This window comes from Hylobates moloch, unplaced genomic scaffold, assembly GCF_009828535.3.
Source record: "Hylobates moloch isolate HMO894 unplaced genomic scaffold, HMol_V3 SCAFFOLD_11, whole genome shotgun sequence".
Lineage (NCBI taxonomy): Eukaryota > Metazoa > Chordata > Mammalia > Primates > Hylobatidae > Hylobates > Hylobates moloch.
In genome coordinates this window covers 100,069,715-100,213,893 of record NW_026652286.1, presented here as the reverse complement: position 1 = coordinate 100,213,893, position 144,179 = coordinate 100,069,715, and the positions used below count along the sequence as shown (strand labels likewise).

General features: G+C 39.2%; 1 long non-coding RNA gene across 1 annotated transcript; it reads right to left on the bottom strand.

Annotated features, from left to right (window-relative positions):
* Window positions 1-44,595: 44,595 nt before the first annotated feature.
* Window positions 44,596-127,326, bottom strand: LOC131384536 (uncharacterized). Its single transcript, XR_009215479.1, has 3 exons — window positions 127,206-127,326; window positions 102,658-102,797; window positions 44,596-44,650 (listed from the first exon to the last, which is right to left on the bottom strand). It is a non-coding gene; the product is annotated as an uncharacterized LOC131384536 (long non-coding RNA).
* Between the last annotated feature and the right edge of the window lie 16,853 nt (window positions 127,327-144,179).

Below are 144,179 nucleotides of genomic sequence, written 5' to 3'. Positions count from 1 at the left end.
GTACATAGGAATAATAGTACCAAGTCATAGATATTTTGTGAATATTAATGACATAAAGCTTTACAGTTCCTGTTGCCTAGTAAATGCTCAGTGTATATTACTTGCCATCATTATTACAGTACTAATAATAGAATGTTGGAAACTGAAAAAAGTGGGGGGGCTTGATTGACAATATGACATTGAATAGGTTTGAACAGTGGGTTGGATTATGATTGACAGTGAGTGGGGAAAAGGCACAACTTGAAATGAAGAGTGTGCTGAAGAACACCAAGTTATCCTCTGTAGTGTGACATATATTTATGGCAGGTTAATAGAGGGACATTCAGTCTGGAGAATTGTGATGACCTTTGAATGGTAGTTTATAAGTTTGTAGTCAATTTGGTAGCCATTTAGAGACCTCTAGCACATTGTCATCAACAGTTGATTTTGCCATACTTTGAAATATTTGTCAGTCTGATTGGTGTAAAATTGTATATTGTGGTTTTAATTTGTTTTATCTTTATTACCAATGAGATTGTATTTTTTTTGAGATGGAGTCTCGCTGGTATCCCTAAAACCTATCACAGTTCCTTTGTGTACATAATTGTTTAATAAATATTTGTTGAATAAATGAGTAAATATATGAATGATTGAAATGAGCTCCAGGTACAAACATCGAAGGTACTTTTAACACGCATGTGTAGAGACACTGTGCTTACCGTCTAAGCCAAAGACGTAACTTCGGTGATGACCCTCTCCAGCTGAGGGAGATGTAACTGTGAAAGATCCATCTGAGACATTCTCTTAGGGGGAAAACTTTTAATCCCACTATACAGGCAACCACCTCTACTAGATATATGAAGAGATGGCCCTTTCCAGAAATGAGCATTTTAACCCAGGGAGCAAGGATCACATGATTGAAAGAGAATTATGAACCAGCTGTTTTAGCATGAACTGATTCTAGCCCAGCGATGCCAATCCTCAGCAAGAGGGTCTGCTATTTCAGACCCAGTGCGGTGGCTCACGCCTGTAATCCCAGCACTTTGGGAGGCCAAGATGGGCAGATCACGAGGTCAGGAGATCGAGACCATCCTGGCTAACACGGTGAAACCCCGTCTCTACTAAAAATACAAAAAATTAGCTGGGCGTGGTGGCGGGCGCCTGTAGTCCCAGCTACTCGGGAGGCTGAGGCAGGAGAATGGCGTGAACCCGGGAGGCGGAGCTTGCAGTGAGCTGAGATCGCGCCACTGCCCTCCAGCCTGGGCGACACAGCAAGACTCCGTCTAAAAAAAAAAAAAAAAAAAAAAGAGGGTCTGCTATTTCAAATGGATTCCTCAGCTTTTCCCTTTCCTTAGTGCCTAAGAGTACCTCAGATGAGGGAACCTGTTTTCAAATATAGCTTTTATTATTATACATGTTTGTCCAGGTCAACAGATGAAGATGATTGCCATTGACAAAAATTTTTTTATTGTCACAGATCCCAAGAGAAGGGAATGGATGATGCTACCGGTAGCCTCATGGGAAGCACTGGGGTTGATAATGAGGCAGAGGGAGAGGGGAAGATGATGGCTAGGAGGCTTCGTTGTGGCTTCCACAGAAAGAAACCATGAGGCAGGGTGAACAGGCTCAGGATTGGCCAATTTGAATAAATTCAGTAGGCTCTGGGACACAGGGAGTGTCCTTAGTTGTCTAGTACTTTGAAATCTACTATACGCTGGATCTTGAACTAGTTGCCTAACAAATTTTTTCAAGAACTTGGATGTTATAGTATCATAAACAAGTACTCTAGATTGTCTCAAACATTTTCAATAGTGAGAGAGCATAGAAATAGTCTCTGAGATCCAAAGGCAGAACAAGGACCAAGGGGTGAACATTATGGGAAGACAGAACTCAGCCCTACATATGGAAGTCATCACACAAATAGAACTATTCAAAATGGAACTGCATGTCACGTGACATAAAGAAGCTATCATGAGATGTGCTAATTCTCTTGCCTGACACTCAGTTGAGAGAATTATTGCCCTGGTTAGATTTTTAAATATAGTGACCCCTAGGGTCTCTATTGTCTTTAAGCTTTCCAAACAATTTCACATTCAAAAAAGCCTTGAAAATTAGAGGCAAGTGGAAAATATAATTTGGGTGAATGCTGAATGGCTGGGAGTTAAAGTCAATTTTTGGCAAAAACTTATACTGATGAACTTCTAGGATATAGGAAAAACATAAAAATGTTGTCTCTCTTCCCCCCCCAAAATTAGATGATACAAGGAAGATATCCTGAAATTTAATATTGACAAAGTTGTCTTCTCAAATGGAGGGGCCAATTCAGTTTAACGTTTCTGCCAAATAAAAATTTTAAAGTTAGAATTATATTCAAGATTTAAGTTACAGATAATGCTTCCCTAAACATTTTACTGAATAGTATGGTAACCTCACCCCCTCTCTATACCAATTTCTTCTATTCTACAAGTTTGATTACATTACTGATTGGAAGTATAGCGTGTTAGAAGGAAATTTTAAATGATTAAGTATGCACAGCCTGCCCTTGCTAAACCCAAACTGAAGAAATTTTAAATTTTAACAACGTTTTAATGATTCTAAGAACACTAACATTCTAAGAACACTAACTAAGAACATCAACATTTCTACTTCATATTGCATCATTATTTTTAAGGATCAATCTTATTAAAATACAAATTTACCTTCCCACCATAAATGTCCATAGCTTAATAAGTGAAAGTATGCAATTTTACCACAATTCATTTCATACTCATGCTGAAATTATATTGTTTCTTTGGAATAGTTGCCTATTGGTCTAATGTACCTATGCATGTTCCTCATGCATAGTAACCTCCTAGCTTATCCCCAGAGGAAAAATATTTTTTTCTTAACTACCATCATTTTTCCTTAAAATCAGCAGTCTGTGTACATTATATATGGTAATCCATTACCTCCACTTATCATCTTAATGCTCTGGGTTCCCTAGAAAAACGTCTGATCCATAAGAGGTACCAATAAATATGTAGTGAATGTCAAGTAGCCACAATCTTTGTCTCATTTGGTAGATCTCAAAGGTCAAGGGGGGAAGAACTTAAACCCAAAAGATGTGGAAATTTATTTCATTCATTTATTTCACTATGTGTGATTACCACTTGATTCTCTGGCAGTCATGTCTCCACATCATCAGCCCAGACTGGACAAGAAAAGGGGCAGTGGGGCAAAATTGAGGGATATTTCTGTCTTCTAAACTGGAAGCCAACATCGGAATGCAGGCCACAGTGCCTGAGAAGGCAGAGCCCATCTGACATCTCAGGGCCCTTTTTATGTAAGCTGTCATCCACTCCAGGACTACCTTTACCTCTTGTGGGACTCAGATTAACTTCAACAAGGACAAGATCATAAAGATCGGTATGACTTAAGCTTAATCTTTTTTTTTTTTTTTTTACTTCCATGTTGCCTCCCTGGACTTCATGGAAGTTAAATCAATGGACTTTTTTTTCAACTAAACTTCAAAATGAGCATTCAGAACATGGCTTGTAATAATAACTATTTCCACCATAATGTTTAACCACTTCCTTTTAGTTTTAGTCTCCTTTCACTATCAAAATAGCCACATCATATAATAAGGTAGAGAGAACATAAGAAAGATAAAAAGCTGCATTTTGCACTCAGAGATGTTTTTCCTCAGATTTTTCAACCTATCATCACCTTCTTGGATCTTAGCATCTTGAGACCATATACCCAGAAATACTGATATAGGCCACGATTTTCAGGTTCTCATTTCACTGATGCTATGGTTTTGGGCCTCTACTCAATGACCACAATCAATGGACTACACACATATTGAAATTACAGTGATTGCAAATACTGAACGAGAGAACATGAAGGAAAAATATTTTAATGACAAAATGATAAAGTATGAGATTGGTTTTGTTTATTTGATAAACAAATGCATGAGTCTTCAGTAATATTTTCAATATTAATGAGAGCATCTTTGATTCCAGACACCTGTCTTATAATTACAAATCCTGTATTAGATCCTAAATGATTATCTAAGGTACCATGATCAGGTAAAAGTAAGAAAAAAATGATGAACTAAAGGACCCTTAATAGTCAAAGCCAAGAGTTTACAGTAAGAGCAACAAGAGCTATGTAGGATGAGGAGTCAAGTAACAACTAAACTGCCTTTGGATAGAAAAAATGAGCTCAAATAGCAAAAGAACAACAAATGTTACCACATGATTCTTTGCTGTCTACAGTGGCTTTCTTTTCTATTTATTTATTTATTTATTTATTTATTTATTTATTTATTTATTTTCAGCAGTTTCTCAAGAAGTCTCTGACATTGACAGGTCAATGTCAATTTATCATCAATTCTTTGATGATGATATGAATGATGACAATAAAAATAAAGATTATACTGATGATGACCCCTATCACAATGTATCTTAAACACTGTAGTAAACTATAAATATTCCAGGCCACCTGGATTTCCTCCCCTGGAGGGCTAATGTCAGAAGCTGAAATTATTAGCATGTACAGTGTGGTTTTCAAATTCTCTTGGACCTATCTCCTATACTTCAAAACAGCGTAAAGCTTCAGATACAGTCAGTCTCTCCTCAAAATATATATTTACCTTTGAATATGCATATATATGAGCTGTATACACAAAAATAAAAAATGAATATACCACTTCTACAAGCATTATATAATTTATGCTTTAGAGAAACAATGTAAGGCAAATATTTTAATCACCATGTTACATACAAAAAAACAAAGACTCAAGAAGTGTTGACTGACTTTCAAAGAGTAGAGGTTGTCTCCAGTAACAGCAGTCAAATAGAGGTATCTGTTGTCAAGTCCTGTTCCATCTAAGAGAGGGATAGTTTTTTAAAAGGTCAGGTTTTATCACTATAAGCTTCCACAGGTAGATGGTCAAGTTACAGCACTAGATTGTCAGGAAATTCTATCCATATGGAGTTGATCAAGCCCTCATACTAGAGCTGAAAATAGAATATCATTGTAAAGCAAATATTTAAACGTGTGACAAAGGCAGCCTCAGTTTTCTCACCTATATAATATAGGTGAGAAATAATAATACCCATTTCATAAATTCATGGTGAGAATAATATATGCAATGACTGACGTGATGATGAGGGGAGTAGAAGTCTTGGTATAATGCCTTATATTTTGCAGATATAATAATACCCATTTAATAAATTCATGGTGAGAATAATATATACAATGACTGATGTGATGATGAGGGGAGTAGAAGGCTTGGTATAATGCCTTATATTTTGCAAATAATCATTAAAGTTTAAACGCAATTACTTTTATTATTGTTAATGTGATTCAAAGGGTACATCTTGTGCCAACGCTGCAGAGAATTTGTGATGTACCCTAGAATGAAAGCAAGATTTTGCTTTTGCCTCTTAGGTTTAATATGGATGATATGGGAGGAAAGTGGACACTAATTCTCCTTAACTTACTATGAGTTGCTACATAGCCAAGAAGACAAGAAGCTGCAGTGTGTGTTGTAAAAATAGGCATAACCTCAGATACAGAAGTGCCACAGGCTGAAAAAAGAGGGGCTAATTTTTTTTATATAAAAAGACGCAGGATAGATATCTGGAAGAAGAGAAAACTGACACATTTATGGGTGCTCTGTGACACAGGCTGTATTTAGCCCCTCTGCTGCCTTGTGCCAGTTGATTAAGGCTGGGAACATTTTCCCAAGTTGTGTGAGAGAAGCACAGCTGTCGTGTTCAGGAACTTGAGCAAGAAACGTATGCTTCCTGCCAAGCTTTCACTGGGTACAAGCTCAAAGCTTCACAAAACAGAATGGTTTTAAAAATGATTGGAAGGATTCATTCTCTCAGACAGATGGAAAGTATCAGAGATGAGGGAAGTGTACTTGTGTGTGCAGCATATATGTGTATATGTGTGTGTCCACACCCACGCTCAAAAAATGCGTTTGGTGAGGAGGCTGTCAATAAAACTTGGAAACTTTATTAAGAGCATTGAGCTTCTGTTACCACATTGTGTTTTCTCGCAAACTAATTTTGTTTTAGGGAACAATAATTACAATCATTTTCCTATGAACCTGAATGGCTGCAGACTAAGAATTTTCCCTGACCTTGACATATATATATATATGATAATACTTTGTAAAACCTGTTTCAAAAGCTTAAAACACTTGCATACACAAACACAAAAAGTACACAGACATAGAATTTTGCCAACCTGTCATTATAAACCCAAAAATGGCATACCCACTTAACTCTAAGATATTAGAAAACTTCCCAGAAAAAGTAAAAACCAGACATGATTTTTTTTCCCCCAGATCCAGCTATTCTTTGGATACTTTAATCTCACCCCCCATGTGGGAGAATTATACCAGTCAAGGTAACTACGGCAACAGTCAATCCTAGAGTTGCTGTGTTGCCTGCAGTCTAGCCAATAACCAACTGTCTCATTGCCTCTTTGATTGTTAGCAATTATAGGAGCAATTGATGAAGGTTTTTTATATGCTCTATGTCACCATTATAATTAAGGGACATTTTAAGGGATATTTTAAGTCTTTCATTTTTCTGGAAACTTAAAGCTAACTTAACAAAATATTGGTGTTGGTGGAGTCAGGAATTATAAATATACATGTGATCTTAGGATCAGAGGATCACCCTTGGAATAATTTTTCTTGGCTGCCTGTTGGATACCAGATCATCAGTGACTGCACTGCAATGACAAGATGGCAGTACTTATTACCAGGCTAATAAAGCTGCAAAAAGCTGAGGCCCAGGTTTATTAATGCTTACAAGCATTATTTCTATGACAATCATCCTTTTGCATATAAAGAAATAAGTATCACTAGTGCAAATAAAATTAGAATGGTCACTTCAGCTTTCAGGAAAAGTAGTAAGATGAAGATCTTTGGGGAAAAGGAATATGATCTTTGGGGAAAAGGAATATTTCAGATTCTAAGATTTGGACCTGATCCCATAACACTAGGACAAAGATATAGGCAAGAAGTCATTCTTTATAAATGATTTATTGTCTTTGATGGTAGGAATATTCCTCGATCTAGAAATGGGAAACACGAAGCTCTCTAAACTCTGCAATTGAAGGCTCTGGAGAGCTTACTTAGAAACAGAGCCAAACCAGAGGAAGATTGAGTAATACCAACGCTGCAAGCCAGCGTTTTCCAAGATTATTCCCTCATTAGATTAAGATGCTCATCTTCCTTCTCTATATGCCTAGCAGAGAAAAGGGTAAACTATTTTTCGTAAAAATAGTATCTTTTGGAACCTCTACATTTTTAAAACACAATATTCAACACTTAAAATGAAATTACCAGGCATATGGATCGACAGAACCAAATAATTGATAAATGAGAGAAAAAAAAGATAAAATAGAAGCTGGTACACAAGTTAACTGCATTTTAAGGTTAGCAGAAAAGACTTTCAAGTAACTCTACGTAATTTATTTTTAAAATAGAGAAATAGTTGAATACGTAGATGAACACATAGAAATTTAAATAGAGCACTGAAACATAAAAATTAAAATATTTAAAAATTAAAAATAAAGAAAACTAATGTTAGAAATCAAGAATGTAGAGTTTTTTGCTTCTTTCTTTGTTTTGGATGGGAGGAGTAATGACTATAAATATTACTTTAAAAAACAAGCACCAGGCCAGATTTAGCCTATGCGCTATAGCTAGCCAGTTCCAATAATACACTTTAAAATAAACCAAATTATGATTATCTTAATAGAAGCAGATAAAATATTTGATTACATTTAAGTTAAAAACTATTAGCAAAGAGGCAGGACTTCCAGAATAGCAGAATAAGAAATTCAGCAAACCATCTCCTAAGCAAACAAACAAAAAAAAACTCCAAACTGAATGTTATTAAAAAACAAAAACAATCATTCCAAACATTTCTGGAACTGTCTTAAGATCGGCATGCAGGAAATAAAGAACTTTCACTTAAAAAAATCTACTAAATCTCAGTAAGACAGTGATAGTCAGTGTTGTTGAGGCATGACACATTTCCCCACTCCCTACTCAGCTCTGTGTTGTGGAAGCTCTATCCTGAGTCCCTACTTCATGAAAGTGTGGCTAAGAAGATGGCGGCTCCCTCTTTCCCCAGCTCCCAGTCTGAAGATACGGTTTCACCTCAGATGGAACAGGCTCCCAGTGTTTGCCCCCCTCCAGCCCCATGTCGATGAAGCTCTATTCTGAGCGGACATTTAGAGAGGGCCAATTTCCTTTCGAAACCACACACATCCTACTCAGAGAGGAAGCTTTAAGACACGCGCTGCAGGCCAGGAATACGGAGGTTTGAATCACCCTAAACTCAGCTAATTCGTAGGGGGAATTCCATGCCAGGAGAATCAAGATGAAAGGACAGGCACTGTTGCCATCCCTATCCAATGCCCACTCACAGAGTATAGGTGTCACTCTGGGGAAAACAAATACTCACCCCAGCTCTGATGCAGTGTTGCTGAGGGTCTGCCCACCAGGAAGGCAGCCCAGAAGGATGAAGAAGTCAGCTCAGGACCGGCAGCATTTGGAACAGAGTATGGAGGACTCCAAGCCAAAGAGCATTGCAGCAACAATGGAGAACTTGCGGAGGGCACTTAAGAAGAGGCTGGTATCATTTAAACAAAATGGCAAAGCATCCAGGAGTTTTATAAGGAGGACCATGGAAAAAGAAAATCGAGAAGAGCCCTTGGGATTTTAGTCAACTCTGAGATTCAAGAAGGCTGAATTCACTCAGACGCAATCAGAGAAGGAGATGGGGCAGACTCACATGGAGTGGATGCTTAACTGGCACAAGAAGTCTAAACACAGCTTCTGACCAAACACTCACTGGACAGTAAGCTACTCTGACTCAGAGGAGATTCCTAGGAAGCCAGGCATAAACATAAAATGACACTTACTCTTGGTGGCGGGGAATTATGTGACTGTGTTATGTTGCGCCACTTCAGAAGTGAGTAGAGAAAGAATTTAAAACTATGAGTTGCTGGTTGATCATGTGGCAAAAAATATAAACACCCTGAACTGTGAAAGCAACCTCTAAGTCTCCCACATATTCAATGACAAACGGTAGAAATACAATATGCTAAGGAAGCTTAAACACAACCTTTGAACAATAACTGAACCAGAGGCAACCGCTTGGTATCCAGAGTAAGAGAAAACAAAGGAGGGAAATCTGACTACAGGAACCAGAGAGTGCACATTACGGGAGGAGGGGAAACAGAATTAAAAGAAATAACTAACCAAATCACTAAACAAACTAAAAAATGGCCAAACAAAAACAACAATAATATACCTGAAGGAGAGGTGTGAGAATCAGTATACATATTTGCCAGGATATATTATTTAAAATATCCAGTTTTCACCAAAAACTGGGACATGCAAAGAAACAGAAAAGTATAATGCATACAGAGGGAAAACTAGTAGGCAAAGAAAATACCTTTGAAGGGACACAAATGATAAACATTGGGAGATAAAGACTTTAAATCGGATATTTTAAATATGTTCAAAGAACTAAAGAAATCAGTCGAGCACAGTGGCTCATGCCTGTAATCCCAGCACTTTGGGAGACTGAGGCAGGAGAATTGCTTGAGGCCAGGAATTTGAGACCAGCCTTGGCAACATAATGAGATCCTGCCTCTATAAAACATGCAAAAGTGAGCTGGGTGTGGTGGCATATGCCTGTAGTACTAGCTGCTCAGGAGGCTGAGGTGGGAGGATTACTTGAGCCCAGGAGTTCAAGGCTGCAGTGAGCTATGATTGTGCCATTGCACTCCAGCCTGAGTAACAGAGCAACATCCTGTCTCAAAGAAAAAGAAGAATTAAAAGACTCTGTACATACAGAATTAAAGAAATATGCCAAAAATGAATCATCAAATATAAAATACCAGTAAAGAAGAAATTATTGAAAAGAACCAAATGGAAATTCAGCAGTTGAAAGGGCTATATTCAAAATGAAACAACTCACTAGAGAGGTGAATAGATTTGAGCTGACAGAAAAAATCATCAGTAAACTCGAAGATAGAGCAGTAGATATTATACAATTTAAAAACAGAAATAAAAATAACAAAAAAATTAAGAGCCTTGAAAAAATCAAGTAATTAAATAATTGGAGAGATATTTTATGATCATTGTTAGGAAGACTCACAATGTTAAGATACTAGTTTTTCCCAAATTGATCCATAGATTTAATACAATTCAAATAAAAACTCCAGTGTTATTTTGGTATATTGACAAAGTGCTTTTATAGTTTATATGGACAGGCAAAAGTCACAGAAAAGCCAACACAATGGTAACAAAAAGGACAAATTTGGAAGACTATTACTACTTGACTTCAAGAATTACTATAAAGCTATAGTAATCCAGAAAGTGTGATACTGGTAAAAAAAATATAGATAATAGATCATTGGAGCAGAATAGAGAATTCAAAAGTATACCCATACAAATAATAGTCAACTGATCTTTGACAAAGAAACAAAAGCAATTAATAGAAAAATAATAGTCTTCTCAACGATTGATTCGGAACAACTGGACATACACATGCCAAATAAATAAATAAATAAATCTAGACACAGACCTTATAACCCTCACAAAATATAACTCAAAATGGATTATAGATATAAGGGTTAAATGCAAAACTATGTAACTCTTAGAAAAGAGCATAGGCGAAAATCAAGATGACCTAGGGCATAGCAATGATTTTTTAGATAAAATCCATGAAAGAAATAATTAATAAACTGGATTTTAACAGTTCTTCTCTGTAAAGGACACTGTCAAGTGAATAAGAAGGCAAGCCACAGACTGGGAGAAAACATTTGCAAAAGACATATCTCATAGAAATAATTGTTATCTAAAATATTTGTTGTCTAAAATATACAATAAACTCTTAAAACTCTACAATAAGGAAATAAACAACCCAATTGGAAAATGGGCAAAAGACCTCAACGAACACTTTACCAAAGAAGATATATTTAGGGAAAATAAGTATGTAAAAAGATGTTTAACATAATATGTCATTTTAAAAATTTCAAATTAAAACAATAAGATATCATTATAGATAATGATTCTTCTGTCATTCTGCTAATGGTAGAATGCCTCAAATCCAAAACACTGACAACAACAAATGCTGTTGAGAATGTGGAGCAATGGGAATTCTCATTCATTGCTACTGGGAATGCAAAATGGTACAGGAACAAAACCAAACATGCCCTTACCATAAGATCCAGCAATCATTATCCCTGGCATCTGCACAAATGAGTTGAAAACACAGAAATTTGCACTGGGATGTCCATAGCAGTTTTATTCATAATCGTCAAAACTTGGAAGCAACCAAGGTGGCCTTGAGTAGATGAATGGGTAAACTTTGGTACATCCAGACTGTGGACTACTATCTGGTGCTAAAAATAAATGAGCTGTCAGACCATGAAAAAACTGGAGAAATGTTAACTTCACATTACTAAGTGAAAGAAGCCAATCTGTAAAGACTACATACTGTATGTCTCCAACTGGAGATAGTAAAAATGGCAAAACCATGGAGATAGTAAAAATATCAGTTGTTGCCAGGCATTAGTTGGGAGAAACAGATGAATGAGTGGAGCCAGAGAATTTTTAGCACAGTGATATTATTCGGTATGATACTGTAATTGTAGCTACATGCTATATACTCTTGTCAAATCCCATAAAATGTAAAATAGGAATGAACCCTAATGTAAACTATGAAATCTGGGTGATAATAATATGTTGATATAGGTTTATGAATTATAACAAATGTACCACTTTGGTGCATGACGCTGATGATAAGAAAGGCTACGTGTGTGGCAGGGGAAAGGGGTATATGAAATCATCTTCACTTTCTCTTCAATTTTGCCATGAATCTCGAACTCCTCTAACAAATAAAGTCTATATTTAAAAAAATAAAGGAGCCCTATTGAAATGTGGGTTAAATGTACATCAACATACACACAATAGGAGTTTCAGTAGTAAAAGAGAAAAAGTGACAGAAAACATATTTGAAAAAACAACAGAAAAACTACCCAGATTTGATTTAAAAAATTAACTTATACATTCAAAAATCTCGAATAACTTCAATCAGGATAACTGGAAAGAAATTCACATCCATGTACACACATTATAGTCAAACGATAAAAACCAAAGGTACAGAGAATGTCTTAAAAGGTGTAAGAGAAAAAATGACACATTATGTACAATGAGAACTCCAACAAGATTAATAGCTAATTTCTCGCCAGAAATAAATAAGGCCACAAGACACTGGGTTGACATAGTCAAAATACTGAAAGTAAAAAACTTGTCCACCAAGAATTTTATGTTTAGCAAAATTATCTTTTTAAAGTTATGGTAAGATGAGGACCCCTCTTAGGTAAACTAAAACTAAGAGAACTTATTGGTACTAGATCTGCCTTACAAAAATTATGAAAAACATTCTTCAAACTGAAAGTAAATTGATGCCAGAGAGTAATTCAAATGCACATAATAAAACAAATAGTTACAGCAAATACTTACGTAGATAATTACTAAAGACAATATAAATCTTCATTCATTTCTCTTTCTATGGTTGTCTGATTTAAAAAACAATATATTGCATTGCTCTATGTTGTTGGGACTATGATATATAGGAAGGTACTATGTTCAATAATATCAGCATAAAGGAGGTGGGTGGGGACAAAGTTGTACTGGAATAAGTCTACAGGAGGAAATGAAGAGGATCAGAAAATAAAAAAAGGCTAATGTAATAAATTATATAAATTTTACTTGATCTCTTTTATTTAAAAAGAGCCTTTTAAAACATACCTAAGATTGTATACAATAATAATTAAAAGAAAGGATTGTATTTGTAACATATGTACACCTAATATGTATAAAAATAATAGAACAAATACATATATAATAGAACAAAGGAGAAAGAATGGAGCTATATAGAAGTAGAATTTGTAGACATCATTGGGAATATATATAAATATTAAATTGATTATGATAAATTAAGACTAATTCTGAAAGTCTGAAATAAGTTATTAGGAAAATGACTCAAAAATAATCTAAAAATCATTAAAGGAATTAAAATGTTAACTAGAAAATATCCAATTAATAAAAAAGATGACAACAATGGAGGATCAGAGGAACAAAAAGGCATCTAACTTATAAAAAACAAAATATAAAAGCCAGAGGCAAATCAAACCATATCAACAACAAAATTAAATGTAAATGAATTAAATAATTCAATCAAAATTCTGACATTGTCATATTGGACTAAAAACAAAAACAGAATTAAAGTTGTTAAAATGACCATACTACCCAAAACAGTCTACAAATTCAATACAATTCCGATCAAAATACGAATGACGGTCATCACAGAAATAGAAAAAATAATCCTAAAATTTGTATGAAACCACAAAAGACCTTGAATAGCTGAAGAAATACAAAGAAAAAAGAACAAAGGTAAAGGCATCACATTACTTAACTTCAAAATATATTACAAAGTTATGGAAATAAAAACAGCACAGTACTGATATGAAAACATACATATATAGACCATTGGAACACAGTAGAGAACCCATAAATACATCTATGCATTTACATCCAACTGATTTTCAATAACGTTGCCAAGAACCTATATTGAGGAAAAGACACCCTTTTCGAAAAATTATGCTGGGAAAACTGGATATTTACACGCAGAAAAATGAAACTAGACTCCTATCTCTCACCATATACAAACATCTATTCATGATGGATTAAATATTTAAGGTTAAGACCTGAAATTTTAAAAAGAAAGAAAACGGGAAACACCTTAAGACGTTGGTCTACACAAAGATTTTATGGCTAGACTTCAAAAGCACAGGCAACGGAAACAAAAAATAGACAAATGGGACTATATTAAAACATTTCAGCATAGCAAAAAAAAAAAAATCAATAGAGTGAAGACGCAACCTGCAGGATATTTGTGAACTATCCATCGAACAAAAAACAAATATCCAGAATATGCAAGAAATTCAAACAACTCAATAGAAAAAAAATAATCCCACTGAAAAGTGAGTAAATAATCTAAGTAGACATTTTTCAAAAGAAGAGATACAAATGCCTAAAAGATATAATTAAAAATGCTCAACATTTAAGCTTATCATCAGGGAAATGAAAATGCTCCACATTTGATATGCTAATCATAGGGGAAATGAAAATCAAAACCAAAGTGAGATAACATTTCTCCCCAATTAGAATGGCTATTATCAATAAGACAAAAAATAACAAATGCTGATGAGAATGTGGAGAACAGGAAGCTCTTACACACTTTTGTGGAGAATGTAAATTAGTACAGCCATTACGGGAAAATAGTTTGCAGATTTCTTTAAAAACTATAAATTGTACTAACATATGATGTAGCAATCCCACAATCCCACTCCTGGGTATTTAAAGAAAAGAAAATTAAGATTCGAAGGAATATCTGCACCCAACGTTTATTGCAGAAATATTCACAATAGCCAAGGTAAAGAATTAACCTAAGTGTCCACCAGTGAACAAGTGGATAAAGAAAATGTGGTATATGCACAATGAAATTCTATTCAACCATAAGGAAGAATGAAATCATGTCATTTACAGCAACATGGAGGGGACTGGAAGTCATTATGTTACATGAAATAAGACAGGCACAAAAAGAAAAATATTGCATGCTCTTACTCATATGTGGGAGCTAAACAGTTTTTCTCATGGAGGTTGTAAATAGAATGATAGTTACCAGAATATGGGAAGGGTGAGAGGCAGAGTAAAGAAAGGTTGGTGAATGGGCACAAACATACAATTAGAAGGATTAAGTTCTAATATTGGATAGCACAGTAGGGTGACTATAGTTAACAATAATGTATATTTCACAATAGCTAGAAGAGATTTGAAATGTTCCTAACACAAAAGAATAATAAATGTAAGGTGATGGATATCCTATATCACCTGCTTTGATAATTATGCATGTATCAAAATATCACATATACCCCACAAACATGCATCATTATTATGTATCAATTGATAAATCAACACATTCTTTAAAAAAAAATCCAACTGTATACAAGAGACACAATTTAGAATCAAAAACACAAACAAATGAAATGTACAATAATGAGAAAAATAAATTATTAAAAAAACAAGTAGAGTACTAACAGATGGGGTAGCAAAATAAACTGTAAACCAAAAACTTTTAGACATAAAATAGGACCTTTTATGGTAATAAGAGTTAATTCATTAATAAGATTAACATTATTAACATAAACGCATTTATTAACAAAATTTAACAATAATAGTTGGGGACTTTAAAACCTCAATTTCAAAAATGGATAGAGCAATGAGGCATAAGATAAACAAGAAAACAGAAAAAAATGAACAACACTATAAACAAACCAGATAGAATAGACATCTACACAACTCTCCACATCAAAACAGCAGATTCTTTTTTTTTTTTTTGACACGGAGTCTGGCTCTGTCGTCCAGGCTGGAGTGCTGTGGCACGATCTCTGCTCACTGCAAGCTCCGCCTCCCAGGTTCACGTCATTCTCCTGCCTCAGCCTCCAGAGTAGCTGGGACGACAGGGGCCCGCCACCATTCCCGGCTAATTTTTTGTATTTTTTTTTATTAGAGACGGGGTTTCACCGTGTTAGCCAGGATGGTCTCTATCTCCTGACCTCATGATCCGCCCGCCTTGGCCTCCCAAAGTGCTGGGATTACAGGCGTGAGCCACCATGCCCGGCCCAGAATACACATTCTTTTTAAGCACACAGAGAACATTATCCAGTTTAGATTATATGCTAGACCAAAAATAGAAGCCTCAATAAATTTAAAAGAATTAAATTTATGGTATATTTTCTGATCACAATGAAATGAAGTAGATTAAATTAGAAATCAATAACAGGGAGATATCTGGGAAATTTACAAATATGTAGAAGGTAAACACCACACTCCTAAATAACCAATAAGTTAAAGAAAATTTTGCAAATGTAATTAGAAAATACTTCGAGATAAATAACAACATATTTACAACATACCAAAAGTGCATTAAATGCTACTAAAATAGTGTTCACCAGGAAACTTATAGCTGTAAACATTTCTATTAAAAAGCCAAAAGATTTCAAATCAATAAACTAAGTTTATACCATAAGAAAATTGGAAAGTACAAACAAAACCCAAAGGAACAAGTAGAAAGGAAATAACAATGGGTGAAAATAAATAAATAAAATAAAGTATAGAAAAACAATAGAGCAAATCAACAAAACCAAAGGCTAAATTTTTTAAAATGTTGTAAGACCTGACAAATTTTATCAAGACTGACCAAGGAAAAAAGAGAGATTTAGTTACTAAAATCAAGAATGAAAGACGGAACATCAATCAACAAACACAGAATTACACACATTTACACACACACATATATATGAATACTATAAATACTATGAATAACTGAATGCCACTAACTAAGTGAAATGGACAAATCCCATGGATAATAAATTACTGAAACTGACTCAAGAAAAAATCAGAAAATATAAATTGACATAACAAATAAGATGAGATTAGTAATTTCAAAACTTCTTATAAATAAAAAACGAGGTCTCGATGTTTTCACTGCTGAATTCTATCAAGCAGTCAAAAACTTAGAATCAATTGCTCTGAAACACTTAAAATATAGAGCAGGAAGGGACACATCACAGATTATTCTATAAGGCTTGTACTATCCTGATAATTAGACAAAAACATCAGCAAGAAAACTACAGATCAATATCTCTTATGAGCATGACCAAGAAAATAATAACAAACGCTAAAAAACCAAATTTAGGAAAATAAAAAGAAAGTATTGAAAGTATTATACTCCTTAACCAAGTGAGATTTATCCCAGGAATGCAAGCTTAGTTTAATATTTGAAAATCAATTAATCATAATAGTGGAATAATGAACAAAAGCTATGTAGTCTCTCAAACAATGCAGAAAAAGCATTTGAGAAATCCAATACTTATTTATAATTAAAATATTCAGCAAACTAGAAATGGGAAAGAACTCGCTCAAGTAGCTTGAGGGCACCTATGAAAAACAGATGAAGTTAATATCATACTTAATATTAAAAATCAATGCTTTATCTTTCTCATTGAAAATATTATGCTAATTGAAATAAGCCAATCACAAAAAAGCATGATTGCCACCTCTATTCAATATCAATACTGGAGTTTCTAGCCAGGGCAATTAGGCAAGAAAAAAGATAAACAGCACCAGACTGAAAAGGGAAAAATAACATGATCTTATGTACAGAAAGTCATAATGAATCCACCAAAAACTCTATTAAAACTAAAAAGCAAGTTCAGCTAGATTTCAGACAATGAGACCAAAATAAAAAATCAGTTGTGTTGCTTTAAACTAGAAATGAATATTCTGAAGATAAATTTAAGAAAATAATCTGTTTACATAACTTCAAACAGAGTGAAATACTTAAATATAAATTTAACAGAGGAACTGGAAGATTTTTACACTAAAAATACAACACATGGTCAAAAGAATTTAAGGAAGGTTTGAATAAATGGAAAAGCATCCCATGTTCACAGGTTAGAAGACTTACTATTGTTACCAATAATAGACAGAGCCAAATCATGAGTGAACTCCCATTTGCAATTGCTACAAAGAGAATAAAATACCTAGGAATACAACTTACAAGGGATCTGAAGGACCGCTTCCAGGAGAACTACAAACCACTGCTCAAGGAAATAAGAGAGGGCACAAACAAATGGAAAAACATTCCATGCTCATGGACAGGAAGAATCAATATCTCGTGAAAATGGCCATACTGCACAAAGTAATTTATAGATTCAATGCTATCCCCATCAAGCTACCAATGACTTTCTTCACAGAATTAGAAAAAAACTTCTTCAAATTTCATATGGAACCAAAAAAGAGCTCGTATAGCCAAGACAATCCTAAGCAAAAAGAACAAAGCTGGAGGCATCACGCTACCTGACTTCAAACTATACTACAAGGCTACAGTAACCAAAACAGCATAATACTGGTACCAAAACAGATATGTAGACCAATGGAACAGAACAGAGGCCTCAGAAATAACATCACACATCTACAACCATCTGATCTTTGACAAATCTAACAAAAACAAGTAATGGGGAAAGGATTCCCTATTTAATAAATGGTGTTGGGAAAACTGGTTAGCTATATACAGTAAACTGAAACTGGACCCCTTCCTTACACCTTATACAAAAATTAACTCAAGATGGATTAAAGACCTAAACCTAAGACCTAAAACCATAAAAACCCTAGAAGAAAATCTAGGCAAGGACATAGGCATCGGCAAAGATTTCATGACTAAAACACCAAAAGCAATGGAAACAAAAGCCAAAATTGACAAACAAGATCTAATTAAACTAAAGAGGTTCTGCACAGCAAAAGAAACTAGCATCAGAGTGAACAGGCAACCTACAGAATGGGAGAAAATTTTTGCAATCTTTTCTTCTGACAAAGGTCTAATATCCAGAATCTACAAGGAACTTAAGCAAATTTACAAGAAAAAAACAAACAACCCCATCAAAATGTGGGTGAAGGATATGAACAGACACTTCTTGAAAGAAGACATATGAAAGCAAACATATGAAAAAAAGCTCATCATCACTGGTCATTAGAGAAATGCAAATCAAAACCACAATGAGATACCATCTCATGACAGTTAGAATGGCAATCATTAAAAAGTCAGGAAACAACAGATGCTAGAGAGAATGTGGAGAAATAGGAGTGCTTTTACACTGTGGTCTGGAGCGTAAATTAGTTCAACCATTGTGGAAGACAGTGTGAAAATTCCTCAAGGATCTAGAATCAGAAATACAATTTCAACCAGCAATCCCATTACTGGGTATATACCCAAAGGATTATAAATCATTCTACTATAAAGGCACGTGCACATGTATGTTTATTGCAGCACTGTTCACAATAGCAAAGACTTGGAACCAACCCAAATGCCCATCAATGATAGACTAGATAGAGAAAATGTGGTACATATACACCATGGAATACTATGCAGCCATAAAAAAGGATGAGTTCATGTCCTTTGCAGGGACATGGATGAAGCTGGAAACCATCATTCGCAGCAAACTAACACAGGAACAGAAAACCAAACACACATGTTCTCACTCATAAGCGGGAGTTAAACAATGAGAGTACATCGTCACAGGGAGGGGAATATCACACATTGGGGCCTGTAGGACAGTATGGGGCTAGAAGAGGGATAGCATTAGGAGAAATACCTAATGTAGATGACGGGCTGATGGGTGCAGCAAAGCATCATGGCACGTGTATACCTATGTAACAAACCTGCACATTCTGCACACGTATCCCAGAACTTAAAGTATAATAAAAAATATGACAATAATTCCCAAATTGAATTATGGATTTAATGTAATGCCTTTTAAAGCCTAGCAGGCTTCTTTGCAGAAATTCACAAACTGATCCTATCATTTGTATGAGAATGCAAGGAATCCAGAATATCCAAAACAATCTTGGAAAAGAACAAAGTTCGAAGACTCATACTTCCCAATTTCAGAGTTTACTATAAAGCTATAGTAATCAGGCATTGTGGCAACTAGCAAAAAGATAGACATATAGATCGGTGAAATAGAATTGAGAATCCAGAAATAAACCATTACATCTACAATTAATTTTCCACAATGGTGGAATGAATAGTATCTCCAATCAATGGTGCTGAGAAAACAGTAAGTCCACAGAAAACAATGGACATGTACCCTTAACTCACAATATATACAGAAATTAATTTCAAATGAATAAAAGGACTTAAGACCTAAAACTATACAACTATTAGAAGAAAGCATTCATTTCCTTGGGTTAGGTGGTAGTCTTAATACGACACTAAAAGCACAGCAAAGGAAAGAAAAAAAATAGATGAATTGGACTGAACTGCATAAAAATTAAAAACAGTTGTTCTGCAAATGATATTATCAATAATGTGAAAAGACAACCCACAAAATTAGAGAAAATACTTTTAAGTTATATTTCTGATGAGGGACTTGTGTTCATATATGTAAAAGACTCTTACAACTCAACTATTATTTAGAAAACAGATTATCCAACTTTAAATTGGACAAATGATTTGCACAGACATTTCTACAAAAAGTATAAGCCAATGGCCAATAAGCACATAAAACCATGCTAAAATTATTAGTAATTAGGGAAATGCAAATCAAAACCTCGATGAGATACCACTTTATAACCGTTGATATGACTGCTTAAAAAGGCAGGCAAAAACAAGTGTTTGTAAGGATATGGAAAAATTTGAATCCTCATCTATTGCTGTTGACGATGTTTGGCAATTTTTCAAAATGTTAAACATATAGTTACCATATGACCCAGGTATTTTACTCATAAGTATATACCTGAGAAAAATAAAAATATACACGCAAATATGCTTACAAAAATGTTCATAGAATTTATTAAACGTGGAAATAACCCATATGTCCATCAGTTTATGAATATGTAACCAAAATGTGGTATATTCATCCAAATGAATATTGTTCAGCAATATAAATAAATCAAGTACAGCTACATGCCACAACTGGATGAACCTTGAAAACATTCTGCTAATGGAAATAAACCAGTCACAAACCACCACACGTCGTATAATTTCATAGGCAAATTTATAAAGACAGAAGATAGATGGGTGGTTGCCTCGGACTGGGGTGGGAGGGGCATATATGTAGTTACTGCTAGTGGGTAGAGGTTTTCTTTAGAGGGTATAAAAATGTTCTATAATTAGATTGTGGTGATAGTTGCACAACTCTGTCAATATACTAAATGTCATTGAATCGTACACTTTATATTGGTGAATTGTATGGTATGTACATTTTATCTCAATTAAGAGCAAGAAAAGAGTCACCATCTCTTCTAGCCTAATCATGAAAGTTACATTATTTTAAATTTGCCATATTCTATTGGTGAGAAGCAGGTTAGTAGGTCAGCCTGCATTAAAGGGCAGGAGATTACACAAAAGTGTAAATTCCAGAAGGCAGGGATCACTGTGGCCATGTTAGAAATCTGCCTACTACAAAAAGCTTTCCTTTTGATATGAGAGAAAAATTCAATAATTATCATGATCACTACTGCTATTTGACACTCTACTAGTGGTGTTACCAACAATTAAATATGACACTCCCCAAAAATGGTATAAGGATAGATCCGAAAGAACAAATCTCTCATTATTTGTAAATGAAATGAATGTGCAGATAGAAAATGCACAAGTACCTGCACATAAAAAATTATAATCAAAAAGCAAAATAAAATTGCTACAAACAAATTAGTATGAAGAAATTTATTATATTCCTGCATAAGAGTTAGTTTGAAGTTGAAATTCTAGTATATTGTACAAAGAAATGGCAAAATATATAAAGTATCAGGAATAAATATATACAGAAAAAAATATGAAAAATTTTAATAAAAAATTCACCCAGGCATGGTGGCTTACATCTGTAATCCCAGCACTTTGGGAGGCTGAGGCATGCGAATCACCTGAGGTCAAGAGTTCGAGGCCAGCCTGGCCAACATGGTGAAACCCCATATCCACTAAAAGTACAAAAAACTTAGCAGGGATGGTGGCAGGCGCCTGTAATCCCAGCCACTCGGGAGCCTGAGGCAGGAGAAGAATCGCTTGAACTCGGGAGGCAGAGGCTGCAGTGAGCCGAGATCGTGCCACTGCACTCCAGCCTGGGTGACAGAGCAAGACTCCATCTCAAAAAAAAAAAAAAAAAAAAAAATAGCATGGTATTGGTTGAAAAGTAGACAAATAAATGAATGGAACAGAACAGAAAGCCCAGAAAGTGACCTACTTTCTGACAGAGTTGGTATTTAAGATTAGTAGGAAAGGATACACTTTAAAAAAATGTTTCTAAAACAACTGGGTAGCCTCATCAAAGGAAGAAAGGAAGGAAAGAAGGGAGGAAGGGAAGAAGAAAGTGAAGCACTATCTCACATCATATATAAAAGAAATTTCCAGGTACATTAAAGAAGTTAATATAAACCTTAAAATTATAAAGATCTTAAATGATAATACAGGAGAAAGTCTTCATTGTCCTAAGATAGGAAAGAATCCCTTCTGTTCATCAAAAGATACCATGAGGAAAGTGAACAAAAAAAATAAACAAAGTAGAAGACGCTCTTTATACAACTGGCAAAGGGCATGCATACAGAATAGGGGAAAATATAGAAAATACGAAGTGAAATAAACAAAAGCTGTGAATGGGCACTTCACAAAAGCAGAAATCCAAATGATTAATAAGCATTTGTAAAAAGTGTTTAATCTCATTAGTGATCAGAGAAATGCAAACAAACCACAATAAAGTACTATTAAACCACAGTGAGATACCACCAAATTGCCAAAAACTAAAACATCTTAGGGTTCCATGGAGTCCGTGAGAGAAGCCTGGCTCAAAATAATACGTATAATATGATTCCAATCATATGGTTTGTGAAATGCAAGCCAAATACATATATAATTTTCTACATAAAAACATATACACATAATTTTGTAAGGGATGCATAAACAGATGGAATAAGATTTTAAAAGAGAAGCAGGAAATAGCTACCACTAAATCCAGGAAAATGAGATTGTGTTCACAGAGGAGTACAATGAAAGAGAGGTATAAACAAAAGAAATAAAAATAAGTATTAGTTTTATAATTAAGTGTTAAACTAGGAATATGCTTTATTTTTCTGTACTATATTACTGATACCACAAATTACAATAAATACTTAGAGACACAAAATTTACCTCTTGCTGGCGATAAAAGAGAGCATAACATGGAGGAAGGTCCAGTGGCTACAATGATATCTACAGTTTATTCTTTTAAAGCTGGTGTCAGTTACGCATTTGTTCATTTTAATATTATGTTACATCTTTTATGTATGTTAGCTATATACTTTTAATGTGGAAATTATTTTATAATTAAAAATCCTAACCCAGAAAAATCAACTGCACAGCATTGTCCCTGGTATTCAAGAGCCAAAAATGTTTAGTTGTTATTTGAAATTGCAAGTTAAACATGAATTGACTTTCTAAAGCAGGGGTGAGCAAACTACAGCCTGCAGGCCAAATCTGGCCTGCTACCTGCTAAGAATGGGGGGAAAAAGTCAAAAGAATATTATGTTATGACAATGACAACTACATGAATTTCAAATGTCAGTGTCTATAAACAAAGTTTTTTGCAACAGAGCCACAGGTATATTGTTGTCTGCTTTCTCTACATCAGCATAATTGAGTAGTGAAAGAGACAATACAGTCCATAAAGCCAAAAATATTTACTACCTGGGCCTTTTCAGAAAAAGTTGGCCTACTCTGTTCTAAAATACTTTACAGGGGCCCCTTGCATTCAGAAGCCAGAGGGGTGAGTGGCTCCCCATGTGTTCAGCCGCCTGAGGAAGATGCTCTCCTGAGCTGGGGCAGCTCGCATGGAGATGAGCATCATCACCTACACCAGGGGCTGCTTTTGCAAATTACCTACAGCCTCCATCTCTTTGTTCCACCCTCCACCAGGAGCCCTCACAAGGGCTGACAGGGAAGCTGGGAGCCCTCTCCAAGAGCACAGTAAATTTTGATTTCTGTAGGGGATACTGCTATATGGAGCTATGGGCTGAGTTGAGAACTGAGAAAAAGCCAAGGCTTCCAGGTTTGAATTGTAACTCTGTGGTTTATCAGTTACGAAATTACAGGAACTTGTTTTTTTATGGTTTTTGGTTTCTTTTTCCACAAAGGGACTAAGACCCACTTTAAAGAATTTTTATGCGAATTAGGGATACAACAGGCAAAATTTCTGCAAATAGTAGGCATTCAATTAAAAGAAGCTATTAGTATTCATAATTACCAATTCAGGAAGTATCAGGGCAAAAGAGAAAAATTCAAACTAGCCTCTGTGGTATTACTAGATTTCAACTCTAAGTCCTTAAAGACCTCAGGTGCCAGGAAATGGCACAAGAGTGTAATTAATTAATTCAGGAAGACAGGGCTGGGAAGTCCCCAACCAGCTCTTTTATCATCCTAAGTGATTTACCAGCCCCTTATCTAGACTCTGGTCTGAATTCAGTTTTATAGGGCCCTTCCCAAGGCACTTAGGCACCTCTTACTCAAATATCTCAACTCACTTTACAATTTCAGGTGATTCTCATTGTATCTAGGGCACTAAGGTTAAGAGCCAAGGTCTCAGCAAGTTACCAAGAAAATAAAAGTCTTAGAAAACACATCACTGTGAAGAGAATTCCTCAGACAGAGGTTGACCTTTTAGGGCCATTCAGGAAGAAGGGCTGTTTCAACCTTAACTGTAAAAGAAGATGAGAGTCCATGGCGTTATCTGTTTATTCATATTAAAATACTTGATAATTAGGATAAAACATGGATATTTAAGAGTGAGAATGACTATAATTAAGATGACACTGAATTCAGCCTGCTTTCAGTTTAACTAGGTATACAATTAGATTATTAATGTGTTGAAACATGACATAGCAAATTATCCCTGTAGCCAGTTCTTGGAGTCTTACATTAGCTGGCTTATTTGAAAGGATTAGAAGTAAGTGAGAAAATTATTTCAACATTATGTCAAACAAAGCCGGACATCATGTAGAGAAAAATGAAAGGTCCTTATTTCTGGGGAGGTGATGGTGGATTAGGAGATAAAGTTGTAGACGTGGAAGGGGTGAAGAGCCCCACCCACACACAAGGTGAAGAGCCTCCTAGAGAACCACAGTTGGAGGCTTGGGCCACTGCCAACAGAGTTCTCCTTGCTGGATGTCTAGAAGTGGAGTCCAGACAATAAAGTCTGTGGAGATGCCTGTACATCTATTCCTCCCGGGAGAAGCCTAGAATAAAAACACAGGCTCCCTTTGCACTTCTTACTCTTCATGGATGAAGGAATAGCTGATGGCCTTTTCAGATACCTCAAAAGTCTCAGAAATAATAATGGTGAGAACGAGAGCCCCAACACTCATAGTGTCTAGGGGGTATCGCTGTGCTGGGACTTGGGCTAGGTATTTCACACGCAGTATCTCATCTAATCTACAAAACAACCTTATGGGAACCTAAACATGTTCCTGTTTACACATGAGGAAACTGAGGCTTGGTGAGGAGGAGCAAATTCCCCAAGGTTCCGCACCAGCAAGTGACAGTCAGTTCTAAACTCAGTCTCCAAAGCCCATGGTGTTTGTCTTTACACACTATCTTTGCCCTCAGACCCTCCTCATGCACCTCCCTGATACACACTCACCATCACCCTTGTGGTGAGCAACGGTTCCATTCCATAAATGCATCTCACTGCAATATAAGAATATCTGCAAGTCCTGGTTTGTTTTAGCTTTGTCTGGTTTTTTGTTTTATTTCTTTTTATGATCTGCATCCACAACTGTCTGTGACACTGGCTATTTATTTCTCAGTTCTTGGAGATCATAGATTGTATTCACAGAACTTTCCTTATATACCATTTAGCAAAGTGTCACACACTAAGAGATCAATAAAACATATTTTTCTGGTCAGAAGGATATGCCTTTGCTGTATTCGATACCCAATTCTACTTCTCAGGGAGAAGGATAGAGAGTCTAGCCATTGTCGGACATGGAGTGGCTGCCCCTCAGATGATGTTAGTCTGAGCAAGTCAAATAATTTGGCTGTGTGACAGGAGAATAGGTGGCTTTCAACTTATTAGGAAACTGCACCCGAAAGACCCATCCTGTGTACCATAGCAGCCTAGACCTAGGATTGCATTCTGGCTTGACCACTTATTGCATTCCTAACTTCGATGGAGTTACCTGATCCATCCAAGCCTCAGCATTCTCATTTGTAAAATACAGGTCCGCTGGTGATTTAACCACTTTTTCTCCAGGCTGGGTCAAGATCAGCTGGACCACTCTTGCTGACCAGGCTCACTTTATCTCCTCTGGCACTGTGGAAGCCCTTTTGGTCCTGGACTACATTCTTCATCACATCTTAGGTTTAGACTAAACACTTGCAATGGAGATGCGATGGGGACATCTCTCAGCCAGACTCAGCATCTCACTGGCAGGCCCCAAGCCTCTGAAATCAGCCACCTCTGCTCTTCCTGAAGAACATTCAGAGGCCCATAGAGGCTGACTCATGTCTTCTCTGCCTGAATGTGCCACATTTCCACTTTGGCTACTCATGCCCATGGTGCTTGTGAGATGACCCTGAGGAGTGGCTCCTCCTAGATGCCCTTAAAGATGGGGCATTTGCTTCCTCATCTTTAACTCTCCCATCAACCTGCCTAACTCCACCCTTCCAGGATTTTCCCTAAAGTAGGAATACAAATCCTGAAACCTATGTTTCTCTGATGACTGTCTCTTCTGCCTCACATGTACTGCCCCAAAACTGGAAAGGCTTCCTCTTCTCTCCCTTCTTAATGGAGATAATCTTCCCTATAGCGCATCCTCCTCGGCAAGAGGTGGCTCTCGCCTTAAGGTTCTCAAGGATCCAAAGGGCAGGATGGCTGTAGCGGAACAGGACTTGTGATTGGGAACATGGGGAAAATAAAAATTAGTATACATTTAATATTTTGACAATATTATTCCCATCATGTACTTTTTCATCTAACAATCATGGTAATCCAATGAGGTAAGCATTCTTCTCCTGTCACACACAAAAACTGAGGCCCAGGGAGACAGTCTCTTCTCCAAGTCACATAGCATTTGACCTCTGTTTTGTCCAAGTACAAAAACTTGCTTTTAGCACTCCACAATCCAACCTCACACCACTGAGGATATCAAGCAGAGGCCAAACACTCCCTTATCTTCTTTTATTCAGGTGGTTAAACTAGTTGTTAGAAATTTGAACTCAATGACCTCTGAGGTCTTTCTAAGGCTGAAATTCAATATTTCTATATTTCTGATTCTCTGTTATGTGAGTTTACAGATTCCTGTGACTCTTTTCCCTTTTCCATCTTCTCTTCAAAGACTGTCTGAAAAGCCCAACAGAAGTGAATTAGGTCCCCTTTAAAACTCTCTGAAGGACCCTGCAATCGCATCATAGCAGCCGCATAACAGTCCTGAGGGGAGGTTTTCTCCATAATTCACTCCGTGCACTGGAGCTGGATAAGAGATACATAATTTATACAGGCAATTACACATCAATTGGTTATTAAAAGTGCCCTCATTGAGATGTACTGTATTGAGGACACAGAGATAAATCTGGTTCCCCAGGTAACCGGATCTAGCTCACAGACGAAAGACAAATTTTCTGATTTGGGATTGGCATAACTTCTCCTGACCCTGCTGGTCTCTGCCTGCAGTGCGGTGCTCTGCCTGTGCGTGGGTGGGTGAAGGGGGGAGCAGCCATGAGAAAGCCACAGTATCAATACTACTCTGGCACTTTTCTCAGGGATCTTTTCTCCTAGGAAAAATAATTATTTTTCTAATTAATTAAATATTCACTCATTCATTCATTCATTAATCCGTCTATTTAAATAATAAATAGTGATACTAACTACCGAGTTAGATGCTGGGGAGACCTAAGGATGAAAATGGTGCTATTCCTCCCTTTGAAGAACTGACTGTTAGCGAGGAAAGACACAAGCAAACAAATAATTGCGAATATTTTGAAAAGTACAGAAGTGGAGTGAAATACAAATGAAAATGTGGTGGGGGGAGCCATTTGCTCTCTCCGGTGCAGCTGGAAAAGGCTTTGCATAGGAGATTGGAGATGAGCAAAGCCCTATGGTAATAAATGAAAGATCGCCACACAGACAGTGGAGAGGCAATCTAAAAAGAGGAACAAGGAGGTGCAAAGGAACAAAGTTTTACATCTAATTAAGGGCATAATGTATATCTGGAGGAAATAACTACAGGTATACCTTGGAGATATTGCAGGTTCAGTTTCAGACCACAGCAATAAAGCAAATGTCACAATAAAGCGAGTCACACAAATTGTTTGATTTCCTAGTGCATATAATAGTTACGTTTACACTACATAATAGCATATTAAGTGTGCAACAGAATTATATCTTAAAAATTATATATATATATATCTTAATTTAATAATACCTCATTGGTTTAAAATGCTAACCATCATCTGAGCCTTGAGTGAGTAGAAATCTTTCTGCCAGTGGAGGGTGTTGCCTCCATGTTGATGGTTGTTTACTGGTCAGGGTGGTGTTTGCTGAAGGTTAGGGTGGCTGTGGCAATTTCTTAAGATAAGACAATGAAGCTTGCCACATTGACTGATTCTCCCTTTCATGAAATATTTCTCTGTAGCATGTGATGGTGTTTGGTAGCATTTTACCCACAATAGAACTCTTTTAAAATTAGAGTCAATCCTTTCAAATTTTGCCACTGCTTTATCAACTAAGTTTGTATAATATTCGAAATCCTTTGTTGTCATTTCAACAATGTTCACAGATAGCATCTTCGCCAGGAATAGACTCCATCTCAAGAAATCACTCTCTTTGATCATCCATAAGAAGCAACTCCTCATCCACCAACATTTTATTATGAGATTGCAGCAATTCAGTCACATCTTCATGTCCCACTTCTAATTCTAAGTCTCTCGCTATTTACAACACATGTGCAGTTACTTCTTCCACTAACATCTTGAACCCTCAAAATTATCCATGAGAGTTGGAATCGTTTTCTTCCAAACTCCTGTTAATATTTATATTTTGACTTCCTCCCATTAATCATGAATGTTATGAATAGCATCTAGAATGGTGAATCTTTTCTAGAAGGGTTTCAGTTTACTTTTCCCAGATCCATCAGATGAATCACTATGTATGGCAGCTGTAGCTTTACAAAAAGCATCTTTTAAATATAAAGACTTGAAAGTCAAAATTACTCCTTGACCCATGGGCTACAGAATGGATGTATTAACAGACATGGAAACAATATTAATCTCCTCGTACATCTCCATTGAGCTCTTCAGAGACCAGGTGCATTGTCAATGAGCAGTAATAGTTTGAAAGGAATCTTTTTTCTGAGAAGTAGATCTCAACAGTGAGCTAAAAATACTCAGTAAACCATGCTGTAAACATATGTGCTTTCATCCAGACTTTGTCGTTCCATTTATAGAGCACAGGAAGACTGGATTTGCCATAATTCTTAAGAGCTCTAGACTTTTTTGAATGACAAAGGAACATTGGCTTTAATTTAAAGTCACCAGCTACATTAGCCCCAAACAAAAGAGTTGTCTTGTCTTTTGAAGCTTTGAAGACAGGCATTGGCTTCTCCTCTCTAGCTATGAAAGTCCTGGATGGCATCTGTATTAGTCCATTCTGCTATCAAGAAATATCTGTGACTGGGTAATTTATAAAGAAAAGAGGTTCAATTGGCTCATGGTTCTGCAAGCTGTACAGGAAGCATAGTGGCTTCTGCCTCTGAGGAGGCCCCAGGAAACTTACAATCCTGGTGGATGGTCAAGGGGGAGCAGGCACATCTTACAAGGCCAGAGAAGAGGGAGACAAGGAGGTGCCACACACTTTTAAATGACCGAATCGCATGATAACTCACTTGCTCACTATCGTGAGAACAACACTGAGGGGATGATACCAAACCACTGGTGAGATCCTGCCCCCATGAGCCAATCATTTCACACCAGGCCCCACCTCCAACACTGGGGATTACAATCCGACATGAGATTTGGGTGGAGACACAGATTCAAACCATATCAGCATTGTCTTCCAATTAAAAGCTGTTTAATCTACATTGAAAATCTGTCGTTTAGTATAGCCACCTTCATCAGTTATCTTAGCCAAATCCTCTAGACAACTTGCTACAGCTTCTACGTCAACACAAAACTACTACATCTTGTAATTTTACGTATGAAGATAGCTTCTTTTATTAAACCTCATAATCAACGTCTGTTCTCTCCAAACTTTTCCTGCAGCTTCCTCACCTCTGTCCATCTTCAGAGAGTTGAGGAGAGTTAGGGTCTTACTTTGTATTAGGCTTTGGTTTAAGGGAATGTGGGGGCTGGTTTGATCTTCCATCCAGACCACTCAAACTTTCTCCATATCAGCAATAAGGCTGTTTTGCTTTCTTATCATTTGTGTGTTCACTGAAGTAGCACTTTTAATTTCCTCCATGAACTTTTTCTTTGTATTTACAACTGGGATGTTTTGAGCAAGAAGCCCAGATTTTGGCCTATCTCAGCTTTCAAAATGCCTTCCTCCCCACATTTAATCATTTCAGGGGTTTGCTTTAAAGTGAGAGATGTCTGACTCTTCCCTTAAACACTTAGAAGCCATTGTAAAGTTATTAATTGGCATAATTTTAGTATTTTTATGTCTCAGGGAATAGGGAAACTTAAGGAGAGGGACAGAGATGGGGAAAAGGCAGGTCAGTGAAGCAGTCAGAACACACATCATATTCATCAATTAAGTTCGCTGTCTAATATGGGACTGGTTTGTGGTGCCCCAAAACAATTACAACAGTAGTGTCAAAGATCACTGATCACAGATCACCATAACAGATATGAGAATAATTAACCATTGTAAACATTGCAAAAATTACCAAACTGTGGCCCAGAGACACAACGTGAGCACACGCTTTTGGAAAAATGGTGCCAACAGACTTGCTAGACCCAAAGGTTGCTACAAACCTTCAATTTGTCAAAAACGCACAAAGTATGTGAAATGCAATAGAGCAAATAATAAAATGAGGTCCACCATACAGAGGACATGCTGGTGCATTTATACCTCTTGGCAACAATAGGTGTAGAAAAATTTAGTAATTCTATTGCTAATGAACTGGATTTGCTGCACCAACATCTTCTGAGAAGGTTTTGCTGTTGTTGTTGTTCTGTTTTTTTTTGTAAATACAGAAATTTCGATTTAGCAGGTGTAGGGCTGGACCTAGGAATCTATGTTTCAAAAATCTCTCTGAGTGATTCTTTTGAAAGTGAGGCTAAGATAACACCTGAGAAAAAATGTGTTCATGTCTAGGCTGTTACCTTCGTGAGTCCTCTTTCATATACCTGGGCTGGACCCTTGAGGCCTTGTTTACTCATCAACTCCGAAGCAATTTGCTTAATGTCATCCATCAATTGTATCCCCAGAAGAGCCTATATTTTTCCACTTGTGTTTGAGACTTGGGAAGATGCCCAGATATACTGACAGTCCTTTGGCACCAGCTCCTGGGGAGCTTCCTTAGAAATATGGCAGCAGTGAATCTAGAGACCCAGGGACGCCAGAGGTGCAGAATAGCAGGATGCCTCTGCCTTCTCCATGTAAACCTGACCCAGAATTCCCATGATGGGGCTCAGGCATAAGGCTGATGTATTCTATGCTTTGGGATTTAGGGGAACTTCTCTTCATTAAGCACAGCATGTGACGTTTAATAAAATGTTAAAAACTCCTTATTAAACAACCTGTGAACAAAATATATTGGCCACATCTGCACAAAGCACATATTATAAGTCACTATGGAAAATACAGGTAGCTTTTATAATCTAATTGAAGAAGGAAGTACCCTACACACATGTGAATAGTAGCTGCAGTAAGTCAATAATCAAATGATGATATTTTTTCCTTGCCTCTGATAAGATAGGTTAATGGCCTAGAAAGTAATATTTAGTGATGGTATAGTTTCTTTGAGTACTCAGAAGTAAGAAACTGTTAAGAACTCACAAAAGAAATAATACTTACCCCCTAGGAGCTATTGCTGTGAAAAATGCATCACTTTATAGCTTGTTTCCTCCTTGGTTTTATTGCCTATCAAAGTTAGAAGAGAAAAATTAACATTTGTAGAATGCTTATTATGTGACAAACAACAAGCTCGCCACTTGTGACGTATATTACTTTCAGTCTCTCAAAGACACAGTGAGGTTGTTACTTTTATCATTCGTTAGAGGTTGGGAGATACATGCACTTTGCCCAGGGTCACCGACCAGGCAGTCAGGTAAAGAGCTGGAATGACCCAGCTGGTATGCTTTCCATGACATTCTTCTCTTTCTATTAGTGGCTTCCTTGGATATTGTCATCCAGTACAGTTAAACTAGGTCAGTAGGGGGTTTGGAGAACCCCTGAAATTCTCTGTATTCATTCTGGGACAAGAAGAAAATGTAGATAAGATAGGAACTGTAGGCCGGGCACGGTGGCTCACACCTGTAATCCCAGCACTTTGGGAGGCTGAGGTTAGCAGATCACCTGAGGTCAGGAGTTTGAGACCAGCCTGACCAACATGGAGAAACCCCATCTCTACTAAAAATACAAAATTAGCCGGGCGTGGTGGCGCATGCCTGTAATCCCAGCTACTCCGTAGGCTGAGGCAGGAGAATTGCCTGAACCCGGAGGCGGAGGTTGCAGTGAGCCAAGATCACATCATTGCACTCCAGCCTGGGCAACAAGAGCAAAACTCCATCTCAAAAAAATAAAAAATAAAATAAAAAGAAAGAAAGAAAAAAAAGATAGGAACTCTATAAAAAATTACTGGCTTGAATTCAAACTTTCTATAAATACTCATTTTGTTTGTTGCTTTTCACAATAAATATTGTACTTCCTACACTGTTTTAGAGGCTTGGGTTATAACAGTGAACAAAATATTTGAAAATCCCCTATCCTCATGGAATTTCCATTCTAGAAAGAGAGACTAACACAATCCAACAAACACCATAAATAAGTAAATAATGTACTATATTAGAAGATCAGAGTGTTATGGAAAAAGAAATAGTGATGACATCATAGCCAATCACAGCTCTGATGAGCTTCAGATAACCAGAATTGCCACTTTGAACCAATTCAATTCCAAAAGAAGGAAAAAGACACAGATATTTTAGTTCACCTGTTGCACTCTTCCTCAAATAAATACATATTTTTCATTTTTGAAATAGTAAAACTACTTTACGGGCCCTCTAAGGACCTTTATGAATGTGTAGGTTGGCATTCCTTTATCTGTTAGTCTCCCTTCTTCTCTACCCTAATTAGTCATCAAAACTTAGGTGCAAGAGAATCAAAAATGAAATATGAAGAACCAAGAAAAAATAAAAAACCAAGAAGATGTGAAAAGTCAAGAGTGAGTGGGGCTAGGCCGTGCACAGTGGCTCTCGTCTGTAATCCCAGCACTTTGGGAGGCCAGGGTGGGCAGATCACCTGAAGTCAGGAGTTTTTGAGACCAGCTTGAGCAACATGGTGAAACCCCATCTCTACTAAAAATACAAAAAATTAGTTGGGCATGGTGGCAGGCACCTGTAGTCTCAGCTACCTGGGAGGCTGAGGAAGGAGAATCTCTTGAACCTGGGAGGCGGAGGTTGCAGTGAGACGAGATTGTGCCACTGCACTCCAGCCTGGGCAACAGAGCAAGACTCAGCCTCAATTAAAAAAAAAAAAAAAAAAAAAAAAAAAAACAGTGGACAGTGGGGCTCAAATGCATGCCTAAGGCAAGCTCCCTCCTTCACTAAAACTCTGTCCTCTACTCCCTTGACCAAGACTGAAAAATGAGTAAAATCTTATCCTGTGTGCAGAAGAGGAAACGAGATGACTGTTCCAAGACACAGCACCCATACAGTGTACTCATCCAAGAAATCCAGTTTACTCTCAAGGATGTTTATTTTCCAGAAACAGTTGCCCCAGGAACCTCTGAAATTATAAAATCCTCAACCTTGAAATTAGAGTTAGTTCTAGTCACTGAGCTACTGAATCGGGGGCAGGCCTGACATTCTCACCAGCCCCCTTTCGGTGAGTTGTGTGTGGGGAGTCCTTGGGCAGCAACAACCTTAATAGCAGAGATAGACTCAGAGAGGATCAAAAAGATAAAGTGAATCTGATGAGTTTCTGGACATGAGGACTTTTCGTAGGGTCCTGAAAAGAAATTGAGCTGCATTTTCTTTCTTGGGTCAGAGAAGAATTTGCTCCTCTCTTTAACTCACCCCCACCTCTTCCAGAAACTGGTCTTATCTCTAGAGTATTTCTTTAAGGATACATAAGGAATATAGAATGAGACCTCAAAAACCTACATTCCATATGAAAGCAGATAAATAAGCTGATTTTTTTTTTTCTGAAAGTCTCTAGTGGTTGCAAAGGGACCCGATTAACAAGAGAAGGTAAATCAGAATAATTCAGTTTTCTCTTCCATTTCCCTGTGGCTATCCCCCCAGGACTGTTTGTCGCTAGACATTTTTGAAGAGCAGGCTCCTCTTGGACTCTGATCCCTTTCATCCATCCCAGTGCTGGGCTAAGCATGCAAACCGTGGCAGGGGAGATGACAGACTCGCATCACTGGCACCGCTAATGCAGGAGGTGCAAGGCAACTGCAGGGCTGAGTGATGTGATTCACGGTGGCCTCTGTATCTGAGACCCCTGTCTCTCCTTCTCTCTGATGCTTTTTCATTTTGCAACATTAATGGGAATGAATACAGTCATACTTTAAAACAAGATTTTTAAAAACTATCTTCTGGAATGACTAACCGTTTCCTCTCCTACACTCCATGGGTTCCAAGTTTTTCTCAAAGATCCTCTTCTTAGTGGACTCATCTGCCCACGCTAGCTGGATCCTCCCAACCCTCTTCTTTTGACCGTCTAACATATTTGCCAGCGTCCAAATTTCCATGTCATTTTTTCCTGGTTTTCAATGAGTCCTAAATTGATAACCAGACTACAGAAACTATTGAAGATTGGGAGTGCAGTAATTCTTCTGGCATCACCATTAAAATCTAAAACAAACAGTTTTCTACATAGGATGCGTATAATGGGTACTGAGTAGGTACGTGTCAGGGCTAGGGTAACTAATCATAAATAGTTTACTGGGTCTCACAATGACCTCAGTTAGCACACATTCTTCAGACAAATCTTGTACTATTTCTCTATCTTTCCTGTTTTCACTCTGTCTATAGCCAGCATTGATGATAAGATTTCCCCAATACCACGTTCGATGAAGTCTTCAGTTCATCGTTGATACCTGCTGCACTGACATGTATTAACAAATAGCATCTCTGTTCTGTCTTTTGGAAATGTTCTTCCCCATCACAGTGCTTCCTGTATCCACCTTCCCAGAGAGCCAGCAACCCTCATAGCACTCACAAGGCTGGCCTGCAAGATCCAGCATCATTAGTCCCCTCTGGACTTTCTCACCCACAATGCCCCTATTTGCTCTCTCTCATCTCTAAACAGTGGGACTCCGCCGATGTGGGAAAAGGAGAAGGAAAGAGACCCAAGGCATTCAAGACAGGCTGATTCACCTACATGCTTTTCTCTCAAAGGCCACCCTCTAACCCCAGATATGCTTGGATAAATGAAAGCTATAGCAAGAGGTTTGGCTTTTTTGACCTTCATGCTTCAGCACCTACAAGAAAGGTGTCCATTAACTGGTACCCTTAAATCACTCCAAATGTGGCCTTCTGCTGGAGCCCCCACCACAAAGTGTAATTATTTCTTGTGTCTTTAAAGATTCTTGTTACCTTCACTATCTTCTCTTACTCTTTTGCCCTTGAGAGCTGAATTTGTTGGAAAAGAAAGAAACCCCACTGCAGGGGTGCAGTGGTTCTATATGAGTGTGAAGTTGCATCAGAGACAATGAGCAAAAACTTAACCCCATAAGTTTCCCGAAAAAGCACATGAAAAATATTGCTATTTAAGACTTTCTGTGTCTCAAGAAAGCTAATAATTTTGCCATATATTTGCATAGTTATCATTTACAGGTATTTTCCTCTAATTAATTTGGCTTAATTTATTTCAGCCCATACAGGTATAAATATTATCCACTTTATATATAAGGGAAACTGAGACTTTGAGAGGTAGAATGATGCGCTTAAGGTCCCATACTGCTAGATGATACCAGCTACAGAATTTGCAGAGTGTCTTGTTAAAAACAAATGAATAAATGAATCCAAGAATTTCAAGACGGCAATAGCAGAGCATTAAACCAACTTGTAGTCCTTCTAAGCATGGAGCCCATGTGACAATCACGATCCGGCTGCTAGACAGACACAGAGCCAGGAATCACATGCAAACCTTTGAAGTCCAAGTCCATCTTTCTCATCACCCTCTGGCTGGATTAGGATTCAGTCCCCGGCTTTCCTCCAATCATGGCTGTGACATTGCACATAAACTGCTTAAGTGACATGGATCCCAGCTCCTCTTCCTATAAATCAAGGGATTGGAGAAAATTGTCACTGTAGTTTTATGATCTTTTCCCCCTAGATCCTTGAGCTCTAGTGGACAACTATCTCTACCATGATTCTGTGAATGAAGGAAAAAAAATTCATAAATAAATGTCTGTATTTTTAAATAGTCAATGTATCTTACATTATTTTGAAATTCTTTATCTCATATCCAGCTCCTCCTCCTACTTGGGCTTATTCTATTTTTTAAGTCTGATTATTTGAAAAGGGAAAATAAAAGAAAGACAGACAAACAGAGAGAAACAGAGAAAGAGAGAGAGAGAAAAGAAGCCCTAAAGACGCTGGCTGTGCAGATGGCTCCAGACCTCCACTTCTACTCTATTATCAGCAGACTTCACTCCAGGGATGATACACTCTGCAATTTGTATGAGAAAGACACGTTTTTGAAACCAAAGTGGTTATTATTGCAGAAGCTCCTGCCTCAAGCAGCCATTTTAATGTTTTTCTCCCTGAAATCTGAACATATTCATCAAACTGTGTTGTGCTCCTGGACTCGCAATTAATCACGGCTCATTTCAAGCTTTGTTAATTAATACCAAGGCCAGGGACCCAGTGGAGGCCTCAAATTTAATCTGCAGTGTTTTAAAATTATTATAATCTGCTAAAGGAAGAGCTGTTGGATTTTAAATAGCTTTTTTTAAAAAAGTTCAACACTGCATTGCCAAGAAATTAAAAGCAATTTATGATAATCTTGGTGAAGGAGTCACCCTGAAATAGCATCTTTTTGTTATTGTTAGCTGACATCTGGCCAGCAGAGGGAGTAGAACTGAACTAGAGGCACCATGTTGCCAGAGCTACAGACTTAACAATGTAAAGATGGAGAAAGAAAACCAAAGGAGACCATGAGGTATGTTCTGGCAGTTACAGAATCAGCATATGAGAGGGGAGGATTCCCAGCAGGATGTGGTGTGGTGAAACTAGGGTAAAAAATATGTTATATTTCTTTTTCTCACTTTGAACTACTAAATGGGAAGAATCTCTGAGTATGAACTCCACTTACTGAGAGAGAGGGCATTGCTAAACCAAAGTGATTTCAAAGGGATGAGGAGATAGTTTGTCTGGAATTACACTCAATGGAGTGGTTTATCTCATTAGACTGAGATGACTGTTGTGTTTCATGCTTTGTTTTGGGGGGGCTGCACTCCCCCCTAATCTGCAGGAGGAAGATACTCATTCATTTCTGATGAGTATTTTATTTCATGATCAAAACATCTGCAGCAGCAGCATCCAGCCATGATTTATACATTGCTTCCTACCAGTGCTTCACATGTTAGCTCAGTTGTTGAACATTTTGATTTTGAAATGAACCTCAAGAGGATCAATGATCTCAGGTTATTAATAGAACACCACCAAAATATTCCAGGAAAATATAAGAATTTGTGAGTAAATAAGTATTCGTGTGTAAAGACCTTGAAGGAATGACTTTCTACAATGTTTAGCATGGTATACACAGCTTTCTAAAAACTGTCTCTGGTGGAACCTGCCTACATCACCTGCCCCACTTTCAGTCATACCAAATTTCCTACAGCCCAAACACCTTGATTTGTTCAGTCATCCCAAATACCTCACATGATGCTCCCTTAGCCTTGAATTCCATCGAGATTCTGTTCATACTTCAAGATCCACACAAAACTCACCTTTCCTCTGAAGATGTCCTCATTTCCTGCAAGAGCTCTTATTCAACAATTTCACACACTTGTGTGCATATCTACTCCCACCCTTACCATGCTGCTTTCTAAATAATGTGTATATATTTTTCATTACAGGTACAGATACTTATAATACATTATATTAGATAATAAACAGATAAATTAGAAAGGCATAAGGCTCTGCCTGCAGACTTTAAGTTGCTGGAGTGGTGCCATTGCCATTTCCTTCTTTTATATTCTCAGCCCCTAGGACAGTGCCTATGACGTAGTAGGTGCTTGATACTTTTTTGAATGAATCATTTATATGATTTACTAGAGGTCACTCTAGGTCTAGTCTTATTTTATAGAGAGGAAACTGAAGCACTAGCAGGGCAAATTACTTGCGTAAAGTCACACAATTAATTATCAAACAAATTTGGCATAATTCCAAGCTACAGAGTGCTCATTTCCTTAGGTAGACAGTCTCAAACAAATTCCTTTTCTTTAGAGCTGCATAATCTTCAAGAAACCACATAATTACAAACAAGGCAGGACATGGGGGTGGGGAATAAAGAATACTGAAGTCATCTATGAGTGATATGCAGAGCCACAAATAGAGCCCACGGCTAATCAATTTGGGGGTGGAGTACAAATTAAGAGTGAGTATGAAACCAGTCCAATTGTCCCATACAACTAATACGTATGCTTTTTTTAAGTAAACATAAAAATTGATTCTCCCTGGTCTTAAAAGTTGTAGCTTAAATTGTTTCATTTGAGTTCCTTCCTCGGGAAACCAACACTCAGCCAAGGGAGTGAAACTTACTAGATCATCACATCCAGACAATGAGACACCACACTCCTCATCCATCATGATGACTTCCTTACTCTCCTCTAATTCCTGTTTTCCCATGTCCCTGCTATATAAACCTCCCAATTTTATTGGTCAGAGGGATGGATTTGAGACTTTATCTCCATTTTCCTCAGCTGCAGCACCCTATTAAAGCCTTCCCTTTGGTAATACTTGTTGTCTCAGTGATTGGCATTCTGCGCAGTGGGCAGCAGAGCCTATACTGAACCCTTGGTGTTTTGGTAATAAGTCTAGCTGGAGAGCTCTCACATAGGTTGAAAGCTCCAGGTCAGGGTTAATGAGTCCTGTCTCTGCCCACTCTTCTCCATTTTTGAGACCTAGGGAGAACAATTTAGAGATTCAGACTAAAAAAAAAAAAAAAAAAACTAAAGCAATCTGAGGTATTATTTCCACAAGCAAATGCCCACAGATATTTCCCAGATGGGGAAATGGACCAGGTCATGTGGCCCATGACTATTCTTTTTAGTCTAAATCATGAAAGCAAACATTTGTTTGGGGCCAAGAGCAGAGGCTACTGCTCTAAGACAAAATTGTAATGCTTTCAAGGCCCTTGAGGGTAATATAAAAGGGAAGAGCTGAATGTGAGAAAGGAAAGATGCCAGAAACCTGAACTCAAGAATAGATACACCTAGCCTTGCCTCAATGTCAAAGACACAGTGAGAACTTGAGGTGGGTGGTAAGCCTGGGAGCTGTCAGGTTGCAAGGGAACAGCACATGATGATGTGGCTCAATGTTGCTAGATATTTCTATTATACGGAAAAAAAAAAAAAAAAAAAAAGCCAAAACCCAGATATGTGTGTGTCCTCTCTTGATTTTTTTACTGCTCAACAACTATTTCTCTGTGTGGATCAACTCAGAAAGAGACACATCTTCAGGTGGTGAATCACAGAAGCATGGCCCCTGCCTGAAAGCTACACATTTCTCAAGGAATGCACTTTGCTATTGGGCTGGGGAAGAGAATCTCATTTCCAAGCAACTTTTTTGGGTGGCAGATGTTGGGGAGGAGGAGGGGGGATTTTATGCATTTTCCTTTGAGTAGTTTAGGTAGGAATTTATACAATCTCTTCTACATATTTTCAGGAAAAATAAAACCTCTGCCTCAGGAAAGTAGGCCAATTTATAAATGGTAGATTTTTGAAAAGATCTCGATTTAAAATTTTCTTTATTGTAGTCAAATGAATCACTTCTTTGTGGCTTCTACGAGTCACAGAACACTGCAAGGTGGGAGTTGTCCACAGTGGGTAAATGGCCCGGGGTAGGCTAGTTCTGGTAATGTAGCAGCTGCTGGGTAGTCACTGGGAGAGGTCCTGGTTACTTTGAAGGAAGTAGTACAGGTTGAGTACTACTTGTTGAGTACTTCTCAACAGAAGTACTCTGTCCCGGAAGGTGCTAGGAGAAGGTGGTGGCAGCAATGATTCTGGACTGAGCAGCTGTCTCTGCAGAGGCCCCCTGCCTATTGGGTAGTCTTTAAACAATGGCTCCACTCCTACCCAGCATCTGGGCATGCAATCACTGCTGCTTCCAGCTCAGTGCTCTCCCACTGGAGGATCCTGACCTCCTTTCTCATCTTTTCTCCTATGTCTCACTTCCCACCCACTAGCATAGGGACCTTTGTTTTTGCTATTCATGGAGATGGGAGAAGGAAGCCCTTTCTCTCTTAAATGATTCTAGATATTTCCCTTAGAGCTACTTTCACAAAAGTAATGTTTATGCTTCTCAGACACTATTTCATAGTACATGTAGGCTGAGCAATCTAAATACAGAAATTCAAAATCCATAATTTCCTAAAATCTGAAATTTTTCATGCTGACATAACACACAAAGAAAATGCTTATTGGAGTATTTCAAGTTTCAGGATTTTGGATTTGGGATGCTCAACCAGTACATGTAATGCAAATATTCTGAAATCCCCCAAAAAATCCAAAATGCTTCTGGTCCCAAGCATTTCAGAGAAAAGATACTCAACCTGTACTATACTATATATAATGCTATAATATTAGCATACAGTCTGCTTAATAGTTTGGGAATTTGGAAACTCCAAAATCCTGAGATTCACAGGCTACTTTTTGCTATGTACCCTGTCACAACCCCCCTGAGCCATATCCAAACTTGATTATCGGCTAGAGATTATCTGCTTGCATGGGGAGGCAGGTAGAAGAGAAGGAATGAGATAATTAGTAGAAAATAAAAATGTGTATAATTATATTTTTAAAATATTGTCCTGGGAAGAAAAAAAAAGAAAGGAAAAAGGAAACACCAGTTTCCTTCCTAAAATGAATTAGATCTATACCTTGGGTCTGGAGCTTCAATAATGGGCCCAGAGATTTTGCACTAAAACCAGAGCTTATCTGTCCCCCTGGACTAAATGCAAAATCCTATGTACCCATGAGACCTGAGAGCTGTCTGAGAGCTTCCCATTCTCTTCTCTGTCAGGCAGAACCAAGCAGAGCACCCACCATGCAAATAAAAGGCCTCCAGAATTCACCTCTGCAAATCTCTAAACAAGGTTTTGATTGGGTCTGTCTGTAAATGTCCACAAAGGAGGCTCGTTCAAAGCAAGTGGGATGGGGGAGGTGCCAAAGGGGTGAGAGTGGGGAAGAAAGGAAGCTGTGAGCCCAGGCCTCAGCAAAGGGCCTCTGTGGGTACACCTGAGGAGGCCGACTGTTTTCTCATCCTAACTGGCTCCCTCCTGATGCAAAGGCCTTGTACAAATCCCACCTTCTCTTCTAAGCTTCTTTATTCCTGGAGTCTCATGCAGAGTCAGGAGAAAAAGCAACTGCTGTGCAAAGAAAACAGCAAGGCAGAAAGGAAGAGAGCACAGAGCAGTCAGCTTTTGAGGACACATTAAAGATTTCACTAAGAACCAGCTGTGCCCAGCATCACCCCTTTCAGTCCACAACTCCTCCATCTTCCCCCACCCAAATGGAAAGAAGTGTGTTAAGAGGCCTGAGAGTTCTGCGTGTGAATTTCAACCTGTGATTTGAGGGTTAAATGAAGACATCCCCCGCAATGAACCCTCAAAATAGACCCCTACTGCCCAACTGATATGATTTAGCTATGTCTCCACCCAAATTCCAAATTGTAGCTCCCATAATTCCTCTGTGTTGTGGGAGGGACTTGGTGGGAGGTAATTGAATCTTGGGGATGGGCCTTTCCCATGCTGTTCTCATGATAGTGAATAAGTCTGACGAGATCTGATGGTTTTATAAAGGGCAGTTCCTCTGCACATGCTCCCTCTTGCCTGCCGCCATGTAAGACATACCTTTGCTCCTCATTTGCCTTCCGCCATGATTGAGAGGCCTCCCCAGCCATGTGGAACTGTGGGTCAATTAAACCTCTTTCCTTTATAAATTACCCAGTCTCAGGTATGTCTTTATTTACAGCATGAGAACAGACTAATACACCACCAGAGAGTTTGCCCATAAGAAGGGCTTTGCTCTTGGATGAGGCGTCTGTCTCCACGGACCCCTGTTAATATGTAGACTGGCATAGTCATCTGAGAGAGCCACACGCACACACACATACATACATACACAAGTGCTCCACACATACACAAAGATGTGGCTCTGTGTTGTGAGATTTTAAAAAAAACAAATAAAAGACAGAAATTGCTTCTGCTTTCCAGAAGCTCACATCTCACTTAAAATCAAAATACATTTTTTAAGTGATATATATTTGTATTTATAAAGTACACATTTTGTACTTTAAGGTTTTTTTTGTAACATGGCAAAAAAGATTCTGGATTTAGAATCAGAAGACTTAAATCTACATTTCAGTTTTGCCACTTTGCCAATAGGTGTGCAAACTTGGACGATTTCCTTAATCTCCCTAAACTTGTAGATGAGTCCTGAGTGGAGAATAGGCAATAAATGTTGGTTATGTTGTGATTTAGTATTATTATTGTCTTTATTAGTATTACTGTTATTATTATTAAGTGAGGAAAATAGTGCATTCTACACAGAGCTATGCAGCTCCTCAAGCATACATCCACCACCACCAACCTGTCTCAACATCCACTTGTTTTCGCGTTCACCACATCATAATAGCTTCCTAACTGGATTCTAAGCTTCCAATCCCTTTTCCTTCCAACCTGTGCTGCGTTCTCTTTCCAAAGTATTATTTTTAAAGTAGAGATCTATGTGCCATGCCAATCTCCTCCTCAAACAACTCCAAAACCTACCTTACACCTATAGAACAAATTCTAACCTCAGTCAAAGGGTCTTGACAAAATGGTAATTTAATCTTCAAGTGGGAGGAGGAGCAGAGAGCAGGTAGGGCCATATTTAAGTTTAAGGTTTCACTTTTGAAACTTTGAAACTTTTTTATTATTTATACTCTATAATAAAAGAAGACAATGACCTAAATATGCCCAAAAGCATTTTCATACATTCATTCAATGGTTATTTATTGAGTAGCAACTGTGCCACATGCTGGAGGTACAGCAATGAAAGTGGCAAAAGATGCCCTTTCTTTATGGAATGAACGTTCTATTGGGAAAGAGAGACATAAACATATAACTAAATAGATAAAGCAATAGTGAGTGATGCCAAACTCCAAGCTGAGGGCTCAGAGTCCTTCTGGAGGCAGAGAGTCAGGCACTGCCAAAGTACCCAAGTGGACACAGGTGATTAAATGTATTTATCGCATTTTGCCATTATTTGTATTCCTTTCTCCAGTAGAATCAGTTCTAAGGTGCCTGAGCCGATCTGATTCTCTGAGACATAGTTCTACATGTGTATGTTGGATGTGTGTGTGTGTGTGTGTGTGTGTGTGTGTGTGTGCTGGTGGGAATGCATTCCTGAAAATGGGAATAATGGCTAAATCACAGCTGTCTGAGTCCTTATGGAGATACCTTAGTTCTGACTCCCTATACTAGAAAAATTATGCTCCCTTTCTCTTCAAATGCTTCTGGCCATAGATCCAAAGGTCTCTTTGACTTTGGGAGTAGTAGCACCACACTACTCTAGTTGTTAGATTCTGGAATTAATCCTTCCAACATAAAGTGTACCTATTGTGACTTGAGTGTCCATGTGCCTTCATATTTACAAATGCTGCCCTCACATCTTCCTCCTGGCCTTACACTGTTGCCTCATTAATCTGTATGACTAAACTTTATTTATTTATTTTAAAACGGAGTTTTGCTCTTGTTGCCCAGGCTGGAGTGCAATGGCATGATCTTGGTTCACCACAACCTCTGCCTCCTGAGTTCAAGTGATTCTTCTTCCTCAGCCTCCTGAGTAGCTGAGATTACAGGCATGCGCTACCATGCCTGGCAAATTTTGCATTTTTAGTAGAGACGGGGTTTCTCCATGTTGGTCAGGCTGGTCTCGAACTCTCAACTTCAGGTGATCCGCCTACCTCGGCCTCCCAAAATGCTGGGATTACAGGCATGAGCCACCATGATTGAACTTTTATACAGACATTTCTCTGATTAGAATCCTCCTCGTATATTAGCCAAGTGAACTGATGTAATGGCACCTGGCTGTCCCTGGACAGTCCCCTCCTTCAGCCAACTGGGCACAGGACTGCCTTCCTTCCCTCTTCCCCAGTGACTTGCTGGAGGATTGTGACAAACTAATCAATCAACTACCATCACGTTGCCAGGATTTCAGTATTACTTACTGCCTGGAATCTCAAAGCTGGTTCTTCATCTGATTGAAATATTTATCTTGCTAGAAATTGCACACATATTAGCAATTTTAACTTTCAAAACCCCTACAAAGACACTATGATAGAGGGGGACAATGAGGTTCGATGTTGTTGAATGATTCATCTAAAATATCATACCTGGTAATGTTAAAAGGAATGGGATTTAAAACCATATCCATATGACAGAGCCATGATGTTATGGCTTTAGCTATTGAAGACTTCACAATGCAGGGGTAGAAACCAGGTTCCTCTCTCAGTGCCTGGGTGCTGAGTCCTGCTCTTTTGCTTTCCAGCTGTATGAACTTGGGGTCTGCAACAGTGGTCAGTGGTTAATTAGCCACTTCAAGTCTTGATTTTCCTACCTGTAAAATAGGGATAACAATACCTGATTCATAAAGTTGACTGCCAAGTAAAATGTTCTGCAGAGTGACTAGAGCATGCTATGGAGTACACAGAGCATATTTTAACGATGAGTAATGCCATTGTTATTGTCATTATTGCCACTCCAACTCCCTGAGCTAGATTATACAAAACAAATTAGACCTCTTTTTATATTAAGGTATCCTGAGCTGGCCTGTGCTGCCAAAGTCCCAGCATGGCTCACTAAAATTTGGCAGAGCTTGGAAGCAGGCACTGGCCTAAACCAGACATGCGTATCACTTACTCAGACTTTGTAGAAGATGCTTAACGGGTAAACACCACCGTTTGTCCCAAGCTTCCCCACTTCATTGAGCTCTCCTGATTGCAGTTATTTCCTTGAAACTGGTATCTATCAGTTCTTTCTTTAAAAATTAATGTTTCTCCATCTCCTAAAGTTTAAAAAATGTGAAATTTCACATCCTTTCAATTTTCACAAAATGTACTCAATCTACCTCTCTAATCTTTATCTCATGACCATATTTACCCACCCATGCTATAAATGCATTATTAATTATTTGGGGAACATTTTGGGAACCTCTCCCCTAGCCTTTTCTGAAACACTGTCTTTCTCTGAATGCCCTCGCTCACCTCCCTTCTATATCTACCAAAGTCCACATCATCATCCTTTAAGGCTCAACTTAAGTTTAAATTCTACCAAAATCTTTGCTAGAGCCCCATACCTGTCCCTAATTAACTGAGACAATGAGGAAAGGACACAATTTGCAGAGTATAGGGCCTGAGTCCAGGTCCAGGACAGCAGAAGCACAGTATCAACGGAATGCAATAGTTACCTTGGGCCATAGAGTGTTGCAAACTAGCAAATACTTAATCTGTTGCTTTCCCAACCCCTTCCAGGTATTTCCAGAGGTATAAACTGCAAAATGAGCCAGGCTTGTATTAAACCCAAAAGTTGGAAGGAGTTATATTTGGAAGTAGTTGAGAAGAATATTTGATAAAAAATGTATTTCATTTTATCATGCAGGAGGATATAAACCAGGCAAAAATAAGCATTGGACGAATTACTTTCTGCGTGAAGTGGCATCCACACATACATGTTTCATTATATTGGTAACTAACATCTTTTAATTCCAGGCTGCATAATGTGATTCCGTCCTGTGTAATTCTGAGGAAGACATTCCAAATGACTGAGCTTAGATTTCTCTCATAAAAGAATATCACTGTGTGTTGCATTTGTTGTCTGTGCTGCTCACACTACATTTATTATGAACTTTTTATACTGCAGGCTTTTTTTTTTTTTTGAGTCAGGGTCTCCTTTTGTCACCCAGGCTGACGTGCAGTGGTGTGATCACGGCTCACTGCAGCCTTGACCTCCCAGGATGAACCAATCTCCCCACCTCAGCCTCTCAAGTAGCTGAGTCTATAGGTATGTACAGTTATACTTGCCTAATATTTTTCATATATATATATACACACACACACACATACACATATATACATATATGAAAATACATATATATGTGTATATATGCACGTATATATGTGTGTGTATATGTGTATATGTGTGTATATATGTATATATGTGCATATATGTGTGTATATATGTATATATGTGCATATATATATACATATGTGTGTGTATACATATATATGAAAAGTATTAGCCAAGTATAACTTGGCACATATATATGTGTGTATATATGTATATATATGTGTGTATATATCTGTATATACGTGTGTGTGTGTGTGTGTGTGTGTGTGTGTGTGTGTATATATATATATATTTGGGAGAGTTAGGGTCTCTCATTGTTGCCTAGGCTTGTCTTGAACTCCTGGACTCAAGAGAGCCTCCCTCCTTTGCCTCACAAAGTGCTAGGATTACAAGTGTGAGCCACCTCTCCCAGCCTTATTTCAAATCTTTTTGCTCATGCCTAATCTTTTGTATTTGATTTTAAATTCCTAGAAGTCGAAGCCCATGTCTTACTTATCTCTGTCAAGTCTAACAAGACCCATTAGAAAGTCTTGTGCACAGTAGCCACACACGTAAGTTTTCTTGAATGACTGCTGCAGATTGAATAAATACAAAATGAACTTTGGAGTTGTCTTATCTTGGGTTTGGTTTGACTGTTATCTGTAGTGATGAATAAATCTGCAACCCACTAATATTCTTTTATAGAATTGTTATGAAAATAAGCAGGATGAAGTTTTTACAATACTACTTTAGTGTCTTCCATAGAGTAGGTGAACCATTATAATAGATTTTATTTTAATTATACGTGACAGGATATAAATTTTAATATATTGTAGACATTTTCCTCCACTGTTCTCAGAAGTGAACTCTGGTATCAATATCTCAATTATTTTATTTTCCAGTCTTCTAAAAAGAGTCATGCTTTGTCACAATAACTCTTTTATAACTCTTTTGGGCTTTTTCTAGGAAAGAATTATGAAAGAAAGAGAAATGGAAGAGAAACAAATAATACTTAAGCCATGACTGGGAGGCAAAGGGAAGGATGGGAGGATGCAGGAAGGGATGGAAGTGGATGGGTGTTGTAGCTTGGATGTTTATCTTTCCACAAATCTCATGGTGAGTTGTAATCCCCAGTTTTGGAGGTGGGGCCTGGTGGGAGGTGTTTGACTCACGGGCTCAGATCCCTCATGGCTTGGTGCTGTTCTCATGTTAGTGAGTGAATTCTTGCAAGATCTGGTTGTTTAAAAGCGTTTGGCTTCCCCAGCCACCTTTTCCTTCTCTTGCCATCCGACACACCTGCTCCCGCTTCACCTTCCACCATGAGGCTCCTTGAGGCCTCCCCAGAAGCTGAGCAGATGCAGAACTGTGAGCCAATTAAACCTCTTGATTTAATTAAACAGGATAAAAAAATTTAAATTATAAAAATTTAAAAATTACTGAGTCTCAGGTCTTCTTTTATAACAATGCAAAAATGGCCTAACATAACGGGGGAGAAAAGGCAGTTTGGGAATTTTTTTGTGGTCTCCGTATCCCCTAGAATTTATCAGTGTGGTCATTGTCTATATATTCCCTTCTAAAGGCCTTGAGCTATTTTGAAATTACTTCTTTGGCCAGTTTGAGACTAGAATCTGTAGGTCAGAAATTTTTAAACACTGACATACATGACTAAATGATAAATCCTACTAAATCCTTCAGTGTCCATAACGGGATCAAGAGTACACAGATCGAAAGAGGCAAACTAAAGCCATGCTTATTCTCTTAAATAACTGCTTCTCCATGGGCATACACAGCCAAAACAGTGTGCCCGCTCCACCCACCATTGCAGGGACTGATGTGGAGTCTCGATGCAGGCTGGCGCAGAGGAAAAAACAGTAGAAGCATCTTCAAGGTCCCAGCCTGTTACAAGAGTTCCTCATTGGTCAGTTTGGCCTATGTTTTAGGCTCCCACACTTTTCATCTTTAAAAATAAAGTCTGCTGACACCTTGACCAGTCTGTCAGGCCTTCAAAGGATAAAACATGTAAAGTGAAAAAAGACAGACAGCAGGATGGAAGAAGTATATTTTAGTCTCCTGAGAATTCAAGAGGTTGTTTCTTGTTGTTGTTGTTCGTTTGTTTTTGTTTTTCAGACAAAGTTCCACAGATAGCCCAGGAGCCTGTGAAATAGTTTTATCCCTGTTCACTTATTTAACAAATGTTTGCTGAGATGATACTCTTAACAGTTGCTAAGCTGAGCTGTAGGTACATTGTTACATTGAATCTTCCAAATAAAGTTATGTGATAGGTCATATTGCCATCCCCATTTAAAGATAAAAAAACTGAGGCACTGAAAGAAGTGGGAACTTGTCTAAATCAAAGAGCTAGCAAGTGAAAAAGGTGTCTGATTGCAGATCATGAGCTTTTACCCATGCAGTGTGGAAATGGTAATCAGGTATAACCCTAAATGTCTCAGAGAATGTCCATGGGGTTTGCCATAGGGTTGGATACTTAATTTGTAAGCCTCAGTGCAAAATGAAAATGCAGGGAACCTTTTTCATAAATTCTTAAGAATTTCAAGATAACAGCAACAGCGCATTAAGCCAAGAACGCAGCCCTTCCAAGGGTAGGGTCCTGTGCAGCTGCAGGGTTCACAGCTCTGGCTTTCTGATTCAGTGGCTCAAAATACCATGGGATTAACTGCCTCAAGGACAAGATCCCTAATTATGAAGTTTCTGTTCTTTTTTATTTAATCTCCTTTTTTTTTTTTTTTTTGTAGTGATTTGAATTGCATCCTTAAGTTGGAGGAAGCAGGATTTGCCCAAATGCTAGACAGAGAAAAATTGGACCTGGTCTTATCAGCTAGAGAAAGCCAGGTTTTTGAAGTAATGACATTTATTTGAGCTTTGTGTAACATTCCCTTAAACAAGCCTTTTCTAAAGAGAAAAAAAGCAAAATAACAAAAACAAAACAGAAAACACTCAGAAAAAGGGAAAAATGGAACGCCTTCCTGATGAGAAGGATCAACCACTATGAACTCTGCAGAATAAAAATGATTCTCTTGGCTGCCTAAGCTGGCCTGTGAACTGGACCAGCACAGCAATCTTCCAAAGCACATTCGCTGCCTTCTGAAGGCCATTATATTTGCTGAGATCTGGGCTCTAAAGATGATGTGTATCATTATGTAAGTAACATATTTAACACACAATGGTGCTGTGTTTTGAGCAGAGCCATCCAGGCTGAGAGACTATTGTGCCAATGCTACACATTCTATTGTATGTATTCATTTATTTTCTAAGACATGTTCCTTGAGTACCTCATGCTGTGGCAATTAGAAGCTCTTACAAAGTTTAAGGGACACGTATATTGTCTATAGCTGCCCACCACTATTGGCATTAAAACCCCAGTTGCTGCCATACCATAGGGCTTGCCCCTACCTGACTTATCAGAAGTCAGGTTGGTTACTGAATCATGCCCACTTTCCCAAAGCATCCCAGAAGCTGAGAGTCTAGCCTGCCCAAGAAGTCCAAAGGAGCCATTAAAGTATAAATCTTAATACAGAAAGCATCACTAAAATCAATAGGATTTGGCAGGTCCTATCATATATCAAAGAATGCAGAAAATAGGAAAGAAGTAGCGGTCATCCTCTGTGACTCTATACCATAGTTCATTCACCTGTCACTCAAGCTAGTCTTGGAGTCAGGAATTATTCTTGCCTTATTCCTGGAGTGACCGCATATTACGGGTTTTCTGGGACAGTCTCAATTTCAAATATTCTGGCCTATTGTCCCTATAAATTCACCTAGACTTATCAGACCTTCTGTCCTGATTTTTAGATTGAGGAAATATGGTTTTTTGTGCTTGTTTCTCATCATATTCATAGTGAAATTGAGCTGCGTAACCTTGCATGGGTGTCTTTCCCCTAGTTGGGACTCAAAATGTCTTACCTGAAATATGTTGGAAAAGCAAGAGAGCTGACTTGGTCCATTATATCTTTTTTTTTTCTTAAGAGAATACATTTTTAAACAGCATCTTATACACACGCACCATATGTAATACCGAGGAAAGTGAAGATGTTCTAGTTAAAGTACGTGACTCACCCACTCAAGCACCAGAGACAGGTGTCTCCTAAAGCATCTCCTTTGAAAGCTCGGCTTCCAAAACATGCAGCTTGATAGTTTTTGGACTGATGATCTCTAAATCCCCTTTCAACTCTAACAAATGCCTTAGGACTCTGAAAGAGGAGCTGAGTGGTCAGAAATGGGCTAAGCTAGAGAAAAACATTGAAGTAAGCAGGCCCAATCTTTCTGAGGCCTCCCGTACACATTGGCTAATGAATATAAAATGTACCAAAGTGTTTCTGGTCCATTTTCCAGTGCATTAAACCACTAGAGAAGTGACTTGTGGTTTACTTAAAGAAAAAAGGGAGTATGAGTTAATGGAAAATCTGGTTTGGGTGTAAGAATATCTGGGTTCTATGCTTGGTTCTTTCACAAATCAGCTTGGCAAGTCATTTGACCTACCTGATTTCCATTTTTGCAACTATAAAATTATTTGCTTGTAATATGTAATCAGAGAGGTCTCTTCCACTTTCAACAAATCTAATGATTATATAACAAGATGTAAAAAATCTTATTAAGAGTTCAACTCCATTTCTAAACCTAAAAGGGGAAGAAAATATGTGTGTTTCCTTTTTTCTCATTTTCGTCCCAACTCAACTCTCAGCTCTGTTCCATTACTTTGTAGATTCTGATTGCCCTTGCCTGAGGTTCAAGAGATATAAACAACAGTTTCACAGGAAAAAAAAAAAAAGAAACCAAAGTAATTCTATACTTGGTAAGAAAGCAAAGAGGAAAGAACACAGGGCTTGTATTCAGATAAACATGGACTTTCACATTCACCTGCTACTCAGAGAACAGGACTTTGACAGGGCTGATGATCTCTAAAGATCGTTCCTAATCTATAATCCTATTTAAAGTGTTCATAACTACAGAGAAAGATAGTTTATTAATATACGGGCAATCTTTAAAACAGGCTCAGCAGCATTATTTTGTCCACACATCAGTGGAAAAACCCTAGATAGTCCCATTTTAATTGGCGCTTGCGATACTCAGTGACAACTCTGTCTGGATTGTCTGAAATATTCAAGACCCAGAATCCATACTAGTACAGTAGCCTTGAATTGACTCAGCTCAATTCCCTCATGCTCTTCAACCCCACTGAGTGGATATATTTCTGACACATATTCTTAACAGACACTGGTGTTCCCAACAAACCTATTCCTCAGGCAATTCTTATTCTTGCTAATGAGTGACAGAATCAAAGAAACAAATATGGAAGCTCAGAAACTGAATGTGTAACTAAAGGATATATTTCCCCAAGGCCATCTGCTAACATGATGTACTTTAGGATCACTCACGAAATTTCTCATGGTTATACGTAGCATTTTATACATAGAAAACACGGTGTTCCTGTACATATGGTAGTTTTTAAAAAGAAAAAGTTCCTTCAAATACTTCTGGGCCCTTTTGACTTCTTAGTTTGGCTATGAGATGGCACAACTAGGCAAGTGATTCTAAAACATGAAATAAGAAAAGATAAGAAAATTAAAAATCAAACACAAGAAAATAAAGTGTTACAACTGGTAAAATGGAGATCATGGTTTGGTAGGTCTGGGGAAAAACCAAGGGGCTGCATTTCTAAGAAGCTCTGAGGTGATACTGATCTTGTTGCTCTATAAACCCCACTTTGAATAGCAAGTCCCCAAAATTCGGCCAATTCTAAGATTATCATTATTATAAGGTATTTTGATATATGAGCTCTGTAACTAGACTGCCTGTGTTCAAATTCAAAAGCTTTCATTTACTATTGATGTAACATGGGGCAAGCTTCAACTTATCTGATTTCCCATGTGGTTATAAGGAAGACTTCAGTTTGTGTGTTGAGGGCATAGACCACTGCCGGACACACAGTGTGGGCTTGATGTAGGTTAGTAGTTATTATTCTAAGGGTAGACCTTTAAATCTGCATTGAAATAGTGGGAGGTATCATGAGGTGTCTGGGAACCACAGTTGAGGAATACATGTTTTTTTATGCTGCTTTATTCGGAAAATGATTTAAGGCAGCTGGCTGTTAATTGCTTTCCTCAAGTATCCATATCCATAACAGCTGGCATGAGTATAAATATATAAATAAAGACCAGAAAATAACTAGGAATATGTATATCCCAAAAGGTGGATCAAAGCCCAGGTAAAGATTAAACTGTTAATATTGTTGATTGGCTGATCTTAAAGTTAGATGATATTGATTAAATTGTTAGCTTATGAAATTAGCTTATTTTCTGAAATGTTTCATTCTTTGGATTCCAGTTAGGGTTAAGATTTGAGACTGCATTTCGTTTCAGGATAAACTGAGAAACAGACTGTGTGGATGTCTTCTGTTCCAGTCATTTAATTTTCTTATTATCAAAATCGTATGATGAATTTTGGCAAGATTCTGTTACATATTTAATTGCAAAGAACTCCTATGGGAAAAAATATCCTGGATAAGAAAGCCAAAGGACCCTGAAAATATTATATTTGTGGAATGGGGATGTGGGTGGCTGAATTTAGGTTGTCTATGGGAAGTTTTGACCATGGGCAGGATTTCTGTGTAAGCAAAATGTTATGACCGTGGTTTCCCTGAAAAAAAAAAAAAAATACTCAATTTATTTGAGGCAGCAGGACCTGGAGGCTAAAGCGTAAGCCTAGGAAGCACTAAATCCCATTACCAATCCCAAACACTGATCTAAGACATGGTTACTTTTAAATCATTTCATCTCTCCAGTTCTCCATGTGCAAAGGAAGGATTAAAGGCGCCCATCTCACCTCAGCAAAGCTCTGGCACAAATTAATTACAGTTTATAAATGGTTCCAGAGGACTATCACCAAGAAATGTATATGACGAGGGGATGTTTACACAACACACATGCCCCAGTTGGAACATAAGTAAATGCCATAGAAAATTGATGACAAATACCACAAGGCAAAGTATTTACTCAAGGAATGAGGTAGACGTGGTACAGTGCAGGAAGACAAAGACAAAGGATAGTTTAGTACGTTGGTAATACAGATGTCCTGCTTAAAAAGAAATGGTATGTAGAGTCCAGGTGCTGGAGTACAAGTGCTACTTGTTAGAGTCTGTCATCTAAAATGATAGAATTAAATACAGTCACCAAATGTTATTCATTCATTCATTCATTTTCTCAGCAAAACTTTACTGGGAACCAGCCATAGACCACAAAGTCCAGTATGTGCCAGAAATTCCAAGTCAACCAGTACCTTTATTGCCTTTCACTTTAGAAGCCCAGAGGCCAGGGGTAGAGACAAACATGCAAAATGATGATCTCAAGAGGGTATCATAAGTGTTACAGCAGAATCATATACAAAGGTGCTATAAGAGCAAAGAGGAGATGCACCTGTTTTAATCAGACTCAGAATTGAGAGAAAGATTTCTGGAGATGATGTTTGGATTGAATTTGAAGGATGAATGACAGTTTGCCTGATTGAGTGAATTCAAGGTAGGAAAAATTTCTCAAACAGCCAAACTCAGTAACTGGCTGAGGTTCCACTTCCTCGTGCTTATAAATGTATGGGGGTTCTCTCTTTAATAAGGAAGGTTAAGATTTGACTGGAAACCTTTCCATATGGGATATGAAGGGAGGTAACCAGAGTGTCAGAAGGTTTCAGAGGTTTTCAGGTTACAAATTTTGCAAAGCTCCCTTTGGGCTCATTTGTCTACTTCTTCCCCAATCACAGGAGCTTGATATTTTCCTGGTTTGCATATTAGTCATCGCCGTTAAGAGTCCAATTCAAAAAGAATTCTGTAGCTAAGGAAGTTTAAGAACCATAGCATAATGCTCAGAAACACCTTGTCCCAAGGATAAAGTGGGCCGTCTATTTGAGCAAAGTGTTCCTGTCTTCAGCCTCTGTCCAGATCAGAGCTCTCCTGATTCTCTTTAACTGCCCAGAATCTCTCTGATCTTCCCAACTTTGACTAGCTACACTGATGCCTAGGCCCACCTCAATCCATCAGCAAACTACTCTATGTACCCAAGTATTTTCTTCTAAAGTTATACAATTCCACTTTTTGTTCAAACTTAATGATAAATTATGGTGTTAGCAAATGATGACAACTTCATGCTGTAATCCTCTAAGAGGGCACATGTGCTTTGTTTTTCTGATTGTAAGTTTCACCTTCAAAGAAGTGATAACATGGCATTTGAAGCACTGGGCATTTTCTGGGGGAATGTGACTCAAATTATATATTGAATTCAACCATCTCTTCATTCTGTAATGTCCTCTAGCTGTGGCTCCAAAGGCAGAGATGCACTGAGGCTTCTATCTTGCTGCCAGCAGGTGCAGCATGCGGTCAAGGTGAGCACCCCTGCATCCTACAGTCTACCATGGCCAGTGGGTCTTTCAAGTCTTGAATATCTTCCCAATCAGGAACTCACATGTCATTCAGGAATAAGAAGGGTTACAGGGAGAGGGGAAGAGGGAGGCAAAAAGCAGGAAAGGGACACACTAAGAGAGGAACTAACACAACACCAGAGAAAAGAGACATTCAGGGAGGTTAGCAAATTGTCTGAATGCCTAGAAAGGAAGAGTACAAAAAATATAAGCTTACATCACTGGAAATCTCACTCCCCTAGAACAACAGAAGTACTACACAGAGAAAGGAAGAGGGGAGAGGGGAAGAAAGGAGGTGGAGGATGCCGGGGGGAAAGAGAGAAAGAGAGAAGGTAACTTCCCCCACCAAACACCACATTGCTTTTTACTTAACAGTTTAGGTCAGTTTCAACTAGGTCACAAGGATGTGTGTGTATCTTCAGAATAAAGTCTTTAATCGGCTGATGGATATGAAAAAATAAATTACTGTGGCAAAATGTAATAAACGTTAAAGGGAAAATGATGAGGGTAATATAAGTACATTGATTTAACTAGGATGATATAGAGGAATTGTCTGTTTTATAGGTTTCTAGATGTCTATTAGTGGCTCTGTATTAAGGAATAGGGCTGTTCTCTTGATATACTTAAGAGCTGTCAGTAATTCCTATTTCACAGTCCACTGCTTCAATTCAGAAAGTGTGTTCCAGCCCTTGGTGACCCCATCCCGAAGGCACTGGAGGGTGACCAGCTGCCAAAGGTTTGTGTTCAGGCAGCTATTGGGTAAGCAGCTGTATTATTCAAAATTGAGCTGCGTTTAAGGGGAGCCAATCACTTCAGCCACCTCCTCACTGCCCTGCCACCTTGCTGGACTGCAGTGTCATTTGTTTTAATCACTCAGCATAGGGCTCATTATATCCTGATCTTTTCTGGAGAGAGTAGCCTCCTTGGTGGGTGGAAATGGCAATTGAGGACGTTTAGGGAGCAGGCGCCATGCCAGTCCCTGGGGGCATATGTCCCCTCGAGATAAGACATATTCCCAGGATAAAACAAAAGACGTGAGCTTCAGGTAGAATGTCACTTTCCCACTATGATAATGCATTGACCTATAAAACGTGTCCTGCAGCTCCCCATGGCCACTGAATTAAGCCCAAATTATCATCAGGAAAGGAAGGAGAAAGCATCGTTTCTGGTCACTTACAAGGCACCACATACCATGCTGGACACTTCCTGGTGTCAACTCCTTTAATACTCACATTAACGTTTTTTAAATAAGATGACATCCGTGACTCTGCCTGTCCAGACTAATGATGCCTTTTGCTCCTTTACACCTAAGTCTCTTTAATAATCTATTTCTTTCTCATTCCACGTACTCTGGCAAAGACTATCTGGCTGCTTTTCAAGCATGTAGATAGGGATGAAGCGCTGGGAGCATCTGGACCTGCTTCAGCGGTGTCAGGCTGTGTGTCTTTGGTCCAGGCAAGCATCTTCTCTGAGTGCCAGTGACATTCTCAGCAAAGGTGAGAATATTAGACTAACGCAATTGTTCTCAACCAGGATCAAATTTGCCCCCAGGGAAACATTTAGCGGTGACTGAAGATACATTTGTCTGTCATGAATGGTAAGGGGTGGGTGCTAAGGGCACGTAGTGGTAGAGGTCAGAGATGTTGTTAAACGTCCTACAATGCACAAGACAATCCCCCACAATAAAGATGTATCCAGCCCAAAGTGTCGATAGTGCCAATGTTGAAAAGGCTTTTCACAATGGCTTTTTCTGACCTCTCCCACTGTACCATCTATTGCTTTCTCTATATTTCCCATGCTGGAGCCCAGTTGAACTACCTTCTGTCCCAACTTCATCCCAAAATATGTGACCCCTTTCCTCCTGTCTAACACTAGGCCTAAAATGCCATTCCTTCTCACTCCACCGCCGAGACACTGGCTGTTCTTCAAGCCCTACCTTAAATGAAAGGCTTTTCCTCCTCTCCCACTTGTGAACCACCTGGGAGATCTCTGTCCCAAAATAAGTTAGTTTTTCAATTTCAGTCTGTTGCCGAAGATCTTCTTTTACTATTAATGGGGGCTATCATTTATTAAATTCCCATTATCTGTATGGCTCTATGTTTTGTGAGATTTATTTTAAAAGGTGTATCATTTAAAATCTTCACGTAGCCATGCAAGATACTATTCTTGCTTTCCAATGGGGGACCTGAAGCTCAGATATGTTCCATAATTTGTGTAAGGCAACTTCTGAGTCACTGTTAATAAGTGGCCAATGATGGATTTAAAACAGACATGCCCGACTCTAAACCTAAAGATTTTTTTCCCACTACGCAGCAGAAACTCTTACTCTACCTATATTTTACAGTGAATATGGCCTCTTTAAACTTCTTAAAATAATCCAGCATCCAAGGTTATTGCTAGTGGGAACTGAGTATTGCTTGGTAGATAAGTAATCTCAGTATCCTGTGCAAATCAGTCCAGTAGCTACAGGCCTAAGAGGTGAATTTGGGTGTAGGAGAAAAGTCAATTTAACCCCTTTCCTAGAGGGAGAAGTCATAGAAAATACTTCTGTGATTACAGCAAACTATCCATAGGGATTGCCAAATGGCTTCTGGCAGCAAGAAACTAGTTGAGGATGAAGAACTCTCTATATATTAGTCATTTATTACTGCATAAACAATCACCCCTAAATGTGTGTGCCACATTTTCTGTGCATCTTGGAAGCAGGTGAGCCGGGCAGTTGCAGTCATCCACATGCTTGACGAGGGCTGCAGGACTTGTGTTCAAGGTGGCTCACTCCCGCGATTGGTAAGCTGGCGCAGGGGCTGACAGGAGGCCTCAGCTCTTTGTTGTGGGAGTCTTCCCAGAGGACTGCTCGAGTGTCCTCATTACATGGCAGCTGCCTTGCTCCAGAGTGAGTGATCCAGGAAAGAGTAAGGCAGAAGGCACGATATATTTTCTGACCTAGCCTCAGAAGTCACGCATCCTCATTTCCACACTATACCATGGGGTGAAAAGGCCAACCATATTCAATGTGGGATGGGAATACGCAAGGGCATAAATCCTGGGAGGTGAGTCACACTGGGGCTGCACCATGACAGCATTATTTTAAAACAGTGCACCAAGAAGTTCAGTCACAGAAAAGATTCCCTAGACTGCCGTGCTTACACCTGGACTGGAGGGGACACCGCTATGTGAGACTTTGATACTAGGGTAGTTCAAAGCTGGACTGTTCCAGTGTCTGGACAGGATTTAGAGGAAGATACAAAGTTTGAATTTTATATCAGTTCTGGAATATAGGGGCTATTATAGTTCCAGGGAGTTGAAGGACAGAGTTGTCAGAAAGATCCCTGGAGCCTTCAACATGAACGGCCTAACGAAAGAAAAGGCATTGCAAATAGAAAACAGGAACTACCAGCAGAAGTAAATATATACATTTACAACTACGGTCTATCGTTATTGTTTTCCTTCTGGAGATATCCAAGAGGATTTTGGTGACATGTTTGCCTCTGACAGACAGGAGATTTTAAAGCAGACAGAAGCTACTAGGCAACCTACAGCTTCCATAAGGCAGAAAGCAACAGGATTGCATTCCATAAGACAGGGAAGCCAGGATAGAGGGCCAGTTCTAGCAGACAGTTCATCGTTCCATGAAAAAATAAACAAACAAACAACAATAACAACAAAGAAACCAGAGAAATACTGGCTCCCTGTGAGACTTAATATATTTTATAGAGTCCCATAACCATTGGGAAACTGAAGCCAAAAGTCTATCGTCAGTCTTGTGCCCCCAGTGGAAAGGAAAGGGTATCTGAGTTCTGGGTAATATGACTAAGGCTGCCCAGTGGGTTTTCCTATCAATAGGCAGCGAATGTCAATAATACCAATAGAATGGTTAACACATATGTTGTATAGTATTTTCTATTAATTAAATTCCTTAATATAACCTTGTATTAGAAACACTTTGCTCACTTTTCAGATGTCCCAAGGATCCTCATTCAGGGGTAATAGCTACTTGTAATATCCTGTGAAGCTAATTATTGTGGGAAACCCAGAAGAAAATAAACCTGAGCAAAATGGTACAGTTAGTTATAATGTATACAGTTAGTATATAAGACTAGGGTTAGAATGTATAGTAAAAGTAATAATAGTCATCAGAGAAATAAAAGTCAAATAGAGACAAAGTAACTTCGTTAATACTAGGGGCCCTGTAGATAGAATGCCTGCATATGACTCATAAATCTATCTAGCTGTGTAATTTGTTCATATTACAGGTCTCCAACTTAAGATTTGATTTACAATGTTTCACCTTTACAATAGAATGAAACTGCCTCAGTTTCAATGAACTTTGAATTTTGACCTTTTCTAGATCTAGCGATACATGGTACATGAGATATTCAACACTTTATTATAAAATACACTTTGTGTTAGATAATGTTGCCCAGCTATAGGCTAATGTAAGTGTTTGAGCACATTTAGCACAGGCTAAGCTAAGCTATGATGTTTGCCAGGCCAGGTTTATTAAATGCATTTTCAACCTTCAATGGGCTATCAGGATGTAACCTCATTGTAAGTCGAGGAGCATCTGTATTTAATTTATCTGTGACTTGGTTTCTTCATCTAAAAAAATTAACATTAATAGTACCCACCTCACAGGGTCATTGAGATCTTTCAATGAGCTACAGCTTCAAAGTGTTTTGACCGGCTCCACTACGGCATGCTTTTGATAGATATTAGTTACCACCAGATCAAAGTTCATTTATATTATTCACAAAATATTAACTATTTTCACATTTGTTTTGCTTTAACTATTTTAACAAGATATTAAAATAATGTATGGAAGATAAAGGTTTTAATGCAAGTAAATGTTGGACTAGAGCAGCCACATTATATTCCAGAAAAAGTATACTCCACGTAGTTGGTGCCACATTAAAATTGCACACCACCACTCCCTGGTGGCTGCACGGCTAAACTGTAGCTTTCTGGAAATCACCTCCTTTGAGGCTGAAAATGCATAATACAAACCAAACCACACAGTAACAGGATGACACCTCTATGTGAGTCCAAGTGGCCATTGTCCAAACTGCATAATTCTGTAAGAAACAGAGAAAGCAGAAGTACGTTTTTTTGCACTTTTAAAAATAATCTGAAGAGATTGGCAGTGAATTGGCCTAGTTCATCTGTGTTCAGATCTATCAGGCTGTGCCCATCAGAAACCATCTCCCAAGTCTTTCTCAGAATAAACCAGGACCATGCATCTGTCAGGAACAGGCTATTTGATGTCACTTATAAAAAATCAAGAGAAGAGCTTTTCTAGTTTCTTTGCCGTGTTGAGTTACAACACTGAAAAAACAGGCAGCTACAACCCTCATTCCGCACAGTTTGTGCTTCCAGCCAGTCCCAGGCCTTAGTATTAATAGATTTTCCACTCCATGTGTTCTTACTTGAGTGACTGCAAGTTAAACTGATGAGAGGAAGGTAGCAATTACTACTCAGACACGTTCTTGTGGACAGCTATTGGTCTTCAATGCCATTTTTTTTTTTTCCCTAAGACTCTTAGTTGTCATTAACTTCTATCTTGCTGAAGAGTGAAGTAATACTGAATAAAGATGTGGACAACAACAAAGAAAGAGCTCCTGGGGTTTGGGAAAATTCTTCCTCCACTGACCAACTCAGATTAAAACAGTATTCTTTAATGTGTTCCCTTGACTATCCTCAGAACTGTTGCTAAGCCCTGAACTCTCTCTCCCAACCATGGAAGATGAATCACCCATCCTTTATTTAACATTATGGAAACAGATAAACCAATTATCTACTGGCTCGATTGTGCTTGTTCGTCTTACCCCCCAAGGCAATTGTTTTTAATCAATATGTAGATCAAAATCACCTGGGTGTTTGCAAACTAAGATTGCCCTGTCACTCCCACCCCCAAAGATATACAAACTCAGAGCCTCTGAGTGGGTCGCCCAGGAATGCACATTTTATAAGAAGTGTCTAGGAGTTTCTGAAACACAATCCTCCTTAAGGACTAATCATCTCCCAGGTCGCCCTAGGGAAGAGCCTTGTTCCCAAAGGTCCTATAGGAGGCAGCGTGGCTTCTCCTGCTCATCTACTGCATCTCTGCACAATACTATGTCTCTACTTCTCAGCAGATACAACTATTCCTAAGCTTTTCTCCTGTGTTCCCTTTTTCAAATCCTTTTCTTTTCCTCCCAAACCAAAGTAATAGAGAGGCACGCTTCTCAGTACTGGGGCAGAATTGGACATCATAAAATCGTGTTTAAAAATGGAAGGCATAAATCACGTGAATAGAGTAAGATGTATATGATCCAATTAAGGGGATACAGCTCTAGAATCACAGAATAACAAAGTACAAAACTCTTTTTTAAATAATTTAAGATTTCAGAGCCACCTTACTTAATAGCAGCAATTCTCAAAGTATGGTCTGTAGGCCCCTGGGGGTGTCTGAGACCTTCTCAGGGGTCCATGGGAGCAAAACTATTTTTATAAAACACCAAAATGTTATTTGCCTCATTCATTATATTGACATTTGCACCAATAGTTAAAAGCAATGCTGGCACCTTAACAAGAATTGTGGCTCTGTCACTAAGCTGTACCAGTAGCCACTGTATTCTCCACTGTCATACACTTGCAGTAATTTTCTAAAAAGCCAGTTTCACACCAGAGTACTCTTAAAGAAGATGTAAAAATTATTAATTTTATTAAATCTTAATCCTTGTTTACGTATCTTGGTTTCTTTTTTTTTAAGACTGTGTTTGATAAAATGGAACGTACACACGAAAGAGTTCTGTTGCGTCACTGAAGCATGATGGCTTTCTTAAAAAAATGTGTTTATGCAGTTGTTTGCGGTGTATGCTAAACTAGCTGATTTTTTCATGAAACACCATTTTTTCTTGAAAGAATGATGGACAGGCTAACTATAGTTATTCAAACATGAGTATTTGACCAAGCCTGTCATATCATGTTTTCCAGTTTTATCATTGGCAACAAATACCATTGTACTGTTACAATTGACAGTTATTTGTTACCAATGATAACCCTGAAAAATTTAAAAGAAAATAGAATTTTGGAAAACTTTATCTTTCACCAGGAGCTTTAAACACCCACAATACTAGTGATTGTGACTTTTTTTGATGTTTTATAATAAAATGTGCCAACATTTGGAAGATTTAAATGAATCAGAAAACCAGTATTTTTTAAATGACTAATATATGTCATTTAGGTTGTTATAGAATCATCTTTGGTAAGAGATTTTCTCAAAGTGCAAGACAGACCAGGCCCATGAATTTTAATGTAACAGATTATAAAACATTCATTGATTCATTTATTCATTCATTTCAGATTCATTCATTCTTTTCAGATTCTACATCACAACTAAAATTTAAGAAACTAAAACTTTTTGAACTTTGGTGTTCTATCAAAGAAGACTATCCACAATTAGCTAAAAGGCTATTAAAATACTCCTCCCTTTTCCAACGATGTATTTTATGACTGAATGTAAAAGCAGATATGAGAATCCTGTTATCTTCTAGTAAGCCTGGTATTAAAGAGATTTCTAAAACTATAAATGTACTCTATTTTTTAAATGTACTCTATTTACTGATGTATCATTTAGAACATTACCCTCCAAAAGAAAGCATGTTATTTCAGACATGTTCTGATCAATACGGAATAGAGGCAACATCTTCCTTGTTCTAAGATTCTGTTAGGATTTTTTTGACAGCCTTTTTATTCATATTGCTCTTATGACACTGGATATTTCTAAGCTTCTTGTTGTTTCTTTGTTTGTTTCACAAATCCCTAAGGAGCCTTATCGCACCCATGATGAATAAGTGAGATCGTATTTTTACAGTAAGCTTAGGTACCTAAAGCTAGCATCTAGTAAACATTATCTTGTTAGAGTTGACACACCAATATCACTTTAAGAAATCTCTTTGGATCTCAATTCTATCCATTCAATACATCATGTAACTTTCTAGTGTAAAGTAGCAACAGATTCAATGTTTATCCAAGTCGCTGATAAAATATTTAACAGGATAAGATCCTTTAATACTCTATTAAAACTTTTCTCCTATATGCGAAGTTGAGACAGAGCTTACAGAAGTCCAGGTATGCAGGCCATTGGTAAAAAATACTGTCAGTTGTAACAGTACAACGGTATTTGTTGCCAGTGATAAACCTGGAAAACATGATGTGACAAAGCTTGCTTCCTTCATTTTTTTAAAAAAGGTCAAATACTCAAGTTTAAATAACTGTAGTTAGCCTCTCTATTATTCTTTCAAGAAAAAATGCTGTTTCAGAAACACCATTCTGGATTTACCAATGTAAATTTCTTAGTTTTGAAAATTGCAAATAAATACACTTATTTTCTGTTTTCCACATTCTCCCCATTCTCCAAAATTCCTGAAATATTTCCAATCATGGTTACAGAAGATACAATATCCTTTCCATTAATTGCTCATTTGCTTGGGATGGATGATAGGCATACACTTTCTTACAAACCTCTTCATAGGTTTTGTTTCCCCGTTAAAATTATTGGGTGTGTCATTTTCAACAGGAAACTCATGATTTTTGTCAAAAAGTAGCATATCTGAGAATTAAAAGGGTTGTGAAGTTTTGTCAATGTTGGATATGACAGCATTTTATGACAAGGTCCATTTTTTGTCAAGAGACCAAATGGGGCTGTGTCCCATTTCAATACCTTTTGTCTCCAAAGAAATGCCATTGTTTCCAATTCACTTTGCAATTTAGCATTTCTAGCATTTAGGTATGCCAACACTATACTAATTACTAGTTATTTTCTTTATTTCTATTGTTTGTTCACAGAGCTCCCTATGCATCAACACTGATTTCGAGTGCCTCTATTTTTGTTTTAACAGAATTTCTTGCAATTTTGTCTTCTGTCTCTTGCTATAAGATCATGTCTACCTTTAATTTGAATGTTTTGGTAGCTTCCTTCTCTCTAGAATACTCCTCTGATTCAGCCCAGATTTTCATTCTCTGGACATTAAGAGCATCAGGATGGCATGTTTACCCTCTCCCAAATTTCTCTCCGTTCCATGACACTAACAAATGTTTCTTGTTGGCATGCAGGTACGGCATACAGCCATACCATTTGCTGGTTCCTGTGTGCTACAGAAATTTACCAAAAATCTAACTGATTATTTAAGTTTCCTCCTGTCAGAGCATCATGTTTCTATGCTAGTTGAATTGCTAGATTTAAAAGTGCAGCATCCACTACTTCTGTCTGGGTGGGCAAGTTTTAATATATTCCCACAAATATACCCCTCTATTTTCTTTTTCTTTCTTTCTTTCTTTCTTTCCTTCTTTCTTTCTTTCTTTTCTTTTCTTTCTTTCCTTTCTTTTCCTTCCTTCCTTCCTTCCTTCCTTTTCCTTCCTTTCTTCCTCCCTTTCTCTCTCCCTTCCTTCCTTCCTTCCTTCCTTCCTTCCTTCCTTCCTTCCTTCCTTCTTCCTTCCTTCCTTCCTTCCTTCCTTCCTTCCTTCCTTCCTTCCTTATTTTGAGATGGACTCTCACTCTGTCACCCAGGCTGGAGTGGCGTGGCACCATCTTGGTTCATTTCACTGCAACCTCTGCCTCCCGATTCAAGTGATTCTCCTGCCTCAGCCTCCCGAGTAGCTGGGATTACCAGGTGCATGCTGCCATGCCCGGCTAATTTGTCTTTGTTTTGTTGTTGTTGTCGTGGTTTTTTTTTTTGTATTTTTAGTAAAGACGGGGTTTCACCATGTTGGCCAGGTCTTAAAATCCTGATCTCAAGTGATCCACCCGCCTCGGCCTCCCAAAGTGCTGGGAGAACAGATGTGAGCCACAGCACCTGGCCTTATTCCCCTTTTATTCTTATTCTTATATTCTCACATCCATGAAGTCTCCATCATCAGCTTCTTGCATTTTCAGGCAAGTATGTCTTTTTGGCATACATAATCATAAAAAAAAAACTTTAGACAAATTAAATGCAACAGTTTAATTGAGGACATAATGATTTGCTAATTGGCCAGGCACCCCTGACCCAGAATAAGTTCGGGGCAACCCTGACACTGCCACCTGGTCAGAAAGAACTGACGGACAGAAAAAGGAAAGTGATGTACGCAAAAATAGAAGTCAGATACAGAAACAGCTGGATTGGTTACAGCTTGGTATTTGCCTTATTTGAACATGGCTTGAACAGTTGGCTACCTGTGATTAGCCCAAAAGCAGATTACAATCTGCTGACATATCCAGTTAGGTTAAAGTTCACTATGTATGGAGAAATCTTTAGGCTGAACTTAAATTACGTGAGGAGGCAGCTTTAGGCTAAACTTTATTTAACATAACTAACTCTGACACCCCTACAAATAGTCTGTGTCTTCTGAATTTTTTTTTTCATTTTTGGTCATATTTCTTTAGTCTTGGGTCCCTTGAGAAGTTTGTATTTTATCACCAGATGCCATAGGGTTCATTTTCCTTGTTACTGACCCAAACCCTCTGCATTTGCATCCAGGCACCTGAGTTCATGAGCACTGTTTTCCAACCCCCTTTCCATGCATGTGAACTGCCAGCTCCCCAATACTGCCATTCACTTCTTTCTATCCTATATATTAATTATTCTGTTTTGGAATATCTGCTAGTATTGGCAGTGACAAAAATACGGTGAGAGAGCAAGGAGGCCTTTTCAGCCTTATTAGGACCTTGCTGGACCTAAGAATAATTTTTCAGGATTTCCAGTTTAAAAACAAAAGTTAGGACTGGGGTTGGTGGGCATCATCAACATTCCGTTAAAGGAATAGGGTTTAGGAGGGAGGGGGCAGGCATATCGGAGGGGGCTTTTGTTAATCATTGCAAATATGGCTTTAAAAATTGGATCTGTGGCTCACTAGAAACTGCATTCCCATCATTATTATAGCAATGTCTGTGTTAGAAGAGAACATTCCTCAGCATTTCATTAACATGAATTGGGCCTCTGTGGCCAGGAATTGTAGGTGAACATCCCAGCATAGGCAATGCCTTGTCCAAAATGACCCATTCTTTCAGGCCCGTGGAGAAGCACAGCTGGCCTGTTATTGCAGCCTCTTATTACTGTTGTCATCACCATCAGCATCTCAAATTGACTAATTATTCAAAGTGTGTGAGGCACAAAGTAATGTTCCTGCCTGGAAGCTTGTGATATAACAGCACCACTAGCAGAAGTGTGTTTTCAGGGCCGACTTTTCTGGATGATAGAAATATCTCATGAAGCCATGAAAATGTGCTGTGGTTATTAAAGGGGTTCCTAGTGATTCATCTCCTGAAGGTCCCCAATAACTTTTGAGACCCTGATTTTTTGCAAATTAGCAGCTGTGGCCTTTTCTGAGCTAGTCCCCAGCATGAAGCTTTCAGTACCGTTACAATGCTATGCATTTGCCACTTGGATCAACACCATGGATTCCATTAAGCTCTGCTTGGCATCCTGTTTTCTACCTATCCTTGGTGACCTCCTTTCCCTGTTTCCATTTTCAAACCTCTGCAGGCACTGTGCAAGAAAGCTATTAACTGGCCTGAATCAGGGAGAATTTATGCAAAACTCACTCCTCATTCTCTGCTATGAGATTGGGAGCCAGAGCGAATGACACTACAGATTCACAGAAACGAGCCTGCATATAAGGTATCATTCCCTGTAATAAGAATAACTAACTAGAGATAGTAACATAAGGATAAAGCTTAGGGACTGACTTCAAGCTAGTGCCTCCCCATGTCCATCCATGGTGACAAACTCAAACAATTATTCTCGCTTTTTCTTTTCTCCTGAAAAATAATGATTGATAATTATCCTTCATCCCTTCCTCCCTTCCTCCTTTCCTCTCCTTTCCTTTCCTATTGCCCTTTTCTTTCTTTGTTTTTCTCCTGATTGTTGTTCTTGTATGGGAGATGGACAGTAATCCATAGTAACTTTCGACCTTCTACTTAAAACTGTGAGACATCTCCCTAGAAAAAATTCATTTGTACAGGTTTGTACGAAATTACAGGTGATTTTGAAACCTTCACATCTATACAGGGATTCTCTAGAGATTCAGTGGGCCCCAAGTTCTAGGGATGACTCTGTGGGATCCTCAGCGTCTCACAATGGGGACAAGTCATATAATTCTAGAAGAGAGAGAATAGAAATATTTGCCAACTCTTTAAAAAAATAAGTTTCCTGAGGTACAATTTACATATGGCAAAATTCACCCTTTTAGGTGTACATTTCAAGTATAAGCACCGTCATAAATAAAACATAGAATATTTACAAACCCTGAAAAAAGTCCTTGTTTCCTGCTTCAGTCAATCACCGCCCCTCACCTTTGTCCTTGACAACTACGGATGTTTGTTTTGCCTCCAGGATTTTGTCTTTTCCAGAATGTCATATAAATTGACCAATATGGTATGTAGCCTTTTGTGTCTGACTTAATTAGTATTGCATAATTATTTTTTACCATTTCTAAGGGAAAATACATTAATAAAACATAGCAAAAGTTACCGTATGAATTTGCTGCCTGAGATGAATGTGAGAGGTGATGTGTTGAGGTCAGTCCCTGAGGCTTATCATGAAGTTAATATAAGTAGGTGGCTATTTATTAAAAAGAATGATAATGTATACATGTTTTCTTATGTTTCAATAGTTCATTTCTTTTCTGTACTGAAAAGTATTCCATTGTAGGGATGTGTCACCTTTTATTAACTTTTTATTTCATTAGTAATTACTTTTATTTTACCTTTATCATCCTCTTGTTTTAGCTGAATACAGGCTCAAATAGAAGTGGGATAACCTTTGGCTTTTTTCAAAAGGAGGTCTTCCGGCCGGGCGCGGTGGCTCACGCTTGTAATCCCAGCACTTTGGGAGGCCGAGGCGGGCGGATCACGAGGTCAGGAGATCGAGACCACGGTGAAACCCCGTCTCTACTAAAAATACAAAAAAAAAATTAGCCGGGCGTGGTGGCGGGCGCCTGTAGTCCCAGCTACTCGGAGAGGCTGAGGCAGGAGAATGGCGTGAGCCCGGGAGGCAGAGCTTGCAGTGAGCCGAGATTGCGCCACTGCACTCCAGCCTGGGCGACAGAGCGAGACTCCGCCTCAAAAAAAAAAAAAGGAGGTCTTCCTCACTTTCCTTATATGCATGAAGTAGAAATGGCCTTGATTCAACTAACGTCTATTGAAAACCTATCAAAGGTTGATTGTTACACTAAGCATTTTTCTATTTAATTCTATTAGCTTCCTGTGAAACAGAAATTGTTATTTTGTTATCTGGGAGAACTAAGAGAGGTTAACTGATTCTCAAGGCATAGACTAGGGGCAGCACTCAAGTTATTTGACTCTAGATTCAGTTCTTTCTTGAGTTTTCAGAATCCCTCAACTAACTCTGATCATTGTCTTAGGATAGAGAAGAGGTGGAAGGGACAAAATCAGGACACATGTAGATAGACATGGTGATTTACTTGAAGTTTTCATAGAATCTCAACCAGCTTTTCCCTTCCTACCCATTCCTTGCTGCACTCCCTGCCATGCCAATTAGACTTCACCACAGCTCTTCTCAACCATGAACAGGATAAGTTGAATTATCCCTGGGGGTCACAAGCTCAGATATTTCAGAAAAAAAGCCAGAGGGAAAAAAAAAAAAACAGTGAAAAACAAAAAACAAAAACAAAAACAAAAAAAAAGCCAGAAGGTCCTAGAGAGAAGGAGATCCTTTCCTCTAAATCTAGTGGGGAAGACTTTCTTGGACCCTCTCTAGTTCGAAGAGCATCATCTTGAGCCAATTATTCAGCTCATTTAAGTCCTCAATGGGACACAATAGATCCCCACTCTTTCTATTTTCCAAAACAGTAAGAGGTGGTGAGAGCAGGCAGGATTATGTCTCTGGAAATCAGTAGAGCTCAAGATAAAATACACTCCTTTCCCTCATTCTTGTGGCCTGAAGGTTAACATTCAACAACACTAGGGTCTAAGAAATTGCCGCCTTTGCCTGAATTAAATGAAATCTAATGAAACAGAAATCCAGGTCAGTGCAGTTCACTATCAAACCTTCTGCTCCTGCATTGCTGGCAGCTCTCCTTGCAATAATTAAACAGAAAGTCGTAGGCAGGCAGCGGTGAAATCCATTGCTAATCTTGCCCCTCATCAGCCTATCTTCCTAAATGTTCCTTAATTAAGGTTTCTAAATGCTCTGCATTCCCTCTGCACCCAGGGTACCAAAATGAAGCTGACTGCTTCAGGGATGCCCAATAACTAGGGGTGGAAGGTCTTCCAAGGCATATCTTTTCCAAAACATTAAAAATCAAAGATAAAATCCAATAAATGGAAAGACATGTGGGAAATGAGCAAGGAGATGAGGACAGAGAAGGTTGGGAGGCGATTTGATTTGATTTTCTGGAGGATTTCACTTTAAGGATTCTGAAGGCATATCACTGGCTTTATCACGGCTTCTCCAACACACCAGGGAGTGAATGAAACAGCTGTCACATTTAAACACACACAGCGGTAATCCTCCACTGAGCACAATGCCAGGACAGAACAGAAAATCTATCAACACTTACAATGCATTCTATTTATTTAGCAACTCGTCCCACTTTACCAAGAGTCCCATCTGTGAGGTTGAATCTGGGGCCACATGCCACTGGTGGCTTTTTGTGGCTTGGAGGCTACGGCAGGGAGAGTGCAAGAAGTGGTCAGATTTACCAGGTGAGCATCTGAAAATGTTAAAATCACAGAACGTGGATTTCAGGACGCTCAAATGTCTATGGCAGAGTGGAGCCACAAACCAGTCACATCCGGAGGCAAAAGGCATGTGAGAATTGCCTCAAGCACCCCTGCTTCCACTTTCTTCTCTCTAGCAAGGTCTTCATTTAAAAGACCTGGATCTCCACGTATTCACCCATGATCCTGGTCTCGGGGGATGCCTGCTGATCACATGGGGCCTACTAAGGAAAGCGAGGCTGCTTCGAGGGGCCATGGACAGCTGCCTGGCCAGGTATTGCTCAGATAGAACACTCTGGAGAGGGCCTCCGAAGTGCCTCCACATCAAATGGGATCTAATTTCTACTTATTAGAATAAGTAAATATTTACTTATTAGTTACGTATATTAAACAATGAGATTATACATGGTAGAACTGGAATTCTGTATGCAGTCTTTTTTTTTTTTTTTTTCTTTTTTTGAGATGGAGTCTCGCTCTGTTGCCCAGGCTGGAGTGCAGTGGCGCAATCTCGGCTCACTGCAAGCTCCGCCTCCCAGGTTCACACCATTCTCCTGCCTCAGCCTCCCAAGTAGCTGGGACTACAGGCACCCACCACTACACCTGGCTAATTTTTTTTTTTTTTTTTTCAGTAGAGACAGGGTTTCACCATGTTAGCCAGGATGGTCTCGGTCTCCTGACCTCGTGATCCACCTGCCTTGGCCTCCCAAAGTGCTGGGATTACAGGCGTGAGCCACCGCACCCAGCCTCCTGTATGCAGTCTTCTATAAGGAAAATGAGGCTCAGAGAAGGTGTGGTTGTCCTGGAGCCACCTCAACTGCCCAGCTAAGGAGGATCAGAGGCAGAGCCAGAATGGAAGACCTCCAAGTCCTGGCTTCACAGTTGCTTCAAGGACTCTGTGAGTACTGAGATGACTAAAATTTGGGTGGCAAAATGGTTGTCCATAAGGGAATCTCGAATGGTAAAATGAAGCAGGGATGGAGAATGTGAAGAAAAAAGACACAGATAAATCTACCACGATCTGCCTTGAAAGGCTCTCGGTTGATCACAGCTCTGGTCTCATGGAGACGTTCAAAGAACAAGTGTGGAAATCAGGAAAGAGACACGAAGATTATTAAAGGACTGACAGAGCTACCAGATTACAGTCTACACACGAGGCTGCAGAGAGATCCGTCAAGTACTAGCTTTATAAACATGTTTAACTTAATTCAATTATATTAAAAGAAATGTAATTCACATAATGTTTTTGGCCTAGTTCGAGGGGTGTTTTATGCCAGCTACCATAGCGGTCACAAAGGTGAGCAGGTACAGTTCTCCTTTCAGTTTCTGGGGGAATTCAGGAAACAGATTCATAGTAAGTTGTGTACTCTGGGAGAAAGAGCAGCAGATTTGAACTTGGACAGAGGGAGATCCAAATCATTGCAGATTCTACTGTGTGATTTCAGGGAAGACCACCTCTGTTCCCTCTCCTTATGCATCACAGAGTGCTTGTGAAATGGAAAGGAGAAGATGTAAGTAAAGAGGCATGCAAAGGCCTGTCTGTTAGCAAGGTTCAATAAAGACAAGCTTCCTTCCCCCCACAAACAGTGTACTGAAAGGCAAGAAAGGGCAGGGCATGGCGGGAGGAGTGGAATAATGAAGTTTGTTCTGGCTGAAACACAGGATTCATGAAGTAGAGGTAGCTGGAGCAGAAGCAGGCTGGGAATAATACAGGGCCACACTAATGGTCTAGAACCTGATTGTGTAGGTAATGGGGGAGCCGTAAGATTCTGTTTAGGTCAATGATGATGGCAAAGTTGGGCTTTAGTTGAAGCAGGGGATCCCCATTAAGGAGACCACTGTCCTAGTCCAAGTCAGATTTATGAATTCCTTGATAACTCTGCTCTATCTTACTTTGCTCTTCTTATTCTTTCCTCCTTAATACTGATTAGCTTTTGCCATACTATATTGTTTACATATCTGTAAAGTAAGTTTCATGAGAGCAGGAGTTTTTATTTTGTGTGCTGCTAATCCAAGCACATAGAACATCACTTGGCAATGATAAGTGCACATTAAGTAAATGCTTCTTGGAATGAAGAGAAAGTGAATAGAACAAGGCAACCCCATGATCCCACACCTGAGGAGCTAAAAGATGGTGTTAACAGAGAGTTAGAGAGGCAAGGCAGGGGAACAGCTTTGCTCAGCAAACTAACCAGCTTGTTTTCTGTTTCCTCTGAACAAAAGTGAGCCTGAATGCAACTGTGGAAGATTGAGGTTGAAGATTTTCCAGATCGAGTTTGTGCATGGTGCCTGATGGAACAGGGGGACCACAGCCAGACTCTTCAATTGTTCAGATGCCAGGATGTGTGATATCAAGGGGCTTTTTGACATGTCTGGGAAACAGCAGGATCTAGTGGTTGAGCTGAGGTGTGGCCCATCCTCCCAATGCCCAGTCTCCCCTGCTGAGCAGCTCTGAAAGGAGATGCAACTTGCCTCAGGTGCTCCCCACTGAGAACACCAGACCCAGACCTTGTTGGCTGGGGTGCTGGGCTGGGCTGTGTCTGTCCCTGCATCTCAGGCTCCTCTCAGCACCCACCCCCATTAGCAGCTTTGGAAATGTGGAACATGCGGTAATCCTTAACTCCACTGTTTTGAAATGTCCCTGCAATGGCTATAATAATCATTTTACAAACAACCTAGAACAAGCTCTAATTGCTTTTAATGTTGTATTACAGCTGGGAGATGGGGAGAGCAAAGACATGCTGACTGTCATAGGCCTGCTCTGATTATATGGTACTTCTGGGAGCATTTTCACGGAGGAAAAGGCAACAAGCGTATAGGATTTTTTTCTTCTTTTCGGGGAACCTGGCTTAGTGGTGGCCTCCCCTCACCCAAGCAGTAAAAGGGAGAGCCTCCTGAGCCAGCAGAGAAACTTAAGCCTCCCAGTACCCTGGAAGCAATCAAGAATAATCTGATATACAGACAAAGGTGTGGGGAGGTATTCTCACTTCTCTTAACTACTGCTGGTGATGATGTTTGTGAGCCAGCTCTTTTTACCACTGAAAAAGTTCTTAACTGTTAATGACTCCCAGGTGAAGGCACCAACCCAAGACTGAGATGTTCTGAATAAATGAGGGAAGAAATAAATGAGTAAGTGGATCACTGACTGAGCCAACTCCTACTGAGAGCCTAAAATGCATAAGGGTTTCACAAATGACTACAACCGTCCCTTCCTACAACTCCATAAGGCAGGTTCTAAAATCACCCCCGTTCTATGGATGAGGAACTGGTGCTCAGAGAATTTAAGTGGACCTTGCCAAGGACAACAGGAAAACATCACGAGCAAGAGACTCAGGACTCATGCATCAAGCCCCACGTTGTTTCTGTTACGCTGTCTTACCTTCTTGAAAGCTCTGACTTGGGCCGGGCGCGGTGGCTCATGCTTGTAATCCCAGCACTTTGGGAGGCCGAGGCAGGCGGATCACGAGGTCAGGAGATCGAGACCACGGTGTAAACCCCGTCTCTACTAAAAATACAAAAAAAATTAGCCGGGCGTGGTGGCGGGCGCCCGTAGTCCCAGCTACTCGGAGAGGCTGAGGCAGGAGAATGGCGTGAACCCGGGAGGCGGAGCTTGCAGTGAGCCGAGATCGCGCCACTGCACTCCAGCCTGGCGACAGAGCGAGACTCTGTCTCAAGAAAAAAAAAAAAAAAAAAAAAAAGCTCTGACTTGGGAAGATTGGTTCAGATTTTGTGCAACTGGCCATCCCTGGTGCATCCCAGAGACTGGCACTCAATTTCACTTCATGAGTCTCTTCTGTCCCCCTCAGATCATAGCACCGCCGTTTACACTTCAGCGCCAGCACCTCCTGCCTCCTCTTTGGGAAACCTTTTCTTACCTTTGATGCTATGACAAGGGGGCTTTCCTCCCTGCCTCTAGCAGACTGTTTTGCTTTCCCCATTCTTTTCATAACTTTCCAAAGACACAAAATCACAGCTGTAAAAACGGCATGTTATAGCTATTGGTTGCTCACATCTTTCAAAGGGCTTTCCCAATTATTTTTTCATTTCATCTTCACAACAGCCCTCTGTGGACCAGGAAGGCAGCTGTCATTACCCACCATTCTACGGTCAGGGAAACTGAGACCTCGAAAAGGGGAATCTCCCACGGGAGTCATAGGTAAGGTTGGTGACAGAGACAAGATCTGCACTCAACTGCTTGACTACCAGGGCCAGTGCTCTTTCACAAAGACACCACGACCAACATGGATAGAATGCGCCTCTAACTGCAGCTCCAGTTTATAAGGCTATTTGAGCAAAGGGGATGGAGTGAGGCCTCATTTGGAGAAGTGGAGATGAGGATGGGAGGGTCTGGCAGAGCAGCACGACAGGTGTTGGTTAGATTCTCTGCACCTATGTATTCCTTCTGTAGGCAATTTCGTATCCCAGAAAAAAATGAAACAAAATGATAATCCTAAAGCCATTTGTATATCTTCTTTGGAAAAAAAAAATGTATATCCAGGTCCCTTGCCTATTTTTTATTCAGATTATTTGTTTTTTTATTTTTATTTTTTATTTTTTGCTATTGAGTTGTATGAGTTTCTTATATATTTAGATATTAATTCTTAACAGGTATGTGGCCTGCAAATATTATTTTCCCATTCTGTAGGTTGCCTTTTCATTCTGTTGATTGTTTCCTTTGCTGCAAGGAAATTTTTAGTTTGATGTAGTCCCATTTGTTTATTTTTGCTTTCATTGCTTGTGCTTTTGGTGTCATATCTAAGAAAGTATTGCTGTGATCAATGTCTAGGAGGTTTTTTCTATGTTTCCTTCCAGGAATTTTACAGGCGATCATACGTTTAAGCATTTAATCCATTTTCAGTTAATTTTTGCATATGGTACAATTTTATTATTTTGCACGTGGGTATACAGTTTACCCAACACCATTTATTGAAGAGGCTTTTACCCGTTGTGCATTTTGGCGACCTTGTCAAAGATAAATTGAACATATATGCAGAAGTTTACTTCTAGCTATCTATTCAATTCTATTGGTCTATGTGCCTGTTTTTATGCCAGTACCACATTGTTTTGATTACTACAGCTTTTTAATATCATTTTAGATCAGGAAATGTGGTGATGTCACAACAGGTGTATAAAAAGGTGCTCAACATCACTAAACATTGGGGAAATGCAAATCAAAACCACACTGAGATATCACGTCACACCTGTCAAAATAAGTCTTAGCAATAGACAAGAGATAGCAAGTCTACTGGCAAGGATATGGAAAACAAGGAAACCTCGTATTTTGTTGAGGGAATGTAAATTAGTACAGCCACTATGGGAAACATAGGAGTTTCCTCAAAAAAAATAAATAAATAAAACTACTGTAGAATCCAGCAATCCCAATTTCTGGGTGTATACTCAAAGGGAATGAAATCAGTATCTCATAGAGATATCTGTACTTCCCTATGCCCAAGATCATTGCAAAGATCACTGCAGCATTCTTCATAATAGCCAAGATATGAAAAACAATCTAGCTATCCATCCATGGAGAAATAGATAATTATGGTACACGCACACGTACACACACAATGAAATATTATTTATCCTTAAAAAAATCCTTCCATTTGCTACTACATGGACGAATTTGGTAGACATTATACTAAGTAAAATAAGCCAAGTAAAGAAAAACAAGTACTGCATGGTCTCACTTATATGTGGAATCCAAAAAAAAAAAAAAAGAAAGAAAGAGTCGAACTCAGAAGCAGAGAGTGACCTGTGGTTGCCGAGGGTCAAGAGTGGGGGAAGTGAGGAGATGTAGGTCAAAGGGCACAAAGTTTTAGTTATAAGATGAATAGGTTCTGGGGATCTAACTACAGCATGGTGATTATAGTTAATAACACTGCATTCTTTACTGGAAATTTGCTAAAAGAGTAGATTTTAAGTGTCCTTACCACACTCACACACAATGGTAACTAATTGTAATGATAGGTTAATTAGTTTGATTATGGTAAGAATTTTGCAATGTATATATATATATATCAAATCATCATGTTGTACACCTTGAATATATACAATTTTTATCTGTCGATTATACTTCAACAAGGCTAGGGAGAAAAAATCCTAAAATCTCTGAAGATAAAAACCACGCCACCAGAGTCCTGCCGGCTGCCTACCTGTATTAGAGAGAAGCATGAAGGGTGAACTTTGTGGGCAGCTAATAGAATCTGGCTCTCACAGTTTTCTATACAGAATCCCTCTACAGAGACCATTTCCTCACCTGGATCCAGGTGTTCTGGGAGGTGTGCCCAGCATGTATGCCCAGGCGGGTCTCACCGGCCTCAGGGCCAGGCTTCTCAGCCTCACAGACTGCACAGAGGCCTCCTGCTCCTTCTCTCTGTCTGGAAGCCATCTCATAAAGGCAAAGCAGTAATTATTTACTCTGCTATTCACACAACATTAGCCATTCGCCTCCACTCTCCAAGTACTCTGCAGACATTAACCCCTTCAGATCCTGCCGCAAAACAAGATGGTGAGTGCAGGAAGCATTCATTAAACTAACAGTTCACTGAATGAGTCACACTCTATGCCCCACAGTGTACCATCTGATACACTGAAAGTCACTTGCTGCCAGTGTTTTGACAGGGTGCAGGGAACCACAAAAGCAGGCGAAAGATACCTAGCTGTAGATACATATTTTATTCATTTATTCCATAAATATACATTGTCTGCCTACTATGTGCCAGGCACATGTTTGTCAAAGGCTGGTATAGAGATTGACTCTCAGGTAAGGTACACAGCTACCATTTCCTTTTACAACTTATTATTCACCTATTGAAACTTTAAAGTCATGATACAGTCCAGAGGAAGTTTGGAAATCAGATTGATAAAACAAACACAATACTTGGAAGAAAGACTGTGTCTACAACTGACATGCATAATCTCAGGCTTGCTGCAAAAAAAAAAAAAAAATACGTAAATAAATAAATAAAAATGAGAACAAACAGCAAAAAAAAAAAAAAAAAATCCAACTCACTCATATCAGTTGACACTTCCCACAGTGCACTGCAAAGTCAATTTGTGTAGACATGCTCAAAAGGGCTCTTCTCACTTGCAATGGTGAATTGTAGCACACTCCGCATTTCATTCATGTAATTAAGCTCACATGTCAAAACAATTACCTCTTCTATAGATAGGGACTAGCAACGTATTTCTTTCCTTTTTAAGTTTCCTTTGAGCAGAGTGATCAAGAACGCTGTTAGCAGAATGTGAGGACCACATTTAAATTTGGCTTTCCCTTAAAAAGGCCACCATGTCATTCTATGCATGGAGACCTCAGCGTCTGCAGTCTTATCCCACTGATATTGCACGAGGGGAGAACCGGTGTCAGGGACGTGCATGATGCCAGGTGTGTGAGCTACAGGAGAGCAATTTGGCAAACAATCCAGGGTAGCGTATGGAACAATCCTTTATAAATGAATACATGCTGTTGGTGGCTGGAATGTAAAGGCATCTTGCAAGAGTATGGAATAAAAAAAAGCTGCCAAGTCAGGTTGAGGCATTTTGACACTGGAGCTATGAATGCTACAACAATCTATTACCATAGGAAGCATCCTCCACTCTAGGTGTGTGTTTGTTTTAAATCACTCTGCTTCTTTCTTTTCTCCTACAGTTAATGTATTTTCCTTCAGCAAATATTATTTGCTGTGCATTACCAGCTATGTTCAGCTGTTAATATTTGTGTCTATAGTTAGCATTTTTATTCAGCTAATATTTTCATTCAGTGACATTCACCAAGCGTCAGTTTGATTCTCATCATATTTGCTAGAAATGTTTTCCTCCATTAATGTGCATTTCTCCCTTTAAGGTTCTTATTTTCTAGGTATTTATAAGCTGTAAGGACTGTCAACTTCAGCTAGCATTACAAGAAATTCTGATCACTTGCTGCAAAGTGCTCTGAGTTAGTGGCTCCTCCCCAGATGAAACATCTATCCAGGGCACAGTCTTTGGCATCTTTAAAATGGGAGTCATAAAGGTATGAAGATAGGTGCGCCCAAGCAGGACTTATTTGTAGTAGCTGAATGAAAGTATAAATGTTTAGGGTATTAAAATTTAAAAAAGGATGAACTAGAGACAATGGGATGGGAATTCCAGAGAAATAGATGTAATCAAACATGTAATAAGGAGAAAGAAAACTATTACAGGAAAGCTATACAAAGATAGCATTTGCTGCCTTGGGAAACGGCAGGCTTTCTCTCACCAAAGACTTTAGAGAAGGGGGTCTCAACATTTTCGCTGGGCCCCAACACAGAGATTTAGATTCATTCTGCCTGGGGTAGACCTAAAATTTTGCAGTGTTAAGGAGTTCTCAGGTGATGTTGTCAGATCTAGGGCCACACATGAGAATGACTGATGACGGACAGGCAAAGAAAGCTATGTCCCTCCTTCTACCTCTTCCTCCCCTGATGCTTTCTCTGCCTTTTTCTCTGGTGGCTTCTGTTTCTTCAATGCCCTATGCCAAAGCCAGAGACCCAAAAAGTTGACATTGAGGTCCATGCTGAGACTGGTAGGGAGGGAGTTAGGTCTGAGTAGGGCAGGTCGTGAAGTGGGAAAGGTGGACAGGACACAGGGGCATATTTGCAGCAATATGTAAGCAGAAGGAAAGGATTCCAATTTCTTTTATACCCTCTGCAAGCCCTGTGACATCTTTAAAATAAAATAAAATAACATAAAATAAAATAAAATAAAATAAAATAACTTGTAGCCACATAAGATACATTACTAGGTAACAATGCCTGTCCCTTATCCCTACTTTGCCTAGTGCATTTCTCCGTGTTATTACATGAAGAATAAAATCTCAGTGCAGTGCTGGCCCCAGCCTCGATGCCGTCTATTATTAGGGCATTTCTCTAGCCCTTCTTTAAGCCCTCTTACTATTGAACGTATTCCTGCTCCAGCTGGATGTCTTACTGTGAACTTGGTAGAAGGCTTTCTCCGATTAGATGAGAGATGGCTGAGGAAGGCCTTGCCACTTTTAAGATTATTTGCTTCCATGTCAGGACAAAAACTCAGTGTATCAAGGAGGCAACTGCTAGGCTGTCAGCGGGGACCCAGGAAGTTGACTTAGATATCCACACATTTACGGAGCTGCTGGGGTGAACAAATCGGGTTGACACAGGCAGAATCTTTGAACTCTGCTTCAAAATGCTTTGTATTATTGAAGCTTTCACAGTCAGTCTCTTTCTGTTTTTTGTACTTTCCACAATCGTTTCTTGGAGACTGGTCCTGGGACTACTGAAGTGAGAAGTTACCCCAAAGCCAAGCTGGGATTCCGCCAAGCCCGGTCCATGGGAAACAACACGGTGCCAGATGGGAGTAAAGTGCAGCTCTGCTCCAGATGCGAGGCCTGAGAGAGGCCTTGTGCGAAATCCAGGGACTCACAAAAGAGAAGGCGCAGAGCTGGTGGCCGGCTGCCTTCTGAAGGGTGCATTCTGGCATTCTGGCAAGTACAATTGCAGAACTCACCCTGGGCTCCAGATGACATTAGAAAGCTGTCAGCCTCCAATTAGGTTCTGGCAGACTCTGGATTTGAGCTTCATGAGAGCACTGTCCCCCCTTTCTCACCAGTGTCCAGCACCTCCAATTCTGCCCACGGCCAAGCCCCATCACCATGCACCTATTGTGATTCTGCAGAGCCATAGCTAAAATGATCATCCTTCCCCCAAAGTAGGAACTCAGGGAGCTGTGATCCTCTCTCTCTTCTGAGCACCTGCTGCCCAGAAGAGGATGCTGACTGGTCATCTGGGAGGAGTAGCAACAGCTATCTGGACATTGGCCCCTTGCCTGTCATCCTCAGACACTTGCTGGGGTTTAATAAAACTGGTGTGATTCTTTAGGCACTGCATCCCTTGGGTTTTTTCTTTGTGTTCTATTTTGCATTTCTCAGTTGGTTGACATCACTCAGCTGTCAAAATCATTTTTTTTGAGCTGTTAGGAAATCTGTGTATGAAGCTTCTAGGTATATGCATTCTGTTTATCAGAGAAGAGCGTATCTACTGGAGGTACCAGGAAGAATAGTTTTCAGCAAGAACTCCAAGGGAGGAGGGATGGAAAAATGGTTCTGAGGACAGCAACGTGAGCTGGGAAAAACTTGCTTCTATTCAGGATGATACAGATCCCCAGATTTCATAGAGTTCATTGAAGGAATGTGGGGAGCAAACATGAACCTGAGATGAGAGCTGTCTCTTTCTTCCCAATTCTGATAGTGGTAGTCATTTAGGTTCATATATTTCAGCAAGCTGATTGTTTCCCATCTGTTGGGATTAAGGCATTTATTCTGATGTAGTGGGAAAAGCATGTTTTGTGCACAGGTTCAGCACTGTTTAATCTTCAGTTCTGATTCTGGCTGTACCACTTACTAGTTGAGTGATTTTGAGCAGGTCCTACTACCTCAGTGTGCCTCACTTTTCTCATCTGTCAAAGGGAGAAAATGATGCCTAACACCACAGGGCTCTTGAGGGGTAAGTGAAGCCCCATGGTAAAATGACTCTATCTCTGCTAAAAACTTAAAAACTGTTGGATCTTTCCTGCCTGTCCCCTGCCTTTTTATTGCACATGAGAAAGGAATTCAACCTCTATATATATGCTTCCCAGCTCACTGCCTTTTCCCCGGACTAAGAAAATGCATATCCTATGTCTATATCTGGTAGAAAAGCATTTGGCTACAAATAATGGAAACCCCAGTTTAGTGTCTTAAGCAAATAGAGATCTCATTTCCTCACATAGGAATCTGGATGAGGGTTTTGCTGGCATTGGCTCAGAAGCTCCACAGGTCAGGGCTGCTGTCTCTGTGATTCCTGTCATCTTTCCTCTATGGGGCAAGACTGAGATTGCATCTTCAAATGTAGCATTCACCTTCAGACAAAAGCAGAGCAGTGGTAGCTGTGCCTTTCCTTTTTACTGGAGAGCTAAAAGCCTTCCCATTGCTGCCAGGAGACTTTTACTTGAATTTCATATACCAGAGCGGTGTTAAAGGACTAAGCCATCTCTAGCTGCAAGGGAGTCTGGGGAACACTGCATTTAATTTCCCCACTTCTCTATGGGAGGAGAAAAGGGAGAAGGAGGTTAGGAATGTAATATCAACCAATAAACAGGGTCTGCCACAATGCCCAGCAAAAATGAAGTTTGTGTTTCCTCTGGTCTAGTTCAGTATACCAGTATTGTCTTATATACCTACTTAGCACTGTATAGCTAAGTACATAGCCACAAATATAGGAGACTGGGAAGCTTCATGGAATCTAGCTGCAACAAATATGATTATTGGTCATGGAAGAAGCAGCTACTGCCAAAAATAGAGGTTAATCATATTACACTAAAAGTGTCATCTGCTTTGCATTTGCCTCCCACTGGAGGGTCATTTCAGTAGCAGTAGTATTATGGGCTGAATGCTTGTGTCTCCCCGAAATGCACATGCTGAAATCTTAGCTCCCAAAGAAGGTGAGATTTTTGGCAGGTGATTTAGGTCTTGGGGTGGAGCCCTCATAAATGGGATTAATTTTCTTATAAAAGAGACCCCAGAGAGCTTTCTCTCACTGTTTCCGCCTTGTGAGGACACAGTGAGAAGACAGATAGCTGCCTGTGAAGCAGTAAGTGGACCCTCATCTGAAACCATCTCTGCTGGCTCCTTCACCTTGAACTTCCCAGCTTTCAGCGCTGTGAGAAGTAAATGTTTACTGGTGAAGCCACCCAGTCTATGGCATTCTGTTATAGCAGACTAAACTGACCAAAACAAATAGTCAACATTTATTGCATTTGACTACATGCAGACACTGTGTTTAGTGTTTTAAACACTAACAACACTTTAAGTGTTGTTTTATGTAATTCCTCAAAACTAGACATCGATACACACCTGAAGGAGTTTGAAACAGAGCCTTGCAGAGTGGGAGGCTAAACGAGAACACAGAACACATATTAGAAAGACTGGCAGAGCATATTGAAGTAAACAAGCCTTGTAAATAATTGAGTGGTAAGGAGTTGAGGTGGGGTGGGGGTATAGCGGGAGGGAGAGCTGAGAGAGACAAGGGAGCAAGAGTACTGAATTTATATCAGACAAACCTCGGTTATAATTTGATTCTGCTAGGTATTTCTATGGGCAAGTCACTTATTACCTATCCTCTCTGAACTTCTATGTCCTCATCAATAATAATAGTGCCTGTGTCATAAGGCTTCTGTAAACATAAATAATAATAGCAAATATTTGAATAGCACATTTTATGCTCTGTTCTAAACACTACAGACCAACACACACAGACACACACACACACGCACACACACACACGCACACACACACATACCCACATACCACATACTCTCTACAAGGAACTTTTATCCTCACTTACAAACAAGAAAACTGGCATAAAGATTGTAATATCTCAGGAGTCAGGATCCATGGATCACACTATGCAATTACTATGCTACACTGGTGATATAAAAATCGAATCTTTATGAAGCATGCCTGTAAAACATTGGCCCACACAGCGCTCAGTAGGTGCTATCCTCTTTCTTACTATCATCACTTTTATCTTCTCTGAGTGATCTTTGTGCAAATAGCTTTATATTTGTGGTTCTCAAATATAAAGAGAACCCAGGGATGATCCCCCTCACCCTACCCTGAGGGATATATATATATATATTTGAGATAGTCTCACTCTATTGCCCAGGTTGGAGTGCAGTGGTGCGATCTTGGCTCACTGCAACCTCCCTCTCCTGGGTTCAAGCAATTCTCATGCCTCAGCCTCCCCAGTAGCTGGGATTACAGGTGCCCACCACCACTCCCAGCTAATTTTTGTATTTTTAGTAGAGAAAGTGTTGGCCGTGTTGGCCACGCTGGTCTCAAACTCCTGACCTCAACTAATCTGCCCACCTCAGCCTCCCAAAGTGCTGGGATTACAGGCATGAGCCACCGCACCTAGCCTACCCTGATGGATGTTTGGAAAGGTCTGGAGAAGTTTTTGGTTGACACAGTGGGGAGGGGAGACGATTTGCATTCCTGGTGTCTAGTGAGTCGAGACCAGGGATTATCAGATGCTGCTAAACATCCAGCGATGCACAAAACAGCCCTCACAGCAAGGATTTATCCAATGTCAAAGGTCCATAGTGCCGAGGCTGAGAAGCTGCTACAGACAAAGAACCATCTGCAGAGAGTGATCAGAATGACGGCCTCAGGAAGTAACCACTGCAAGAAGACTATATGGAGTAATCTGAAAGGAGCAGTCTCCAGGCAGGTCAGACAGAGGCTATCCCCTTAGGGCTGAGGGTATGACTAGGGAAAGAAATTGGAAATTGTGGGCAAAGTGCTCTGTGAAACTTACACTCTATGGGACAGGTTTAAATTAAATGTATAGTAAAATAGATGTTGTCCTTAGGCCTCAGTATTGGCTTGTACTTTTTCATAAAATCCTTTTGTGTATGTTCCTAAACTCCAGGTAGCTTTAAAGGTAACTCCCTGAAATGGGTTGATCCTTTCTGACTCTTAAGCCTCAAGATTTTGGAAAACCAGACTGGAAAAACCATGTAACTAACACTATTTATAAGGCCCCCTCTAGCAAGGTGTTTTCAGTCTGAGTTTTCTATACGCCACATACGACTTGGAGTGGTCCTCACCAAACAGGCAGTGATCCTGGAGGCTAGCCTGGAAACTATTTTTGGCAGTGGGAGCTGGGAAATACCAGATCTCTCTTTCTGCCTCTGACTTAGCCTTGACTTCCAGTACCTGACCCAATCTTAATTATAACAAGCACAACAATAGCAACTAACAGCATTGAAGGAATGCTTACATACTGGACACTGTGATAGTCTTTATATGAGATTGCTCATTTAATCTTCACAACCAATCTATTGGTAAGTACTATTATTATCCTTGTCTTACACACAGGGAAGTGAAAGAGAGAGGTTAAATAACTTGCCCAAGATCACATTTGTGATATGCGTTAGAACCTTGATAGGAAATTGAACAATTCCAATTGCAGAAACCATGTTCTTAGACATAACTCTACATTCCCTCCCTCTGAACTTCTAGACTATTTCGTTAGTTGGGGTGGTGCTGGGTATAGCACAGACATTTGTGGGGCTACCTGCTCTTTCCAATGCCAATGACAAAAGCCCTCAAAGACTGGATCTGCATCAGCCCTGGGACCAATCAACAGTATTTTGTCTCTCAAGGACAGGATCATGTGATTAAGTATGAACCCCCCCACCCCGCCCCTGGCCCGAACCTCATTTCCATCCATAACCAAACAAGGAGTTGATCTCACCCTAGCTAATCCTTTAACATTCTTAACCTGTTCCACCTTTTGTGGGACTGAATTCCACAAGTTTGCTTCCTCCCGTGCACTACATTTTCCTTGTACTACTAAATTGCCTCTTCATTGCTTCAGAGGAGGGCTCTAGTTCTCCACCCAAGAAGCCTTGACAACAGTTCCCATATACCTATTTCTGTATCCTTCATGTACAACACGTTTCTTCTCATTGTCAATCTTTCTACCTCCTTGATCACTGAAGTGGCCCTTCTCTGATTGTACTCAATTCTGTTTCAGAAAATGCCTGAAGACCCAGAGGAAATGAGGAGCACTCAGTCAGTCGGCGTCATAGGCATCAGCTGCCTCTGTTTAATCAAATCCACCCCTCTTGAGGATGTTTCCACTAACACCTGCTATAGGAAAGCATGGGGTCAGAAACACTTGGAAGAATTGCATATGCTTCTATATCTATTTCTATAACAAAGAGAAGAAAAAGGTGGGAGATTATCTATGAGGACCTGAGACAGGGAGAGAATGAGACTTGGGGAAACCACCGCATATCTGTGCCCAGTTCTGGATTCTGATAACTGGGATTCTACCTTATTTCTCAAACCCAAGCCCTCCCCAGCTCCTCACCCAACATCTTGCATCTAGTTATAAAGGCTATTGGCTTTTTGCCTTTTGAGCACTGTACCTGATTCTGTGTTGCTATAACCTCCCTAACTGCCCTGTCTCTACGGGTCCGAGTCCTTACCTTGCTTAATTTTCAATTTCTTTTCTGGGGACTGAGTTCTTCCCTTAAACCACTGCTAAAGATTCTTTGCTTGGTCAAACCTTAGTCCATCTTCTGAAACTTCTTCTGGGTCCTCTGTGTACTTCCTTATAAAATCCAACTTTAACAAACAACCGAAGTCAGTTTAGTAAGATCCCCCCACTGGCCTTTACAGATCATCCTCGGTACCTGCTCGGTTCCTCATTCTCCACCGCCCCCCACGTGACGTCTAGTCACTCTGACCTATCTCCAGCAAGATTTCTGTTTGGTCAGCTTAGGCAGAACCCACCTACCTCGCCTGTTTCCTCTTCATGATTTTCCACCTGCTGACCCCCACCCTGCTCCTTGGGTTTAAATTCCTCTCTGCCAATGTTACACTGGAGTTGAACCCAGTCTTTCTTTTCCACTTACAAAATCCCATTGCTGTTGCCCCTACACTTATCACAGTGATCCGGAATAAAGTCTGCCTTACTGTGTGCTTTAACAAGTATCACTGAGTGTTTTGTTTGTTTCTTTGTTTTCTTTAACACCACATCTCATTGGCTGGAGAGGAGTAGGATGGTGCCAGGTACCAGACTTTCTCACATGTTGACTTCTGAATGCTGCCCATTTCAGAAGTTCCTTATTGCAGGCTGAGGCTCACTGTTAGCCAGCCCTAAGCCAGTTCTGCACTAGGCTTGTTACTGAGGCCAGGGCCAGAAGAATGCTCTGCTGTAGCCTGACCTTAGGGCACAGAGGCACAGAGCTCTATCTGCTGCACCGACCTTCTTCCCCCAGCAGCTGTCTCACCAAGTGGGTGGATCTGGCTTTAGGTCTCAAAACATCTGTTAACTACTCCCCATAAATAGACCAATCTCATCCATGTCCCGAGATTAGGTGAAATAAAGGAATTTAAAACCCAGAGTAGTGAGAGGGACAGGGGTATTTTTTGGAGGTTTTGAAGAAAGCTCAGTGGCCATTTGGGGTTTGGTATATTCTTCTAACATTTTGGCCTGTATTCTATTGGCTTCTGTTGTATCTACATTTATTTTTGTGTCTGTAGCTTTCACTTGTATGAGGAGTGCATTCAGATCTAAAAATCACTATCTTTGGAGTGTGAAAGGCCCAGAGTTGGGCATAGAAGACAAAATGTGGAGGTCATGCTGTTAAACGAACCATAAACTCAAGGATAAGTAATTAATTATTAGCATGAAATTATTTTGTGTAGTTGTTATTGTTGCTTGAATCTTGAAAAAAGGCGAAGATTTTGAGCCACCTCATTCTATTTTTCAACAATTCTAATTGTTAGAAAGCTCACCTTTAATTAGTTGACATTAGCCTCCCTATAATTTTTAGTCATTGCTCCTACATCTGCTGGCTGAAATAACACAAAACAAATATACTACCAAGTCTCCAAGACAAAGTCTTCAAGTATTGGAAAATAAATCTTGATACCCTTAACGTGATTTTTTTCCTTTCCAAATAAGATTTCCTTTCCTTGCCACATTCTAGTCATTAATATCATCCAATTAAAAGCTCACGGATGGATATGAAAGGGTATCCTTTGTCTTGTGGGAAGCATTCCATTGATTTGTTTCGTTTTGTCTTCTTGCTAGTAAGCTGACATAATGAGGCTGGCGGAGTCAAGAAAGATGCTGAGTGTGGGTAGAGACCTGCTTAGAAGGAGGTAGGGAAATTCTGGGTGGTTCATCCTGAGTTGACAAGCTTGGGCTGTAACCCTCTGCACAATGTTAAAATTGGAATGCATCTAGTGGTCAGCAATATGGAATGTCTTATGGCAGGAAGGTCACTTGAGGGGCAAATTCTAAGTGGCAGGCCAGTGTGCCAGTTGATGGGGTTTTGAGAAGCAACAAGGGGTTCATACACACGTGTCTGGGTTTCCAGCATCTGATCACCTCTAATAAAAGACACTTGGCAGAACATTAAATTAAAAAAAATAGTAATAATGAAAAGAATAATAAAATGAATAACGACAAACAAGTATTGGGTCATGATGATGAGTTAGGCAATGAATGAAGCTATTACACGTTTTCACTTCTTTTAGATTCCTAAGCACTGTAATAATTCACATTTTATAAAGAAGGAAATGGACACGTACAGAGATCAGCAAATCAGTATGAGTAGGATTCCATCTCAGTTTGTCTGACCTCCGATCCTTTAATCTTAACATTTGCACCATAGTGGTTTAGTCACTTTCCAGAATTTAAGACACATCTCTGATTTTAAAAAGCTGAAGTATTACATGAGTCAAGCAGACATGTTTAAAAGAAGGTAATCAAGGTAGAAGCTCAGTTCAAAAGATCAGAGCTAAGGCATGGGTACAACTGATGTCTATGCAGATTACGAATGCTCCCTGTGTATCACTTCAGACCGCAGCCTTATGGACAGGGAAGAAGAGCTGAAGTGGATATACTTAGAATCCTGCTCGTGGTGGCAGGCCCCCCAGGCACAGCATGCCTTTGGTCAAGGCTGAGGTGTCTTGGGTGTATTACTTGCATCTGCCCAGATCAGAATTAAATCAGGAGCCCAAATGGTCTATCTGACTCTAGAGCCAAAGCACACCATCAGGCTGAGAGGCAGGAGCTGGCAGAGAGCAAATAAAAGGGAACAGGGCAGAGGACTGAACTGCATTGGAATATAGACATCTAGGGCCAAAACATCGCGATCTCCTGCCCCCCTATTTTCTCCTAAAAATAAGAGAATAGAGACTGCATCACGATGCTTCTCTCTGTGTCATCATTATCCTCAGGGGCATCTAGTTTTGCAGTTTTATCTGGGCATTTTTCTCTTTCTTCCACAAATTTCATTTTAAAGCTCTTTGGTCAGGTCAGTAACTCTCCTCCCACGTCTCCTGTGATATGAACACCGTCTCTTGCCAGGAACTCTTTGTTCTGGAAAGCCATGGTCCAGAAAAACAAATCTTGCTTTGACACCATCTATACAGCCAGCTGTTCCCTACTCATATCTTACTTTCCCTGCCAAATTAACAGCTTCCAATTGGAAATGGAGTAGAAAAAGCAACACTTACTATCCAGTTATTTTCTTTTTTAAAAAAAATTTATATCCAGAACTCCAAAATTATTAAAGATACATATAATCTGTTTTGCTCTGATTGCATCATTTAGTCTCATGTTAACCAGGAGAAAGGTAAAAGTCAATGGATTTTATGTGTTTTGGAAAACTATCTATTTCTGATTCCCCTTGAATAGCCACCCTGGAATCATGAGAAGCCTGCCATGCCACCCTTCCTTATAGGCATCCCTCTCTCCTGAAGTATAGAGATTGACTATTCTAATTATTCTTTTCCTGCTGGGAGATTATAAAGAACACTGCCTTGTGCTAGTATTTGTACCTCATTTAAACCGTCCTGTGAAGCACAGGGCATTTCTTCCCAAAGACTAAAGATCTTTATGCTTATCATTAAGTATGAAATAGTTCCATAAGGTAGTTCTTCTTAGTTCTTCTTCTAAGGTTTGAGATAGTAAGTGGGGTGGAATTTAAATGGATATGGAGAATGAGAGAAGGGAGCCTAATTTGATGACTATATAGATGTAGATATAGATATAAATATAGAGAAAGAAAAAGAGAGGGAGAAAAGAAACCCAGCCTTTCATCCTTAGGAGACAATAAAAAATCTAGCTTTGCTGGGAAACTTTGTATTAAACAATAGCCAGAAATCAAGCTTGGTTATAACACATATCTATACATGACTTTTCAATCTTGCATGCTAGTTGACGTGTGTAGACTTGGGGTATGTGATAGCTTATGAGTACAAGACATGCTTGATGGAAGTCATGTTTTATAAAGACATTCTCAGGGATTATTTTAGTCTTTCAGGCAGCTGTAACAAAATATCATAGACTAGGTAGCTTATAAGCAACAAAACCTTATTCCTCACAGTTCTGGAGGCTGAGAAGTCCTAGATCAAGGTGCAAGCAGATTTGGAGTCAGGTAAGGGCGTCTTCCTCATAGACAGCTGTCTTCTCACTATAACCTCACACGATGGAAAGGTGGAGGACTCTCTCTAGACCTCTTTCATAAGGGAACTAATCCCACTTATGAAGACTGCACCTTCATGACCTAATCCACTCCCAAAGGTGCCACCTCTTAAAGCCATTGCCTTGGGAATTAGCATTTCAACATACCAACTTTGAGGGAGGGCAAAAACATTCAGAGCACAGCAGAGATTATATGAGTTTAGGTTGCAAATCTAGGGAACGGATGTAAAGAAAGAAAATACAAGGAGTCATCACGCTACTTCAGTGAGACTTTGCATCTAGAACAGGAACTGGATACACAGTGTCAAGTAAAAGATGGGAGATGAAAGATGTGGCTTACTGTTCATTACCTCTCAGTACCTATGGGAAGACATACAAAAAGGTAAAGCAGTGCTTCTGTTTTACCTGGGAGCTCTCCCTCCATTTTCTCAATAGGAGAACAAAGACATTGAGGATGCAAACTCCCTTTGTAAACTCTAAGATGATGAGAATACTATCCAGTTCTTGAACCTCTGTGTTGAGCCCAGGGCTATAGTCAAACAAGCATATTACCAATTTCTTTTGGCAACGAAGGGAAGTTGTAATTATTCCTGTATTTAGTCTCTGATCTGTGTTCTGTTGACCTCCACTGATATCACAATGGAGGAAGGCTCTAGGTGCTTTCTGCTTCCCCAGAAATGAGGCATTGTATGTCGGCCCATCATAGAAGGGATGTTTACTCTACGCCATCATATCTGATGGGAACAAACCAGCATCTTACCAGGGTGTTTAATTCCCAAGAGTTGATTCCAAGTACTGGTGTTTCATTCTGGTTTATTCGTCCACAGCACACCAGAGCTGAACAAATGGACGAAAAGCTTCCGGGGCTTAGTAGGATTTACGAGCAATTACTGAAATTCTGAAGGCAGCACGTGCTATAGGAGAACACCTTACTGAATAATGCGAAGTTGCTGCAGGAGCTTCTGGAGATTGTACTTCTCCCGTGTGAGCACTTGTGGGAGCTCAGGGAAGAGGCATGAAAAGGCCAGTCATTCACACGATCATCCACTCAGCTAAGGCTTCTGCTGTTTTGAGCCCCGCTCTGAAAATTGGACATTTATTGTGTAATTTTTTGACACTTCAACTTATACCAGGTGGTTCCTAGAAAATACAAAATAAAAGTGCCTGGAAATCAGTTTCTTTTCTATGAGCTGCATTAGATTTTGTTGTTTTGTTTTGCTTTGTTTTAAGAGAAGCAGCCTCTTCTGTCAGGGAGACAGTGATACAAATGGTTAAAAGCACAAGTCTTGTACAGTCACTCAGACCTAAATTCTAATACTCTCTCAGTCAATATTCCAACTGGGGACACTGAATAAACAAATGAGTTGATTAGCTTCAATTTCCCCATCTGTACAATGGAAATAGTGACTTCGAATTTTTGTAAACATTAAATGAAGTGATGTATGTAAATCACCTAGTACACTTGAACATAAACTTTGGCAGGTTTACCCACACAGGGACGAGAACTGCTGGACAACTGTGGACCTCCCTATTTTAGAAACTGCCATTGAAAATCTTTTACATATAGGAAAAAGTCCAGAACATGGGTTCTCTGAGCCAAAAAGATATGAAAATAGAAAAGCAGAAGGAAGAATTGAGTGTGCAAACTCACCCATCTGTCAAGTTACTCCTTTCAAGGAGTGAAATGCGTAAAGTAAGAAAAAAAGACTAGAAGTAACGTTAATGGATGTGCCCTCCATTTCCTGCAAGGAAGGAATCATCAAGAGTAAGAGATAAGTGTCCATCCCAAATAATAATGTATATAAGTTGTTAGATAATTTTTCACTTGAGCATCATCCCTATTTTTCCACATCATTACATTTTTTGTAAACATTACTTCTAATGGATGCAGACAGTCTAATATGTGGATGATTTATTTAGTCATTCCCCTACTACTGGACGTTTAATTTGCTTCTAGTGTTTTGCTGTGATAAACAACACTTTGCTCAATATCTTTACATATAAATCTTTGTCTGAATTTCTGATCATTTCCTTAGGACAAATTTATATGAGTGGAATTACTATGTTAAAAATGATTTTAGGATTCTCACTACATTTTGCGACATATGGCAAAAACAAAAGTACAAGTTACATTTTCAGTAGCAGTAAATGCAGTTGCTAGTCTCACAAGCTTTTTCCCAGAACTAAATATTATTTTTTAAAAGAACGATGATTGTATTTGAAATAAGTATCCTATTGCCATTTAAATCTGTATTTGAGTCGGTAATTTTTTTCTTATGTTCAGCTATGAGCAATTTACCTTTTTATTTTTTCTTTTGAGACAAAGTCTCATTCTGTTGCCCAGGCTAAAGGGCAGTGGAACAATCTCAGCTGACTATAGCCTCTGCCTCCTGGGATCAAGCAATCCCCCTACCTCAGTCTCAGGAGTAACTGGGACAACAGACACGTGCCACTACATCCAGCTAATTTTTGTATTTTTTATAGGGGTGTGGTTTTGCCATGTTTCCCAGGCTGGTCTTGAACTCCTGGGCTCAAGCTATCCTCCTGCCTCAGCCTCCCAAAGTGCTGGGATTACAGGAGTGAGCCACAGAACCCAGTTGCAATTTATCTTTTATGTATGTGTATCCACGTCTTTTGCCCAAATATTTGAGTGCTGGGGTTTGAGTTTATTTGAGTTTATCATTACAAAACTTTTGAATGTTATTAACTGGGATTTTGACAAGTAGAGAAGTGAGAATAGGGCAGTAATATCAAGCTTGCTAATGAAAACATTATGAGCAGAAGTATACTTACAGAAGACTTCAAGTAACATACAAGCATAACAGGTAGTTCAGCTGGGTAAGTACCCATATAAGAATGCACTAAGAGTTAAGATTTTAAACGTGTTTGGAATCATAGCGCTTTTGAAATGCCACACTAAAAAACTGGAACTTCTTTCAATGATTGGTGAGAAGACACTAAAACTTCTCAAATAAGCTAATTCAGTGTTTTTATTTTTGTTTTTTCTTTTCTTTTTTTAAATTTTTTTAAAACTCTGGCTATATATTAAAGCTGAAAATACCAAGGCTGAAGTCCCACTCTAAACCAATTATATCAGAATCTTTAGGAATGGAGACTTGCACTGGTAAACCAGGAATGAAAACAAATGCTTGGGCCAGGCATGGTGGATCATGCCTGTAATCCCAGCACTTTGGGAGGCTGAGACGGGTGGATCCCCTGAGGTCAGCAGTTCAAGACCAGCCTGGCCAACATGGTGAAACCTCATCTCTACTAAAAATACAAAAAATTAGCCAGGCATGGTGGTAGGCACCGGTAAGCCCAGCTACTCTGGAGGCTGAAGCAGGAGAATCGCTTGAACCCAGGAGACGGAGTTTACAGTGAGCCGAGATCATGCCAGTGAACTCCAGGCTGAGCAACCGGAGAAAAACTCTGTCTAAGAAAAAAAGAAAAGAAAAGAAGAGCTTGGAGGGATATTGTCAATCAAACCAAGTCTACCTAACAGCAGTCAGAGAAAGGGAAGAGAAAGAGAGGGGAGGGGTGGAGGGGGATGAAAGGGAAGGGAAAAGGAGGGACAGAATAGAACAGAACAGAGATCGATTGAAAGAAGGAAGGAGAAACTATGAGAAGACGAAGTAGCTTAGGAAGGGAGTAGCAAGGGCCTGACTTGGGTCAATAGCAGTGGAAGGCAATGGAGGGAATGGTTGCAAGAAGTCACGCAATAGACAATAAGCTGATTTAGCCACAAGCTGAGAGAGATGAAGGCAGGAGCAAAATCTGAGGTTTGAGGGAGACAAAATGCACAAATGAGTAGTCACAAAGATTTCTGTGAGGAGTTAATTTGAAATTCATATAATGATTTTCAGGCCACAATGAAAACTAAAATAAGAATAGAAGCAAAGGAGAAGGAAAACTATCGAAGATGACACATAGATGTAGTACCTAGTACAATATCTAAGACACAGAGGTGCTTAATGAATATTAGTTTAAAAAGAAAGAAAGAGCAGTTGAGGACAGAGTCCCCTTTCAGCGGGTAGAAGAAAGAAGGCATAGAGCTCGGGGAAAAAAAAGGAATGATTGGAGGACACAAATGGGATGTTTTAAGTGTCAAAAAGACTGTGGGGGATGGAGTGTTTGTGTGACGAAAGTTGAGAGACAATTTTCTTTCACTAGGACAGCAGCTGTACTTTGAAAGTGGGCTAAATGTTGGTAAATGAAGAAAAGGTGAGGAATCTGGGACAAGCATAGGCAACTGCTGGTAAAGAACCGAAAGAGAACTTAAGGGCAGAAAGGATGTCGGCATTTGCTATTTTGTTTTGTTTGGGGGTTAATTCTTATTATTTCTATAGGATAGGTGAGATGTAGTTATAGCTACATCAAAGGGGTCAAAGTTATTGAATAGGGACAGGAAAAATGGAACCTAGGATGGAGAAATTTAATTGCTGTAACAATGTCAGGGAGAGGTTTGAGGGAAGAGGCCTCATTAGCAGAGGTGGAAGGGCGGTCATCAGAAAGAAGGTCCACCCCCTCCTCTGATAGAGAAGAAAAGGAGGAGGATGGTTAAAAACATAGGGAAACATCAACACTAAAAGAAGGGATTTGGAATCGCTGGGGATGGCTAATGTTAAACTTCTCACTAAAATCAGAGGATGAGTTAGCTGAGAATGCTGCTAGTAGAAGAAAGTTTGAAAGGTACTCAGTGGCACTGAAAGGAAATCATGAATAAGCAAACTCCTTCCAGGCAATGGTGAAGACCAAATTAAGGTTAGATACTACAAGGTTATAGGACTTCCAGGTGGCAAGATTTTAAAATACCTACAGTGTTGAACACCTTGAACTTGAAATGAGAAAAACAGTAGAAAAGGCAACCAGGTGCGCTAGTTACTTATTGCTATGTAATAAATTATCCCTAAAACTTAGCAGCTCAAAGTGTCATACTTATTGTCATGGCTTAAGTGGCTCTGCTACTTCAGCGTCCTTCACAGGTTGCAATCAAAGTGTTGGCTGAGCTGTGGTCATTGCAAAGCTTTCCTTGGGGAGGAGCTTCTATTTCCAAGCTCCTCTGAGTGTTTGCAGGATTCAGTTGCCCATGGGCTGGTAAGCTAAGGTCCTCTTTTCTTGGCTGGATATTGGCCAAAGGGTGCCCTCAGTTCCTTATCATGTGGTATCTCCAGCATGACAGCTTGCGTCATCTAAGTGTGCAACCCAATAAGACGAGGGAGCTGGCTAGCAACACAGAAGTTACGACCTCTTCTTGTTACTAACTTGTTGACTTGTTACCGAATCGTAGAAGTTGATTTTCCATCAAATTTTCCTAATCCTGTTGGTTAGAAGAAGTCACTAGGTCCAGCCCACACTCAAAGGCAGGGGAATACAGAAGGGTGTGAATACAGAGAGGCGGGATCACCAGGGCCATCTCAGTGGCTGCCTATAAGATAAAGATTGCAGTAGATATGAATTCACTAATAATTCTAAAAAGTATCCAAGTTTATTTATTTACATTATTTCTCATCTTTTTAAAAAATTATACTCTCCATAAGGATTTTTTTTTAAACTAACTCTCTGGAGATTAAAAAAAATTATAGTCACATGCTGCATAACAACTTTCCATCAACAGTGGGCCACATACACAATGGTGATCCCATAAGATTATAGGGGAGCTGAAAAATTCCTATCACCTAGTGATGTTGTAGCCATCATAATATCATAGTGCAACGCATTGCTTATGTGTTTGTTGTGATGCTGGTGTAAACACACCTCCTGTGCTGTTGGTCATATAAATTATGTACAGTACCTAATACTCAATAATAATAATAAATGATTATGTTACTGACTTATGTATTTACTATACCATACTCTTATCATTATTTTAGAGTGTACTTCTACTTATAAAAAGCCAACTGTGAAACAGCCTCAGGCGGAGCCTACAGGAGGTTTCCAGAAGAAGGCATTGTTATCACAGATGACAGCTCCATGGGCATTATTGTCCCTGAAGACCTTCCAGTGGGACAAGATGTGGAGGTGGAAGTCAGTGATACTGATGGTTCTGACCTTGCATAGGTGTAGGCTAACATGTTTATGTCTTACTTTTTAACAAAAAGTTTAAGAAGTAAAAAAATAAAACAAAAAGTTTTATAAATAAAAACAATCTTATAGAATAAGGATATACAGAAAGAAAATTATTTTTGTACAGCTATAGAATATGTTTGTGTTTAAGCTAAATGTTATTGGAAAAATCAAAAAGTTAAATTAAAAGCTTATGAAGTAGAAAAAGTTACAGTAAGCTAAGATTTATTATGGAAGAAATACAAATACTTATTTATAATTTTAGTATAGCCTAAGTGTATAGTGTTTACAAAGTCTACAGTAGTGTACTGTAAAATGTCCTAGGCCTTCACACTCACTCACAACTCACTCACTGACTCACCCAGAGCAACTTTAGTCCTGCAAGCTCCATTCATGGTGAGTGCCCCATATAGGTGTACTATTTTTTAACTTTTATATTATATTTTTACTTTTACCTTTTTATGTTTAGATACAGAAATACCATTATGTTACAATGGCCTACAATATTCAGTACAGTAACATTCTGTACAGGTTTATAGCCTAAGAACAACAGCTGTATCATATAGCCTAAGTGCGTATTGGGCTATACTATGTAGATTTGTGAGGTACACTCTGTGATGTTTGCAAAACAATGAAATTGCCTAATGAGGCATTTCTCAGAATATATTTCTTTTGTTAAGTGACATAAGACTATTTTTGTTTTGTTTTTGTTTTTGTGAGACAGAGTCTCGCCCTCTCGCCCAGGCTGGGGTGCAAAGGCAGAATCTCAGCTCTCTGCAACCTCCGCCTCCCAGGTTCAGCAATTCTCCTGCCTCAGCCTCCTGAGTAGCTGGGATTACAGGTGCGCATCACCATGCCTGGCTAATTTTTGAATTTTTAGTAGAGACGGGGTTTCACTATGTTGGTCAGGCTGGTCTCAAACTCCTGACTTTGTGATCCACCTGCCTCAGCCTCCCAAAGTGCTGGGATTACAGGCACGAGCCACCGTGCCCGGCCCACAAGACCATTTTTTAAAGTAGGCTGGTATAGGTACAAATATCAGGAAAAAAGGAACATGGGTAAATAGAAAGGAATGAAGAAAAGAAGAAAGACAGGAAAGAAAAAGGGAAAGAGATCATTTAAATGTTTGCTGCAGTGCCACTGCGAGTAAAGATGAGATGTGGAGTATGTTGGTGTTGGTCCTGTAAGACTCAAGTCAAGATTAAGTGAAGATGAAGGAGGTGGTGAATGTGAGAGCTCTTGGGTGTCATGTTGGTGATCAGGATGAATGCCGAAGCCATGGACTATAACAACAGCAAGTACAGAGGATCTACCTGTCCCAAGCACTGTGCTAAATGTTTCACACAAGAGTCACGATGACAATAATAATGGCATTCAACTGTATGATTAGCACATTTTAGGATGACATATTCATAGAATTTAATCCTCAAAAATAACTCTTTAATATTATGTTCATTATAAAAATGTGGAAATTAAATATTTGAAAGTTGAAGTAACCCACTCAAGGTCACAAAGCTAGAAAGTGGCATAGTAATGATGGTAATCTGGATCTTGGTATTATAAAACCCATTAATATTTTCAATTACCTTTCTGCAAGTCCCCAATTGTTGAAAATAGGGTGGGAAGGAATCAAGAGTGTAAACCTAGAAGTCAAATAAAGACAGCATATAGAGAGATTAGTGCATTTTAGAAGACAAAGAGGGAAGAAATTCAGGTGGCCTGATAAAAATGGTATATAGTTTTTTAAAATGTGTGTGTGTGTGTGTGAGAGAGAGAGAGAGAGAGAGAGAGATAAGTGGCGAATAGGGAAAAGAGAAGCATGGTGTCATTTTTTCATCTAGTGATTTGTTTAGCCTAATTTTAGCAGTTTAGGATGAATGGAGAAATAAAAGTTTTCATAGAGAGAGAGGGAAAAATAAATCTCATGGGCCACAGTAAAGTCGAGGTGAGTTATAAACATTGCAACACCTGAGTGTTATAGTGTTCTGGAATATCCCTTTTGTGAAGATTTTGATGATGATAATTTAATCATGGATTAGTGAGGTCCTCAAGAGAGCTTTTCTTTTTGAAACTTGATATGCATTGATGAAATTAAAGAAGGAAAAGCATTAGTCTTTGATTTTATAATGCTTATAGTCTAAAGACTGGGGTGACCCTTTAATTTATTAACTAAACCTGGACACTTTTAGAGTGAAAGAGAGCACCTTTAATAATTTGCTGGGACAGCAGATACAGAATAGAACTGTGCCAAACAGACTATAATTTATGCTCATCCTATGAATGGAAATTATAGACAATAAATTAGTAAAGGAACAAATACATATGCAATTATAAGTTTATGAGTCCTTTAAAGGAAACAAAATTTATTTGAATAGGAAGATCACAGAAGGACTCTCTGTGGAGGTGATTAAACTAATACCTGAAGGACAAAAAGGAAAGATTCATGTGAAGAGGAAATAGCAGGGTAGTTTAATAAACCCTAAACAGAGATAGCTCAGGTAGTCCAAGGATCTGAATGGGGTGCAGTTTTGCTAAAGCACCCCTGCAAGGGGAATGGCAAGAAAGGAGGCTAGAAAAAGATCTCAGTGAGTGAGTAGGTCACACAGGATTTAATTCTAAGTGCAGTAGGAAGCTATTGAAAGTATTTATGTAGTCTAGTGAGATTATCCAATTTATGTTAAAAATGTGGATTGTGTGGTTGCTGTATGAAAAGTATTCCATAGAAGGACAAAAATGGCAATGAAGATTCAGACAGATGAACAGAGTCTACATATCATCTAGAGGCAAAATGATCAGACCTGTTGTTGGCTAAAGGCAGGGGTTGATGAAGAAAGGAATTAAAAATGCCTTCCAGTTTTCTGGAATGTGCCAATGAATGGATAGCAGTGGCAATGTCTGAGATGAAGAAGTCTTTCAAACAGCAAGCCATCTAAGTAGGAACAAAGAGGGCACTGATTCCAAGTTTAAGAATTAACTCAGCCAGGCACAGTGGCTCATGCCTGTAATCCCAACACTTTGGGAGGCTGAGGCAGGAGGATCACCTGAGGTCAGGAGTTCAAGATGAGCCTGGCCAACATGGTGAAATTCCGTCTCTACTAAAAATACAAAAATTAGCCAGATGTGGTGGTGCACGCCTGTAACCCCAGCTACTCGGGAGGTTGAGGCATGAGAATCGCTTGAACCAGGAGGCGGAGGTTGCAGTGAGCTGAGATCATGCTACTGCACTCCAGCCTGGGTGACAGAGTGAGACTGTGTCTCAAAATCAAACAAACAAAAATCTCAGTTTCTCTCCACCAGTGTGAAAGTAAGAGCTCAAACGCCCACGTTATCAGTTAGAGTTCTTTGGTTGAAAGCAACAGAAATGGACTCAGGATAGTTTAGGCAAAGGCAATGCATGAGAAAGATAATGGGGACTCGCAGAAGCAAGGGGAAACTGGATACTCAGGCTTGGATGCAGGCAGAAGCCAAGGCACTTGCAAAGGCAGAAACCACAACTGATTAGAACCTAAACCTACTTCTGTAATGAATTGGAATGACAACCATTATCAAGCTTTTTAAATCTCTGCTTAAGAAATTGTATTCAAGATGGTAGTCTCCAACTGGCTTCATTTGTGCTGTGTGTCATCTTTTCATCAGACTGTAAACATGGGGAAAAAGTTAATTTATCATATGAAGTGCAGAGAATGGTCATTGAGTAACCCAAATCAACATCTGACCTGTTTTGACCAACACAAGAGGCTGTTGGGAGTAGACATAAAACTGAAATTGCCAATGGTCCAGCAGCAGTCATGAATCTACCCAACAACTTGGGAAAATCTGAGATGGAAAGGGAGTTAGGGGATCAGACTCTTGACCCAAATTTTACTCAGAAGGGTACAATACAGGACAATAATAATACTTTCCTCAATGTAAAGGAAAGAGTCATTTTCCACAAACCACTTAGCTCTATGCTGATAGAAAAATAGCATAAATACTAACATTTTTATAAGACATTTAATTTTGAGTCTACATTTGAAGATAATCCAGGAAAATTATTGAACCTGGGCCCTCTTCACTACATTGGACTGATTTAGCTAATGATCTGTTAATGAGTTGTTAATCACTTATTCAAATTGGGAAGGTTGGGTGATTGAGCAGGTGCTGAACCTGAAGGAAGAATCTGCTGCAATAATACCTTGCAATTTCTATTTCTCTGAGGGAAGGCTCTTCTTGCTTGAACTCCTTATTTATTTTCTTACCCTTTCTAGCAGAATCTTGAGCAAAATTGTCTCCTGATGTGTCCTGAAATTCTGGTGGCCAGAGTCTAGCCTTGAATGTTACATGTTGTTTGCTAAGGCAGACAGTAATTATAGTACAGCAGCAGTTTGGCCATTTCAAATGAAAAGCCATATAACTTCAGAAAAGCAATTACTGATGTAACAATACATCTTCTGGCAACAACAAGCTATAAAACTCTAAACAATCGTATAAAATTGTATAGTATATGAAAATATGTTTACAGGCACTATCTCATTTGATCAGATACAACAACCTCATGAGATGAGAAGATGAGGAATTACTTTTCAGACGATGCAATAGAGGATTAGAGAAGTTAAGAAACTTTGCCCAGGTCACTTTACTTGAAAGGAACAGAACTAAATTTCAATCCAGATGTTACTGACTCCAAATTCTATGTACTCTGTGTGGGCCATGTTGTCTCTCTTAGAATCTGAAGTAAGCATTTTAAAAGATAAGGAAATTGATGTAATTTATTTCACTCATGAACCATATAAATTTTGCTTCTAAATTAGTGTTCATTAAACTCTGGACAGGAGAACACTTCCTTCAGAAATACATGGGATGTTGGTTAACATGCAATTGCAACGAAAACAAAAATTGACAAGTGGGACCTAATTAAACTAAAGAGCTTCTGCACAGCAAAAGAAACTATCAACAGAGTAAACAGACAACCTACAGAATGGAAGAAAATATTCACAAACTATGCATCTGACAAAGTTCTAATATGCAGAATATATAAGGAACCTAAACAATTCAACAAGCAAAAAACAAATAACCCATTAAAAAATGGGCAAAGGACACAGACACTTCTCAAAAGAAGGCATATGCACAACCAATGAACATGAAAAAATGCTCATCATCACTAATCATCAGAGAAATGAAAATCAAAACCACAATAAGATATCATCTCGCACCGGTCAGAATGACAATTATTAAAAAGTCTAAAAACAATAGATGATGGTGAGGCTGCAGAGAAAAAGGAAGGCTGATACGCTGTTGGTGGGAGTGCAAATTAGTTCAGCCACTGTGGAAAGCAGTTTGAAGATTTCTCAAAGAACTTAAAACAGAGCTACTATTGAACCCAGCAATCCCATTACTGGCTATATACCCAAAGGAAAAGAAATCATTATATCAGAAAGACAATGCATGCTTATGTTAATCGCTACACTATCACAATAGCAAAGACATGGAATCAACCTAGGTGTGCATCAATGGTGGATTGGATAAAAAGAAAAAAGTGGTCTCTATACACCATGGACTACTGCATGCAGCCATAAAACAGAATGAAATAATGTCTTTTGCAGCAACATGGATGCAGCTGGAGGCAATTATCCTAAGCGAATTAATGCAGGAACAGAAAACAAAATATCACATATTCTCATTCATAAGTGGGAGCTAAACACTGAGCACACATGGTCATAAACATGGGAAGAATAGACACTGGGGACCACTAAAGAAGTGCGGGGAAACGGATTCAAAAACTACCTATTCGGTACTATGCTCATTACCTCGGTCCAATATACCCAGGTAAAAATCCTACGCAGGTACCTCCTGTATCTAAAATAAAGAATGAAAATTATTAACGCAGATTTCTGAGCTCCATCCTGATCTACCAAATCAGAATCTCTGTGAGTAGGTTCCATGAATCTGTATTTTATACACTCCCCAAGTAGTGTTTATGTACACTAAAGTTTGACAATTTTAGTCCTCACTGATTTGCCTTACCTATCACTATGGCCAACACATTTAATAAGATTAATGACCTAACCTCTCTGCCTAGAGTATATTAGAAGCATAACATTAGAAGATGAAATGGGAAAGAAAAAGAAAAGCTCTTTGAAGGTAGCACACATATCAGGAGAGGTGATATTTGACAAACTGCTATTGAGAAATAGGAAAGAAACACTAAAAAATAGATGTAGACCTGTATTTACCACAGCAAAACTAATCATAGAAATTACTTATGCCCATCTTGAGTCACAAAAAAATTTTAAATTTTATTCAGTGCCCTTTTTCTGTTAATACCAGGAAAGGCATAATAAATGTTTAAAGGATTTTGAAAAACAACTTTAGATCAAAACTTATTCTGGCACTTGTGCAGATAATTTTTATGTTTGACAGCTCCTTGAAGTTTTTTTTTTTTTTTTTTGAACATTTGACTATAAGTTAAATTACCAAGGTTCAAACCTCACCCCTGATGACAAGGGATTTTGTAAACATGGGCAAGTTTCTTAATCTCAATTTTCTCACAACTGTGCAATGACAGAAGTTGTGAGGATGAAGTGAAATAATGAATGTGAGCCTCGTGCATATGGAAAAGCTCTGTATGAGTGTGAGGTATAATTATCATCTGAATATTTTTGTATAACACTTTGCCTCTGATCATTCTGGATTAATAAGGCATCATTGCATTCTATTTAGCAGCTGGCATATGAATGCAGAACGACCTATTAAATAAACAGTGTTTTGAGTCCCATAAACAATTCACCCACATATTCATGTTCCTGACCTCTGTTCCTAGTTGAAATTAGTGACCTGGGACTAAAACCCCTTCACTTACAAGTTTTCTCATTTTCAGGATGTGGCTGCGAGTTCTTACTAAGTGTCTGTCAAAAGTATGTCACAAGGATACTGGAGAATGTCTTGGAAAACTGAATTATTTGGTTATTCCTATTTTCTAGGTGTAAAATAGTATAAGGCATGAAAAATTATTTTCATTTAAGGGGGTGGTCATCAGAGATTGTAGGTGACCCCAGACTACTTGTATAATTACATTTTTTAATTAAATATTAAAATTCTTTAAAAAATCATTCCATTGAGAAGTTTTATGGAAGAATTTCAGTTGGGTTAAGTTGGGGAAATGATAAGACTGTGGTTGTTATTGTTTTGGTTATTTGCTTTACTCTTGTTTTTTGGTGTATTTTTCTTTTCCTGATTCAATTATTTTTCAAATCATTTGCCTGAAAGAATCTAAGTCAGAGTGTTTAAAAAGATGAACAATATTTTTTAATCTTTTATTTTTCTGCTGAGGCCTAAATTTTCTCATTTTCCAGAGAAACAAAAAGGATGCTTGAGACCTACTAAGCATCAATTTTTGTTTAAAAAAAAATGAAAAAATTTTAAATCAAGGTTAAAATGGGTAAACCTTTCACTGCAACAATATGTGCTGGTTTATTCCTTTTCTTAACTGCTTGTTGACAAATGAAATTCAAGGGAACAGAAGAGCCACATTTTCTAATAAGGAATTTGTGTTTACAAATGCTTGTCTGATATACATTTGCCAGACTTATTAAACTCATGGTTTTAAGATACCAATTGGTTGAATTTTGTTTTCCCCCAAGGACCAGAAGGGAGAGATTATTTTATTCTTTAATCACATCATCCAACAGCATTCACATGAAATCATCTTGAAAATGTCTTTAATACTAGAAGTATGAATATTTGTTCCCAGCCAAGGCATTAAAATTTGCCTTTAAATAATTTTTCAGGACCATGGATTCCTTTTCGACAAATAGGAACCAGAATTCTAAGTGGTTAACCAAGATCCCCAAACAATACCACTTTAAAGTATGGAAAAGGGCTTGGATAAGGGACATTGTTTTCCTCGGTGTTTGAAAATTCTGCTAATCCCCATCCTTCGAAGATAAATGCATTCATTGCATTAATCGGAGAAAGGGACATGTTAAAATAAATGAAAGTTATTAAAGGAAGGGAGATGGATGGCAATTGAGGCAGCCATTTGTTTTGCCACCACCAAATTCATTTCCAGAAAAGAAAAAAAAACCCTTATCAATTTCTAGGGAATGGTTTGTTCTGTCAAGGTGGATGCAGTGTTACTGTTCTTTACAGCTCTCTCAGAGCCAGTGCAGTGACACCAATCTAAATAAGAGAAAAGGGAAGCCTTAATCACACTTGTCACTGACCAGTTATTAACATTTTCCTACAAGGGCATTAGAGGAAAAATTCTGAGAGGTCAATTTGTATTTCAAGAGTGCAGGCAAAAGAGAGAAAACTTACTTGAAAGCAACGTGCTTATGGCAAGAGCAGGTGTGTTAAGTCCACTTCAAGTTGGCAGGCCTTTATTAAGAATCTTCTACGTTACAGACAACATTCTAGGTCCTCTGTTATTCAAGGAGTTTATTGTCTAGTAGGAAAAACTGTTAAGAAAAAAATAAATTCAACAAACATTTGTCAAAGCAATTTGAATAGACATACACACAAGCTACAAAGGAGGGATTGATGAATTCTTCCTGGAAAACTAAAAACAAGGAAAGGTTTGAGCTAGATGCTTGACTGTGGGAGAGAAAATGTCTCACAGAAGAGAGAAAGGGGAAGTTCCAGACAGAGAACGTGCCTGAGCAAACTCTCAGGGATTAAAAAGTAGCATGGTAAATTCTGGAATACATGGGTCCTATATTGATAAAGCATAACGTTCCTGATGGAAGGAAAGAAGAGATTTGGGAACAAATCGCACTCTATTAAGCAGAACCTTGTGTTGGGAAGGCACTAATAGGCATTTTGAAGAGCAATTGTATGATCAAACTGACTTATGTAAAGTTTATTCAAGAAGTTTTGTAGAGCATGAGTTAAAAGGGATCAAGAGCGGAGACCTGGAGCCTGGTTAGGAGAATATGGTAAGATATGCAAATGAGAGATATGGTGATTTAAATTAAGGCAGTAGAGGTAAAATCAAGAATAGAAATAATGATAGATGTTGAGTGTATTTTAAATAATGTCTGGATTTTGACGTTGTTTTGACATAGGATAAGTGACTTATTAGATGTAGACTGATTGCCTACCTATTTCAAAGTGACCCCTGAATCAAGATCTACTCTACTCTGTCATCATCACATAATCCTGCGTAATCCCTTACTATTTTCTCAGGCTCCCATTTACAAACCATTCTGCTGTTCCCTCTGAAACTGTGAATACTGCTGTGTGTGTGTGTATGTGCCATATACTAACTACCTTCTTGTCTTGGTTGGCACTTCATCTCCCTTGAGGCCTTTGTAAATGATAAATGATTATTTTCTCACATCTGTTTAACTCTAGATAAAGACGTACAGATAGTGTCCTTCTGAATTCCAGTGGCATCTTTTTGCTCCCTCTATTAAAATTAAACTGTCTCCTTTGAAGTTTCTACACTTTGAGTGCACTGTTCTCTAAATATTATTACCTATTGACCTCCAATTTATTTCTCTTCAGTAATCAAGTAGTCTGTCCCATACACTTTCAGTCATTAAATATTCTATCCCATTCTCTTTATAGTCAACCCAAGCTCTGCCAGAATTCTAGCATCAACTCCCATTACCTCAAATTCCCCAAGAATGATTTATTGAACACTTTAGGTCACTTCTTTAGCCTCTTCATCTACAAATGATTCTCTCTAATCCACTCAAGTTTATTCCTTGAACTTGGTTATACGGTAGATTTCTCCACATTCCAAAATCAATTCCTAAGTCAAGCATCCACTTCTCTAATCAAAACTTTTTTTCTTCCATTTTGCTTATTAAATTACTCCCATTTCAACCTTACAGTCATCTACACTCCACTCTTCACTTTTTATCTTAGGAATCCAGAATATGTCATTTAAGTAACACTGACTATAAAACCTAAACTCATTTTTTCCTCAATGTTTTACCTCTTGTCTCTCAAACCCCTAACACTGAAAGACCCCAAGCAAATGTGTTCTCCATTCCTGCACCAGAGTTGCTGAGCACAAATAGAAAAAAAAAGAAAAAAGAAAACACCCAGCATTACAACCCCGTGTTCAAGCCAAGATGAGTTCTCAACATCGACTATCAAGACTTCTGTTCCTCTATTCAACTTTTTCTCTCACTCTCCAAGTTTCTACGCCTGTTGCAAAGAGAAAATAGAAGCTATCAGATAGGAACATTTTCATCTTCCCATTCTCAGACATAATAATTTTCCATCCTCTAAAATCCTTCCTTTCTTCCTCTTCCGTTACAGGACAAGGCTTGTCCAAGTTCCTGAAACATATGCTTTCAGTTCCATCCCTTCTGACCATCTGAAAAAATTAACCCTATTTTTAGCCCTTCTTTCTGCAACAGTTAACGTCTCCTCCTCAAATTTTCCCACTAACTTTTAATTAAGTTGAATTTACTCCAGTGTAAACAACAAATTAGAAACAAAACACAACAAAACCCTCTCTTGTCTCCAACACTTATCTCCAGCTTAAGTGCTGTCTTTATCCTCCTCTTGAAAAACATATAAAAGAGATGTTTAAAATCCTTATATATAATTTCTTCATGTCTCATCCAATCCTCAAGCCACTTCCATTTGACTATAATTCTAACCCTCAATCCTCCACTGAAACAGCTTGCACTAAGAAAACCAATGATCTTCAAGTTGTTAAATCCAAAGAAGAGTGCTCAGTCCTGCTCTTAATTGATCACAGTTTAAAAACTGAAACTCCGTCTTCTTTAACTTCTGTGAAATCTGTGCTGTTTTTTCACCTACTCCTCTAGCTGTTTGATTTCTTTTTCCTTGGCATATTCAGCTTACTTTTCTGGTACAGTAAATGTTAGAATTACCGAAGACTCAGTCAGAGGCTGGCTTTTCCTCTGAATGAACGGTTCTTGTGTCTCCACACAAGGGGTCAGCCAGCTTTTTTTGTAAAGAGCCAAACTGTGAATATTTTAGGCTTTGTGGGCCATATAGTCTCTGTCACAACCACTCAAATCTACTGTCGTAGAATGAAAGCTACCCCAGACAATATGTACATTAATAGGCATGGCTGTGTTCCAATGAAACTGTATTCACAAAATCAATCAGCATGCCCAATTTGTCCCAGGACATTTGCTTGACCCTGTTATAGATAGTATCTTCCATATCCATGGCTTTAATTTCTACCTAGAGATGAATCAAAAATCATCCATATCCATCCATGACTTCTCCCCCAAGTTTCAGATGACAAGTGACATTTCCACTGGAACAAGTAAAAGGCACCACAAACTCAACCAAAGTTCATATAATTAAAATAAAAGCCCACAATGCACTTTATAATGGCCTGCAAGGTCCTATACGATATGGATACCCACTCATTAATTTCAGACACGATTCCTACTATTCTCTCTCTCACTCACTCCACTCAATTCACACAGCCTTCTTGCTGTTGCCTGGACATAAACATGTCAATCAAGCTTTTGCTCCAGGGTCTTTGTACTGAGTCTTCCCTCTGTCTGAATTCTCCACCCTCAGATGTTCACATCACTAGCTAATTTACTTTCTTCAAGTCTTTGCTTAAACATTACTTTCTCCATGAAGACTACTATAACTACACTATTTAACATTATATCCTCCTCACCTTGATGGCCTCAATCCTTCTTATCCTTCTATATTTCTATTTCCATTGCATCCACTTTACAGGACACTATACGATTTACTTATTTATGGTACTTAATTTTTATTGTCCACCTCCTATGACAAGCGTGTAAGCTCCAAGAGGGCAGAGATGGTTTGTCTATTATTTTCGTTGATATATCTCAAGAGCATAGACAAATGCCTGGTACCTGAGCTGACTTAATAAATATAATAAGAATGAATACCTAAAAGTATCTAAAGCCAAACTCACACTGCTGTCACTTCGTATTCCCCATGTAACAAAAATAAAACAAATACAAACAAAAACAAAACAACAAAAAACCTGGTCTTCTTCTAATGTTAGTCATTCTTGCCTTCACTTTCTATAGCCAGTCTTTCAAACATTCTTTTCATTTTACCCTAAAATATTTGGGGGGATTCATTCACGTCTTTTTTTCCCCCTGAATTTTCGCTCACTGCCCTGTCTAAGGAGCCATCACCTCTCACTTGAATTAATGAGATAGACTTCTAACTGATCCTTGCATTTACTTCAGAATTTCTCCAAAGTCATTATCCATTCTGTAGCTAACTGTATAATTTTCAATATAGAACTTTTTAAAATCTCTGTACCCTCTCCATGCCATTCCTGCTTAAAACTAACCTTTAGTAGAGGGGCAGAGCAAGACGGGTGAATAGTAGCCACCACCAATCATCCCTCCCCACCCCACCAGAAACCAAATTTTAACAACTAACTACATGCAAAAAAGTACCATAATAAGAATCAAAAAGCAGATACTAGTTTGGCCACACTGCGGTAGAGCACCAAGCAGGCATTTGGGATCCCCACATCTAGGTAGACTCTTGGATAGCATTTCTGGACATGCCCTGGGCCAAAGGAGAGCCCACTGCCCTGAAGGGTGAGTCTCAGGCCTGCCACCATTCACCACAAGCTGACCAAAGAGCCCTTGAGCTTTATGTGAGCATTGGTGGTGGCCTGTCAGAACTCCCCATGGGCCAGCGGTGGTGGCCACCAGTACAGGTTTCTCTGCATATGGAAAGGGGAGGGAAGATCAGAGAAAACTTTTTCTTGTGGTTTGTGGCCAACTTAGCTGAAGTAGAATAGAACACTAGGTAGATTTCTAAGGTTTTTGACTCCAATCCCTAGCTCCCAGATAGCATCTGTGGACCCACTTGGGGCCTGAAGGAACTTGCTGCCCTAAAAGGAGGAGCCCTAGGACCTATAGTAAAGATAGGTGGTAGCCAGGTAGTGGTTACATGGGTTTTGAGTGAGATCCACTGCTGTGCTGGCTTCAGGCCTGACCCAGGACAATCCCAGCGCTGGTGGTCACAGTGGTACTTGCATCACTCCACCTCTAGCTCTAGGCAGCATAGCAGAGAGAAAGACTCCCTTTTTAAGGAAAAAGTAAGGAAAGAGAACAAGATTCTCTGCCTGGTAATCCAGAGCATTTTTTCGGGATTGGATATTATCCAAGACCATCAAGGTGGTAATTCTATGAGTCTACAAGAACTACAATACTACTGGGCTTGGGTCTCAAGTCCCTTTGAATACGTGGAAAGCCTTCCCTAGAAAAACAGGCATAAACAAGCCCAGACTGTGAAGATCATAATGAATACCTTACTCTTCAAAGTCCAGACACAAACAAACCTCCACAAGAATCAAAATTATCCAGGAAAACATGACCTCACCAAATGAACTAAATAATACCAAGGGCCAAACCTGGAAACACAGAGATATGTCACCTTTCAGACAGAGAATTCAAATTAGCTGCTTTGAGAAAAGAAACTCAAAGCAATTTAAGATAACACAGAGAAGGAATTCAGAATTTTATCAGATAAATTTAACAAAGAGATTGAAATAATTAAAAAGAATCAAAGAAAAATTCTAGAATGAAAATATGCAACTAAAATACTGAAGAATGTATCAGACTCATAACAGGAGGATTAATCAGGCAGAAGATAGAATTAGTGAGCTTGAAGACATGCTATTTGAAAATACACAGAGGAGACAAAAGAAAAAAAAGAATAAAAAAAGGATGAAGCCCACAAACAAGATTTGAAAAATAGCCTCAAAAGGGCAAATCTGAGTTATTGGCTTTAAAGAGGAGACACAGAAAGACATAGGGGTAGAAAGTTTATTCAAAGGGATAATATAAAAGGACTTCCCAAACCTAGAGAAAGATATCAATATTCAAGTACAAAAAGGTTATATAACACCAAGAAGATTGAGTCCAGAGAAGACTACCTCAAGGCATTTAAAAACCAAACTCCCAAAGGCAAAGGATAATGAAAAGATTAGAAAAGCTGCAAAAGAAAAGAAACAAATAACATACAAGTTTTCCAATATGTTTGGCAGCAGACTTTTCAGTACAAACTTCACAAGCCGAGAGAGAGTAGCATGACAAATTTTAAGTGCTGAAGGGAAAAACTTTCACCCTAGAATAGTATATCTGGCAAAAATATCCTTCAAGCATAAAGAATAAAGACTTTTTTAGACAAAAAAAAAAGCTGAGGAATTTTATCAACATCAGGCCTGTCTTAAAAAAAATGCTAAAGGAAGTTGTTCAGTTTGGAAAAAATATGTAAATAAGCAATAAGAAATCATCTTGAAGGTACAAAACTCACTAGTAATAGCAAGCACACAGAAAAACACAAAACATTATAAATTTGTAATTGTGGTCTATAAACTACTCTAATCTTACGTAGAAAGACTAAGTGATAAACCAATCAAAAATAGTAACTACAACAACTTTTCAAGACATAGTACAATAAGACATAAAGAGATAAAAACCAAGAAGTTGAAAAGTGGAGTAACAGAGTTAAAGTGTAAAGTTTTTATTAGTTTTCTTTTAGCTGGTTTGTTTGTTTTTGCAACCAGTGTTAAGTTGTCATCAGTTCAAAATAATGGTTATAAGATAGTATTTGCAAGCCTCATGATAACCTCAAATCAAGAAACAAACAGTGAATACACAAAAAATAAAATCATACTGCCAGAAAAATATCATCGTCACTAAAAGGAAGACAGGAAGAAAGGAAAGAAGGAAGAGAAGATCACAAAACAACCAGAAAATAAATAACAAACTGGCAAGAGTAAGTCCTTACTTATCAATACTAGCATTGATTGCATATGAACTAAACTCTGCAATCAAAAGACACAGAGTGCTTGAATGGATTAAAAAAAAACAAAAAAAAGAGCCAGTGATCTGTTGCCTACAAGAAACACGCTTCACCTATAAAGATACACGTAGACTGATAAAAAGATGGAAAAAGATACTCCATGCCAGTGGAAAATAAAAAGGACCAGGAGTAGCCATAATTATGTCAGGAAGAATAGATTTTAAGACAAAAAATGTAAGAAGAAACAGGGACGGGCATTTCATAACGATAAGAGTGTTCAGTTTAGCAAGAAGATATAACAAGTATAAATACATACGTGCTCAAAGGCAGAGCACCTAGATAGATAATGCAAATATTATTCCAGCTAAAGAACGAGATAGACTTCAATACCATAATAGCTGGAGACTTCAACATTTCACTTTTAGCATTGAACAGGTCTTCCAGACAGAAAATCAACAAAGAAACATCAGACTTAATCTCTACTACAGAACAAATTGACCCAATAAATATTTACAGAATATTTCACCCAACAGCTGCAGAATGCACATTCTTCTTCTCAGCACATGGATCATTCTAAAGGACAGACCTTATGTTAGGTAACAAAACAAGTCTTAAAACATTCAAAAAATTGAAATAATATCAAGCATCTTCTCTAACTGCAATAGAACAAAATTAGAAATCAATAACAAGAGGAATTTTGGAAGCTATGCAAACCCACAGAAATTAAACAATATGCTCCAGAACAACCACCGGGTCAATGAAAAAATTAAGAAGGTAACTGAAAAATTTCTTGAAACAAATGATAATAGAAACACAACATACCAAAACCTATGGGATACAGCAAAAGCAGTAGTGAGAGAAAAAATTATAACTATAAGAGCCTACATCAAAAAAAAGAAAAACTTCAAATAAATAACCTAACAATTCATCTTAAAGAACTAGAAAAGAAAGAGGAAAGCAAACCCAGACTTAGTAGAAGAAAACACATAATAAAGAACAAAGCAGAAATAAATGAAATTGAAATTAAAAATATACAAAAGAACAATGAAACAAAAAGTTGGTTTTTTGAAAAGCTAAACAAAATTGACAAACTTTTTGCCATAGTAACTTAAAAAAAGAGAGAGAGGATCCAAATAAATGAAATCAGAAATGAAAAAGGAGAAATTACAACTGATATTGCAGAAATTCAAAGGGATATTAGTGGCTGCTATGAGTAACTATATGCCAAAAAATTGGAAAATCTAGAAGAAATTGACAAATTCCCAGATACATACAACTGACCAAGATTGAATCAGGAAGAAACTCAAAATCTGAACAGACCAATAACAAGTAACAAGATTGAGGCCATAATAAAAAGTTTCCCAGAAAAGAAAAACTGAAGACCTGATGGCTTCACTGCTGAATTCTGCCAAACATTTAAAGAACTAATGCCAGTCCTTCTCAAACTATTTCAAAAAATAGAAGAGCAGCTGCTTCCAAAATCATTCTACAAGGCCAGTATTACCCTGATACCAAAACCAGACAAAGACATATTATAAAAAGAAAACTACAAGCCAATATCTCTGATGAATACTCATCCAAAAATCCTCAACAAAATACTAGCAAACTGAATTCAACAGTACATCAGAAAGATCATTCATCATGACAAGTGGAATTTACCTCTGAGATGCAAGAATGGCTCAAAATATGCAAATCAGTCAACATGATACATCATATCAACAGAATGAAAAACTACATGATCATTTCAATTGATGCTGAAAATGTATTTGATAAAATGCAATATCCTTTTATGATTAAAAAAAACTCAAAAAACTGGATATAGAGGGAATATACCTCAATATAATAAAAGCCATTTATATGACAGACCAACAGTTACTATCATACTGAATGGGTAAAAAATGAAAGCCTTTCTTCTGTGACCTGGAACACGACAAGGATGCCCACTTTCACCACTGTTATTCAACATAGTACTGGAAGTCCTAGATAAGGCAATTGGACAAGAAAAAAAAAGGCACAAAATTGGAAAGGAAGAAGTCAAGTTATCCTTGTTAACAGATGATATGATCTTATATTTGGAAATCCTAAAGACTCTACCAAAACCCTACTAGAATTGATAAACGAATTTAGTAAAGTTGCAGGACACAAAATCAACATACAAACAAAAATCAGTAGCATTTCTGTATGCCAACTCTGAGCAATCTGAAAAGGAAATTTAAAAAGTAATCCCATTTACAATAGTCACAAAAAGTTAAATACCTAGGAATTAACTTAGCCAATGAAGTGAAAGATCTCTGCAATGAAAACTAAAAAACACTGCTGAAAGAAATTGAGGAGGACACCAAAAGAGGAAAGATATTCCATGATAATGGATTGGAAGAATCTATATTGTTAAAATGGCCATACTACCCAAAGAAAATGTATCTATACATATAAACAATGTATCTATAAATATAGATACATTGCAATTCCTATCAAAATACCAATGACATTCTTCACAGAAATAAAACAAATCCTAAAATTTATATAAAACCATAAAAGACTCAGAATAGCCAAAGCTACTCTGAGCAAAAAGAACAATACCAGAGGAAGGACATTCCTGTCTTCAGATTACACCTCAGAGCTATAGTAACCCAAACAGCATGACACTGGCATAAAAACAGATGCATAGGCCAATGGAACAGAATAGAGAACCTAGAAACAAATCCCTACACCTACGGTGAACTCGTTGTTGACAAAGGTGCAAAGAACATACATTGAGGAAGATACTGTCTCTTCAATAAATGGTGCTGAGAAAACTGTATATCCATATGCAGAAAAATGAAAGCAGACATCTATCTCTTGCCATATACAAAAATTCAGTCAAAATGGATTAAAGACTTCAATCTAAGACCTCAAATACGAAACTATTACTTGGAAACACTGGAGAAATTTTCCAGGACATTAGCCTGGGCAAAAATTTCTTGAGTAATACCTGACAACTACAGGCAACCAAAGCAAAAATGGACAAATGGGATCACTTTAAGTTAAAAACCTTCTGCACAGCAAAGGATATAATCAGCAAAATAAAGAGACAACCCACAGAACAGGAGAATATATTTGCAAACTACCTATCTGACAAGAAAATAATAACCAGAATATATAAGGAGCTCAAACAACTCTATGGGAAAAAATTCTAATAATCTGGTTTTAAAATGGGCAAAAGATCTGAATAGACATTTCTCAAAACAAGACATACAAACAGGCATATGAAAAGGTGCTCAACATCACTGATCATCAGAGAAATGCAAATCAGTACTACAATGGGGTATTATCTCACTCCAGTTAAAATGGCTTTTATCCAAAAGACAGGCATTAACAAGTGCTGGTGGATAAAAGAAAAGGGAACTCTTGTACACTGTTGGTGGGAATGTAAATTAGTACAATCACTATGGAAAACACGTTGGAGGTTCCTTTGAAAACTAAAAATAGAGCTCCATATGATCTCACAATCCTACCCCTGGATATACCCAAAAGAAGAAAATCAGTATATAAAAGGGATATCTGCACTCCTATGTTTGTTGCAGTACTGTTCACAATAGCCAAGCTTTGGAAGCAACCTGTGTTCATCAACAGAGGAGTGGATAAAGCAAATATGGTACATATACACAATGGAGTACTATCTGGCCATAAAAAGAATGAGATCCTGTCATTTGCAAACAACATGGGTGGAACTGATGGTCACTATGGTAAGTTAAGTAAGCCAGGCACAGAAAGACAAACTGCATATTCTCACTGATTTATGGGAGCTAAAAATTAAAACAACGAATCTCACAGAGAGAGAGAGTAGAAGGATGGTTACCAGTGGCTGGGGAGGGTACTGGGGAATGAGGTGTGGGGGCAGGGAAGTAGGAATGGTTAATGGGTACCAAAAGTAGTTACAACGAATGAGTAAGACCTAGTATTTGATTGCACAAAGTGTGACAATAGTCAATAATAACTTAATTGTGCATTTTAAAATAATTAAAAGAATATAATTTGATTGTTTGTAACAAAAAGGCTAAATTATTGAGGGGATGGATATCCCCACTCACACAGATGTGATTATTACACATTGCATGTCTGTATCAAAACATCTCATGTACTCCATAAATATATACACCTACTATACCCACAAAAATTCAATATAATTTATATTTAAAAAAACTAACCTTTAGGTAAAGGCCAAAGTCCTATTCTCTCCCTACCATTCCTGCCGTTTCTAGAACTCTCTCTGTTCTTGCTACAATTGGGCTTCTTTTTGTTCCTGGTCTTCACCACGACCCCTCTCTCCCTAGGGCCTTTGCACATAGTATTCCTTCTGCTTGGAATGTCACTCACTTTGCCTAACTCTTACACTTCTCTTAGGCCTAACTAAATCATCAGTTTCTTAATAAAACCTTCCTTGACTTTTATAAGTCAATTACCAATATTAAATGTTTTCACAGTGCACATTTATTTTTGATCTCTGCAGATTTGTGTGTCTCCTCCACAGAGGCAGCAAACTCTATGGGGTCAGAAATGGTCTCTCTCTCTCTCTCTCTGACACACACACACACACACACACACACACACACATACACACACCCCAATGTAATCTGAGACATTCACATAGTGGTTGGCACACAGTGGGTCTTCATAATGTAAGGAAAACAGGTGAGAAAAAAACCCAGATTTTACTTTTGAGTAGTGCGATCTCCAATTAAGTTAAGGAAAACAGAGAAGATAATGCATCTGAGTTATAATTCGTCAAGTTAGAGGAGCTCATCTATTCGATTATTTATTATTTGGTTATGTAGGTATGGAACTTGGGACAAGTCAAGTCCATGAATAGAGATTTTAGAATTCTGTTGGGATTCGATGAGATTCCCTAAGAGTGGGCTGGATGATAAAGAAATCAGGAGATGTCACACCAGTTTGAATGGCGATCATTAGAAAGTCAGGAAACAACAGGTGCTGGAGAAGATGTTGAGAAATAGGAACGCTTTTACACTGTTGGTGGGACTGTAAACTAGTTCAACAATTGTGGAAGACAGTGTGGCGATTCCTCAAGGATCTAGAAATAGAAATACCATTCGACCCAGCCATCCCATTACTGGGTATATACCCAAAGGATTATAAATCATGCTGCTATAAAGACACATGCACACGTATGTTTATTATGGCACTATTCACAATAGCAAAGACTTGGAACCAACCCAAATGTCCATCAATGATAGACTGGATTAAGAAAATGTGGCACATATACACCATGGAATACTATGCAGCCATAAAAAAGGATGAGTTCATGTCCTTTGTAGGACATGGATGAAGCCGGAAACCATCATTCTGAGCAAACTATCACAAGGACAGAAAACCAAACACCACATGTTCTCACTCATAGGTGGGAACTGAACAATGAGAACACTTGGACACAGGGTGGGGAACATCACACACCAGGGCCTGTCATAGGGTGGGGGGAGGGGGGAGGGATAGCATTAGGAGATATACCTAATATAAATGACCAGTTAACGGGTGCAGCACACAAACATGGCACATGTATACATATGTAACAAACCTGCACATTGTGCACATGTACCCTAGAACTTAAAGTATAATAAGAAAAGAAATCAGGAGATGGAATTTTTATGAATTCCCTGATTTAGGAGTGGCAAAAATAAATGCTTCAGCCTAAAGGACTGAAAAGAAGGGGTTAAAGGAAGACCCTGCACAGATGGCAGAGGGTGTCAATAAGGAGACGATGAATGGAAATTACATTAAGTTGGAAGATATAGTAATATTGTCAAATGCTACAAATAGGTGATTTTTAATAAAGCCTGAAAAGCGTAGAGAACATTTCAACAAAATTGTAAGACTAGAAGCCAGATTGCAGTAGGCTGAAAGTGAGTGTAGGGAAAGAAGGGTGGGGGGTTGTGGGGGGTGGGTTGTGTACATAGGCATTTCAAGGGGCTTGACTGAGAAAGAAAAAAGAAGGAGAAGCATGGTGGAATAAAAATAAGCATGATTTGGTTTAGTTTATTATACTATCTTTCCCAAGAGTATTTGCATTTTTAAAGAATGGTAAAAATAACACCAACCATCTCTGAAAATGTCATCACTTCTCATATACTGTGTTAAGCATGCTGTCCTCACCCTTGAAGGGAAGTATTATTATCCCAGTTTCGCAGATGAGGACACTAAGGAATTGGAAAGTTGTCTCTCAAAGCACACAGCTAATAAATGATGTACCAAGGATTCGACCCAAATCTGCCCAGCACCAATAGCTGTGTTTTATTTTTTAACCCTTAAAACCCTTAAAAAGCTTATCCAAATATCGGTTATCTACATGTTTTCTTCACTCTTTTGGCCTTAAACCCTCAACCATCTTTATCAATATTTACTTAATTTTTTCAATAAGTTTGCTTTTTTACTGTAGATTAGATTCATGTCCAAGGGGTTTATCTGCATAAACAAAAACGCCTACCAATTGTACTTCATTGAAAGCTCAATTTATTAAATATACATTTAATAATCTTTAAACAAGTTTATATAGACATGAATTGACACATATTATTAATATTTTCTTAAACAATTTAAGCCACATTTACAAATTTAGTGTGACTGATTCTTTTAGATGCTTTGAATACTTTAATAGCAAGTAAAATATACAAAAATATAGCTATTATCTCTGTATTCTGAAAAAATCACCATGCTTAGTCTAAAACCTATTCTAACTTATAAGTACCATGGTTTAGTTTATTTTCTCATTATTTATGGACTTTTTAAATACTTACCTAGCCTATAGTTATTGTGATATCTACCAAAGATTGTTAAGCTTATTCAGATATTTCTCCAAGGTTGAAGATTTTACCAGACAAAAAGGATAAATAATATCATTTCAGACCAGCCAATATTACAAGACCTGGGTTATAAGTTAATGGCTTACTGGTCAGGATGCAACATGTGGTTGCTTTTTCCAAATATGACCCAACCTTAAGGCCTTACATCAGATTCAGCTTCCTTCTTATGTCTTAACTTCATTAATTATATCGATAAAGCCTTTGGACTCCATGTATTCTATTTAGCTTTGAGTATTTTGCCACTTGGGACCTTTACACAGAATGATAGTCTCTTGGAGTCTTATTTGCCTGGCATTGCTTGCTGTCCTGCAACCATAATATATTTATCTGCCATCATAATATATTTATTCATTTTGTTAACATTTTTTAAAACAAATGAATGCCTCACCAGCACCTTATTTTAGTTAGAAGTGCCAGGTGGAGATCATATGTCACAGGTGATGTGAAATCCATTGCACATTTAGACTACTTTCAGAGATATAGGGTATTTGACTCATATGTTATCCTGAAACAAACTAAAATTTGGTAATGTTATTATTTTGCTTATTAACCAATAGACCCTTTTATAACTGATAGTTCAACAAGATTTATATGACAAATTTTATAGACTAATTCTTAATGAGTTCTTGGTACAGTTCCTAATTTGCCTAGGACTATCTGACTTACTTCAAGTTTCCTGTATTTATGAAATTATATTTAAAAACATAAGAACAAGCGCATATCTGTGCCTTGCAATTATGTACCTAAAAGAATAAATTACTCAAATATGATAGTATTTGTCAACTAATTAAACAAGTAAAATTAAACTATTTTCTATTTTATTTTTCTTTGGTATGAAACATTCTAGCTTTTCATAATTTTTGTAATTAACCATATTACTAATTCCTTTAATATCCAAATTATCATAACTTTCCCCGTAATGTTCTTTAAGCCAGTTTTTTTATTACTGCCCTTGACCTTCTTAAAAATATACCTGCTTTCTGTCAATAATAGTCTTTTCTAGATCTATATTGATTTTTTTTTCTTGTCTCAAACTATTTTTCTAAAAGTCTTGATTCTTCTTTAATGGGGAACCTTAGAAACCAAAACCAGGGTGCTAGGAGCGAACATAAATGTTAGTGACAGGCAAAGGCACTGTGGATGATGCTGGTTCATTTTAGAGTCAGAGCTAAAAGGGGTCATTCATGTCTTTCTTTTTTCTTCAATTTAACATGATAATTAATGTTCTCTATTTTAGTAACAGTTCGGATTTTCAGTACTATCACACCTATTACATAGACAAATAAGTTGCTTTTAAAATGAAACTTTATATCAGCACTGTAAACAACTACCAATACTATTTGGCATATGTAAAAGAAAACACTAAAAATAAATACAGTAATAGAGTTTAATAGTGCATTTTGTAACACACACACACACACACACACACACACACGCACTCAACCAAAGATACATGTCCAGAATAGTGGTTTTGATGGCAGTGGCGGGCCATCTGGAGCGGCTGCTGCCATCACGTTGGCTGCAGCCGGGAGGCACAGCTGGGGCTGCAAACTCCATGGAGCCAGCAGGAGCTGTGGACAAGTGGGAACCCCGTCCCTTCCCAGTCGGTGCAGTAACACCCTAGGTGCCCGTGCAGCTTCCCAAGCCATGGCTGCAGACCTGGGCATATCTGTGCACTAAGGACGCAGAAGCAGGCCGGAGCCCCGCCCCCCCAGGCACAGCTGCAGCTGTCCAAACAGTGGTTGCAGACCCGGGCTTCCTTTTCCATGAAGCAGACAGAAGCCAGGTAGAGCTACAGCCACCCAAACCTCGGCTGCAGACCCAGGCCTCCAACTCCAGGGAGCAGGCAGGAGCCCCATCCTGCCAGTGCAGATGCAGCCACCCAAACCACAGCCGTGGACCCAGGAATCCCTGCACTCTTGGGGTCCAGGAAGTGCCCCTGCCCTCACAGGCTCAGAAGTTCCTGCTCCCACTGCCTGGATTCTCCCTGCTGTCAGTGCCCACTCCAATCTTGGAGCAAAGTTGGGGCTGAACTTGGGTGCTGTTGCAGCCTGGCTAGGGGTGCATTTGCTCAGGGCAGTGCTGCCTTGGGCCCCTCAGGACTTTGCGTGCTGATGAGCATAGGAGGGAAGTTGAGAGGTGGGGTTGAGGGCTGCTCTGCACTGGCCTGCAGATGCCCCTTGGCACCTACAGCCTGGGCGCCATGAACAGCACCAGGAGGCAGACAGGTTCCTGGGCAGGAGGAGGCCAGGGAGGGCCTGAAGGCTGGGTGCCAGGCTGCCAGTTCCATGGACCAGAGTAGGAACTTGTGATGCCTTTTTCGGGCCCACCCATGGCTACCTGTGGACCAATTGGAGTGCACTTCCTCCCCTCCGGGACTCATAAAAGTCACAGACTCAGCCAGAGCTGAGCAGACAATGGGATGACCAATGACCAGTGCAGAGAGGAGCACCACACTCTAGGGCCTCCCCTCTCCTGAGAGCTGCAGACGATGGGACCACCTTCCTGCAGAGAGGAGTCACCCACTCTATGGCCTCCAATCTGCTGAGAGCTGCAGAGACCACAGAGAGACGATGGGAGGAGGTGACGGGATGACCTGCCTGCAGAGAGGAGCCACCCAGTCTAGGACTTCCTCTCTGCTGAGAGCTGTGCAGATGACGAGACAGCCAGCTGCAGAGTGGAGCTACCCTCTCTGCTGATAGCTGACACTTGTCAGGGCAACTTGCCTAGCAGAAAAGCTACTCTCTCTTCTAGAAGCTGAACACTCATCAGGACAACCTGACTGCCGAAAGGAGCTGCTTCCTGCAGGTTTCCTCTGAGCTGTTCTATCACTCAATAAAGCTCCTCTTTGTCTTGCTCACCTTCCACTCACCTGCATACCTCATTCTTCCTGGTCACAGGACAAGAACTCAGGACCCAACAAATGGTGAGGCTAAAAGAGCTGTCACACTAACAGGGCTGAGACATGCCTCTTGCTCACCACCTTGCGGGCGAAGAGATGGAAAGAAGAGCTGTGGCCTTTCAGGGAGCCCAGACCTGGGAGCTCCTCAAGCCAAGGCTGTGCCTCCCTCCTTGGGGCCCTGTGGTTCCTGGCATCTCCATGTTCCCCAGAGCCCACCGTGGAAGCTGCTTGTGGTGCATCTGGTCTGACCCCAGCCTTGCAGAGAGCCAGTGTTCGTGCCAGCACCTGGAGCTGCCCGACCTGCTGCAGCCAGCATGTCTGACGGCGTTCGGTGGCTGGACCCCACGCTTGCTCCTACACCCCTCACTGTTCCATGCCTGACTCACCCTTGGCAGGCATGAGACCCAGGTTGGTAGCATGAGCCAAGCACAGCCTGCCAGGCTGAGTGGGAGAAACAAGCTCAGTGGGCCTGAGCAAAACGTGGGCAAAGACGCCACCAGCCACAGAGGTTTCTGGCCAGAAAAGATCCCATAACAGTTTGAGGAGCTTTGAGGGGCCACTCCACAGTGAAACAATCACAGCTGCTGACAATTATTTTTAAGACAACTATTTGAAGTCTCTGGAAATTGTTGTAAGGTCATGCAGCAAATGAAGAAACATTGATTCAAGAAAATCAACTAAATACTGATATAACAGGAGCTATGGCACTTGAACCATGACATGTTCCCTCTGCTCCCTTGGCCCAGATCAGCATGATGGAAGCCCCAATCTGTGGAAGGTTGCTAAGAAAACAGACTGCCCTCTCCTACAACTCCCAATCAAAGGCTACAGTGCTACTCTGGGAGGAGCAGCCCGCAGGCATTCCTCATTACCCATCACTTCCTGTTAAAGAGGCTGAATTCTAGATAGTATGGCTAAGAGGTCAGTAGCTCCCTTTCTCCTCCCAGCCCCCACCCACAGAGTGGAGATTATGTGCCTAGCCACAGCCATCGGAGAACTTGGGGTCCCAGATTCTCTTTGCCACAGCTTGCATATCAGGAAGAGGTTCCATGCTGTGAGAGAAAAGCCCAGAAGAGCAGAGCAGAAGCTACTGCCTACATCCAGCACCCTGACTATAAAGCAAGGTGTCACTTTTGTATAAGCAGGTCACTGTGCCTGACCCCAGCTCCGGATCAGTGGTGTAAAGATTTTGCCCAGGGAAAAAGGCAGGTCATAAGAACAGAAAATGTGAAACTTTCTCAAAGAAACAAACTTTATTTGAAACAGAGCATAGGAAAGTTCAAGCTTTGAAAACCATGGAGAATTTTGTGTTAAGTAGTTAAGAGAATGTTGGTAGCTCTATGAGAGCAATAAGATAGAGTTCCGCTATTTTATTTCAGAGAGAACCAGAAAGAAACAACTAAGAAGAGCCCTTCTAGGTCAGAACTAAGCTCAAAGACTGGCTTCAAAAAGTACCTCTGTACAGGGTCACAAGTTTAACTGGATAAAACTATGAAACAATTTATGCCCCTGGATATAGTCAAGAACAATAGAACAATTAACCAACAATTAGTGAAGCTAAAGCTGGATATAATGCCAGAAGAGGCAGAGTTTAACATGAAGAGAGACAGTCGAAGAAAGCCTGCTAAAACACTGTCATCCCAGGGTGACTGTGCCCATGCCCAAGGCTACACCCTCTAAAGAGTGACTTCAGAGGCTTCACACTATGAGAAAAAAATAGTTTAGCTAAACCACTAAAAAAATAAACAAGCAAACAACAACAGGAAGCCCTAGAAGGGAGGGAGCAGCATTTAGAGTTGCAAAATTATCTAAAAATTTCCAGTGAAACAAACAGAAAAGCATGACTTGTATATAAAAGCAGGCAACAGAAACCACCTTTGGTGCTTTTGAAGGGGCTCAGATGTCAGACTTAACGAAGATTGAAAAACAGTCTCCCTATATTTAAAAGGGTAAAAGGAAACCATGATTAAAGAAAAAAAGGAAGGTATGATGATAATCAGTAATCAAATAGGACTACAAATAGAGAGATATAAATAATTAAAATAAAAAAGAACCAAATGGAAATCCTGGATTTAAAAGTACAAAAACTGAAATAAAAATTTTACTAGAAAGGCTCAACGTTTGAACTTGCAGAAGAAAGAACTGGCAAACTTGAAGATAAATATAACATATATAATCTGAATAACAGAAAATGAATGAAGAAAATTAAGAGCCTCAGAGAAATGGATGATGATATAACGTGTACTAAAATACCTGTAACAGGATTAGCAGACATAGCTGAGTAAAAAAGAAGGAGAAAAACATTCCAAAAATTTTCTAGAAAACAATGGCTGGAAACATCCTAAATTTGACAAAAAGTATTAATCTCCACATTTAAGAATATCAAGAGGCTGGGTATGGTGGCTCATGCCTGTAATCCCAGCACTTTGGGAGGCTAAGGCAGGCAGATCATAAGGTCAGGAGTTCAAGATCAGCCTGGCCAACATGGTGAAACCCTGTCTCTACTAAAAAATACAAAAATTAGCCGAGTGTGGTGGTGCGCACCTGTAATCCCAGCTACTGGGGAAGCCGAGGCAGGAAAATCGCTTGAACCCAGGAGGCAGAGGTTGCAGTGAGCTGAGATCACGCCACTGCACTCCAACCTGGGTGAAAGAGCAAGACTCTGTCTCAAAAAAGAAAAAGAAAAGAATATCAAGAAACTCCAGGTAGATTACATACAAAGTTATCAATATCCAAACATATTATAGTAAAAGCACTGAAATAAAAAGACAAAAATCTTAGAAGCAGCAAGAAAGAAATGACTTGTCATGGACGAGGAGACCTAATAAGATTAAGATCTTACTTTTAGTCAGAAACAATGTAGGCTAGAAAGCAGTTAATTATATATTCAAAATGTTGAAAGAAAAAATGTAAACCGAGAATCTTATAACCAGAAAAACAATTCTACAAAAGTTAAGGCATAACAAAGATATATCCAGATAAACACAATCTGAGAGAATTCATTGCAGCAGTACTAAAGGAAGTCCTTCACGCTGAAAATGCAATTTTGCCAAGAAAGACCAACTCCGAAAAGTAAATTGAACCAACATGGAAAAAAAAAGAGCACCAGAAAAATTTATTATTCAATTATAAAGAAGTATATTTCTTCTTTCTTCTCAATTTATAACTATAAATACTACAAAATAAAAGAACACCAGAAAAGTTAATTATGTAATTATTTAAAAAGTATATTTCTTCTCCTTTCTTCTCAATTTATACCTACAAATACTATAAAACAAAAAGCACCAGAAAAGTTAATTACGTAAGTATGAAAACTATAAAATTATATAAATGTATATTTCTTCTGCTTTCTTCTCAACTTACAGTATTTATAGCTATAAATTGATAAGAAGGCAGAAGAAGTATACAAGATCTAAAATCAGGAACCTAATTTTCCAAATAAGGTACTAGTACAAGAAGAGCAAGCTAGCCTAAAACAAGCAGAGAAATGAAATCATAAATGTTAGTATGAAAGTTAATGAAATACAGAAAGAAAAACAATAGTGAAAATCAACAAAAACAAGAGTTGGTTGTTGAAAAAGATCAACAAAATTGACAAACTTTAGCTAGACTGACCAAGAAAAATAAGAAAGAATACTTAAAATAATAAAATCAAGAATGAGAGCTTGTTTGGAGGTTGTAGTAGGGGAGCGCAGCTACTCTTAGACCCTTGACCGAAGACCAGTCCTCTTCTATCAAGGATGGTCATCCTCTTCCACTGAGCATGCAGCTTCAGAAGAGACGGACATGGAGTGGTGAGGGGGACAGCCACCTAGCCAATCGGATCAGCCAAATCAACCCTGGTGATCAATGGGGTGGCAGATGTCATAGCCACATCCCCCTCACACCCATAAAATCAAGAAAGAAAGAGAGATATTACTAGCAAACTTACTGAAATAAAAACGAAGAGCATACTAAGAACAACTATATACCAACAAATTAGAAAACCTAGAGAAAATGTGTAAATTCCTAGAAAGACACAAACTACAGAATCAACAGAAAATGTACATAGACCTGTATCAAAATTCTTTAGAGAGGTCAGAGAACGAGGCCTAAGGAACGGTTATTGGATTTAGTGATCTAGAGATTACTCCTATGAACTTCTGGAATTTATCCCAGAAAAGTAAAATAAATTTAACAAGAAAATCAATTAATATGACATACTCTTTCAGTTGAAATAGAGAGAAATGACCCCCCAAATAGATGCTGAACTAAGTATTTGACAAACTTCAACACATATTCATGACAAAAACACTCAACCAACTATGATTAGAAGGAAACATTCTCAAACTGACAAAGGATATTTATGAAAAAAAACCCATAACTAACACCATATTTAATAGTGAAGAGACAGAATAATTTTCCTTCACGTTCAAGATCAAGATAAGGATGCCTGCTGTTGCCAATTCTGTCCAACACAGTATTGGATCTTCTATTCAAGACAATTATGCAAAGAAAAGACATAAAATCATCCAGAGTAAAATTATTTCTATTTGCAGATGACATGATTTTGTATGCAGAAAATACTAAGGAATCCACTAAAAAGCTGTTACAACTAACATACAAGTGCAGCAAGGTTGAAGGATGTAAGATCAATATACAAAAATCAACTGAATTTCTACACTCTTGCAATAAACAATACAAAAATGAAGTTTAGAAAACAATTCTAATTATAATAGCATAAAATAGAATAAAACACTTAAAATTAATTTAATAGAAGGAGAAAAAATATGCTGTAAAGAAAAACTACAAAACATTGGAAGGAATGAAAGAAAACCTATATACATGGAGACATTCAATTTTCATGGATGGGAGGATAATGTCATAAAGACGGCAATGCTTCCAAAACTGATCTTCTCGCTTGAGCCTATGAGGCCAAGGCTGCAGTGAGCCATGTTCACATCGCTACACTCTAGGCTTGGTGACAGAGCAAGATACTGTCTCAAAATAATAATAACAATAATCTTCAAATTAAATACAGTCTCAATCAAAAGTCCCACTGATTTCTTTACCAAAATTGACAAACTGATTTTAATATTTATATAAAAATGTAAGGGATCGAGAATAATTTTGGAAAGAAAGAACACACTTCGAGTGCTCACATTTCCCAATTTCAAAATTTACTTCCAACCTACAGTAATGAAGAGAGTATGTTACTACCATAAGAATAGATACATAAATCAATGGAAAATAATTGAGAATCCAGGAATAAAACCTCACACTTATTTTCAATTAATTTTCGACAAGGGTATCAAGACGATTCAATGGGAAGAGAGGTATGAGAATTATCTTTTTAATCAATGGTGCTGGGCAATTGGATTACCCACCTGTACAAAAACAAAGCTGGATCTCTGCCTTATAAAATACACACACACACACACACACACACACACACACAATTAACTCAAAATGGTTCACACACCTAAGTATAAAAGCTAAAATTTAAACAAAATCTTTTAAAATAAATATTCAAGTAAGTCTTTGTGATCTTGTATTAGGCAATGGTTTCTTAGATATGACTCCAAAGACACAAGCAATAAAATAACCCAACTAGATAAAGTTAAACTAGATAAAGTTAAACCATTAACAGATAAATGGATAAATCAAATGTGGCATATCCATCCAGTGTAATATTTAAATTTAAAAGTAGTTAAAAGAAATGAGAAATGGTATATGCTGCAGTATAAATGAACCTTAAAAACCCCATGCAAAGAAAAGGAAATCAGTCACAAAAGATCACATATTTTATGATTCTGTTTATAAGGAAAGTCCAAAATGAGAAAATCTATTGAGACAAGATGTAAAATAGCAAGTAGTTGTGCAGGGATGGGGGTTTGGTGGGAAATGGGAAGTGACTCTTAATGGGTACCAAGTGTCTTTTGGAGTTAATGAAAAGGATCTAAAACATTCTTTTAGCAATGCCTTTAGCAATTCTTTGTGAATGTTAAAAAAAACACTATATTGTACACTTTAAATGGGTAAAATATATGATACAAATTGTGTCTCAATAAAGACATTTTCTAAGAGCATAGGAAAAAGTTTTCCTACTCAGCCTGGACATCTGGGGATTCAGTGAAGACTTTCTTCTGGCAACAATTATTGAATTTAAAGCCATCATCCCTGTATGTGAGAGAGAGAGAGAGAGAGAGAGAGAGAGAGAGAGAGAGAGAGAGAGTGTGTGTGTGTGTGTGTGTGTGTGTGTGTGTGTGTAACAGAGAAAGTGAGAGAGAAGGATAGAAGGACCACATCATTGTGGAGTATTCCATAGAAAACTACATAAAATTCAGAAGTAATATAGAATCAGATGAAAAGTTAGCCAAGGTCCTAATAAAGTTAAATTACTCAAACTTGGATGTGAGGGTGATCTAGCTATAACATATGTCATCCCATTGATCACCAGGGTTGATTCGGCTGATGTGGCTGGCCAGGCAAAAATCCCCTTGCCCCCTCACCGCTCCACCTGTGTCCCTCCTGAAGCTGCACACGCAGTTGAAGAGGATGCCTATCCCTCATAGAGGAGGACCATTCTTCGGTCAAGGGCATACCAGTAGCTGCGCTACTCTGCTCGAATCTGCAAACAAGCTCTCAAAATTAATCCTATGCCACTATAACTATTGATGGAATTGGGGTAAAAAATATAATGTGACCCAATTTACATTTTACTTCTGAGTTTTGGTGGATGGATTCTTTGGGGAGAATAGAAGCAGAGAGGAGAGAGAGGAGGAGGAAACTGAAGACAGTATAGCTGGTTAAGAGATCACTGCAATAATAAAGGCAAGAAATGATGGCAATATTGATGAAGCAAACACTAGAGGGAGAGCAGGTTCAAGAAAGATTGAGGAGGCTAAGAGAAGGTGTTATGATGTGTCTGGGAGGTGGGTGATATCGCGAGTGGTGGGTGAGAAGAGGGAGGAAGCAAGGATCGGGCCCCGATTTCCAACAGAATGACCCAGTAGTATCTGAACTAACAAGTGAGCTAGAGAATATTGGAGAAAGGCTGAGTTTAGGAAAAGCTGCAACATTTTTGTTCTTGAAGATAAGGCACGTGTCTCATCTAGTAGCCCTAACATATATCACAGTGCCAGTCAAATAGCTTACTAGACAAATTACAATAGTACTAGATTCCCAGACTCACCATCCAAAACCTCAAATTTCTGCTGTGCCAACACCCCAAAAGCCAGAAAGGAAACAGTTAGTGTTAGGGGGAAACGTGGGAAGCAGTAGCCAACATTCTACTGGTTTCTGAGCCTGCCTGGTATTCCATAAAATGAAGTGCTTGCCAAAGTTCGTGGTGACAGAATTGCAGAGGAGAGAAGGACGCTATTGGAGTGGAAAAACAAGGCTGCTTTGCAGAATTTTGATTTACAGCCCCAGCTGTAAATGCCAGTTGTTCCACTAACTTCATTTTGCTAATGCAAGAACAGCTTTTGCAGTAATAACATATTTCAGTGTGAATGTCTTTTTAATAATCCTTAATTTGAGTCCTAATTCCCTTGATAGCCACTTTGAGGAGACAACTGCATTCCAAAAGTGACACTCCGTGAGCACAGTTGAGGAAAGACCAACCACACGCACACACACACGCAAGCACACACACACACGCAAGCACACACACACGCAAGCACACACACGCAAGCACACACACACACGCACGCAAGCACACACACACGCAAGCACACACACACGCAAGCACACACACGCGCACACATACACACGCAAGCACACACACACAAAAGCACACACACACACATGCACACACATGATCAGAGAAAGATATTTTAGCACATTATCATATTTCTTAAATCCGATGACATCAAAGGATTACCCTGAACCTTTTAATAAGTAACCATTCCAAATTTCCTAGGCATCAGCAACTAACAGTCAGAATCTGAGCAGGACAGAGCTAAAAGATGAAGATGCTGTGATAAAAAGAGCAATAATAAAGACAAAAAGAATAAGAATAAAGGCAAAAGCACAACTCATAACATAGCCGTGGAAGTCAGGGAAAGCCTACAGCAATGGGGACAGCTGAATATATTTTATCATGGGATCCAGTATAATTTAGAAACATTTTTTTAAACCAGTGGAGACAGCCAACAAGCTAAGTTGGGATCAATGAGCTGACATTGATGGGTCCAGAGTAACAAAGCTGCCAAGAAAACATAACTGCAGACAAAGAAATATGTGTGTGCCCTCACCTTTCCCCTCCCGAGCCCTAGGTAGAACAAATTTATTTTTGTGTAACAGAAAATGGCTCACAGTAGCACCCTCACACTCCTCATCCATTCCCAACTGTCTTCCAGACTTCTTACCTGCAATAATTCTTAACTATTGCTCTGAGAACAGCTTCATGAGACCAGCCTTGCAATTTAGGTCACAAGGCTCAGAAGGGCTCAGACATCATGCAAGAAACATCAGTAGTGCTGTGTGGTTGCACAGCACACTTCGCCTGGCCTGTTGTGTAGGAAGAAGAAAAGCCCATTCATTAATTAAGGGTAAGCCAAAGATCCACCTGTCGTTATTCATTATTATTTCTTGTTTTACCTTCCAGGCAGAGTCAAGTTTCCCCGTCATCACGGTTTTTTGCTTGTTTCTTTATCATCCTACATTCTTCCTTTATTACACTTATCAGAATATTCTTGAACAATTACTTTTGTAGGTAATTTTCTGTTGTCTTTTTCCCGGACTGTGAGCTCCATGATGACAGCACCGTGTCTGTCATATTCACTGACCTCTTCTCAGAATCTCAGCAACATGCAACAGATATGTGTTTAGGGGTGGAGGGAGGAAGATAGAAATGCAAAAAGAGAGGAAGGAGTAAAGAAGAAAAGGAAACAGGAAAGGAGAAAGAAAAGGACAACTCGTAGTTACTCATGAGCTGACTATATAGCTAAAACATTTCTCACGTGTTTTGGTTCCATAAATTTTATAAACATTTGGGCCACATAACCCCCATCAGAGTTTTGCTTATATAAAAAAATAAATGGGCAAAGTACGATTCGGGTCCCACTTGTTCCAACATGTGCCTGCTACTGGCCTGACGTTTTTGTGTCTATTATGGCAGAAGAGGGAATGGAAAATCAGCTCTATATTCTATGGAATTTCAGGCCCAAGGACCAACGATGCAAATATTTAACCAGAAACAAAAGCACAGCATGGTGAGCTGAAAAAAAATAACATACAAAGTAAACACAAGTTTATTTGCCACAGTTATCTATCTTATTAATAATAAGAGGTCTCAAACATCATGAAAATTTTTTAGCTCGAATAAAATAAATCAATTTTTTTCTGGTTTCTAGTAATGCTACAAGTGCCAAACATATTATGATGGTCTCCTAAATGTATCCTCTCATTCTTTCAAATTTTCCAAAGCACCTGAGTTCTACAAGACTGCCCAATAGAACTTCGTGCAATAATAAGTGTTCTTCACCTGCGCTGTCTCCAATATGGTAGCACTAGCCACATGGGGCTACAGAGTACTTGAAATACGACTGGTGCTACTGAAAATTAAAATTTTATTTTATTTTATTCACTTACATTTACATTTAAATAGCCCCATGTGTCTAGTGATTACTGTGTTGGACAGTTCATGATAACACCAGAATGACTTGGCTAATGGGAAAGACTGGCCTCTGCTTCAAACTCTCTGATTTTCTGATTTTTATAACATTCTGAGTAGGCACTTATAGCAATGTCTGACTCTACTGCAGCTGACAAGCCAATAACTGCAGATACATTAAGATATACAAATAAACCTTGGTGCCTCTTTTCCACAACCTGGATTGAAATGGGCATCTCTGGAGTCACCCCTTTGGTTTACACAACAAAGCATGGGGCCATTTTCTCTAAAATATCACATTAGAATACACATGACTTATGTGGAAGGAATCCTGTAACTACACGTGCTGGTAGGTGGAGGTGATATCAAATGTGAAAGACAGCCTTGGGCAAGATGAATCAGGGGAGATTTGGGAGGTTCTAGTTGAGAGAAGTAAGATTGTTAGTTCACATTCTGAGTCTTGGAAAATCAGGACATGAGAGTGAATATATTAGTTTATGCCAGATTATACACTAGTGCCAGTTGGTTTGAATGCCACCACCAGCATTACAGGCTGTCAACTCTTATCCTAGATCATGGGACACATAGGGATAAATTTCCATGGATAGCTAATTCCAAAAGTGCAAAAAACTTTAGGAATTATCAGAAGATGTTAGTTATTGACATTTTCTCTCTTTCCCTCTTTCTCTCCCTTTTTTTCCTTTTTTACTCCCTCCCAATCTTTTACTTAATCAGTAATCATTTATTGGCTGTCTATCATGTTACAGACACTGTAAGGAGCATTAGTTCTATGCTAGTCCTATATTAGTCTTAGACTTTAACTTTACGAAAGCCACATTATGTTGAAGAAGCAAACGAGTAACTTAAAAATCATTTTAAAAACCGGTTGTCAAAAATTATGGGCTTTTGCTTCATAAGAACTTGAATGAACACATTGAATTGGGTCTAGAGACCACTATCACTAATCCCACTGCCCTCTCAACATGCACACACACATATACACAATGGTTTTTCATACATTGAAAAAAAATCCTTGGAAAATGACATGGTGGGCTGTTTTTTTTTTTCTTTTTTTTGCTTCATTTTTATACAAAAATACCCATATGATGATTTTTCCTCAACTTTACTCTTCCAGACTTTCAAAAGCAACTACTGTTCAAAATTTCTAAGCCTTTTTATTAATTCACTTTGATTTTGCTTCAGATTTTACACTACTAAGCATACTAGGTCCTAGTCAATGGGATGAGATAAGAACCACACTAAAGTCCTCATGCTGCTATCCAGGCTGGCAAGCTCTGCAGACACACACATTTGATAAAAGCATTAGCTTGGGCAATGGTATTACTGGGTGGTTGCCACTGATTTGGAGATGGGGGGATGTTGTCCTGACACACTTCTCTTCCAGAGAGACCCATAGATTTTATAATTGAGTGGAGTTTAAAATGTGAAACAGATTGGCTTTGCTGGCAAGCTCCGAGCACAGGTGTGTTTATTTCTTCATGAAACAATGGTACTCCTACACAAAGCCCCAGGACCCCAGATGGATCCCCTGTTTCTCTCCACACAACCTTTGCACCTGAATCACAGGTGGAAACCACTGAACTCATTCCTTACTCCTCCTATTTTTCTCTTACACTCGCCTAATTACCCATAAATATTGCTGAGTTAGTTTTCAAGGACATACTTATATATTTTTAATTATATCTCTTAATTTCCCAATAGATCATACAAGATTTTTGAATAATCTGAGGCCTGATGTGAATGAATAGCTCCCTTCAGTAGTGAAAGTACAACTAGTTCTCTACAATTTCAGTTTATTGGAAGTACTAGCTTTGGTTTGGCTGACCTTGGCCCTGACTACCACATTATCTTTTCATAATATTCGCTTCCCATATACCATTGTAGTCCCCACCAAAAGCATTCTACTTTCCCAGATTTATCTATATTGAAATAAACAACCAAACTACCAAGTTGTCTCCTACTTATGACTTACAGTATTCATAACATAAGCCCTACTTACCTCAAGTCATAGAGAACAATGTGACAAGAGGCTTTTGTTTCAAAGAACACATTATAGGTAAAGGCAATATACAAATAATTGCAATACATGGTGTTGCATACAATAATATAAGTGTGATAACAAAACTGGGATGTAGACCTGAGGAAGGAGAGTAACTCAGTTTGGAGAGTCAAGAAAGTTTCACAGTGATGGATCCGCCTTTGTAGGGTTTGATAGATACAGAGGTCCCAAGCACATGCAAAAGCAGGAAAGTATTCAAGGTAGAAAGAATATGAAGTTGCATGTTCACCACTATAGATAGGTACCGGAAACTAAATATTTACTGAGTACCCGTTAGGTGACAGGCATTTCACTACGACTTTGAATATATTATTCACTTAGTTCCTACTGCAGTGCACTGCAGAGTCATACTTTTCCATATGACATGGGAGGGAACTGAGGCTTAGACAGTGTCAATCACTGCCTAAAGCCACACAGTAAGAGTTGTGTCCAAATTTGAAACCATGCCCAAAGACTATCTAATCTTTCCACTGTAAGTACTCTCTCGTCATATATTTTGTAAAATTTTCTCAGCTGATCCTGCTTCATGGGAAACTAAATTCAGGGCCAAATATCTTACTTTGCTGTCCTCTGCCTTCGTCCCAACACACACATTTCTTTTCTGGTCATCAGATAATAAGCACCAAATTCAGTTTCTTTTAGGAAATGACTACTCTTCAGACCTCCCTAGAGAAGCTCTGACATGCCCACAGTCCTTTCTGGTGGGATGTCATCTCTTATGGAGCTCTCTGTTTTCCTTTGCCATTCTTTCAAACTTTTTGGGAAGCTGCTGGCAAAGTTATGCTAAGGATAAAGTTGAACGCTGCTTGACTTTCTTTAGGCTCTAGGCTCTGGAAGTCAGTCCAAAGTCAAGAAAGCCAACAGTGGCTTTCCTGGTCATTAGGTTTATCAACTCTCTGCATATAGTATACGCTCCATTAAAGGAGCTGCGTGGTATCTATCACAGAAAAAGAACAACGGTCAGGATGACAGCAGCAGCCGCTCTGAAGATAAGGCTTCCTTGTGGGGGCGAGGCGGGGACAGGGACCAAAAACCTTACGAGTTAAGTCACTGTCTTGTTTCTCTATCTCTGCTCATTTCTCACACCAAAGTACAACTAGCAAAGGAAACACAAGGCAGTCAATGGATTCTAACTTGATACAAGATGCCAATTTTCTGACCTTCGTGGTGTTGCTCTTAGATCCTCTTCTTTCTGGGATTAGACTGAGGTCTCCAGGTTAGCTCTGGTGATTTGGGCACTGTAATAATAGGGCCAGGCTGGTGGGTTTCATGCCATTGATGCCCAGTCAGGGTGTTCTATCCCTTTCCAATCATTCCATGGCCATTCGTTGAACATTGACTAGGTGCCAGATCAAGTGCAAGGCAATAGACAACTGAAAAGGGGCCAAGCCAGGTGCGGTGGCTCATGCCTGTAATCCCAGCACTTTAAGAGGCAGAGGTGGACCAATCACTTGAAGATAGGAGTTCTAGACCAGCCTGGCCAACATAGCGAAACCTCATCTCTACTAAGGATACAAAAATCAGCCGGGCATGGTAATGCATGGCTGTAATCCCAGGTACTTGGGAGGCTGAGACACGAGAATTGCTTGAACCCAGGAGGCAGAGGTTACAGTAAGCTGAGATTGCACCACTGCACTTCAGCCTGGGAGACACAGCGAGACTCGGTCTCAAAAAAAAAAGGGGGGATGCTGTTCTTACTCGGAAGGAGCTCACAGCTTAATGAAAAGAGGACAATGACAGTAAAGTTAACACAGACAGAATAAGTCATCAGAGGACAAATAATCAAAGCGCTTTGATGGCGGCCCAGAGGAGCAATCCTGGAGCCTTGCCTGTTGTCAGGAAATGGGAGCGTCCTCACAGGATGAATTAGTTACCCTGTGAAGAAACTATGGGCCTCACCAGCCTGCCAGAGGCTCTGGGGTCATGCACATATGCACGGAGATACATGCTGTGAAATACGATGTGGTCCTTCCATGAGACATGTATAAAAACCATCCTGGAGGAGCTGTGGATAATTCCACCACCCCTTGAGGTTACAGCCATGTCACAACCTGGGAATTTCAACTAAAAGTAGCTCCAAGTGAGTGAAAACTCCGAGGTAGACTTCAGCCTATGCCAGCAGTCCTTCTTGCAAATACCTATCAGGGTTAGTGAGGTTAGTGAGGACCAGTGCAGGTCCCCAGCCTGATTCCTAGGGGCACTGCCACTGTAAAAACTATGACCGGCCACTGATACCATGGAGTGAGACAGTCAGTATCTATGTGCCAATACCTATGAGATGAGAGAGTGTGAATGGATCAGTGTAAATCGACCACTCCTGAAACACACACACAGGTTGTATATCATACAAATGTTAGACACATAGCACTGTTCAGTAATATAGTATTAATCTTATTAAAAATGCTCTGGCCAAATTACCCTGTTGAATTTCCATTTGGAATAAGGGTTCACACATTTAACAAATGAGGACACTGAGTCATATGGCATAGGAATGACTTCCACAGGGCTTTGTGGTAGTGCAGAAGTAAGGACCAAAATATTCTCGGTAAATAGGTGGCCCACTAGAGGGAAGCCACAGTTCTATCCTAGGCAGCAGGCTGATCTCTCTGGGATGGGAAGACAGGAGGGTCCTGAATCTGGATGTAGTCCTCTCTCTGCCTCTTACCAGCTGTGTGACCTGGTACAAGTTTACAGGATGCTCCCTCACCACGATTCTGTATTTGTAAAATAGAAATAAAAATTCTACTACCGCAGGATGGTCATGAGGGTTAAATAAGAGATTGGGTATAAAGTATCTCAGATGACACACACAAATAAAAATATGCCGGTTGTCTTCCCTTGTTTTGTTTTTATTTGAAAAAAAATGTCTACCACTTCCCCGGTTCTGTAAGCTTTGAGGTCAGGAGTGATAGCTACTGTAGAAATCCAAAGTGATTATTTGAGCCCTCACTTTATTTTGATACCCTGACGATCTCTTTAGAAAAGCCCCAGCCGGTGATGGGGGATCGCATTAGGGATTTGCATTCTCTTGCTCCTGCTAACCTCCAGTCCTCCAAAACACAGGAGGATCGCTCTAACTGACACATGATATGTTATACAAACAGGCAGCTCACATTCCGGCTAAAGATTAAACTGAACCTGCCTATAGCTAGCGTCTTTGTTTACAACTCCTGCATGTTAACCGTTGCGATTTAGCAAGCCTGGGTACTGCAATGATTACCTGAAGCAAATAATATAGTCAGCACTTTATAAGAAATGAACACTCCTCACCCTTCCTTTGGTTCTCAACGCAATACCATTAATTATGATAAATTCTTCTGATATTTGTGTTACTGTGGTAGGTAATTTCTTGGGTATTCCTCTGCAATTTGGCATCAATCATTGTCCACTTAGCATAAATTAGGGCCGAGACTCCATGGCTGAATTTCATCACTTATTATGCCTCCTTCAGGGAAGCTAATTCCTTTCTTAAATATGTATTAAATTATTTTTAAGAGGAATTTTTTTGTGTGTTTTTAGCAGTGGATGTTTTCAGGGTTTTAGTTCTGTCGTTTCAAATGCACAAACTCCCGTGGGGATTTTTAGCCATCCTAGCTTTCAGACCCATGAGAAGAATGCACCTCCTGGAAGAGCCCTGGAACTTTCAGATACAGAGCCCTTCCAAATCCTTTTACACAATGCCAATTAATATATCCCACCACCTTGTCTAATTGTCTATTGCCTTCTTATTTACAACTCATTTAATGAACCAGACAGGTTTTCGGTCATGGAAAATCTGTGAAAGTCCTGAAGTGTTGATTTCTTCCTTTTGGTGAACTTACATTCTGAGTCAGTCTATCCCAGTGTGTCCAGAATTGGTTCCTTCTGGTGGGTTCTTGGTCTCGTTGACTTCAAGAACGAAGCCACGGATACTCATAGTGAGTGTTACAGTTCTTAAAAATGGTGTGTCTGAAGTTTGTTCCTTCAGATATTTAGATGTGTCCAGAGTTTCTTCCTTCCAATGGGTTCATGGTCTCACTGACTTCAGGAGTGAAGCCGCAGACCTTTGCAGTGAGTGTTACAGTTCTTAAAGCTGGCACATCCAGAGTAGTTTGTTCCTCGCGGTGGGTTCACGGTCCTCAGGAGTGAAGCCGCAGACTTTCATAGTGCATGTTACAGCTCTTAAAGGTGGCGCATCCAGAGTTGTCTGTTCCTCCAGGTGGGTTCGTGATCTCGCTGACTTCAGGAGTGAACCCACAGACCTTCGCAGTGAGTGTTACAGCTCATCAAGGTAGCGCAGACCCAAAGAGTGAGCAGCAGCAAGATTTATCGTGAAGGGCGAAAGAACAAAGCTTCCACAGCATGGAGGGGGACCCAAATGGGTTGTCACTGCTGGCTCAGGGTGGCCAGCTTTTATTCCCTTATTTGGCCCTGCCCACATCTTGCTAATTGGTCCATTTTACAGAGAGCTGATTGGTCCATTTTACAGAGTGCTGATAGGTGCGTTCAGCTAGACACAGAGTCCTGATTGGTGCATTTTTACAGAGTGATGATTGCTGCATTTACAATCCTTTAGCTAGACACAGAGCACTGATTGGTGCATTTACAATCCTCTAGCTAGACAGAAAAGTTCTCCAATGCCCCACTCGACCCAGGAAGTCCAGTATAGCAGTGAATCTCCATACAGCAGTCAGGTGACATGAGGAAACCAGGAAGAGCTTCCTGAGGAAACATATCTAACCTCTTCTTCCTTCCCTCCCAGAGATTTAAAAAAAAAAAAAAAATTCAAGTTTCCCTGGAAAACTGGTTGACAGCTCTCCACAGTAACATGGTCATACAGAGGAATCTCTTTGCTTATCTGAATTTGTACTTAAAGTTAGAGAAGTCTTATGGCTTCCATGATACAATGATTTATCAGTAAGCATTGATAGAGAGATGTTTCCGAACTAAATAAGGCATTGCTGACACTAAGCAAGCGTGGGATATGCCCCACCAAGGAGCCTGCAGGCTGTTGTGCTGGGAGACTTATGCTCCTGAAACAGAATATGAAAATGACAATTCCCACAGCTCAGTTGCCTGCAAGTGAAAATAGCTTCTCTACTTAAGGAGAGACGGAAGAAACCATGGATCTGCAGAAATGAGTGAAGATTTTTAAGGAAGGTGAAATTTGAGCTGCAGCATGAAGACTTCTTGTTGAGGAAGCACAGTTGGTTGAGGTGGGTATTGAGAGGACCCATCAACATGAGAACCAGTAAGAAGGTGAGAAGAAGAATGGCTCATGAAGTGCTTCACGAGCCAGTGAGAAGGTCAGCCTACACTGGGGAAAAAGTCTGACAGGAGAGTATAATTCTGGCTGGGTTTGCTGAAGACAAACCTAAAATATTCATGCTCTTTCAAACCTAGGACCTTAAAACAAACAAAAATTACAATTCGAAGGAGAAGCGGTGAGAACTTCCCATTATTAGATAAGAGAGACACTCAACCGAGCATGGTGGCTCACGCCTGTAATCCCAGCACTTTGGGAGGCCGAGTTGGGTGGATCACGAGGTCAAGAGATTGAGACCACCCTGGCCAACTTGGTGAAACCCCATCTGTATCAAAAATACAAAACAATTAGCTGGGCGTGGTGGCGCATGACTGTAATCCCAGCTACTCAGGAGGCTGAGGTAGGAGAATCACTTGAACCCAGGAAGTGGAGGTTGCAGTGAGCTGAGATCGCGCCATTGCACTCCAGACTGGGTGACAAGAGAGAAATTCTGTCTCAAAAAAAAAAAAAAAAAAAGAGAGATACTCTACTTACCACCCCATAGATAAACATATCTCACAACTAGAAAGTTTTAAAAAGCCCTGGCTATTTAGCAAGGGAAAACAAAAGACCACTAGACGTTAAGGTTACAAAACTCAAACTTCTTATCGTACAGATAAACCTGGGCTCTGTGCCCTTCAGTGACTCATTAAGCTCAGATAGTCTGTTAGTGGCTGAGAAAAAACTGTTTCCTCACCCTCGATTCAAGGCTTTATTTATTTCTCTTTTCAATACCCTCCACTCACTCCAACCTGTTCTTTTCTTTAGGAAGGAAATCCTTCCTAGATAGTGTTTACCAAGGTTGTCTCTCACCTAAAAATCCTTCTTCGCTAATGTCACCTTCGGAAAAATGCTTTGCCGATTGTGGGACCAGTCATGATATCTCCCCCTCTTCTAAACTCACGGAGCTCACCACCTATTGCTCCCATGGCTTTTGTTCTAGTCAAGGCTTGTTCTTAGTTGTTGGTGTACTTATGTTCTAGATTATACATCTGTATTAGTCTGCTTTCACACTGCTAGTAAAGATGCACCCAAGACTGGGCATTTTAAAAGAGAAAGAGGTTTAATTAGACTCACAGTTCCATGTGGCTGAGGAGGCCTCACAATCATGGCAGAAGGCAAGGAGGAGCAAATCACATCTTACATGGATTGTGGCAGGCAAAGAGAGAAAGGGTTTGTGCAGGGGAACTCCTCTTTTTTAAAATTATCAGATCTTGTGTGACCCATTCACTTCATCGCAAGAACAGTGCAGGAAGGACCCACCCTCATAATTCAATCACCTCTCACCGGGTTCCTCCCATGACATGGGAAGCTGTGGGAGTTACAATTCAAGATATGATTTGGGTGGGGACACAACAAAATCATATCAACATCTCTCTAGGATGAGAACCTCATGTTGTTCATCTTGGTATCCCCTGTTGGCTTTGCACAATATCTTCACGTAATAGGCTCCCTAAATACTCAATGAATTTGTCGAAGTATAGTACCAAATGTATTGCTAGCTACTAGATCCAAGGTACTTGAGCCACAACTAAAATGGCAAAGTACAAAATATAGCTAAGGTTGATGCCTCTAAAATGCATTTCAGAGCATTTCCTAGGATATGCATCCCAAAGCAATAAAAACTATTGTCATTGTTAAGGCCTACAATGTGCTAGGTACTCACGGTGACTTAGAACATTGCAAACGTATTAGTATTCTACCTAGAAAGGAGCTCCCATTTGAGACAAGATATCCTCCCCTCTACACAACCTCTGTGAAATGCTGGCAGGTCTGATGGATTTGCCAAGCTAAGCTGACTTTGGTGGGAACTGAAACAATTTGTCAAACTCTAAGGAGTTGTGAGCATGAACATGTATGGCAGAGAAAGTTTAATGTTGCCTGGGAAGTGATTCCAGAACTTTTACCCAAGACCAGGCAAACCAGAAAGGAAATAGCCCAAGGACACTGAAGTGGGCAACACAAATCCCTGTGCAATTGGCTCTGGTTAAAGGTTGACAGCAGGGAAGATTTACATCCTTGATTTATAGGCAATGAAAGTGCCAGTTTCCCATAGAAATGGGCCCCAGCCTCAAATTAAAACAGCTATTTATAGGAATGAAAGGGGAATTGAATCCACAAACCACCAACCCAGCCCGTGGCCTCTCTTCTGAAGCTTCAAGTGTTTGGGGAAAATGTTTGCCAAGTCAACAAGTAAAGTGAATTGGAGAATTGTGTGTTACAGCAATGCCCGCTGGTGAACAGATGTGGTCCCAGGGCCTCTGTCTTCAAGGAGACTGTCATCTACAACAGGGGCTGAGATCATGGATAAAGGAATAACATATGAATTAATGTGAGCATTCACTGGGAAGAAAGGGCAAATTGGAATTGATCTACATGATCTGGAGAAGAGTTCGAGGGAGAAGATGGGCTGAATACAGAGGGAGGGAGATATGAGGCCTGGAGCTGCTACAAGTGATTATCTGCCCATTGTGAGCACCTAGACTTAAATCTGTATTACCTAGCATTGTGATACGGATTCATCAACATCTTTGCCCAATCCTCCTTAGGTTATTACTATGGTTAGAAATGCCAGGATTGTTTATTAATATGCCTCTATTGAGCTATCAGTGAAAGTCATAACAATAGATAATATTTATCAGCTATATTTAGAACAAATATTCTAAACTTTTTCCACCTTGTTTTGTTTAATCCTCATGTAAGTGCCAAGAAGTAAAATAGTATTATGAGAAAACCGAGACCAGAGAGGTTAGACAACCTGGTTGAAGTCTCATAGTAAGTAAGGCAGCTGGGATCCTAAGCAAGCCAGTCTTCTCCAGGGCTGAGACCCTTAAAGTTGTACAGCAGAGCTCCAAGGGCCAGGACCACCAAGGGCTGCTACCGTAGCTGAAGATGTGTGTATGGCAGGCTCACCTACTGAGACTTATTCACACAAATCTAATCCAATATGGTAATCAGCACTTCCACTCTCCATGCAAAGACCAAGCTTCTTTTCTCCCCAGCCTGTCTGTGGCAGGGGATATGCCTGTCATGTAGAAAGGCAGGGTAGCTCACTGCTTCTGCTGCCTTTGTTTACGCCTCTCACTCACTACTGCTATTTTCAACTCTGCTGGGGGCTGATGAGGGGAACAGAAAGAAGACAGGAATGCTAAACTTGTGCATAGAAAAGTGCTTATCTCTCAGTGACTCACACTGGTAATCCTAGCACTTTGGGAGGCCAAGGAAGGCAGACTGCCTGAGCTCAGGAGTTCCTGACCAGCCTGGGCAACATGGTGAAACCGTGTCTCCAGTAAAATACAAAAAATTAGCCAGATGTGGCGGCATGTGCCTATAGTCCCAGCTACTCAGGAGGCTGAGGCTGAAGAATTGCTTGAACCCAGGAGGCAGAGGTTGCAGTGAGCTAAGATCAGCCACTGCACTCCAGCCTCGGTGACAGAGCAAGACTCTGTCTCAAAAAAAAAAAGAAAAAGAAAAAGAAAAAAAAGAAAAGTGCTTATCTCATGGAACTATCTTAAGGCATTGATTCTATAGTCTCGGGATGTTTTCTGGGGTTCTGAGAGTGTCTCCTGCTGAGCCCCTACAAGGCAATTTTCATATAGAGGACCATGCATTCTGCTCCTTGTTGGTAGAGTCATCAGTTCACCCCACACAGACTTTTTCTCTGGGGATCTGCACTCCTTCAAAGTCTGCTAGGAAACAATTTCAGTGCCCCCAAGCTGGCTCTTATTCTATGGGGCTACTGCCTGGCTCATAATCCCAATGAAGTAGCTGCGGTCTCCTTTTTCCAAAGCAGCTCATAAGCCCTCCTCTGGTACCCTCTTGATTTTCTAAGTGTGAATCAGACGAGGGTCCACCATATCCCGCAACTGCCAAAAACATACAGGAAGTTTTGCAAGAGGCCTCTGGACATGGGCCGACAGGACTCCCGTGGCGCTCTCAGAAATTCCTTTTATAAAAACCTCCTAAATATTTGGCTTCTTTCTAGCGGCTCTGCAGGTGAGGAAAATTCAAGAGTCACACAAAGAAATCCTAACTGGCAAGTGTCCCAAAGTGAGCTGGCATCTCATTTTGGAATTTCATATTGATTGTATCGTTATGCTTCAGTCAAAAGTTCTAATTCAATATCCGCATTTATTGAGCACAAATCATGAGCCAGGTACTTCTTATAAGTCTTCTAGATATATTATCTAAAGTATGCTTCAAAATAATTCCACAAAGAAGGTGATACCAATATCCATATTTTAGAAAAAAGGAGCCTGAGACCTTGATTCTGAACTCAGTTCAGTACAAAGTCTAAGCTCATAACTATCTCAAGCAAAGGACCTGGACATATTCAAAAGTCGTCTATTTTGTTATTGGCACCATTTTACTATGAAGCTCATTCAAATCTGTCTTTCCTGCCTCCCGACTCCATGAAAATAACTTTGTTGAAAGTAATCAGGGTACTCCCTGTTGCCAGATCTTAGCATTTGACACAGTATGAGCACTTCCGTCCTCTTGAACCACTTTCCTCCCTAGGATTCCAAGACAACACACTCTTCTGATTTGCCTTCCACCCCACTGGCTGCACCTTCTCAGTTGCCCCTTTGATAGTTCTCCAGCTGACCTCTAAATGTTGAAATGTCCTAGAGCTCAGTCTTGAGCCCTTTTCCTTTTGTGAATTACATTTTCTCCCTAGGCACTCTTATTCAGTGTGATGCCTTTAAAAACCATTGCCACCGTGATGACTGCCATATCTAAATCTCTCAGGCTGACCTAAGTACCAAACTTGTACATTTCCATTTGGAAATATTAACAGACATATCAAAATCTGTCCAATGTGGAGCTGATGATAACCTTTTCCTATCCAAACATCTTTTTTCTGCCTTCTTTCTTTCCATTTTTCCCATTTAATAAAATGGTGTCACAGTGCATCAAACCAAATACCATTGTTACGTTGTACATAAATATACTGTGCCCTCATTCTCCACCTTTCTTCCATCATCAAATTACATTGGTTTTCCTTTCAAAATATATGTCAAATACTTTTAATCCTCTCCAACTTTATGGCCATCACTCTAGTCTGAGCTACCCTTGTTTCTGCAGATTATGGTGACACACGCCAAATAATCTCCCTGTTCTAGCGTTACAACATCTGCTCACAGGGCAGCCAATGTCATCTCTTAGAATTGTGAATCAGAGTGCATTACTCCCTAGATTAAACTCTCTCAACACTATCCTATGGCATTTCAAATACAGTCCACACTCAGTTTTATAGCCTACTTCTTCTTTCTTCTTATCTCAAATTTCTTCTTTTCTCTAACTATGCTTCAATTCCACTGCCTTCCCTTTATTTCTGAGCAGCTCTGGAAATTTGCATTTGCCATGCACTGTCCTTGAAACACCCTTCCTCCAGCTTTTTGCAGCAGGGCTGGTCCCTTCTTCAAATATCAACTCAGGGAGCACCTTCTCCCAAAGGCCATTGCTGTTTTATTTGAAATGACTTTTTTCAGTTACTCTCCAGCTCATCAATCTCTTTGTGGCCATCATAATCTTATCACAACCTATAAATAGTCTGCTTATGCATAAATCTGTTTAATTTTTTGTCACCACATCGGTAAATAAGGTTTAGGGGAATAGGGATCTTGTCTATCTTTTTCATTATTATATTCATGTAACTTCTCTATGCTAAGTAATCAACAAATATGTTTGCTTGAGTGAATGAATGAATGAATGAATGAATGATGTACAGATAGATGGAACATACCACAGAACAGGTAACATATGACATTCCTGATTAGAATCTGACAAAAATGAATAGCCCATGAAACATTAAATGGAAATATTGACCCTGTTTTCAACTGATCCCCAATTTTTCTACAAATTGTGCCCCCACCCCCTTAGAAGCAGAAACCACAGCACTCTTTCTAGCTAGTGTTCTGGATGGAGCAACAGAGCAGAGTACTCTGGGCATCTGATGAGCCTGAGGCAGCCCAGGGGAATGGCAGTTGGAGGAAAGTACTACTTCCATCAGAACAAAAATCTCCAGTAAGGCTTCAGGTTCCTGAACGATGACAGCACCGAAGGCTCCACTTGGAAGATTTTAATCCGAGAAAAATGGCTCTAATGCCTAACCTGTTGTGGAGATATTTATTTGGGAGCAGATTGAGCTTAAGTCAAATACTCTGCATGTACAAATCCAGCTGATTAATAAATAGCCACAGAATTTTGCTTTTTCTCTACAATACACTCAGTAAAATGAATGGCTTTTATTATCCTACTCATTAGTTTTTATCAGCAAAAGTTTAAAAAAAACATGATTTCTCCCTCCCGCCCAAGCTGTAAAATGAGAGTGGCAGTGTGATTATATACTGCTGGAAAGAGATGCAATTGTAGAGAATTATAAATCATACTCTTTTGTTTGGTTGGCATTTTTTTGTTTATTTGTTTCTAATGCAAAGAGCAGGAGATTTACCATAATTTGCGTTCTATAACCTGCCGTATATGTGACAGGAGAAAAAAAAATCTATTAGCAAAAATAGATTTTGCCTTTCTAGACCAGAAGCAAAATAGCACCGGGTTGAAATATTCATCTGTTTCTTCTGCTAGGGCTTATTCCTTTTAGTGACAGTCCTCCACCTTTAAAAAACAGACAAACAACTCTTGGGTATTTTCTCAAGAATAGATTGGTCAAAACACTAAGCTTTGTCTTCTGGTCTACCCTTTGCAGATCATTAATAACTGCAGTGATGCTCTTCTTTCTAAGGAGGAGAATTATTTCTCTTAGGTTTCATTTGTTAAAAAAAAATGTGGAGGACTAAGTGTATTTTGTACAGATTCTGAGAGTGAAACAATATGCTGGGAAGTACTTCTGCAGCATTATGTGCACCCAAGGTAGGAATACTAGGTAAGGGCTAATTCCTCAAGTGAGTTTATGTATGCTCTGCATTCTGAAACCACATCTCATGCCAGTATTCAAGCATGTGAGGGAATAATGCATGAATGGTTGAGCAGGTTTTGTGATCATTTCCTTTATATCCACTTCAGAGCAAGCCAAGAGGCTATATATTTAAATTTTAGTATAAAATCTTTAAGCTACACAATTGGAAAGTCTTCGAAACTCTAAAGTTAATAAGACATGAGACACTGTTCCTAAGGAAGTCTTAATGTTATAATCTATCCCAAGGAGTTCTAGTTTTGTGTTATCTATCCAATGACATGCTCAAAGCAGATATAAAATGAGTCAACCAACATGTCACTTTGTGTGTCATTTATGCATTTATAGAAAAAGAAGTACCGAGATACATACATATGTAAGTGGTGAAGATACGCATAGTAAAAGAATGGTCAAAATGGGATACAGATACTTGAGATTTTTATGGCAAAATAAGTTTCAGTCATGTGTGATATGATACATAAATTTGACAGAATAAAAACCAGGAAAAGATAGGGTGTGTTGGTTCTAAAGAAGCTAATAGTAAGCATGATGTCCAACCCGAGATCTGAGATCAGAGGTATGCAGAGGAAGAAAGGGGGGTTGGCATAGGAAGTCAAGTACTAAAAGTTCCCTAGGAACTAACATGAGTTTAGTTTAGCAGAGCTTTTGCTACAAAAGAGGAGCTGAGGGTAAATAACTAGGAAAATACCAAAAGAATCTGCTGAGGGTAGAAAAACAATTTTTTGTGCAATCCAGTATAATCTTCCTGAGATCTGTTCTCCTTCCTAGAGCTGTACTCACATAGGCTCCAGCTCTATGGCATCCTCAAAGCACCACCTGCATGCTGACAGTTTTCGAGGACAGGTTAATTGCTGGGTTGATATGAGTTTGGTTAAATCAGGAGGAGACTTGTGTTTTAGTGAATACACACACACACACGCAGACTCAGCAGCACTTAACTTCAAAAATTGTATTAATGCCATGTTGTTCTGCTAATCTATTGTCATATAATAAAAGCAAGTGAAAATGTACTGTTTTTATTATGCTTATTGAATCGATGCATATGAAATTTGGACAGTGTGCAGCAAGGATGGCTTGTGCAGTTGCATGGTGTCTGGGGACTCAACTGGAAAAATTCAAGGGCTGGGTGGTTTGTTGTCTGGGGCTGGAAGTCGTCTTGGAGGTGCCTGTAATCACACATCTGGCACTTGATGCTGGGACTTCAGCTGAACTGTCAACCAGAACACCTCCACATGGCTTCTCCATGTGGTCTCTCTACACAGGCTAGTTCAGGCTCCCTCACTGCTTGGAGGCGGGGTTCCAAGACAGCAATCAAGGAATGCATAGTTTTTTTCTTTTCTAATCTAGCCTCAGAAATCAGTATTACTTCTCATACATTCTATTGATCGTGGCAGTCAAAAAGTTCTTCCCAGGTTCAAAGGGAAGG